This window comes from Rhinopithecus roxellana, chromosome 2 (assembly GCF_007565055.1).
Source record: "Rhinopithecus roxellana isolate Shanxi Qingling chromosome 2, ASM756505v1, whole genome shotgun sequence".
In the NCBI taxonomy this organism is placed as follows: Eukaryota; Metazoa; Chordata; class Mammalia; order Primates; family Cercopithecidae; genus Rhinopithecus; species Rhinopithecus roxellana.
This window is the reverse complement of record NC_044550.1, coordinates 134,982,231-135,111,310: the sequence shown is the minus strand read 5'-3', so window position 1 is coordinate 135,111,310 and position 129,080 is coordinate 134,982,231. Positions and strand designations below refer to the sequence as shown.

The window sequence follows — 129,080 nt, the reverse complement described above, 5'->3', positions numbered from 1 at the left end:
TTCTCTGAGCACTTCCGATTGATTGGCAGAGCCTGAATCAGGTTGGGGAATCCAGGGTCTTGGATTCAGCTTTGCAGCCTCTGCAGTCCAGGAAGACACCCAGAAGGAGGATGGGAATGGTGCCAGTGAGCTGAGCTGCAGCCCACACAGTGCTCATTCCCCTGCTCTTCTCTGACTTATTTAACTGACATTTAGTGGGGACCTTGCCCAGCTGCTTCACCTCTGGAAGCACTACTGCAGCCACCATGCCAGGCTCATGGGAGGGTCAGCAAACACAGCACTCACTCTTATCAGGTTTCACAGTGGCTCCTCCAGTCCCACCTTGCAAAGGAGGCCAGGTCATTGCTGGCGGCCGCAGATCTGGGAGGAGAATCTGCTGCTACTATCCGGTTCTAAATACTGTTTTTTCTCCTCTGTGCAGCAGTCCACCTCCCTCGAATATGAGCCGATCCATTTTCAGTGGCACTTGCCATAGTACCTTTTTCTATCCACATTAAGATGTCAAGACTGTGGCAAAAAGGGCAGCATAAGGACCTCTGAGAACTCTCATCTTCCTCCAGTCTGTGAGAAAACTGGCAAAAATGTCAGAATACATTTTAAGTACTCTGGAAATTAACCAAAGGCGTGCAGCAATCTATGTAGAGTTATTTTATTTTATTAATAAAATAGGCTGAATCTTGATAAGAATAGCATGCATTCCCACCCACCCCCCCAGCTCTGTAGTAGCCTTAAAAATTAACAACCCACATTTGTGATAAAAACTAACAACCTGGCAGCCACTGGCTGCCAGGATGGAGCTGGAGCTCTTTCAAAGCCTCATTTCCAGAAAGTCATTATTGTTTGACCTATCTGGTGGTTCCCTAGAAGACACCACTTGTGAAGCTGTCTGTTTCTGACTTGATTCAGAGCTTACCCAGGATGAAAAGACTTTTCTCCCAGGGCTACTGTTGAAAACAATTATAGGCAATTGATCAATTGATGAACTTTGCAATTGCCCAAGGTGGTGGCTAACAGTTGGGCAAGTAATACACAAACAAACAAACAAACAAAAAAGGAAAATCTGGGAAGTGAGATGTCTATGGGGAGCTTTGAAAAAAATCCAACATATTTCTGGGAATCTAGAAGGCCACACATATTCCCAAGTCTGAACTCCGGAAATACCTCAGAAGGCACTGAGCTCATACTTCTGACTGACCTTGAGGCTCTATGCAAGCAGGAAGTGAGGGCTAGTGCAGAGTTGTTAACTGCCCAACTGAGTGTTGAAAGCATTCTCTAACGCATAGAACCTCAAACAAAAACTGGGAGATGACTGGTTCTGGGCCTTTAAGGAAATCTCTGTCTGGCCATTAACTGACCACTAAGCTAACTGAGGAGAGACTTAGTGGCCACACATGGTAGATAATACAGATTTTGCATAATTAATTCAGAAAAGTTAATAATAAACTACAACAAACCCTGGGGGATGGAGAGATACCTGATTTCTGGAGTTGCCACATTATACTATTTAGAATGTTCATTTTTCTTTTTCTTTTCTTTTTTTTTTTTTTGAGACAGAGTCTTGCTCTGTCCCCCAGGCTAGAGTACAGTGGTGCAATCTTGGCTAATTGCAAGCTCCACCGCCTGGGTTTACACCATTCTCCTGCCTCAGCCTCCTGAGTAGCTGGGACTACAGGCACCTGCCACCACACCCAGCTAATTTTTTGTATTTTTAGTAGATATGGGGTTTCACTGTGTTAGCCAGGATGGTCTTGATCTCCTGACCTCATGATCCGCCTGCCTCAGCCTACCAAAGTCTGGGATTACAGGCTTGAGCCACCACGCCTGGCCTAGAATGTTCATTTTTCAATAAAAAATTGTGACATGTGGCCGGGCGCGGTGGCTCAAGCCTGTAATCCCAGCACTTTGGGAGGCCGAGGTGGGTGGATCACGAGGTCAGGAGATCAAGACCATCCTGGCTAACACGGTGAAACCCTGTCTCTACTAAAAATACAAAAAACTAGCCGGGCGTGGTGCGGGCGCCTGTAGTCCCAGCTACTTGGAGGCTGAGGCGGGAGAATGGCATGAACCCGGGAGGCGGAGCTTGCAGTGAGCTGAGATCGCGCCACTGCACTCCAGCCTGGGCGACACAGCGAGACTCTGTCTCAAAAAAAAAAAATTGTGACACGTGGGAAAGCACAAGAAAATATGACCTACACATGGGGAAGAAAGCAATCAATAGACACTGTCATTGAGGAAGGCAAGATGCTGGATGTACCAGACAAATACTTTAAATTTATGGTCTTAAATATGTTCCAAGAACAAAGGAAAACTTTTCTAAATAATTTAAAGTATAAGAGTGATGTTTCACCACATACAGAATATCAGTAAAAGACAGAAATTATAGAGAACCAAGTAGAAATTCTGGAGTTGAAAAGTACAATAACTGAATTTAAACTCACTAGAGGATTTCAACAGAAGATTTGAGCAGGTAGTGTAAAGTGTAAATAAAAAAGGAAACAGGTAAATTGAAAGTATCCCGCCTGAGAAAAAAAGAATGAAGAAAACTGACCAGTGACTCAGAGACCTGTGTGACATCATCAAACATACAAACAAATGTAAATGCATAATTAAAGCCCCAGAAAGAGAGGAGGGAGATAAAGGAGCAGAAAATTATTTGAAGAAATAATGACTGAAACTTCCCAAAGATAAAGAAAAACATTAATCTACACATGCAATAAGCTCAACCAGTTCCAAGTAGGGAACATGCAAAGAGATAGCCACACTGAGACACATCATTATCAAATCTTCAAAGCCAAGGACAACGAGAGAATCATGAAGGCAGCAGGAGAGAAGCAACTCATCTCATACAGGGGATCCTTAGTTAGGTTAACACCTGACTTTTTACTAGAAAACATGGAGGCCAGTAGGCAGTTGGATGACATATTAAACATGCTGGGAAAAAAATACTGTCAACCAAGAAGTTTATATCTGAAAAAATTAAGGTGAAATTAAGACATTCTCAGGTAATCAAAACCAGAATTTATCACTAGGAAATCTGTCCTACAAGAAATGCTAATGTGAGTACCTCAGAGTGAAATGGAAGAACACAAGACAGTAACTCAAAACCACATGAAGAAACAAAGAGCACTGGTAAAGGCAGTGACATGGTGACACAGAAAAGACATTCTAGGAAGATTCTGGGAAGATGGTGGAGCAATTAGCCCCAGAAATATGTTTCCCTGCCCAGACAACAATTGCATCAGCACAATCTGTCTGATGCAACAGTTTTGGAGCTCTGGAGTCTACTGAAGGATTGCAACTTCCAGGAGTAGGTATGGATGGCAAAATGCAGTTAATTTTGGCACAACAGCAGTCACCCATCCTCCCCACCAGCCCCAGGGCAAACAGTTGTGCACATGTTTTTGTAGCAGTTTACAGAGAGCTTTCAGGAGTGAGGCTGGCAAGAAAAAAGGATGTTGTCCTTCAGATATTTTGGATTGGTGTTCTGATTGCTGATTGCTGTTCTGATCACAGGAGTACAAAGAAGCGGGTGGCCATTGTTTCACCTCCCCCCATTATTGCAAGCTCTCCTGCACTGGATGAAATGACTTCATTTTTCTCCTTTTGGAAGGCAGACATTAAAGACTAGGACATTCAAAAGCAGCTGCATGTACGGGGAAAATTAGAAAGTGATTGGCACGCCCAGGCTCAGAAAAGACCTGAGAAGACCTTATGTTTGTACCTAACACTGACCCTTGGCACAGAGAAAGCCTATAACAACAACAACAAAACGGCAACAAAAAGCAACAAACCTCAGGGAAAGGGGAAACCTGATTTTCAGAACTGTGATATTAGATTCAAGTGTCCGATTTTCCAGAAAAAGAATCACAAGCATACAAAGAAACTGGAAAGTATGGCCCATTTAAAGGAAAAAAGTCCACTGAAACTATCCCTAAAAAGACCTGATTATATGTCTAATAGACAAAGACTTTAAAACAACTGTCTTAAAGATGCTCAAAGGACTAAAGGAAGATGTCAAGAAAGTCAACAAAAAAATGAATGATCAAAATGGAAATATCCATAAAAATATAAAACATGAAAAGAAACCAAAAAGAAATTCTGAAGGTGAAAAGTATAATCATGGAAACGAAAATTCACTAGAGGGATTAAAAAGCAGATTAGAGCAGGCAGAAGAAAGAATCAGTGAACCTGCAGATAGGACAATGGAAATTATTGTCTGAGGAACAGAAAGAAAAAATATTGAAGAAAAGTGAACAAAGCCTAAGAAGCCTGTGGGACACCATAAAACAGGGCAACATATGCATTGTGGGAGAAGAGAGACTGAAAGGGTCAGGAGAACATTTGAAGAAATAATAGTTTAAAATTTCCCAAATCTAGTGAAAGATATGTATATAAACATCTAAGCTCAACAAACTCCAGGTAAGATGAACTCAAAGAACCCACACCAAGATACATCAAACTTTTGGAAGACAGATAAAAAGACAGAATCTTGAAAGCAGCAAGAGGAATTACTCATCACATACAAGGGATTGTCACAAGATTATCAGCAGATATCAAAAACTTTGCAGGCCAGAAAACAGTGGGCTGATACATTCTGAGTGTTCAAGAAAAAAAAAACACTAAGTACTCTGTATCTAGCAAAACTGTCCATCAAAAGTGAGAGAGGGCTGGCTGTGGTGGCTCACTCCTGTAATCCCAGCTGAGGTCAGGAGTTTGAGACCAGCCTGGCTAACATGGTAAAACCCCATCTCTACTAAAAATACAAAACTTAGCTGGGCGTGGTGGTGCACGCCTGTAATTCCAGTTACTCGGGAGGCTGAGGCAGGAGAATCGCTTAGAACCTGGGAGGTGGAGGTTGCAGTCAGCAGAGATTACACCATTGCACTCCAGCCTGGGCAACAAGAGTGAAACTCCATCACAAAAAAAAAAAAAAAAAAAAAAAGAGAGAGAGAGAGAAAATAAAACTTTAAACAATGAAAACAATGACGGCAGGAGTTTACTACCTCTAGGCCTGCTCTGCAAGAAATGCTTAAGGAAATCCTATAGGGTGAAATGAAAAGACAATAGACAGTAAGTTGAAGCTATATAAAGAAATAAAGATCTCAATAAAAGTAGATATGTGAGCAATGATAAAAGTTAGTATTATAGTAACATTGACTTGTAACCCCACTTTTTTGTTTTCTAAATGATTTAAGAGAATGCATTTTTTAAAAGCATGAGTCAAGAAGCTAGTGTTCCCGTCACTTTGGTTTGTAACTCCATGTTTTGTTTTGTTCATACTTTGAGTCTAATACATTTTTTAAAATTATTAATTTGTGTTTTGAGGCACACAGTGAATTAAGATGTAATTTGGTGACATCAGCAACTGAAAGAGGTGGGATAGAGCTGTAAAGGAGCAGAATTTATTGAAATTAAGTGGGTATAAATTTAAATTAGAGTTATAACATTAGAATGTTAAATGTAATCCCCATGGTAACCACAAAGGAAATAGCTATATGATGTATACAAAGGGAAATGAGAAAGGAATTTAAGTATTTCACTTAAAAAATAAACTTAACATAAAAACACATAGTAATGCAAAAAATGGAGGACAAAAAAGCTATAAGGCAAATAGAAAACAAGCAGCAAAATGACAGATGTAAATCCCTCATTATCAGTGATTATTTATCTATTTTGTTAGTTATTTTGAGACAGGTTCTCACTCTGTTGCCCAGACTAGAGTGCAGTGGCATGATCATGGCTCACTGCAGCCTCAACCTGTCGGGCTCAGGTGATTCTCCCACCTCAGCCTCCCAAGTAGCTGAGACTACAGGTGCATACCACCACACCCAGCTAATTTTTTATATTTTTTGTGGAGACTGGGTTTCACCATGTTGCCCAGGCTGGTTTCAAACTCCTGAGCTCAAGTGATTCACCCACCTCAGCCTCCCAAAGTGCTGGAGTTGCAGGCATGAGCCATTGCAACTGGACAGTAATTACTTTAAGTGAAAATGAATTAAACTCTCTACTCAAAAGACAGAGATTGGCAGAATGAATAAAAACACGTAATTCAACTCTATGCTGTCTGCAGAAATCTTGATTTAAATTCAAAGACACAAATATACTGAAAGTGAAAGGGTGAAAAAAGGGATTCCAAGCAAACCAAAACCAAAAGAGAGCAGCAGAAAAATCCACTCTAAAATTCACATGGGCTCTGAAGGGACCCCAGGTAGCCAAAATAATCTTTAAAAGAAGAACAAAGCTTGGGTACTTACACTTCCTGATTTCAAAATCTGCTACAAAGCTATAGTAATCAAAATCTAATAATCTAGTAAATTTACTACAAGGCTCCAGTAATCAAGAATAGAATAAGCTGGCTGGGCGCAGTGGCTCACGCCTGTAATCCCAGGACTTTGGGAGGCCGAGGTGGGCAGATCACGAAGTCAGGAGTTTGCGACCAGTCTGGCCAGCATAGTGAAACCCTATCTCTACTAAAAAAAAAAATACAAAAAATTAGCCAGGTGTGGTAGTGTACACCTGTAATCCCAGCTACTCGGGAGGCTGAGGCAGGAGAATCACTTGGACCCAGGAAGTGGAGGCTGCAGTGAGCTGAGATCTTGCCACTGCACTCCAGCCTGGATGACAGTGCAAGACTCCATCTCAAAAAAAAAAAAAAAAACAAACAAACCATGCTCTTATCTTTATGCCGGAAATAAACTCTCACATATATGGCCAGACAATTTTTGACAAAAGTACCAAGACCATTCAATGGGATAAATAATAGTCTTATAGTCTTTTTTCTTTCTTTTTTTCTTTTTGACACAATCTCACTCTGTTGCTCAGGCTGGAGTTCAGTGGCACAATCTCGGCTCACTGCAGCCTCCGTCTCCTGAGTTCAAGGGATTCTCCTCCCTCAGCCACACCTGAGTTGGGATTACAGACGTGCACCACCACCCCTGGCTAATGTTTTTTTGTATTTTTAGTACAGACTGAGTTTTGCCATGTTGGCCAGGCTGGTCTTGAACTTCTGACCTCAAATGATCTGCCCACCTGGGCCTCGCAAAGTGCTGGGATTACAGGCGTAATCCATCACGCCCAGCCAGAATAGTCTTTTTGACAATGGTGTTGGGAAAACTGGACATCCACATGCAAAAGAATGAAGTTGGTCAAGCCTGTAATCCCAGCACTTTGGGAGGCCGAGGCGAGCGGATCACCTGACGTCAGGAGTTTGACACCAGCCTGGCCAACATTGTGAAACCCTGTCTCTACTAAAAATACAAAAATTAGCCAGGCGTGGTGGCACATGCCTGTAATCCCAAATACTTCGGAGGCTGAGGCAGGAGAATCTCTTGAACCTGGGAGGCAGACGTTGCAGTGAGCCGAGATCGCGCCACTGCACTCCAGCCTCGGCAACAGAGCGAGACTCCATCTCAAAAAAAAAAAAAAAAAAAAAACAGAATGAAGTTAGACCTTTTGCCTTACACCATATGTAAAAATTAACTCAAAACTGATCAAAGACCTAAATATAATGCCCTAAACTATAAACGTCTTAAAAGAAAACAAGACAAAGCTGTACAACTTCAGATTTTACAATGATTTCTTGGATATGACACCAAAAGCACAGGCAACAAAAGAAGAAAATAAAGTGGACGTCATGAAAATTAGAGTATTTGTGTATCAAAAGGCAACATCAACAGAATAAAGAGGCAACTCAAAAAATGGGAGAAAATCATTTTTTTTTTTTTTTGAGATGGAGTCTTCCTCTGTCACCCAGGCTGGAGTGCAGTGATGAAATCTTGGCTCACTGCAACCTCCACCTCCTGGGTTCAAGAGATTCTCCTGTCTCAGCCTCCTGAGTAGCTGGGGTTACAGGTGCACGCTGCCATGCCCGGCTAATTTTTTGTATTTTAGTAGAGACAGGGTTTCACCATGTTGCCCAGGCTGGTCTCAAACTCCTGAGCTCAGGTGATCCACCCGCCTCGGCCTCCCAAAGTGCTGGGATTACAGGTGTGAGCCACTGCACCCAGCTGATGGGAGAAAATATTTACAAACCATTTATCTAGTAAGGCATTAATATCCAGAATATATAGAAAACTCCTAAAGCTCTAAGACAAAAAACTCAATTTAAAAATGGGCTGAGGACATGAATAGACATCTCTCCAAAGATGATCTACAACTGGTCAATAAGCAAAGGGAGAGATTCCCAACATCATTTATTATTGAGGAAATGCAAATTAAAACTATAATAGGACATCACCTCACACCCATTAAGATGACTACTATCAAAAAAACCCAAAATAACAAGTATTGGCAAGGATGTGGAGAATCTGGAACCATTGTGAACTATTGATGGGAATATAAAATGGCACAGTGTCAATGAAAAACATGATGAGAGTTCCTCAAAAAATTAGACATAGAATGTATGATTCCACATTACACTTGTGGGTATATACCCAAAATAATGGAAATCAAGGTCTTGAAAATATATTTGTATACTCAAGTTCATAGCAGCGTTATTCACAACAGCTAAAATGCAAAGTTAATTCAAGTGCCTACCAATGAACAAATGGATAAGCAGAATATTATTTAGCCTTAGAAGGAAAGGAAATTTCGCCTTACAAAGAAAGGACATATGCTAAAATATGGATGACCCTTGAGGACATTATGCTAAGTAAAATAAGCCAGTCACAAAACACAAAGATTATGTGATTCCACTTAGATGAGGTACTTAGAATAGTCACATTCAGAGAGACAGACAGTAGATTGGTGGTTGCCGGGAACTGGGGGGAGCAGAAATGGGGAGTTGTTGTTTAATGAGTGCACAGTTTCAGTTTCACAAGATGAAGTGTTATGGAGATGGATGGGGTGAAGTTTATACATGATGAATGTATTTAATGCAACTCAACTGTACACTTTCAAATGGCTAAGATGGTAAATTTTGTGTTATGTGTATTTTTTTTTTTTGAGGCAGAGTCTTGCTCTGTCATTTCTTTTACTATCTTTTGAGGTGTCTTTTTAGCAGATGTCCTAGGGATTACAATTAATATCTTAATTTATAACAACTGATCTCTGATTATAATTTATGTCAATGTCATACAAAAACTTTGCTCATATACAGCTCTGTTCCCTCCTCCTCCTTTGTGCTATCATTGTCATATAATTTAAATGTCTATACATCATTTGCCTACCAGCACAGATGTCTAATTATCACTCTCTGCAGTTGTCTTTTAAGTCAGGTAGGAGAAAAAAGAGCTACACACACAAACTTTAATTTTTACACTGTCCTTTAAAAATATTTTCCCCAATTTTTTATTGTAATAAAATACACATAACAGGCTGGACACAGCGACACACACCTGTAATCCCAGCACTTTGGGAGGCCAAGGCTAGTGGATCACCTGAGGTCAGGAGTGTGAGACCAGCCTGGCCAACACAATGAAACCCCGTCTCTACTAAAAAATACCAAAAAAAAAAAAAAAAAAAAAGCCGGGCATTGTGGCGGGTGCCTGTAATCCCAGCTACTCAGGAGGCTGAGGCAGGAGAATTGCTTGAACCTGGGAGGAGGAGGTTGCAGTGAGCCAAGATCGTGCCACTGTACTCCAGCCTGGGCAACAAAGTGAGACTCCATCTCAAAAAAAAGAAAGAAAGAAATGACAAATACATTGGAAATACGTTGAAATGAGACACTAGGAAATATCTATTTAACATCAAAGAAGGCCATATAAAAACATAGGAACAAAAAAGACCTAAGACATGGAAAACAAATAGCAAATGATATGCCTAAATTCTCCCTTATCAAGTCAGTATGTAGTGTCAACTAAATGTTAATTAAACACTCCAGTTAAAAAGCAGCAGCTAGAAGGGCTGACTTTTAAAAACCATGATTCCACACACATTCGAAGACACTTGGAAATAAAAGAGCAAAGAAAGAATAGTAGGCAGAAAAGAGCTGGAGTGACTGTGACAATATGAAAGAAAATAGACCTTCAGACAAAAGTTGTTACAACAGACAAGGATATTTTATAGTGATAAAAGGGTACATCCATCAAGAAAATATCACCATTATCAATGTATGTGCACCTGACACAGAGCCCCAAGATACATGAAGCCAAAGCTGAAATGATGAAGGGCAAAATGGACAATTCAACAATAACAGCTGGAGACTTCCAGCTTTCAATAGCCCATTTCCAATCATGGATAAAGCAACAGGACAGAAAATCAAAAGTCACTAGAAGATGTCAACACGCTCTAACCCACCTAGACCTGGCAGACGTCTGTAGAACACTCCACTAACAACCGCAAACTGCCCATTATTCTCAAGTGCACATGGAATGTCTGACAGAATAAACCCGATGTTGTCATAAAATAAATCTCAATAAATTTAAAATGACTGAAATCATGCAAAGTATGTTCTCTTACCACAATTGAATAAAATTAGAAATCAATAACAGAAATAAATTTGGGTAATTCAAAAATATGTTAAAATAAACACTGAACTCCTTAGTATCCACTAGGGCAAAGAAGAACTCACAAGAAAATTTAGAAGACAGTTTGACATAAATGGAAATGAAAACACCATATACGAAAACTTACAGATGAAGCTAAACAGTGCTTACAGGGAAATGTACAGCCGTGGATACTTACACTAAATAAAAAGAGATTTCAAATCAATAACCCAGCCTTCCACCTAAAGAAACTAGAAAAAGACAGCACCCTAAGTCAAAGCAAGCAGAAGGAAATAATAAATAGTAGAGCAGAGATAAATTACAGTAGAAAAAATAATTTAAAAGATCAATTAAAACAGTCCAGGTATGGTGGCTCACACCTGTAATCCCAGCACTTCAGGAGGCTGAGGCAGGCAGATTGCTTGAGCTCAGGAGTTCAAGACCACCAGAGACAAATGGTAAAACCCCATCACTACAAAAATAAAAAATAGCTGGGTGTGGTGGCACGCACCTGTGATCCCAGCTACCCGGGAGGCTTGAGCCCAGGAAGTCGAGGCTGCAGTGAGCCAAGATCATGCCACCACTGCACTCCAGCCCAGGTGACACAGTGAGACCCTGTCTCAAAAAGAAAGAAAGAAAGAGAGAAAGAAGAGAAGGAAGGAAGGAAGGAAGGAAGGAAGGAAGGAAGGAAGGAAGGAAGGAAGGAAGGAAGGAAGGAAGGAAGGAAGGAAGAAGGGAAGAAAAAACAAAAGTTGGTTTTTGGAAGGTCGGGCGCAGTGGCTCACGCCTATAATCTTGGCACTTTGGGAGGCCAAGGTGGGCGGATCACAAGGTCAGGAGACCGAGACCATCCTGGCTAACATGGTAAAACCCCATCTCTACTAAAAAATACAAAAAATTAGCCAGGCGTGGTGGCAGGCTCCTGTAGTCCCAGCTACTCGGAACGTTGAGGCAGGAGAATGGTGTGAACCTGGGAGGCGGAGCTTGCAGTGAGCCGAGATCATGCCACTGCACTCCAGCCTGGGTGACAGAGCAAGACACCACCTCAAAAAAAAAAAAAAAAAAAAAAGTTGGTTTTTTAAAACATCAAGAAAATTGAATAGCCAGACTAAGAAAAAAGAGAAGACTCAAATTTACTAAAATCAGGAATGAAATAGAAGACATTACTAATGACATTACAGAAATGAAAAGATTTATGAGGGACTCTTATGAACAATGTGCTAACCAATTAGATAATCTAAATGAAATGGACAAATTCCTGGAAAGACAGAAACTACTGAAACTGACTTATGAAGAAATAGAAAACCTGAATAGACCTAACACAAATGAAGAGACTGAAGTAGGAAAAAAAAAAAAAAACTTCCCACAAAGAAAAGTCCAGGATGAGACGGCTTCCCTGGTGAATTTTACCAAATGTTTGAAGCATAATTAATAACAATCCTTCTTAAACTCTTCCAAAATGGAACAATTCCTCACTCATTCGGAGGCCAGTGTTACCGATACCAAAACTAGACAGAATCGTCACAAAAAAGTAAACTTTCCAGTATCTCTTATGAATATAGTTGCAAAAATGTTCGACAAAATACCAGCAAACTTAATCCAGCAACATTTTCAAAATGATTATGCACAATGAATGCAAAGTTGGTTCAATATGAATGATTAGGCAAGAAAATAAAATTAGAGGCAGCCAGGTTGACAAGGAAGAAGTAAAACTATTTCTATTTGCAGATGACATGATTTCATGCATACAAAATAATCAGAAATCCATGCAAAAAATATTGGAGCTGAGAAATGAGTTCTGCAAGGCTGCAAATGCAAGATCAATATTTTAAAAATCAGTTGCATTTCTAAAGCAATGAACAATATGAAAATGAAATTAAGAAAATAATTCCTTTTATAATCACATCAAAAAGAATAAACTTAGGAATAAATTCAACCAAAGAAGCACACAACTTGAACACTAAAAACTACAAAACATTGTTAGAAGAAATTAAACATTTAAATATGTGGAAAGACATCTTGTGTTCCTCAATTAGAAGAATTAATATTGTTAAGATAGCAATAGTCCCCATATTGGTCTACAGATTCAATCCAATCCCCATCAAAATTCTAACTGCTTTTTTATTTTTTATTTTTTTGCAGAAACGGAAAGTCTGATCCTAAAATTCATATGAAATTGCAAGAGGACTCAGCCAAAACTACCCAATAAAATAACTAAATTGGAAGACTTACACATCACAATTTCAAAAATTACTACAAAACTATAGTAATCAAGACAGTATGGTACTGGCTTAAGGCTAGGTATGGAGACAATGTAACAGAATTGAAAGTCCAGAAACAAACCCCTACTTTTATGGTGAACTGGTTTCAACAAGGGTGCCAAAGTCACTCACTGGAGGAGAAATCAGCTCTTCAGCAAATGGTGCCAAGACAACTGGACCTCCATTTGCAAAAGATGGTATTTGGACTCCTACCTCACACCATATACAAAAAAATTAACCATGGACAAAATTGATCAAATACCTAAAAGTAAAAGTCAAGAGTTTTGGCCCACAGGAGTAGATGGACAGGGTTGAGGGGCTGGTCTCCCAGCAAAGGTGCTGGAGGCTCCTTGATGCTCTTCCCTGACAGCTGAGCCTAGAGTGCACTCCTTGGGATGATGGCGCCCCTCCTCTCACACCATGGCTCAGAACTCAGCACTGAAATCTACCAGGAAGGCCAGGGGCAGGAGAGAGCTCTGCTTAGTGGGAGTGCAGGGACAGAGGCCTCCTCGGGCTGTGTAGACCCTGCCTGGAGGGGACACCAGAGCCATAGGGCACAGGCCTCCCCTATACACATGCGTGTGAGGCAGCAGTTGGATCAGTGTGGAGAGAGGGTGGAGGAGGCGCCCACAAGTTACCAAGGTTTGCAGTGAGTTCCTGTCATTCTGCATTCAGGTACAGGGCTCCTAAGACAGCCAGCCCCTCCCCATGGGCCTGTGCACCCGGGCTGGTGGCCGCAGACCACTTGGGTCCCTGTTTTCAGGGTTCTGATGGGATAGAAGAGACTCAGCCCCATGAGGGTGTAGGTGCCCCTCATCTCTCCTCCTCAGCAAGGAGGGGCCAGAGGAAGCCCCACGCTAGTGTCAGGGAACAAGGATTCCAGCTCAGGCCCGTCCACGGCTGTGTGACCCAGCATGGGCCACACTCTCTCAAGGCCTCAGTTTCTCCCTCTGCAGAGTGTGGGATGGGGGAGACCTCACCAGATGGCCCCACATGCTTTAGCACAGAGATAATCCCTTTCCTCGTGACTGACAGGCCAGCCAAGCGGCTCTACTGAGTGTGGGACTCCGTCCAAGCTCTGAGTCAGCCCCAGGGCCGGCCTTGGCAGCCCTGTGCTGGCTGGCCAGGGTTGGCTGTGGATCCAAGGAAAGGGATTTGGAATTCAGGGATTTATGCTTTAAATTTCACATTTTCTTTTTCCCAATAGAGTTTCCCGCTCTCAATCTCTGACATGATGGTAAAGCCCTTTGCTGTAGCTAAACTCAGTTGCCATTTTCGGATTGGCATTAGGTTGAGGAGGCTGAGTGCTCACAGGGAAGCCTCTTTCCAGCAGCATCCCTGGGCTGGAAAGGGCAGTGGGGGCAGCATGGGGCAGCAGAGGGTGGCTTAGGCTAAGCCAGAGGCGCCCAGGGCAAACAAAGAGGCACCTGCCTCCTTGTTTCTTAGCCTCTTAACACAGATGCTTGCAGCCTGGATTCTAGGAAGGCTCGGGGATACAGCCATCCTGCTGGAAGCCTTTGCTCCTTTAGCCCAGGGAGCACTTGCCCCGGCCCCACACACACGCCGGGGAGATGCTACCGGCCAAGGGGAGGCTTGCCCAGGCCACAGCCCAGCTTCAAGCCCTCACATCAGGCTGTTCCAGCTGCCAGGGGCCCTCAGAGGCAGGGCCGAGTGGAAGAAGGTACCAGGGAGGGGACAGAGCTCAATGTCCACTGCAGAGGCTGCTGGGGTCCCTTCTCTGCTTCCACTTCAGCTGGCACAGGGTGGGGCATGGGATGGAGACACCTGAGTACCCACCAGGCCCACACACACATGTGGACATGCATGCATACCACACACACGTGCACACACCTGTATATGGATGCATGCCCCTGACACAGCTGCACCATGCCAGTCACACGCCTCACACATGGGTGCACACGCAGAGCACACATGCTCACATGCCATGCACACGCCTGCATCTGAGGCTGACGCTGCCTTTGATCTGGAGGATGCTTATGGACCCTGCTGAGAGAGGGTGGATGTCACTGCACGGACTCAGTAGGCACTGGAGGGCACAACGTCCCCTGCCCTAGCCTCCACCCAGGCCCATCCTGTCCCCTGCCCCACACACCCCTCATCACTGGGTCGCCAGGTATCCGTCCTGGAAGAGTCCAGCAGGCCAAGCCTGGCCTCTCCCCAGAGCCCCCCAGTCTCAGTGGGCCCCACGCTGGGGCTGGGGAGCAGGAGTAGGAGTGTGGGGGAGCTGGGTGGGGACTGAGTCCTTTCTCCAGGAGGGGAGATTGTGTGCCCCACAGCCCTGTGTCACCAGAACCCCTCCCCAGCAATAGGGGCCACTCCCATAGGACCTGCCACCGACCATGAGACAAGAACGTGGGTGGCGCGGGAAGGACATGGAGGAGGGTGGGAAGGACGTCGGGGGCGGTGTAGGAAGGAGGTGGGGGTGGTGTGGGAAGGCCGTGGGGGTGGTGTGGGAAGGCCGTGGGGGGGCTATGGGAAGAACATGGGGGCTGCGTGGGCCCTGCTCCCTGCCCCTCTTTGGACCAGGTTGCCATTATGTGGAACCCAGGGGGGTGCCCTGTGTCCCAGCAGCTGTTCCCACCTCCCCTGCCGCCACAAGCTTTGAAGGTGGCCTTGCCCAAGGCCCCACCGGACGTCTCCAGGGAGCTGCAGCCAGACTTTGGGCACAGCAGGCAGTGCCTACGGGTAGAGAGACACCCTCCAGCCGGCCTCCCTCCACCCCCAGTCCCACGACAGCAAATGGGCTCCTCCAGGTCTTCAGCGAGGTGTCCGGGCCTCTCCTGCTGAGGCCGTGTCATTGGGAGGTGGCCCAGTCAGGCTGGCAGAAAAAAGGACCAACAGGGCCCAACTGGCAGGTCCCGATAGAGGGACCACTTCAGAGGTGGTTCAAGGAGCTGAGCCCTAGGGTGGGAGGCCTGGGACCAGCCCTGGGGGGAGAGCGATGGCCCCAGGCCTGGAGGGCCAGAGGGAGCAGCTGGTATGCCCTGCAGGGGGAGTGGGAAGAAACCGGGAAGCGGGGCCCTGGTAGTGCAGGCTGCAGGCAGGGCTGTGGAGGGAGGGCGGCTTGCCCCGCGCAGCTTCTTCCTGGCCCGGGTGGCCTCCGTGCTCTTCTCTGGGCCAGCTGCGCCGGAGGCCCCGGGAAGAGCCCCCCTCCCAGTTCTGGCCCTCACGACCTACTCCCCAGCCTGGAAAGTCTGAGCTGGCCCTGCGCGGGCCGGGACACCCTCCCCAGCCTCGCTGGTGGCCTAGTTTCTGCCGGGCGCAGGAGGAATGTGGGTCAACGTTTGCAAGTCTGGTGCGGGGCCAGAGTCAGTGGAAGGAAAAACACTCAGCGGGGGCTGCCTGGCAGAGGCCTCACCTCACAGCCGGCGGTTCCAACCCCACAGCCGGCGGCTACACCCCACAGCCAGCAGAGGCCGCACCTCACAGCCAGCAGCTCCAATCCCACAGCGGGGGGTTCCAACCCTACAGTGGGCGGCTCCAACCCCACAGCGGGCAGCCCCACCCCACAGCCAACAGAGGCCTCACCTCACAGCCGGCGACTCCAACCCCACAGCCGGCGGCTACACCCCACAGCCAGCAGAGAGACCTCACCTCACAGCCAGCAGAGGCCTCACCTCACAGCCAGTGACTCCAACCCCACAGCCGGCGCCTCCAACCCACAGCCAGCAGAGGCCTCACCTCACAGCGCGGCGCCTCCAACCCCACAGCCAGCAGAGGCCTCACCTCACAGCCAGCAGAGGCCTCACCTCACAGCCGGCAGAGGCCTCACCTCACAGCGCGGCGCCTCCAACCCACAGCCGGCGCCTCCAACCCCACAGCCGGCGCCTCCAACCCCACAGCCAGCAAAGGCCTCATCACCTCACAGCGGGCATCTCCAGCACCACAGTCGGCAGAGGCCTCACCTCACAGCCGGCGGCTCCAACCCCGCAGCCAGCAAAGGCCTCACCTCACAGCCGATGGTTCCAATCCCACAACCGGCCGGCCCCACCTCACAGCCGGCGCCTCCAACCCCACAGCCAGCAAAGGCCTCACCTCACAGCCAGCAGCTCCAACCCCACAGCCGGCGGTTCAAGCCTCACAGCCGCGGCTCCAACCCCACAGCCGCTGCTCCACCTCACAGCCGGCGACTCAGGGCCCAGGGCCACAGGGAGGGCACCCCATGCAGCACCTCCTGCTGGGCTCTGCCCCCACCGCCGTCCTCTGGAGATGGCCCAAGGCTGGTGCCCATGACTCACTGGCCCACTCCCGCATCTCCTGCGGTCCCAGGGCAGGTCCCACTGGTGTGTGGCCGGCCTCGCAGGAACCACTTCACTCTCCACCATCCAGTACTCCCACAGGCAACAGAACCAGCTCCCTGGCCCCTTGGTGGGTGCACCAGCTTAGTGGCCCTGGCGGCCCCCTGCCCCTCAGAGGCCAGCCAGCCTCCAGCACCCTCCCTGAGTCCTCAGCCCCTTGGAAGCTGCCATGGCACCCGAACCCCCCGGATCCAGGCACAGCTCCAGAGGTTGGGCGGGTGGGGGCTGCATCCTGGGCTCCACATGTGGGTGGGCACTGCCACAGCCCCTCCTGAGTAGCCCTCAGCAAGCAGGGCTGTAGGGTGGGCTCCATGCAAAATCGCCGTCACAGCCCCAGGGCCATCAGAAGGCAGAGGCGCAAAACCTGGTCATGGCCCTCAGCCCTGGGACGCCCCGCCCCAGGACCCCCCACCATTGGAGAACCCCAGCCCCAGGATGCCCACACCTCAGCCTCCCAAGTAGTTGGGACTACAAGGATGCACTACCACACCCAGCTAATTTTTTTTTTAAATATTTGTAGAGTGGTCTCATTGTGTTGCCCAGGTCAGTTTCGAACTCCTGGTCTCAAGCCATCCTTCTGCTCGACCTCCCATGGTGCTGGAATTGCAGGAGTGAGCCCCACACCTGGCCATGTGCCTTGTTGAGTTACTGACTTTGCCTTTGCTGTGGGGATCTGGGTTGGGGTCCTGTGGCTCACATGAGAATAGAGGATCATGGGGTAGTTCCTGGCACCCTCCCCCCAAGGAGGCTCACACAGGCCAGGACCGCCCCCTCTGGCTGCCCCATCGCCGTCCCCGACATGCCCTTTGCCTTCTCCTCTGTGAACCACAAAGCACACTGATGGGGTGCCTGGTGCCCCCCTCAGTCAGGGCTCATGGGGGAGGCCCTTCTTTAACGTCTCTTACTGGGCACACCCAGAGGCCACATGTTCCAGGGTCAGAGAGACCAGGAGAAATCCCAGCTTCTTCACTCATGGCTGTGCATCTTCAAGAAGGTGACTGTGACTCTCTAAACCTCAGCCTTCTCTGTCTGACAGCACAAGGGTTTGCAAGTCTCTAGGGGCCATGTGAGCTCCATGGGGACCTCTCATCTCTGCCATGAAAGCAGCTAGGGGAAGTGTACGTGAGCTGTGTGGCCTCATACCGACCAAGACCCTGGGGGTCACACCAGGCAGCGCTGAGAAGCAGAGCAGAGGCCGCCACGGTGACCAGGGTTGCTGCTGAGACGCAGGGCAGAGGCCGCCATGGTGACCAGGGTTGCTGTTGAGATGCAAGGCAGAGGCCGCCACAGTGACCAGGGTTGCTGGCGAGACGCAGGGCAGAGGCTGCTGTGGTGACCAGGGTTGCTGCTGAGACACAAGGCAGAGGCTGCCACGGTGACCAGGGTTGCTGCCTGCCTGCCACACACCCCACTTGGGCCTCTGGCTGTCTCCTCTCCTGCAGAAACCCCATAGGCAGGTGTGCAGCCAGCGTGGAGGGAAAACGTGTGTGCCAACAGAGAGAGCACGAGGCCTGGAGTTCTCATCTGTGCCACCAGAAGCAGGGGACAGTGAAACGTCATCCACGGTCACCAGGGAGACGGCTCCATCCCAGGCATCCCACACCAGGCCAGAAATGTCACCAGTAAGCACCACAGCAGACACTAGAAGATATGTCATCCATATGCATTATCCAGAGAAAGTACTGGAAGGAAGCCAGCCACTGCCCATGAGTGGGAGCAGAGGACACCCCCCTGACATCAAGGTGAGGCCAAGGGGAGAGGAAGCGGGGCTGAGTGGGGCCTGTGACGTCAGCACGTGCGGGTGGGCACACCGGGGGGGAGGGGGGGACGATGACTGAGGTAGAAGACATAAACCTCCATGAGCCAAACAACATGGGAGCTAAACTCGGAAAGCCAACTGGAAGGGGACACGATGAGGGGAATTGAGGGTCACAGGAGCTCCCTCCGTGTCTCTCTCTCTGTAATTAGGTCTAGTGGCGACAGAAAAATGCAGACAGATCGATATGGATGGTCATGCTCATGTTCCTCACAGGAAACAGCGTTTCTGTACGTTCCTCACAGGAAACAGAGCTTCCAAACATTCCAGCTTCCGGTAAGTCCATGTCTGTTGTGTATTGGTTGCAAAGAAAACCTCAAGGAACTAAAAAGTAGAATAATTTAAATGATACTATTATCCAAATATTGTAAAATAAATAATGGAAAGTGCCACCTCTTCCCCCCAAAACTTAGAAACCAACACACTCCCAGGTAGCCCTTGGGTAAAACAGGATATTAAATCTGAATGTGCGCTCTCTGAAAAGCCAAGAAACCATAAATATTGATCCAGCGCTGAGGACTCAGCTAATGCAGCGCCCAGAGCCCCCAGCACAGCTCTTGTTTTTTAGAGGAAAAAATAAACGAGAGGGACTTTGTGCCATCCTAAGAATCTAAAATGAGAACAAGAAAGTGCATTTTAAAAAGTAGGGAGAATTATGAAGATAAAGCCAGAAATTAATGAAGTAGAAAACAAATAAGTAAAAAGGAGAAATGATTGTTTTTCTGAAATAAATAAAATAAAATCCCCTTGCCCAGCCCAAAAGCTGCATCAAGAAATGACTGCCTAGGCTGGGCACGGTGGCTCATGCCTATAATGCCCACACTTTGGGAAGCAGAGGTGGGCGGATTGCTTGAGGCCTGGAGTTTGAGACCATCCTGGCCAATACAGTAAAACCCTGTATTTGCAAAAATACACAAACTAGCCGGGCGTGGTGGTGTGCGCCTATAGTCCCAGCTACTCGGGAGGCTAAGGCAGAACAATTACTTGAACCTGAGAGGCAGAGGCTGCAGTGAACTGACATCGTGACCCTGCACTCCAGCCTGGGTGATAAAGTGAGACTCTGTTTCCAAAAGAAAAAAACCACAAAAATGAAAACTAAATAAATAAATGACTATATTTAGAATTTATGTACATTGAAATAGAAAAACCCACACACGATTAGGAAGAAGGAGACCACAGTATGGAAGAGGCTGGAGAAATGATGAGACAGCCCACTCGGCCGGGGCAGCTGCTTGGAAACCTGCAGCAGCAGACCATGTTGTCCTGGGTGTAAAGTCCAGAATGACTCTGGACAAGCGGCACCATGCGGAGATGAGCACAAGGAGCTGGAGAGGGCAACAGCTGAGCCAGGAAAGGAGGCTCCAGGAGCAGATGTCCGCAGCTGACGATGACCTCACCTTCCATGGAAAGAAAGTCATCCCAGGGTTACTTTAACCTTCCCAAGACATGAAAGGATGGAAAACTCTGTAATTCATCTCATGAAACCAGGATAATTTAATTCAAAAGCCTGATGTGGAACAAAAAGAGAAAACCATAGACAAATATCACTTTCAGAAGATGCAAAAAAATCTAACAGAATAGCAAATAGGACTCAACGCAGCGTCAGCGGATTCTACACAAGAGAACAGCAAATAGGACCCAACGCAGCTTCCATGGCATCATGTTATGGCCAAGCAGATGAAGGCCAGGCTTACGAGGGCAGCCCAGCAATCAGAGACATCATTTCATTAGCCAATTAGCACAGAAAATTCAGAGAACCCTATCGACAGGTACTGAAAAGAAAATTGACCAAATTCAGCAATCGTTATGAATAAAAGCTCTATTTCTAGTAAAATAGAAAAAAGTGCAAAAGTCTGTGTTCACAATGGCCAAGATCATTCTATGTGGAAAACACAAATGTCACAAATCCAGGGTCGACTCGGGGGACCTGCTGCTGTAATAATTGTCCAGCATTTTCTAGGAGGTTCTGGCAAACTTAATAAGAAAACCAAATAAATGGCACAAACATCAGAAAAAATAAGATAATTTATTCTATTGATGACATGATTGTAAACCTAGTTATGCCTCTGCCCCCTCATTTAAAAATTAAAAATCAGGCCAGGTGCGGTGGCTCACGCGTGTAATCCCAACACTTTGGGAGGCCGAGGTGGGCGGATCACCTGAGGTCGGGAGTTTGAGACCAGCCTGACCAACATAGTGAAACCCTGTCTCTACTAAAAACACAAAATTAGCTGGGCATGGTGGTGCATGCCTGTAATACCAGCTACTTGGGGGGCTGAGGCGTGAGATTCTCTTGAACCCATGGGCGGAGGTTGCAGTGAGCCGAAATCGCACCACTGCACTGCAGCCCAGGCCGGAAGAGTGAAACTCCATCTCAAAAAAAATTAAAATTACAAATCAGTAAAAAACATTTAATACAAGATGAATATACAAAAATTAGTAACTTCTCACTCCTCTAGCAATAATCACTTGGGAATTAAAGAAAAAAAAGAGCCAAAATATTCCATTTGCCATGGCAACTGAGTAGTTGGGGTGAAGGTTAGGATGCTGTAAGGAGCAGCTCCGGGCATGGGGAACTCGATGGAGCATCATTTCTCTCCCACATGGTGGCTGAGAACGGCTCGGTGGGCTGCTCTGTCATCACACATGGGGTCCCCCAATCACGCCTCTCCTCTAGCCTTCCAGGCATCTTTCCTGGCTGCGGGGTTCCAATGGGTGCAGAAATGCCCACATCCAGCTGGCAGGAGGGGCCAGGGCAGGGGCAGGAGAGTAGAGGCCATGTTTTCCAAGACCACATGTGAGACATGGCCCATGTTGCCATGTGCGCTCCATGGTTAGCCCTTGGTCAGGGCCTGGCTTGGCTGGAAGATGGGCTTGCTGAGGCAGGGACAGGCAATGCCATCGCAAGAGAAGGGGCCGGAGCTGGCAGGAACAGTGTCTCCACGTGACAAAAGCCTCCGACAATTTGGCAAGAAAGGTGGGGGTGGGCGTGAGAGGACGCAGGGCCCCCACCGCTCAAGCAAGGAGAGCGGGGAGCAGAGCCACGGAGAAGGCCCAGCCGGGAGCCGCTCCTGCCAGCCTGAAGCCCAGCCTCCAGGTTCAATGAAATCACCTCCAGTTATCCCAGGAGAAAGGTGCACGGCCTAGGAAAGAAAAAACAGGCAGCTCGGACCCAGGCTCCAATCCCGGCCCCCAGTTACCAGACAGGGGCAGCCACATCGCGTCTGTGTGCCTCAGTTTCTACATCTGCGGCTGCAGTGATGGTTGTGCCCGCCCAGTGGGGCTGCTGTGAGTTAAGGGGTGAGAGACAGAGACGCTTCCCTGTCCACTGTCTCCAACACGTTCTTCCTGGTCACCCCTCACTCAACACCCCAGAGACCAGGCAGGCGCCACGGACAGTTGAGAAGGCATCCAGCCTGCAGAGCGGAGTCCAGGACCCAGAGAAGCTTCAGGGGTGAGCAGGGTGGGTCGGGGCTGGGGAGTAAATGACAGGGGGAGCACGCGGAGGGAGGAGGGAGCTTCAGGACAGGAGGTGCAGGCTGAGTGAGGATGGCTGAGCGGCCCTTGTATCAGAGCAGGGGAGGCTCAGCGGAGGTAGGGGCAGGCTCAGCCTCTGCGCTTCTGCCTCCAGGATGTTATGGATCTGGCGGGGAACGCGTAAACCATGAGCTCACCCCGCGGGAACGTGGTTTCCTCTGGCTGCCCACACAACAGCTGTTCCCCATCAGTACCGGCCCCATCTCCCTAGCAGGAAGCCGGGCAGCCACTGCAGGCCAGGTGTGGACGCCCCTCACAACCCTCCCATCTGCGCGGACATCACTGGACAGGGTGGTAAGGGGGAGGGGAGCAGTGAGGAGAGGGTGGGGTGCAGCCCCCCATGTCTCTGGCCCCCTCTGGTCCCTACCTTTGCTGTGACCATGTGGAGGAAGCCCAGCTCCCGGAGGTGGGGCCAAGCCTTCAGGATCCTCAGTGCCACCAACCAGGCCTGACCCCGACTGCTGACTGAGCCCCACGTGGTTCCTCTGCCCTGGACATGCGCACCCCCGTGCCCTCCCGGCTCTGCTGCAGCAGACCTGTGTGCCAGGGCCTTCTAGACGGTTCTGGCACCTCCTGTGTGGACTGTTCCCACCATACCTGGTCTGGGCTGAGGCTTTCTGGCCCTTCCCCTTCTCACCCTGACGATGTTGGCCTGGGGGGCCCATGAATGTGCCCTGCCCATGTGGCCCTCTGCAGTCACCCACAGCCAGCAGGACCCAGATTCCTTGCAGGCCAAATGCAGGTGCCCCAGCTCCTCCAGCCCTTCCCCCCGCAGTATGTGGCCAGTGACAAAGAGGGGATGAGTTTGGCCCTGTGCCATGCTGGGGCCACATGCCTGCCCTGCCCGCCCTGAGTGTCCCAGCTGTGAGTCCCCAGCCCACTGGCTTCAGGCACTGCCAAGCCCCTTGCTGTCTTCCCTGAAGAGGGTGCGGGTTTCTCCAGGCCAGGCCTGTGGTCAGCAATGCAGGCAGGTGTTTGTGACCAGGGCGTCTGTGCTATCAGACACAAGAATAGCCCCCAAACCACGCAGGGAGGGAGGAGGCCCTGAGAGAGAAGGTGCCGTTACACACATGTGACCGCAGAGAAGGCTGCCTTCACCCCATCTGCACCCTGGGAGCGCCTGCCGCCCTGAGGACCCAGCACAGTTTCTGGTTTTCTGGTGCTGCCTTCTTTTTTTTTTTTTTTTTTTGAGACAGAGTCTCGCTCTGTTGCCCAGGCTGGAGTGCAGTGGCCTGATCTCGGCTCACTGCAAGCTCCGCCTCCTGGGTTCAGGCCATCATCCTGCCTCAGCCTCCCAAGTAGCTGGAATTATAGGCGCCCACCACCACACCCAGCTAATTTTTGTTTTTGTTTTTTTTTTGAGACGGAGTCTCGCTCTCACCCAGGCTGGAGTGCAGTGGCGCGATCTTGGTTCACTGCAAGCTCTGCCTCCCAGGTTCACGCCATTCTCCTGCCTCAGTCTCCCAAGTAGCTGGGACTACAGGTGCCCGCCACCACGCCCGGCTAGTTTTTCTATTTTTAGTAGAGACGGGGGTTTCACTGTGTTAGCCAGGATGGTCTCGATCTCCTGACCTCGTGATCCACCCGCCTCAGCCTCCCAAAGTGCTGGGATTGCAGGTGTGAGCCACGCGCCCCGCCAGTGCTGCCTTCTTGGGGCGTGGCCCTCACAGCGCGTCACCTGGCTCCTGCAAAACAGCTTCGTTGAGATGAAATTTACATGCACACAAGTCACCCTTTACAGTGTACAATTCAGTGGTTTTTAGTACATTCACGAAGTTGTGCAACCATTCCCACTCATCTCATTCCGGAACACGTTTATCATCCGCAGAAGACGTCCTGTGCCTGTTAGCAGCCGCTCCCCGCCGCGGTTTGAGTGCGGCCACAACAGAACGCCAGACAGCGCTTTATCAACAGAGACTTCCTGCCTCCCAGTCTGGAGGCCAAGGTCCCAGCAGGGCCATGTCGGGTTCTCCTCTTCCAGGACGGTCCCTCGCAGGGGGCATCCTCACCGGCTGGAGGGTGGGCCTGCCCCACAAGCCCTTTTCATAGTGGCTTTAGTCACAAGGGCTCTGCCTCGTGAGTGGATCAGACACCGCCCATCAGGCCCCACCTCCTGGCACTGCCTGGGGTCTAAGTATCCGCCTGAGCTTTAGAGGATGCAAGCATTCCAACCACAGCACTGCATGCAGGGCCCAGTACTCCCCCCTCTCACATACAAAATCGTATGAGTCAGCGTTCTCTAGAGGGACAGGACTCATAGGAGACATGAACGGGATGATCTTGGACTCCCTGCCCACCTTCCAGACACACGGGGGCAGGGCTGGGCCCCCACAGCTTTGCTGGGCTCAGCCCACTCAGGGCGTGGGGGTTGGAGTCTCCTGCCTGCCACTCTCCCAGGCTGTGGTTGGTCACTGGTGGCCCTGCAGTCCTGGGGTCTCGGAGGCAACCCCCACCCCCTCGCCTCGGCTTCACTGGGCATTGCCCCACTGGGGATTCTGAGGCAGCTCTGCCCCAACGATGAGCCTCTGCCCGGGCCCCAAGACTGTCAGCAACATCCTTTGAAATCTGGGTGGAGGCCGCCGTCACTTGCAGGGTCAGTACCGCGTGGATGCCACCAAGGCCCACCGCATGCGCCTTCAGGAGCAACAGGTGGAGCTGCACCTGCGCCTGCCTGAGCCATGGCGGGGGCAGCCAAGGAGGGCTGGGCCAGGATCTGGGGAGACCCAGGCAGGCAGTGAGCTTTGTGGTCCCAAAGGTGCCCCAGAGGCCCGTCCCTTGCCATGATTCTGCCCTCAGGGCCCTTCTGGAAGGAACTAGCTTGGCTGTTTTTCCTCCGAGTTCTGCCATGTGAGGCTGGATATGCCATCGGAGCTGCCCTCAGCAGACCCCAGCCTGCCAGTGCCTGGATCTTGGACTCCCCAGCTTGAGAACTACAGGAAATAAATTTCTGTTGTTTGTAAATTACCCAGTCTGAGGTGTTTTGTTACAGCAGTGGGGATGGACTAAGACCCTTCCTGTTTTCCCACAGCTGTGCCCTCACCCCCAGACCCAGGCAGCCAGGAGTCTACTCTGTGTCACCATGGACCTGCCCGTTCCAGACATTTGACATAAATGGTCTCATGTGATATGTGGCCGTCCATGTCTGACCTTCACTTAGCAAATGTTTGCGAGGTTCATCTACTTTGGAGCATGGGCCAGAGCTTTGTTCCTTTTTACGGGTGAAGAACAGTGTGGGGCCAGGCCACAATGTGCTCATCTGTCCCTCAGCCAATGGACATGTAGGCTGTGCCCACCTTGGGGCTATTGTGAATAATGCTACTAGGAACATTTGTGGATAAGGTTTTGTGTGGACACGTTTCTGATTCTCAGGGACGTGTTCCCAGGAGTGGGACTGCTGGGTCACATGGAATTCGGCTTCACACTTTGAAGAACAGAACAGCCACATGTGAGGTTCCCGCATCTCTGCCCTGATACCCGTGATGCTTTCGGTTCCAGCCATCCCAGTGGGTGTGAGGTGCGGTCTCATGTGGTTTTTATTTGCATTTTCCTGGTGGCTAATGGTGTTAAGCAGCTTGTCATGAGCTTGTTGGCTGGTGGCATACATTATTTGAAAAAAACATCTATTCAAATTCTTTTGCCCCCCCCCCCCCTTTTTTTTTTTTTTTGAGTTAGAGTCTCGCTGTGTTGCCCATGCTGGAGTGCAGTGGCACGATCTCGGCTCACTGCAACCTCTGCCCCCCAGGTTCAAGCAATTCTCTTGCCTCTGCTTCCTGAGTAGCTGGGATTATAGGCGTGCACCACCACACCCAGCTAATTTTTGTATTTGTAGTAGAGATGTGGTTTCACCGTGTTGGCCAGGCTGGTCTCAAACTCCTGACCTCAAATGAGCCACCCAGCTCGGCCTCCCAAAGTGCTGGGATTACAGGTGTGAGCCACCGCGCCCGGCCTCCTTTGCCCATTTTTAAACTCAGTTGTTTATCTTTGCATTGCTGAACTGTAAGAGTTCTTTAGCACATTGGTTTTTCACTACCTCACCCTGGAGCCGATGCACATCCCTTCGCTCAGTCATTAGCCAGAAATGCAGAGAAATGCTACTGTATGATGCCATGACCTCAGCCTGATGTGCAGGAGTCCCTAGAATATTAGACGGGCCCTGACTGTCTAAAGGATACAGACCCAGGAGGGGGCTTTGCACTGTTGATCTGACCACAGCCCCTCACTGATTCAAAAACGTCCCTTTTAGCGTGTCTGTAATGCCAGTGTGTTCCCCGTTCATCTTGTTACTGGGACCGCCCCACGTACCAGCTCCACACAGGGCTGACCAGGTGCAGCCTCTGGTGTGTGTTAAAGCCTAGTGCCAACAGTTCCCTCGTGGATCTTTTGTTCCAGAATTTCCTTAGTTTTCTTACTTATTTTTCCACGTTAACTTCACAATCAATCTACCTGGTTTCAGGGTTCTCTGGTGTTTTAATTGGCCGCCCCGTGGCAGCCAGCTAGCATGGGGCATGGCGCCTCGTGACGCCCAGGACAGACCGGGCTTGTTACTGGTCTGCGGTCCTCGGTCAGGCCTCAGACCCTCTATAACAGGTATAGATCTGCCCGCTGTTTGCTCCTAGAAATTTACAATTTTTGTTGCTGTTGAGAATGGTGCCTTCTCTTTCTTCATCGTCTCTCCTAACCAGAAGTGCTTGAATTTGAAAGATGCTGATTCTTGACGCTGAATTTTGTGCACAGCCACCCTCCTAAACTCACCGCTGCCTTCGAATCAATTTTCCAAATCTATGAGGAGTTGCAGCAGGCTGTGCTCAGCTGCAGAGTCTCCCTCCAGCCGTGTGCGTGCAGCTCCTCCTGGGGCTCTTGGCTGTGAGGCCTGGCCTGTCCCTGTGGCTGAGGCTGTCCCCTCCCTGTGCCCTCGCCATGCCCTCCCCGTAATGCTGCCTAGACTCTGCACAGGGCAGGGCCCTGGGGGCACATGGAGAGGAACTGGCTGTGGGTGGAGACAGCACCCAGCTGAGGTCCTGGGGAAGAGGCCATGCCCGGGGTTCCTGGACACAGGAGGTGGGGCTGGCTGAGTCTCGATGCCTGCGCTGGGCATGGAGGAGGCACCTTCGAGCTGGGGCCTCCTCGGAGCAGCTGTATCTGGGGGCAAACCCTGCCCCTCGGTTTTCGTGTCCACATCTTTACTAGAACTGCAGCTGGCACCCGTGGAGCTGTGGGCTTTGTCCAGGGAGGCCCTGCAGGGGTGCTGGACTCAGGGTTAAAAACGAGGATCCTGGCTGGGCGCGGTGGCTCAAGCCTGTAATCCCAGCACTTTGGGAGGCCGAGACGGGTGGATCACGAGGTCAGGAGATCGAGACCATCCTGGCTAACACGGTGAAACCCCGTCTCTACTAAAAAATACAAAAAACTAGCCGGGTGAGGTGGTGGGCACCTGTAGTCCTAGCTACTCGGGAGGCAGAGGCAGGAGAATGGCGTAAACCCGGGAGGCGGAGCTTGCAGTGAGCCGAGATTGCACCACTGCACTCCAGCCTGGGCGACAGAGCGAGACTCCGTCTCAAAAAAAAAAAAAAAAAAAAAAAAAAACGAGGATCCTGGCTTCCTGCAACCCTGTCCGCAGAGGCCCCATTGGAACCGCCTGGCCCTCCCTGCCGCCAGCCCAAGCATCTGAGGCTTTTGCCAGCAGTGCCTGTGGCAGCCTCGGGGCGGGTGGAGGCCCAGGGAGGGGCATCACTTGGTGTTGATCAGGGGAGATGCCAGCGTCTCCACAGCCCCAGGGCCTCCAGGCCCGCCCCGGCTCCCTCACTCAGATGACCCACCCACAAACACCTGCCCAGGTCCCACCAGGGGCCCCTCTCACCCCTGAAGCTGTGCAGGCCCTCGGCCGACAAACTGGGACCCTCAGCTTGGATGGGCAAGAAGGTCCAGAAGGGGCCCCTGAGACCTTCTTGCTTGGGCCTGGGGATTGGGGCCGCAGGAAGCCATGCTCCACCCCTGATGCCCACCCCAGCTCCCCTGGCTGCCTCCTGGCCTCTGTCTCCCTCCAGGCCCCCATCCTGACTAGAGAGTTGGGGGGATAGGGGCGGAACTTTGGGAGGAGGCCACACCCAGCATGGTGGGGGTGGAGCTTTGGGGAGGAGGCCACGCCCAGTCTGGTGGGGAGCAGAGTTTTGGGGAGGAGGCCACGGCCAGCATGGTGGGGGCGCAGCTTTTGGGAGGAGGCTACACCCAGCATTGGGTTTGCATTTCCAGGGTGGGCTTCTTCCTGGACTCCTCCCCTGGCACTGGGCTGAGGGCTGTCAGGGTGACCCTGCCCTACCCAAGGCTGACCTGGGGCCATGAGCAGAAGGCTGCCCCCCTCACTGCTCCTCATGAGTCCCTGTGTGCCCCCACGGGAGCCAGCAGGCAGCCACCGGACCCCAGCCGCCTCTCAGGGCACCCAGGACTGGAGAGGACCCTGCCCGGGGTCTGCGGTGCCACTCACTCACCCGGCTGCAGCCCCCAGATCCCCTGGGCTGACCGTGGGCCTAGGCTGAGCTGACTGGACTGGGGGTTGTCAGCCCTTGGTCTGGCCCCACCACTGCTCTGCCAGGGCAGTGGAGGCTGGCAGCCCAGGTTGTGGGGCCAGAGGGCCATGCTGCGACAGACGAGAAGAGGGAGTGACCCGGAGGGCCCAGGGCAGCAAATGCGTCCCTAGGTGGTCTCTCCAGGACAGATGTGTCCCCTGTGGGAGGGCTGAGGCGCCCAGCAAGAGCAGCAGCTCCTCGGGGCACGGGGACCCAGCGGGCTGAGTGGGACTCTTGGAATAGAAGGAGCCTCTCCAGACTCAGCTCTGCAAGTGGAGTGGGGAGGCAGGACCTGAGGCTCCTGGTGGGGAGGCAGCCTTGCCCTGCGAGGTCTCCCTCAAGGGGCAGAAGAGCCAGGGTGCCCCACCAGCAGCAGAGAACAAACCCCAGTTCAAGGTGAACCCCAGGTGTGGGGTGGGTGTAAAAGCAGGTGGCTTTGACCACGAGTAGACAGGTGAGGGGCAGACAGGTGTGAGCAGGTGAGGGGACAGGTGGGAGACACATGGAGAGTGGGGGAAGATGGGGACAGGAGAAGAGGCAGTGGGGCAGATGTGGGGCAGTTGGAGGTAGGTGGGGGTGGATGGTGTCAATTGGGGGTGGATGGGGTTAGGTCTGAGCAGGTGAGGGGTGGGTGGAGGGCACGTGGAGGGGGCTGGAGTTGTGTGGGCAGGTGTGGGGAAGTGCAGGGCAGTGCCGGGGAGGCACTGTCAGGTGAGTGTGGGGCTGGGAAGAGGCTGACCTGGGATACCAGGGCTGCTGCTCAGAACCTGCTCTCTGGGTAGGCAGCCGGGCTCCACCAGGTGTGACTGCCCACTGCACAGAGGGGGTGGAGGCTGGAGGCCCAGACACCTGCAGGGGCTGGGAGGGATGTGGGTGAGTCTGACTCCTCCCACACCCTTCATCCCACCAGCGTCCATAGCCCTGGCCCTGGCTGTCCCTGGTGTCCCCCCTACTGGGCACCCCCGGCTGGAGGCAGCTTGCGTCAGGGACCTGGAGAGTGAGTGGTGAGCCCACCACAGTGGGATCCTACAGACGCTGCTACCACTGACCAATGGCGCCGGTAACTGGTTTAAAAAAGAAAGGGCAGCACAGAGGCCGCCCGGAAGAGCCGGTGTTTCCAGGAGCCGCGCTTACAGACGGCGCCAGAGGGTCCGACTGCGCTGCGTTTACAGATGCGCCTAACCTTATATTGTTCAAGTCGCACGTCCTGCCTGACAGGGATGTTTTCGGACTCTACATGGGAAGCCCTTGGCTGCTGTGTGAAGGTCGGGTCAGGGGGCGGCTGAGGCTGTCCAGGGCAGCGGTCAAGGGCTTGGGGAAGCAGAGGTAGACTCACCAGGTGCTGGTGCTCAGAGGGGCTGGAGAACACCAACTCGACCCACGCCCTGGCTGGGTCACCCCGTTCCTGCTGGGGTTTGATGCCAGGCAGAGCGGGTCAGGCCAGGAGAGGCCTGGGGCCAGCCTGGGGAGCAGAGCTGCACAGCGGGGCAGAGGTCCTCCTGCGGGCACCGGGCTCAGGGCCCAGTGGCCAGATGGTTTTCTTTGCTGCAGGGAGTGCCGGCTGTGGGGGGGGGCCTGGGAGGGCATGTGCAGCTGGGCCTCGCTTGGGCTTCTCTGCTGTTGTTTTTTGCTGGAAAATCCATCCTGCAAGTCCAGCTGGGCTCTGGCTGAGAGCAGCTAGGGGTGGGGTGGTGGGTGCTTTCCGGCCTCTGTGGGGCAAGTTCTGGACCCACAGTGGGGAGAGAAGGCAGGATGGGGTGGGGCCCCGAAGAGCCTGGCTCCCCCTACTCTGTGCCCTGCTTGGGTCACCCCGGAAGGACTGTCCCGATCCTCCCAACTTCCTGCCCAGGCCCCCGGAGCTACCTGCAGCCTCCCCTTGCTCCCGTGCCCAGGCAGAGGTCTACAGGAGACCAGAGCCGGGGCATTCATCAGCAGGCACAGGAGAGTTCCCCACTGAGGCGCAGTAGCGCCTTTCTTGAACGGACTCTGGCCCACCTTTCTTGAACGGACTCTGGCCACGGTGCCAACGCGTCAATGGCCTGTGCCTCTGCTGTCTGAGCTCAGGGGCCTCCAAGGCTGGCATACGGCAGCTCTTGTTTCACCCATGAGGGGGAAGCCCAGGACCTGTGTTCTTGATCACACGTCCAGTTCACACAGACGCACATGCACATGCCTGCCCACCAGGCAGACACCCACACAACTGCACGCAAGCGCACGCCAAGCCAGCGGGCCCAGTCCCTGCCCCGGAGTCCCTGGTGTCAGAACCAGGCTGCCGGTGGCTGTTTCCTCTTCAATATGCCTGAGTTTTATGAGCCCAAATTAATAGACCTTCGTTGCTGCATATAAATTTGAGGATAAAATTGTTCAATCTGTTCAACGTAAGCAGTTGAAATTTTGCCTGGGGTGGTGATGAACGTCTCTAGCACTTGGTAAAATGTATTTAAAGGGCATGTATTATTTGACGACATTAACAGCCCGCCGCCCGCAAGCACAGCCCATCTCGTCATCTGGCGGCCTCACCGTTCACCACGGTTGGTGGCCCCAGTTACTCCCACGGTCTTTACCAGCCGGGTGCCAGCGGCTGGGACCAGGTTCTGACCACTGTGCCCACTCACTGTGGAATCAGGCGAGTGGGCCAGACCCTGCGTCGTAAGGACAGAGCAGGACGTGTCCTGTCACAGGGCACCCACTGTCTGCAACTTTTGTTTGCTTCTGCCCCAGGTTGGGCGGGACAGTTGGCGGGCACCACAGGCGCTCCTGTGAGGCCACCTGGCCAGTCCCAGGGTTAGCTGCAGGCTTTGGCTGATTTTCTTGAGTCTTGTACACAGATGCTTGTCAGCAAATACCAGCGGCTTATCTCTTCCCTTCCAACATGCAAACCTTATTTCATGTTAGGTTTTGGCACAACCTCCAGTCTAATACCAACCTCTAGGGAGATAAACAGTGCTGCCCATTTCACAGGCCAGGAAACTGAGGCTGAGGCCCCCCCCCCCCCCACCCACCTCCTGCTACCCCGCACCCTTGCTGGGCGTTGTTTTTTGCTGGAAAATCAATCCTGCAAGTCTTGCTGGGTGGGGTGACTCCCCCGAGGTGGCACCAAGGGGAGGTTCGTTTCGAGGCTCAGAACACTTTTCTGACAGCTCTCTGTCCCTTATATCCCAGACTCAGTCACACTTCAGCGTCCCGGCTCCCTGGCCGCCAGTCTCACACCACGGACAGCCTTTGGAGGTGTTCTATTCCTGCCCCAACCCTTCTACTTGGAAACATGGAAACAATGAGGCCAGCTGAGTGGGAGCCTCCAGGCCTGTGTCCAGAGCTAGTTCCCGGTGCCTGGCTGCCTCTCGGGGCGGGGCCTGTCTCCAGCTGGAGCTGGGAGGGCGGCCTACCCTGCCAGAGGCCAGCCCCACCCTCGGCTGCCATGGGGGCTGACCAGGGCCCAGTGACCCAGCCCAGGGCTTGCCTGTGCAGAGGCTGGAGCCAGCGGTCAGCATGGAACTCCTGGTCTTCCTACTGACACCTCTGCAGCCCGCACCAGCGATATCAGAAAACATCAGCTCCAGCCTGCAGCCCAGACACTTGAAGTCAGCTTGGCTGCCCCTCCTCACACCCATGCCCACGTCGGCGAAACCAGGGCTGGCTCTTTAACTGTGTTCAGAACCCACCCTTCCCACCCCGCCCAAGCCACCTCCCTTAGCGACCCAGGGGCTCCAGGATGAGCCCCAGACAGGTCAGAGATGGGCTGGCGGCAGGGAGCAAGAGGCCTGTCATGAGGCGGGGCTGCCCTTGGTGTGGGTCTCAAGACCAGGAGCCACTGCCCATACCCAAGAGACCTCTGTGGCACTGGGGTGCAGAGCCAGGTAGGAGGGGGCACCCCCGCCAAAGGCAGCTGCCTCCCCTCTGCTTCTGCTTTAGATGGGGCCAGGAGCAAGGGGAGGCTGACACTTGGGGGCTGACGCTGCAGGGTCTGGACGCTTGGGGTGGCAGGAGAACCCATCTGCACGCAGGGAAAGGCTTGGGATGGGGACGTCCCGAGGGGACCCGGGTTCCCCCAGCACCCGCTGCAGCCCCTCCTTGTGCTACCTGGACCCGCCTGCAGGAGTTTACCTGGAAACGCTCCTCTGGGGTTTCTGCGGTATTTTTTCACTTGGAGATGTGGTATCAAAGTTAACGTACGCTCATAAACGAGCTGGGACTCTGCTGATGTGCACAGACCAAGCTCCCCAAAGAAGCTCTGAGAAACCAGGAGGCTGGGATTTCGAAAAGGACGCCAGTAAACGGTTTTCAGGATCAGCCGCAGGCCGATACTACCCCTGCGGGGGTCTCCTCCTGCGGCTGAACATCCAGCCCAGCTGTGGGCTAAGGTGAAGCGCGACCCCTTTTGGCTTTTTTGCACATTTCTGTAGGCTGGGTGACCCATGGTCTGGGGAACTTCCTCAGTCCTGACATGTGCTTTCCTTCCTCCTCCTGTGGCCCCCAGTCTTCCCAGGTCACAGGCCGGCCTGCGGGAGGTATGCCAAGAAGGGAGGGGGTGGGCACTGGGGCAGGCTCGGCCTGGCACCCTGCTTCCCTCCCACAGGGGCACTTCGGGCAGGCCACCTCCAAGCCAGGACCCTACAGCATCCCACAGAGCCAGTGGGCAGAGGGACAGGCCCGGTACACACAGAGACCACCGCCCAACCTGCCACTGCACCGTCTCTGAGTCTTTCTTAGGCTGCCTACTTCCGAGAGGCTGAGCGAGGCCCTGGAGGTCACCAGAGGCAGGACTGAGGCTCACCCGTGTCCTCATGAGAGAAAGCCACTAGAACAAATGCTAGGCAAACTGGCTCTTTCGGGATTTTTATTTCTTTAAAATAATTCATACAAATGGTTACAGTCACAAACATGATTTTAACCAAAATATTGCTACCCTACCACATCAGCAGGACGGCACTGGTGCAGGCGGGGACGCTGCCACCCTCCACATCCCCAGGACAGACGTCGATGGGCAGCGGGCACGCTGGGCGCCGCCCACGCTTTTCCTTTTGGAGCTGCTTTGTGATGCCGTCTTCATTTGGAACAAGGAGGGGGTTCATGCCAAAATTAGGAAAAACAGCCTTTGTTTTGTTTTTCTAAATTATTCTAAAAATAAGACAAGCAGGTAGAAAAAACAATGCACTGTGTGGCATAAAAAGAAAAACGGGAAGGATTCATTGTCCTGAGAAGTTTGCCAACTGCCTCATTCTGGGGCACGTTCCAACATACAAAAAAAAAAAACAAAAAACAAAAAACAAACAAAAAAAACCCTCAAATTGACTTCCGAATGCTCCTTCAGGTTTTCTTTTTGTTGACAGCTAAGCAAACAGATCCTTTGTAATGTTCTAAAAACTGTACACAGACAAGAACGTTCATGGGAGAATAACTACTGACTTCTTCTGCTTAACGAGGAACGCGAAGGACACAGGGCAGAGCGCCCACAGGACGGACGACAAGCGACACGAGGCCCAGCGCTGCCCCCTCCCGCCTCCTGACAGCCCGGACCAGTCTCTGCAGTGCCAGGGCCGCCACACAGGCACCTCCTCCACACACTCTGGTCCGAGGGTTTCTGGGCCCTCTGCCCAGGCGCTGAGGCTGGAGAGCTCCTCCCGGGCTACAACTGGTCACTGGCGTGGTCTCTATCTGCCTCGGGCTTGACAGTTTGGCCAGGAGAAGGGGCATGGGGTGGGTGGGCCACAGGGGGCAGGCCATGGGACAGGGACATGGCGCTGGGGACGATACCTTCCACAGCAGCTGGGATGCCAGTGGGGGCCACGCCCACCACGCCTGGAGGGTACCTGCTGGGAGAGGGTCCGTCCGTGAGGCCCACCTACAGGCAGCCTGACCGGGCCCCACCTGCCCTCATAGCGTCGGCAGCACCGAGGGGGTGGCTCCAGGAGGACCAGCAGTCAGGGTGAGGATCTCACCTCTGCACGGACGCTCCCGCCTACGGGGGCTACTTCTCAGGGCAGGGGAGGGGAGCCCTGGTGTCTCTAGGCAACCTGAACATGAGGTCTTCGCCTCAACCAAAGCCCCCTCCTCCCACAGGCCCCGTGCCCACAGTAGTCCTGTGTGCACTGGGTCCTGAAGACCACCCCAGCCCAGGTTCCTTCCAAGAGGCCCTGGTTCTTACGGGCCTTTCGGGTGAGGTGGGCCTTACCAGTTCCACCCAGATCCTCCAGGTCAGTCAGTGGAGACGCCGCCCCTCCCGCCAGGGGCTGTGCTGGGATCCTGGGGAAGCCTCGGGCCCTCCTGGTGGCTGTTCCGGGCCAGCGGGCCTGCTCACCTATAGGCGGCCCCGTTGAGCTCAGGGTGCACGACAGCAGGGTCCATGCTGGCCCAGTGGGTGGCCGCCGTCAGATGGTCCTTGTTGACACAGTTCTTCAGGCTGTCTGGGATCCGGCCTGGGAGACGCAGGAGGGAGGAATAGCTGTGGCTCTGAGGGGGCCCCAGGAGCGTGGCCCACTGGGTTGAAGACACGGGCTGTAGGGCTCTCGGCAGTGTGCTCCTCCCTCTCAGCCCCGGGGCTCCTAAGGCATGGCAGAGTCCTGTCTCTCAGGGCACCAGCACTCTCGCAGCGTGGGGATCCCCAGCCCAGAGCATGTGCCCAGTTTGCTGAGAGACCTGTCTGCTCAGCCCAGCAACTTCCCAGCAGGTCTTGTGTGTAAGACGACCCCAGGGCTCAACCTGACTTTGGCCTTAGAGGTCCCTGATAGGGGTGCAGTGAAAGCACCATGGGCCCTGAGCTGGCAGAGCACGGGCCTGGCTGCCGGGCGGATGCGAGCCCATGAGCCAGGCCTGGGACTGGCAGGAAGGGTCCCCCAGGCCCACCTGTGATGGCTCTGCGGATCTCCCGTGCCGCCTCCTCTCGCATCTCGATGGACGCCTGCTCGCTGTACCACGCAGCATGGGGGGTGCAGATAAGATTGGGTGCATCCTTCAGGGGGCCCTGGCTAAAGCTGGGAACAGCACAGCATGGTCAGTGCAGCCCGAGTGCTGTGGCTGGGTGCGGAGGGGGAAGTGGCTGGGCACTGGAACCCCCTGTGGGGGGCCCTGCCTGTCAACCACAGACCCCACGGCCCCGCTCCACTCGGCAGGCAGGCTGAGCGCAAGAGCTCAGCCCCGGGACCATCAGACACACCAGGGGCCCCTGAGAGCAGCGGGTGTGGGAGCCCAAGGGATTTAATCTCCAAGCCCCTTGGGGGAGGAGCCCTGATGGGGGGACATGCTGGCCTGGCCCCTCCCGGCCGAAGGTCCTTTAGCCCCAGGAGCTGCAGGCTGGTACTGCCCCTGTGGGGTGTCTCCTCCTGTGGCTGAACATCCAACCCAGGGCTGCCTGGGGTCCCAGGGCGCTGCAGGGATTGCAGGTCTGGACATGACGCCATGACTCCATGGCCAGTGCCTGTGGGGGCCACTTACGGATATTGGGGCCTCACTCTCTCCTGGCTGGTCGGGAGCCCTGCCCAAAGAGGGGCTGAGGAGGACGAGTAGCCCTCACAGGACCGAGGCGAGACAGGCCTGGAGCCCATGGCTCCGTCCTCACCCCACAGTGGACAGCAAACTCCCCCGTGCCAGCCAGCGAGAGGCCTGAGTACAAGCAAGTGCCCGGCCTGGCAGAGGCGCCATCTGGAGGTCAAGACCGGCAGGATGGTGGGCAGGGAAGAGCAGGGGGTGACACTGGCCGTGAGGGCACCTGAAGGGTTCCGACTCGTGCACGTCCAGGGCTGCGCCGCGGATCCGGCCCTCCTTCAGAGCCTGGGCCAGCGCCTTCTCGTCCACCAGGCCGCCCCGGGCCGTGTTCACCAGGAAGGCCCCTTGTCTCATCTGGAAGACATGAGGACAGGACAGGCCCAGTCAGGGATCCGCGCAGAGCGAGCGGCCAGGGAAGCAAGGTGGTCACACACGCTGCTGGAGAGGCCCAGCTCCCTGGCCCCTTCCCAGCCCAGGCCCACCCTGGGCTCACTAGGGTGCTAGGACGTAAGGCCTCAGACGTGCTGCACCGCGGCCCTGGCAAACTGGCTGAGGTTCGGTCCTGTGCAGACCTGCACGGCCCCACACCTCCTAGAGAGCTCTATGCTCCTGCCCAAGCCCTGAGCTGAGGACTGGGTGGGGGCTCCTGGCTTGGTCCCCCTGTGGTATCCCTTTTCTGGGTCCCCTCCAGCCCAGCCTCCCCCAACAGGGCTTCGGCCCACGAGGTGGGACTCCCTGGGATGACAAAGCCCAGGGCCGTCTACTCTGAGGCGTGGTCTTTGACTCCAACCCCAGCGGGGCCTGCAGCAGAGTCTCTGGACAGGCTCGCTTTTCATGCATTTTTGCAAAAGGCCCTTGCGGTGGCTCCCTGTCAGCTTCGTGGCCAAGGCTTTCCTGCAATCCCCCATTTCATTCCAAGGAAGCCCACCCAGCCACACTGCTTGGCTGGCAGCTGGGTGGGTCATGGTGGCTTTTCTTTGGTGAGTTGCTGCCCATTGCAGCCTCACACCCAAGGTCCTCAGGGATGGCAGGGCTCTGACCAGCATCCACGTGCCATACCCTGTCCACTAGAAGGCTCCAAATCCACTGGCTCTGTGAACAAAGGAAGGGGAGGCGGGCACCTGGCTTCATCCTCCTTGCGGCTACAGGCTGCTGGGACAGCTAGAGTGGGTGGGTGGCCTCTGACACGTGTGTACACACATGCACATACATACAAGCTCAAACAGGCAGACACAGGCACCCACACACACTTGCCCACATACACACACATCACTGTGCACACATAGTGACTCTGTGAAAGGCCTACAGCCAGCGGGAGGCAGCCGTCCCCAGCTCCGCCCACTCAAGGGAAACACGTGCTGAGGCTGCGCTCTGAGCTGCGCTGAGGCAGAGGCCGACCTGAGCACAGCCCTCTCCAGCTGCAGATGTGAAACCTGAACCTGGCAGCACAGCACGGAAGTCAGAAGGACCGGCCCAGCGCCCCCAGGTGGCTGCATCATCTCCACTGTGAGAGTGGCAAGAGCTTCAGGGGAATTTAGGATTCACAGGTATGTGGTTCTGTCTTGTCCAGAGAGTATTTCAGGCATCCTGGGTAGAACTCAGAACATGGAAAATGCTGTCTGGGCAGACAGGGTGGCACTGCCGCCATGTGGCTCACTGAAGGCAGGGTGTTGTGCAGGTGCAGGTGGCTGCTGGGAGGGACCTTCCTGACACCCCCACCTGTGCCTGCCCCGCAGAAGGAGAGCACTGTGCCCCCGGCTCCACGCACCTGCTTGACGGTGAAGTCGTTGATGAGGTGGTGGTTGTGCTCGTTGAGGCCGCAGTGCAGGCTCACGCAGTCGCTGTGGAAAAGCAGGTCCTGCAGGGTGCTGACCCGCTGCAGCCCCAGCGCCCGCTCCACGCCGTCCGACAGGTAAGGGTCGTAGAAGAGCACGTTGAAGCCGAAGGCCTTGGCCCGCAGCGCCACTGCCTGCCCCACGCGACCTGGTGGTGTCAGGACACAGTGTGAGACCCTCGCTCACCCATGGCTGGGAGGCCGGCCCCGACAGCCAGGGTCGGAGTGGCCTCTGTGCCTCAGTTTGACCATCTGCCAAGGAGGACACCAGCTGTGGTCAAGCCAAGGTGCCGGCACGAGGTGTCTCCACATGAGGTGTCTGCTCCCAATGCGCCCACTGCCAAAGCAGAGGCTGTGCACAGGGGTGGAAAGGGTGCATGAGCCCCTCGGCCCACACCAGCCGCCAGCCACACCCCCCCTGCAGCCTGTCCACAGGACGTGACATGAACCACTCAGTGTCAAATGGACCATCAGCGGGTCTCCACTCACCCCACACACGCCCTACGTGCCCAGGTCCCTCCACTGGCCTGCTTTCCGGTCCACCCATCGATGTCTCCCGCATCTCAATTCCAGCCACGACTAGGTGGAGATGGCAAAGGGGGCAGGAGGGAACCTTCCACACCAGGGAGGCCCCGCTGGGCTCACGTCCTGTCCCCTTCGAGTGGAGTGGCAGAGAAAGCCATCCCGGGCAGACGTGCCTGCCCCGACCCCAGCAGTCCAAGGCTGGCGTGGGCCCCAGCACAGGAGCCATGGAGCCAGAGCCACTACGTCTGGCCGGCTCCTCCCCGAGGAAGGGTTCGCAGGGCGCATGCGCCCACCGTGAGCCAACAGCACGGCTGCAAAGGACACAGGAACCCAAGCCCACCAATGCGGTGTCTCCTGTATCGCCTCAGAGAGAACCGCTGCACAGGAAGGAAGCAGGCTGGGCACTGGGGCAGGTGGGAAGCGGGCACAGTTTCAAAGGCGACAGCCAGGGCAGGCCTCCCTGAGAAGACCAAGCTTGCTGGAGACATGAGGGGATGGGAAGGGAGCCGGAGAGCTGGAACAACGTGTGCGAGGGGCCCACGGCGGCGGCGGCCTGAGAGCCAAGGAGACCAGACCGCCAGGCAGACAGGGCGGCCGGACGTGGCCCAAACGCCCAGGGGACCCCCAGTCACTTGGGAACAGCCTGGGGGAGGCTGGGAGGCCAGTCAGAAGAACTGAGGACCGTCTAAACACACTACATCCTAGAAAGGGAGGCGCCTGTTCTACGAGAAGAAACATGGCAGCTCCTTTCATCCTCAGGGACAAGGCTGCTGCAGGAGGCAACGGTCCGGGGAGGAGGGCTCGGCAGGCGGAGGTGGGAGCAGCAGTTCCGAGGTCAGTCACAGCTGGAGTACCTGGGCAGCTCCCCAGACGCAGGAACAGCCCCCGTCTGTCAGCACCCCCTGCCAGGGATCCCACCAAATGGGCAGGAGAGGGAGGAAGGAAGGGAGATAGGCAGACACAGAGAAAGGCACCTCCCACAGCGCAGAAAGCAGAAAAGACGCTGTTTCCCACTGTGCTCAACAGGAAGCCCCAGGGAGTCGGGCTGCCGGTGGCGAAAACCAGCTAGAGCCGCAGGCCAGCACCGGCCACACCTGACACAGGAGAGCAGTGGCTGTTGGGGCGAGATGATTCTTCACTTTAGTCTCTGCCATTCTTTTCCATACGATGTCTGGCTTATGATAAGAAATTATGATGATGCAAGTGAAGAAGTAGGAAGATGTGGCTTCTAATTAGAACAAAACACTAGAGGCGGACAGACCCGCAGATGACCAAGGCTGGAATCAGCCAGCAAAAGCTCCTAAATAACTACTATAAACATGCTCAGAGATGACAGCAAGTGTTGATGTAAACAGCAGAAAAATGGAGGATTCTTGAAGATGAATGGCAACTCTATAAAGAACCACACAGAAATTCCAGAACGAAAACATCCCTCTGAAATGGAACTCCCTGGACGAAGCTAACAGCAAGAAAAGGATCGGGAGCTTGAAAGCATGGGCTCAAAGTCAGCAGATGGCATCCAAACAGAAGCAGAGAGAAAGGAACTAAAAACCTTTTTTTAAAGAACAGGCCGTGGCGGCTCACGCCTGTAATCCCAGCACTCTGGGAGGGTGAGGCGGGTGGATTACGATGTCTGGAGTTCGAGACCAGCCTGGCCACCATGGTGAAACCCCATCTCTACTAAAAATACAAAAAGTCAGCTGGGCGTGGTGGTGGGTGCCTGTAATCCCAGCTACTCGGGAGGCTGAGGCAGGAGAATGGCGTGAACCCAGGAGGTGGAGATTGCAGTGATTTGAGATCGCACCACCACACTCTAGCCTGAGTGACAGAGCGAGACTCTATCTTCTACCAAAAAAAAAAAAAAAAAAAAAAAAAAAAAAAAAAAAGGCAAAACACATTTTCAGACAAAAGAGGAGGGAATTGTTCGCTGATGAGCCACGTTTCTAACAGAGTCTGTAGCTACAGGAACATGATGCCCGACAACAGCCAGAATCGGGGGCGGGATAAACAAGGCAGAAAGGGTGGATGTGTCGGTCAATATTCAAAAACAAAAGTTACTGAAAAATTCCTTGAAAGACTCATGACCAATAGCTTCTTGTATGGTTTTCCGCACAACAGACGTGGAAGATCGGCCCAAGGGCAGCAGCCCGAGGGTGAGAGGAGCCACCACAGGCCTCTTACCGCCCTCGACGAGGCTCCACAGGTTATGCCGGATGGCAGTGAGTTATGAAGGCATATCCTAATCTCTAAAGTAAAACTAAACACAATCACTAAGCAGTCAGTATAGATTAAAAAGCAACAACAGATGCGAGGAATCATTTAACACTTGATTAACATAAAAGAAGGCCAGAAAGGAAACACAAGGATGAACAGAAAACATGTAGCCAGACGACACTGAAATCCAAATGAGCAGCAATTACACTAAAAATAAATGAACGGAGCACTCAAGAGGCAAAGACTGTCAGACTGAAAAAAGAAAGAGGAACCAACTATAAACTATTAATAACAGACACACTTTAAACACAAACACAGAAGCCAGGTGCCATGGCTCACACCTGTAATCCCAGCACTTTGGGAGGCCAAGGCAGGGTGACCACTTGAGCCCAGGAGTTTAAGACCATCCTGGGCAACATAGCAAGGCCTTGTCTCTACCAAAATAATAATAATAATTAATTTTTAAAAATTGCAGTGGCACGAACCTATAGTCCTAACTACTTCGGAGGCTAAGGCAAGAGGATCTCTTGAGCCCCAGTGCTCAAGGCTGCAGCAAGCCATGACTGCACCACCACACTCCAGCCTGAGTGACAGAGCAAGACCATTCATCTGAATGATGAATATAAGAACAGAGATAAGCTGAAATTAAAAGGATGAAAAAAGACATACCACATATAAACACTGATCAAAAGAGCTGGGATGGCTACCTCAACATTAGACCAATTAATTAGACCACAAAAAGAGCGAAAGCAAATGTCCTACTTAATGGTGAAATATCAAAAACTTTTTCTCCCACATCAAGACAGTAATAACTGCAAGTCACTGCTACTGACGATTGTAGCTAATGCAAAAAGGCAAAAATAAAGAAATTAAAGAAATAAAAGGCACAGAGATCAGAAAGGAAAATGTAAATCTGTGTTTATCTGCAGGTGACACGGCAGTGTGTGCAAGAGAAAATTCAAGAGAATCTGTTTTTGGCAGAGGCAGGTCTCATTATGCCATCCAGGCTGGTCTCTAACTCCTGGTGATCCTCCAGCCTTGGCCTCATAACTCACTATGATAGCAGGCACAAGCCACTGCACCCGGCCTAATATGGAGAATTTAGAAGGCTGTGGGATATGAGGTTGGTTTACAAAACTCAAGTGTATTTCTACCCACTAATAACCAAACATCAAGAAACAATTAGGCTGGGCACAGTGGCTCATGCCTGTAATCCCAACATTTTGGGAGGCCAAGGCGGGTGGATCACTTGAAGTCAGGAGTTCGAGCCTGGCCAATACGGCAAAACCCCGTCTCTACTAAAAATACAAAAATTGGCCGGGCGCGGTGGCTCAAGCCTGTAATCCCAGCACTTTGGGAGGCCGAGACGGGCGGATCACGAGGTCAGGAGATCGAGACCATCCTGGCTAACACGGTGAAACCCCGTCTCTACTAAAAATACAAAAACTAGCCGGGCGAGGTGGCGGGCGCCTGTAGTCCCAGCTACTCGGGAGGCTGAGGCAGGAGAATGGCGTAAACCCGGGAGGCGGAGCTTGCAGTGAGCTGAGATCTGGCCACTGCACTCCAGTCCGGGCGACAGAGCGAGACTCCGCCTCAAAAAAAAAAAAAAAAAAAAAATACAAAAATTAACCAGGTGTAGTGGCATGCGCCTGTAATCCCAGCTACTCAGGAGGCTGAGGTAGGAGAATCATTTGAACCCAGGAAGTGGAGATTGCAGTGGGCTGAAATCACACCACTGTACTCCAGCCTGGGTGACACAGCGAGACTGTCTCAAAAAAACAAAACAACAACAACAAAATTTGTAACAGCATTACAAATGCCAAATACCCAACAATAAACTTAATGAACTACGTGGAAACCTTCTACTGATAACGATGAAACACTGTTAAGAAAAGTCAAAATAAATGGAGACATTGTATTTGTGTCCCGAAGATTCAATATTATTAGGAAATCAGCGCTCCCAAAACTGATTTTAAGGACTCAACAAAATGAAAATTGATGAGCTGATTCCAGAATGGAAATGGGAATGCACAGCAGGACGTAAAATAGCCAAGACCCTTGTGAAGAACATGGTGGAAGCTGTCAAGGCTCACAACCGTGCAGACAGCGTAACACGGGAGAAAGGGAAGAAAAACAGGCCCACGGAACAGAAGAGTCCAGACAGACCCACTCACACGTGGCCAACTGCCTTTCCGCAGAGGAGCCACGCCAACGGGAAGGAGGGTGTCTCAGCGCATCGTGCCGCAGGGACCTGCCATCCTGGGAGAGGGCGGGCCGCGACCCCAGCTTCACACCAGGCGTGAGTGGCAACCCAGAAGACCCTGGACCTAGAGGTAGAAGCTTCCAGAAGAAAACACAGAGAACCTGGATGACCCTGGGGTAAACAGAGATTCCTCAGGACACAAAAGGTATTCACCGAAAAAACGGGTGATACGCTGGGCTTCATAAAAACTGAAATGTGTTCTCGTCAGAGCGATGTCAAGAAAGTGAAAAGTCAAGCCACGGGCTGAGATATTGGTAAACATGTAAAAACAAACATTTTGAAATTATAAAAATATCCACAGTGCATGTCGATCTGACAAAAACCAGACACAGACCACATGAGGGCTCCGTAACCAACATGGAAAAGACTGCCAGAGGTGCTCCCAGTGGCCAGGGGTACAAAGAGGTGCTCGACCCCCTGAGTCATCCGGAAACTGTAGGTTAAAATAAAAATATCACAAAATTCCTGCTGGAAGGGCTAGAATTACACAGACTCCAACACGGAGTGCTGGCAAGGATATGCGGCTGCCGGAGTGTGACGCCGTGCACCTGCCTGAAGAACAGCAACTCCTTCCACGTGAAACCACGTCCTGCTCTGGGACTCAGAAACTCCACTCCTAGGTACAAACCCAAGAGGCACGAGTCGTCTATGTGCACATGTGTTCACAGAAGTTTTGTTTGTGATACTGGCCAAAAGCTTAGAAAATGCATCACCAAGAGTCTGGAGAAGCGAATCGTGCTGTGTTCACGTTATCAGAAACTGGGGGTCATGCGAAAACACAGAGACCTGGAGGCATCAGCCCGACGGACAGGAGGCCGACACAGAAGGCTGTGTGCCCGCGACCCCACCTCGGCAGAGCTGGGGAAGGCCCTCTGCCCTAGGAAGCGGGACCCAGGTCATTGCGGGGCCGCAGCGGGAGAAGGGGCCCGAGGGAGCTGCATGCAGAAGCCTGCTCTCTTGACGTGCTGGCGGGTTCTTTGTACAATGTTTTCCTGTGTGCACCTAAGATAGTGCATTTTTTTCAGAAGAAAGGAAGGAAGGGAAGGAGAGAGGAAAGATAAAAACAAGGAGACGTTAAGTCACAAGCACCAGAGCCTCGTAGAGCAGAAGTGGCCACCCCCTCGTCTGCACCGAGTGGCAGCAACACCGTGAACCACACACTGCCCAGGGCTTCCACGTTCCTGTAGTCACCACACGCGTGGATTCCACGCTAAGAACAACCCACACACAGGGTGTGCCCAGCAGAGGGCAGATCGGGACAGGCATACCCCGGGAGAGCCTGAGTGGCTGGTGCCCAGCACGGGCCCCGCCCACAGCATGAGACTCTCCCAGAGGGTGGGGATGGGGTTCAGGGACAAGGGTGAGGGGCAGGGGGGCGCAGGTGCCAGGTGGGCGGCCAGGCTGGGGTAGGGGTCCCTGTCCACGAGGTAGAGGCTGCAGCGTCAGGGAACTTGTGTCCCTAAGGACAGAACTGCTCTCCTCAGCTCCCCAGGCCGAGGGAGCTTTGACCTGGCCTGGGTCACCACGAGGTCACCACAGGCAGAGGGGCCACGCCCAGAGCAAGGGAAGCAGCCCAGCTGCCCCAGGGACGCCTGCCTGAGCGCCCACAGGACGACCTGGGCCACTGCAGGGGAGAACGCCCATGGCAGACCCCCACAGCCTGCCAGGTCCACCCTGCACTCCCCAGGACGCCAGGAGCCACCCGCACTCCTCAGGCCAGGCCTGGGTGGGGGCCTTGGTAGGTGGGGTCCTCAAGGAAGGGGGTGGCCACAGCCCTGCCCTCTGAGGGCATCCTAACCTGGGTGCTCCAACCCCCACTCAGCACGGAGCCCTGGGAGGGGCCGGCTGGGCCCAGTTCCACACTCAGCCTGGGCAGGCGCCACCCTCAGGCCTCAGAGTGGCCACGGGGAGGGTCTGGGGCCTTCAGGGCTGGAACCACAGACCCCAACCCCAGGAGAGACAGGTTACAGGACTCTGGAGACAACACCCCCACCTGCTCTTACCAGGGGAACTACAGACATCCCTGGCCACACACAGACACAGCCCACAACCCCCCACATCCCACAGTCCCTCATACACCCCAGGTGAGGTGTCAGACCTGTGGCTGCGGGACAGGAGGCGCCCTGCAGGCAAGGCACACATGAGGCCCCTCCCGCCCTGTGGGCTTGCTCTGGAGACAGCTGAGGCACTGCCCCTGCACAAGGCCGGTGGACAGCCCACGGAGCTGAAGGTCCACAGAGCCCCGAGTCCCTGGCCCCTTCTGACCTCTGCCCCGACCTGGGCTTCCTACCCACCCTCCCTCCTTCCCTCCTTCAACAAACCACACACGGACCATGGCCGTGAGGTGGGAGGGGCCGCCCAGGCCTCAGAAGGGCAGAGGTATGAGAATGGGTACCTCGGGGCTCCGGGATCCTCACAGGTTCCAGCCGGCCCTGGGATCCTGGTGGGGGCACCAGCAAGGCCGTGAAAGATGTGTCCAGGAAGAAACAAGCACGTGTTCCATGTGCATCCGTAAGCCAACCTCTCCCACTAGCCCAGGTGTGTCCGCCTCATCGAGACCACCCGAAACATCTGATTACCCAAACGCTGCCGGGACAAGGACAGCGGTCAGCAGGAGTGGGCTGCCTGGATGTTTGGGAAGTTGGGGGCCGGCCGGTCAACGGGATCCCCGGCAAGGCAAGGTCCTCGCATCCCCACGGGGCCTCTTGGGGAATGGCGCAGGCAGCTCCTAGGAACCCACGATCTGGGGAGACAAGGCACCTGGGCCAAGGTGTCCGGAGGGTCTTCAGAAAAGGGACACCACGCCCCACCCACCCTCTCTAAGAACCCTCTATGGGAGCACCTTCCCACTTCCCACCTCACACCTGGGCCCCGCCCAGAGGTGCCCCCGTGACCTCGCTTGGCCTCTCCCAGCTCCACTCTCTCAAGACATGGCTCTACTCTAGGATCACACACATGTGCGCGCACACACACACACACACACACACGCTTGCTGCTCTGAGCTCAACCTGGGCCTGGCTGTGTGGGGCCTGCTCACTGCTGCGTGCCGGACCCAGGACGGTGCTGGGCCCAGGACAGGCGGCTGCAGAGCGAGTGGGCAAATGAAGAGCAAGGGGTTGCGGAGGGGCAAACCACTCCCTGGGGCAGGGCCGGCTGCTGGTGACAGAGGAGGAAGCCCACAGCTGCCCGAACCCCGGCCCCAGCGGGACCCACGCAGCCAGCTCCAGAGGCCTCAAAGGGTGAGCGCGTGCTAGACCGTGGTTGATGTGTGTGCCCACACGTATGCCCGTGTCTATCTGCCCATGTGCCCATGACATCAGTGTGTTTCCACGTGGTATCATGTGTATGCTGTGATATCCATGTGATGCCCATGTGTGCTGTGTGATATCTGTGTCCTGTGACATCTGCATGTCCCCGTGTGGCCCATGTGTGTGCTGTGACGTCCACATATGATGTCTGAGTCCACGTGTGTGTGACGTCCGTGTGATGTCTGTGCAGGCCCGTGTGAGACCCATGTGTGTGCTGTGTGAGGCTGTGGGTGCTATGACATCCGTGTTATCTGTGTGTGCCCGTGTTAAGGCCCACGTGTGTTGTGAGGTCCATGTGTGATGTCTGAGGCCCACGTGTGTGCTGTGGCATGTGGGACATCAGTGCAGGCCTGTGTGAGGCCCACGTGTGTGCTGTGACGTCCGTGCATGATGTCTGTGTGTGCAGTGATGTCTGTGTGAGGCCCACGTGTGCTGTGGTGTTGTATGTGATATCTGTACAGGCCGTGTGTGCTGTGACATCCGTGTAGGCCGGTGTGAGACCCATGTGTGTACTGTGATATCTGTGTGAGGCTGTGTGTGCTGTGACATCCATGTATTACGTGTGTGTGCCTGAGGTCCATGTGTGTGCTGTGACGTCCATGTGTCATGTCTGTGTGCCCATGCAGTCATGCGTACTGCGGCATCTGTGTGCCATCCGTGCAGGCCTGCATGTGTGCTGTGACGTTCGTGTGTGATGTCAGTGTGTGCCGTGCTGTGTGAGGCCCACACGTGTGCTGTGGTGTTGTGATATCTGTGCAGGCCCGTGTGAGACCCATGTGTGTGCCGTGATGTCTGTGTGAGGCTGTATGTGCTATGGCGTCCGCGTACGTAGGGCACACAGCCTGGGATTCCTGGGCCCTGGCGCCTGTGCTGCGCGCACTCAGTCCTGTCCTGGGTTGGGACCGACACCCGCAGCCCCACCCCACCTTGGGCCTCTCCTGGGCACGGCTGAAGAGCAGCAGTGCCCGACACAGGAAAGGGCACAGGCGCGGAGCTGTGGCTGACGCACCGAGTCCGATGATGCCCAAGGTCTCCCCACGGATCCTGGCGGCGCCGGACGCCACCTCGCGGATCTGCTCGACGCTCTGGACTCGCGTGCCCTCCCGCAACGCCTGGTGCAGCCAGGTGGCCCGCCGGTACAGGTTCAGGATGTGGCACAGCGTCGAGTCAGCCGTCTCCTCCACAGACGCTGCAGGCACGTTGCAGACGGCAATGCCTGTGGGGACAAGGACATGGCGGTCACCCCCAGGCCAGGCCCAGCCTCCAGGAGGACACCAGGGCCACCGTGGCTGGAGCAGGTTTGGAGCTTCCCGAGGAAGAAGCCAAAGGCCATGTCCCCAAGGCCACCCTGGGAGGCCACGAAATGAATGCACATCTCCGAGGCTCGCGGGCAACAGAGCACCTGGCCCGGCACCTGTGCCCTGTGGCTGGAGCCCCACCTCCACTTTAGGTTCACGCGGCAGCACACGTATGGCAACTGCTCGGTGTGTGGTGGGGCCAGGGCGTTAAGACGCTGCCCTGACCCCTCCCAACTCAGCACTGGGAGCCCAGGCAGAGACAAGCCCATGTCTCCCTGCGTCACCTCGCCACCCTGATTCCTCCAGGGAGTTCCTGCTGGGAGGCTGCGGCCAGGTCAGAATCTGGGTGCTGGACCCACCTGCACACCCCTACATGGACATGCGCACATGTCCTCAGGCCTCCCCCAGGCCAAGCCAGGCCCCCACGGCCCCTTCCGCCCTCCATGCCCTACACCCTGCAGTCAATAACACTGAAGCTGGAGCCATTCCTGGAAAGCAAATCCATCCCATTTCTCCCCAGTGGTCAGGCACGCCCATGTGTAACCCCTACTGCCCGCTCCCGGCCTTGTCCCAGAGGCAGGCCCTTCCCCGGCCAGGGCCCCTCCCTGAGCCTATTTATCCTCATCCCTGGTCTGTCCCCGGCCAGCGACTCCCCTGCATGGCACTTCCCACCCCATTCAGATGATTGCACTCCTGTGTCCGACTGGCGGTCCAACTGGCTGTCCATCTCTCTGGGGAGGAGGAATGGGCAGGCGGCCAGGACAGGGCTGCATTCATATGCCCAGAGGCTGGACGAGACCATGTGGTTCTGCAAGGCGTTCCGAGGGTTCGGGAGGGGGCCTGACATGGGCCAGCGCAGGCAGGCGCTACACAAGGCCAAGGGTGGGATCCTGCATAGCCCCCAGACACAACTCACTTGGACATAAAAATGTCAAACAAGGGAGACTGAGGGAGAGCCAAGCCAAGCACCACACGAGATTGGAAGAAAGGCCTCCTGACTGTGGGGCATTGGAGTGTGGGCCAGATCCCAGGGGTGCCCCAGACTGTGTCCCTGGCTGAAGAACAGAGCCCAGGGCTGGGAAACTCCACAGGCAACGGAAATGGTAAACAGCGGGGGTCGCTCAGAAAGCGCCAGGCCCGCAACCGACACCGCATAGCTGGGCCCGCGCCCAACACCGTAGAGCCAGGCCTGCGCCCGACACCGCAGCCAGCCTTTCCCAGGATGCCGCCACAGAGACAAAGGCGGGAGGGGGCTGGCACACAGCTTTGGCCCATGGGCATCGGCGGAAGCAGCTGAAGCCAGCGCAGGAGAAGACCCCGGAATGGAGGTGTGGCTTCTGACACCACCTGCGTCTCCTGCAGGAACACAGACGGTTCCGATTTTGCAATGCTGTATCCTAGGAAAAGGGAAGCAAAACCGTGAGGCGCTGGCCAACCATGGGCAAGGACAGGGTACGACCTTGCCTGTTACCAGCATCGAGGGGAGGAGAAAAAACAGACCAAGGCTGGGTGCGGTGGCACAAGCCTGTAATCCCAGCACTTTGGGAGGCCGAGACGGGTGGATCACGAGGTCAGGAGATTGAGACCATCCTGGCTAACACGGTGAAACCCCATCTCTACTAAAAAAACTAGCCGGGCAAGGTAGCGGGCGCCTGTAGTCCCAGCTACTCGGGAGGCTGAGGCAGGAAAATGGCGTGAACCCGGGAGGTGGAGCTTGCAGTGAGCTGAGATCCGGCCACTGCACTCCAGCCTGGGCGACAGAGCGAGACTCCGTCTCAAAAACAAAAAAAAAACCAACAACAACAACAACAACAAAAAAACAGACGGAGCCTGGCAGAAAACAGAAAGGGCGCTCCACGCAGGACGGCCAAGCACCGCCCTGAGTTTGTTCTAGTAAGTGTCTGTGCGTGGGTGCAGACACATAGGCACGTTCCGTGTGCATGTGTAGGTGCATAGGTATGGACGTGCATGTTCTGTGAGCGTTCCATGTGCTGAGTACATGAGCACAGGTACAGACGTGTCTGCGTGTTCTGTGTGCTGAGTGCACGTGCACGGGTGCAGACGTGCGTGTCCTCTGAGTGTTCCATGTGCTGAGTGTACGTGAACAGGTGCAGATGCATATGCGTGTTCTGTGTGCTGACTGTGCACATTCCGTGTGCTGAGTGCACGTGCATGGGTGCAGATGTGTGTGTGTTCCGTGTGCTGAGTTCACGTGCACGGGTGCAGATGTGTGTGCATGTTCCGTGTGCTGACTGCATGTGCATGGGTGTAGATGAGTCTGCGTGTTCTGTGTGCTGAGTGCACGTTCACGGGTGTAGGTGTGTGCGTGTTCCGTGTGCTGAGTGCACGTGCACGGGTGCAGATGTGTGCGTGTTCCGTGTGCTGAGTGCATGTGCATGGGTGCAGATGTGCGTGTTCTGTGTGTGTGTTCCATGTGCTGAGTGCATGTGTACTGGGTTGCGACACACCCCGCTGTTCCCGCTGTGTCTTGGGACAGAAACCTATGAGCGCTATTACAGCCACGCTCTGACGCCCCTGCCCCTCAACCCCAGGGCCCCGGTACCCAAGCAAGGGGCACCAGCTAGACATGCATGCAGACTTGTGTGAAGCGGCAGCTGGATTTCCTACTGCCCAAAAGAGAGGAAGTGCCCCGAGGTGAGGCTCCGTGAGGAACAGAACGGCTGCGGCCCCACGCTGGCCCTAGATGGGACTGCACGCCACCGCCAGTCACACCAGGCGATGTGCAACGGGGTCCTCGGTGTGGCAGCGAAGCCTCCAAGGATGAAGCAAGACGGGGCGGAGCTCGCATGAATGGGCACAGGAGAGAATTCGGAGCCGGCCTACCTAAATCCCCGGCCGACTTGATGTCAATGTTGTCAAAACCACTGCCGATGCGGACGATGATGCGGAGGGCTTTGAACTTCTCCAGGTCCTCCCTGGTGAGTGTGATGGTGTGGTACATCAGGGCCCCCACGGCCTCATTCAGGACCTACAGCGAGGAGAAAACACATGGGCTGAGCCCAGCGCCTGCAGAGCCTCAAACCTGGACCTTCGGGGATGGGGCTGAACCTGGCTGGGAAATTAGCCTGTGGCCCTCAGGCTCTGTTCCCCAAGCACCAGCCTGGACACTGGGAAAGGCCACGTGAATACCTCCCCACCATGCGCTATCCCTCAACCCCTGCCTAGGCACCCCGAGTCCCAGCAATTCCCGCCGCAGCCTCCTCAGCCATGTGCAGGCTGCAGGCTGGCACTGGTCAGAGTCACCTGCTTCCCACTGTGGTGGCTGAGATGTTTCCTTTTGAGTGTGTGCCCCACCTTGAGACTCTGCCCAGCCTCGTGGAAGAAATGGGGTCGCACTAGGCAAGGACACAGGAGGGGGGTGCAGCCACACCCAGGAAGGATGCTGAGCAGGTGCGGCTGGGTGGGGGCAGCCGGGGCACCTGAGACCTGCAGGCCCAGGGGTGCAGGTAGAAAGCGGTAAGTCCCCGGGGCACACAAGCACATAGGCAGAGACAGGCAGGGGCCACCCGGCCACAAGGACACAACCACAGGAGCACACACTGCCCCTGTGTCGCCTGAGAACCCGCCCAGAAATGCTGCCCACAGCGGGCACACCATGGCTGGCAAGGCTTGGGTTTGAGCTATGTTCATAACAGTCATGATTGTGATTTCAGTTTCCATGACAAATTCTAGACCGGAACGAATTCCGACAAACGCGGACCTGGCACACAGCACAGCAGCCCAACCCTGGCGCCTCCACTCAGCCAACACCAGGTGTTGCTGTGGTCACAGCCAACCCCGCCCTACCAAGGGCTCCCAGTTACCCCCAGTCCAGGGAGGGCGGGGCAGCATGGGGTGCAGAGGCACATAGGTGGAGAAAGTACCCTAGGCAGAAGAACTACGCACGGCACTGGGCACAGGGTGGGGGTGTGTGTGCACCACCTGTGCATCTACCCACACCCGAAAACACCCATCCACACACGTGCATCCCACACTTGTGCATGACAACGCCCACCCGTGGGTACAGAGAGGCTCTATGCAAACGGCCATGGCTGAGGACACCAGGACACGTGCAGGCCTCATCCACATAGGCACGTCTGAGTCCCGGGAGACACCACTGAGCCTCCCGTGAGGACGTGACTCCCACCCACCACCTGCCAGCGGGGCCCCAGGTACTCCTGACCGACCAACACCACGGGCTCAGCACAGAGATTGCCGGGGCCTAGGCAGCCTCTTTCCCTCCCTTCCTGCCGTGCATGGAGCCTGCCGATCCTGGGCGGGAGTGCCTGGGTTGCTGGACCGCAGGGTGTCCTGTGGGAGCTGACCCTGCTCAGGCCCTGGGTAGAGCAGCTGGTGTTGGGCAAGCACACATGGGCGGGATGAGGACAGCCCCCAGGAAGATGCTCACCACCCAGCTGCAACCCCTTCTCCTCCAGTGCCCGGACCTCCAGCTCGGCCAGAACAGATGGTTCCCTTTGAGGTTGGCACAGCCTCCCTTCCCTCCTGCCCACTGTAGGGGACCTAGAGGATAGGACCATGGGGGACCATGCAGACCAGGGCCATGGCAGAGGCTGGGCAGCAGGGCAGGGGAGCCCCGGGTTGGCCTGGGCGTTCTCCAGGACGACGGAAAGTTGGAGCAGCTCGGCTGCAAGAGGCAGGGAGGCATCTGCCCAGATCACAGAGGAATGGGTGTAGCACTCATCAGTTCACGGACAGGGCTGATGGCTGCCCCAGGCCTCCTGGGAAGGCTTTAAGGCTGCCTATGTGCAGACCCCTGGTGCACCAGACACGGTGTGGACGGGGTGACCCCTGGTGCACTACACCTGACCAGATGTAGTGTGGACTGGGTGAGGCCACGAGGACAGCACGGGCAGAGGCCAGCAGTGGGTGACTGGTGCACGGCCATGGGTAGAGGCGAGTGATGCAGCCAGAAAGACCCCGTGCTGTGTGGATTGGAGGTGGCCGCCCACACACCCAAGAGGTACCTTGGGCAGCCTGGCAGAGCAGCTGCAGCTAAGAGGGAGTCACTTGCAGGTGAAGCTTCGTCAGCACCCACTGTGGGCAGGAGGGGCTGTGCATGCGAGTGGTGGGCAGAGGCGCAGTGGGAGAGGGGCCATGGGGTAAGGGCGCCAGACATGAGCCCGAGGGGCCGGCCTGGACAGCTGGACATGCAGGGGCTGCTCCCATGGTGTGCGCACAGAGGCTCAGCATGGACAGGCTGGACGGACCCACACCACACAGGCCTGTGTGTACGCAGGCAACAGCTTGCTTTCACCCTGAGCACCGGCCATGTGCTTTGAAAAGTCGATTCTGAACTGCGGCACGTCCCCTCCCGCACGTTCGGATCAGACGGCGATCGATTCACGTGAATATGAAGAACATTCATGCGTGCGGCCTTAAGGTTGCTTCCTGCGCTGGCTCTTCCGCGATGAACGTTTTTTATCTCATCGAGGTAAGTTCCGAGAAGATGAAACGTGCGCCGGCCGAAGGCCTCCTTTGGGCTCTGGGCGCACTCAACCAGCTACAGAGGCTGAAGACCCAGCTGAGCTGTGAAGTGCAAGCTGCCTCCCTGACGAGGCTTTACTCACTTGCCTGGACATGCTTCTTAATACACTTTTTTCAGGACCTTGCCCTTTTCCTTACTGAATATATTTTTAACAATGTACTAAGTGAACGCGTTCTCACTATAGGAATCTGAACATGGCTCGGAGACCCCATGCCCCGACCGCAGCCACGTACCCGGTTGGCCTGTGCTCAGCTGCAGGGCCAGAGCCGCTAGTGTGTATGCTTTACACGTGGTGGCCACGTCATCCACAGGTCCACAGGCCAGGGTGCCACAGCGGCTCGTCAGCCTCGGGGTCTACCTTCCCGTCCCCCTCATGGCTGCCACATGGCTGCTCCACCCCGCCTACTGCCTTGGTCTCCCATGGAAGAAGTCTGCAGGAGGTGGGTACAGCCAGGTGTGCTCCTTTAGAGCAGGACCCAGCAGCCTCCCAGAAGCCACCCCAGCCAATACCCACTGGTGTGTCCCCTTCACCGCCAGGGGCTCAGCCCCCCTCTGCTCAGTGCCCTCAACTCCAGTGCTCAGAGCAGGCCTGGGGAAAGTCGGGTGCCCAGGAAGCCTGGCTGCCACCGGGCTGGAAACAGACTCCAGGACACCAGGAGGCTGCTGGTGGCAGCCAACTCTTGGGGGTCAGGAGGGGGCCTGCCAGGCCCAACTCCTGCCATGCAGTTCTGCCACCTGCTTCTCCTGTGCTCAGGACTCAATGACATCGCACTTACCTTTCCAGACCTCGTGCACAGGTGTGGCTTACTCTGAAATTGCTGCTCACATCAGCTCACCATCAGGGCAGATGCTTCTCTACGACACGCAGCCACATGCAGGCCCAGGATGGGGCTGGGCCAAAGACCGCAGGTTTCAGATTTCCAGAGAAACTGCCAAAGCACCATCGAGACTGGCATGGCCGTTTCTATTCCATATGAAGGGACAGGCTCAGGCTCCCTCAACATGGCTGGGGCAGGGCTCAGTGTGGGCCAGGCCAGTGGTTACCGGCAGTGACTGCTGCACCCATGAGAACCCGGGAGGGGCACCCTGGTTCTCATACATCGCTCTGTCCGTACCCAAACGCCACCGCCCTCATCCATTTTCTGCTTGGATTTTTCTGTTTCCTACTGATTGGGAGGAGTCTCTGAATACACAAACTTTTACATTTATTTATATTACAAACAGGATCTCGCCGGACTGCAGTGGTGTAATCATGACTCGCTGCAGACTTGACCTCCTAGGCTGAGGCGATCCTCCGGCCTTGGCCTCTGGATACTCTAGGATTACAGGCACAGCCCCTGCACCAGCTCTGATTATATCAGAGATTCACCCTTAGGCTGGCACACAAATTGAAAATACCCAACCCCTATCTCTCACCTGTTTTTATTTTTAAAATTTGTTTTACTATGTCTTCCTTCTTTTCCTTTGTTTTTTTTAGACGGAGTCTCGCTCTGTTGCCCAGGCTGGAGTGCGGTGGCACAATCTTGGCTGAGTGCAACCTCTGCCTCTTGGATTCAAGAGATTCTCCTGCCTCAGCCTCCTGAGTATTTGGGACCATAGGCATGCACCACCATGCGTGGCTAATTCTTGTATTTTCAGTAGAGACAGGGTTTCACCATGTTGCCCAGGCTGGTCTCGAACTCCTGACCTCAAGTGATCCGGCCACCTCGGCCTCCTAAAGTGCTGCGATTAAAGGCATGAGCTGCTGCACCTGGCCTTGCAATGTTGTTATTTCTAATTGCCATTTAATCAAAGTGATCTTTTCCTCTATAGTATCACATTTTCTACAGAAAGAGTTGTATTTTCTGTATTGTCATAACCTCAGGGAGTAAACACATTCTCTTGCAAACGTTCCTCTAACTGCTCTTCATTCAAACACGTGGCCGCTTCTGTGGGCAGTGAGCATCTGCAGTTGGGGGAGCTGCTGCCGTTCCCAAATGGCTACCCCAGGGGCCCGAGAATTCACCAACTCCCCAGTTCTCAGCCCACACACCTGAAAAGCCACTGCCCAAGTCCTTGCGTCCTGCTGGGTGGGGCCGTCTCTGGTCCTCTGTCCTGCCCACTCTTGGTGGTACCAACACTGCCCAACTGGATCTTCTAGACCTGAGAGTGGGTCCTGGGGTCTGGACATGCACTGCGGGGGCCGCAGTGCACCCAAGGCTCAGCTGGGCACTGGGCAGTCTGCCTGGAAACAGGCGCCAGTATACGGCAATGGGGTATCTGTCCTCTTGCTCCTAGAAGCGACTGTGACCCGGTATTAAGGTCAGAGCCCACGGCAGCCTGTCTCTGTGCCGGCTGCCAGCAAGAGACCAAGGGGCTTTGTCCTGTACTCCATCACCATGACAATGCCAGCCTGTGTGTTTTTCCCGGTCACCATGACAACGCCAGCCTGTGTGTTTTTCCTGGTCACCATGACAACGTCAGCTTGTGTGTTTTTCCCGGATTTCTATCAATTCGTTTCCCGCACAGCCCCAGCACCTCTGTCCGGTGGGGCTTTCTGGCGGCCTCCCTACCCCCAAGGCCAGGAGATGCTTGTCTTGCAGGAGTGTGACTGTTCAGCTGGCTGCAGGTCGTTGCGGACCACTGCATCCTGTGCCCTCCCGGAGCTGCCCTGCTGCTCCAGGCCCCGCAGCCCACACCGGACGCAGCCTCCGGGCTCCAGGGCTTCCTTTTTCTTGCTCAGCAGTTTGATCAGATGTGCAGTGCTGGGCTGAAAACCCTTCTCCTACGGTAATTCCAAAGCAGGCGGGTGGGGACTGTGCTGAGTCTTGTGTCCTGGTGGGTGACATCCCCCACCCATGGTATCAGTAAAATCCTAATCCTGAACCTTAACAGCAGGGTGCCTCCCAGGCCCCGACATCCTTTCTGTTCTTCCTATGACCACACTGACGGTATCACATTCTCTCCCTCCACGGCACTCAGACAGCAGCGACATCCAAACAGCTATGCGGGAAGTTTCTGCCCAGGGAGGCACAAATTCCTGACTAACAGTGACACATGAAGCAGGCGCTCAGTTTCCTCCCACGCCAAAGCCTGCAGACAGGTGGCCCGCGGCCCTCTCCACAGCCACAAGGGTCCCTGCCTCCTGTCTTGTTGCTCCACTGGTTCCCAACACGGCTCCACTCACGGTCCAAGGTGGCTACCCAGGCTCCGCCCATCACAGCTGGCTTCCGGCCAGCAGGGACAGGGAAGGGGTGGCAGGGAGAGGCCCTGCTCCCCTCTGTGCTGCAGTTCAGTCCTTTGGCCACCCCTAGTGGCAAGAAAGCATGGGCAGCCAGGTCCTCCTGCAGGGCCACACACTGTGAAACAGGGACTCGGCATCCAGGCAGCCCCCTCAGATTCCACACGGAGCCCCAGGAGGCTGTGGCTTCTCTTCCCATCTCTGGCTTCTGCAATTTCCCTGTGTCTTCAAACTTGCTGTTTTCATTAGATTTTCACTCACGTTTTTAATTTCAAGCTGTCCTAGTTCCTGGGGGCTCCTTTCTGCGGCGCCTGCTCTCCTTCTGGTTAGGGCTGCTTCAGACCCCTCCAGGATGCCAGGGCCGCTCCCAACACTCATCTCTTCCAAGAATCCAGCTGCGTCCCCGGGGGTGGTTTTCCGTATGCTTGCCTCGGTCCTTTCCCTGCCCTGGCTGTGCAGTCTGGGTGGGGAGCAGAAGGTCTGTCTCATGCCAGGGCCCACGCCGGCCCCACCCCGACCACTGATTTGCATTTTATATGAACCTGGCAAGGCAGTTTGGGATTGCTGCAATTCTTTTTTTTTTTTTTTTTTTTTTTTTTTTTTGAGGCGAAGTCTCGCTCTGTCGCCCGGACTGGAGTGCAGTGGCCGGATCTCAGCTCACTGCAAGCTCCGCCTCCCGGGTTCAGGCCATTCTCCCGCCTCAGCCTCCCGAGTAGCTGGGACTACAGGCGCCCACCACCTCGCCCGGCTAGTTTTTTTTTTGTATTTTTAGTAGAGACGGGGTTTCACTGTGTTAGTCAGGATGGTCTCGATCTCCTGACCTCGTGATCCGCCCGTCTCGGCCTCCCAAAGTGCTGGGATTACAGGCTTGAGCCACCGCGCCCGGCCTGGGATTGCTGCAATTCTAGAAAAACATCTGTTTTGCCTTAGTTTTCCAATTCGTTGGCAAAACTTCAGTGTTGTTTACAATATTGAAAGTTTTCTACGTGCCTCTTTTTCGTTCCTACGTGTATATCTTTAATACAAACACAGTTTCCCAATGAGAAAACTGTACCTAACCAAGGGCATTGTCAAAACCGAGCTGGTGCCACACAACTTCCCTCAGGTGTGCACCACGGGCAGTTCACCCTCAGCCCCTTGCACGTGTGTGGACACGCCCATGTGATGTATCTACACGCTGATTCCAGACACTGGCCCACCGGCAGATCCGCCACCTGCACCGCGGGCAACCGTTTCCATCACGCTTACCCCGTCACCTGGGGATGAATAGATGATACAGCGTGCACCCCTTGAAACCAGCTTCTTCACTCACCATCGCGCTGCCGAGATCACCCAGGGTGTGGCAGGGACCCAGAGTTCACGCCTGTTGCTGAGGAGGACACTGAGGGAGGTGGCCAGTGTTCGCCCGACCACTCACTTACTGAAGGGCAGCCTGGGGGATGTCCTTCCGGTTAAGGCTATGGTGAGTTAAGCTGCCAGGGAGCATGACGTGCAGGTCTGTGTGTGGACACGCATTCCGAGTCTCTGGGATAAAGGAGTGTGGCTGCTGGGCGTGTGGATATACGTTCCGAGTCTCCGGGATGAAGGAGTGTGGCCACTGGGCGTGTGGATGCAGCACGTTGCGAGTCTCTGGGATAAAAGAGTGTGGCCGCTGGGCTGCATTACAAGCACCCATCTAACCCCGTGAGAAACCGTGAAGAATCTTCCAGAGCGAATGCCCCAGCAGAGCTCCCGGCAGACCATGCACATTTTTAACATCAGGTTGTCTTCTGTCCGTTTTGGAAATGCTTTTGCTGTCGTCATCACTTCCAGCCCCTTCCCTCTCTTGTTCTGAAGTTTCTGTGAGGGAGACCCTTCCTCATCTCGCCCTCTCCTGTGTTCCCTCCTTCCCTCCTGTCCACTGCTGCCCGGCCCGCTGGTAAACCTGCCCCTCAGTTCCCCCGTTCAGCTTCAGCATTTCTCAGATTCACATCTCAAATGTTCTCCCCTGACACTGCTACGCCCCATTTCAGGGTCATCAGCTCTTCGTCAGGTGTCCGGCCCGGCCTCCCGGGGAATGTGCTGGGGTGATTGGCCTGTGGGCAGCACGGGGAGCTCCTATGGGCCGGCACCGCTTTCCTGGCTGGTGGGTTTTGTGCATCTGCCTGGTTACCTCTGCTTGAGTCTGACGGACCCTGCGCCAGACGACGATTTCTAGAAATGACCTGAGGCCTGGGCTGATGCTGTCTTCCTCTAAAGGGGCCGTCCCATTTCCTTCTGCACCTGGGGTCAGCAGTGTGGGGTCCCTGAAAATCCAGATTCAAAGTGTCCCAGACGTCAGCAGGCTGGGTGCTGACCGTGTGGAGAGTCAGAATCCAGGTCACCCTCACTCCAGGTGTCACCTTTTGGGCCGTGGATATCCCGGGAGGGTCCCACACCCAGCAAAGCCAAATTCAGCCTCTCAGCCACTTCTTCCAGAACACCCAACGCCCCAGGCCAGAGTTGGCAAGGCTCGTCCATTCCTGCAGGCTCCGGGCCTCTCCGGGTTGCAGCCTGGGCCTGGCCCTATCCCGTGAGCTCCTGCGGGCCCAGCTCTTCATCTGTCTTCAGGAAAAAGCTGCTCTGAATCACGGATCCCTGGCTACGAGGAGCCGGACCGACCCAGCCCCCATCACGGAGGAGCCTGTGGAGCTCCTGAGCAAACATGAATCAGGAGAGCTGCCCAAAGGCCGCCCATTGCTGGACCACAGCCGGGTCGTGGGCAATGACGAGACCGCTGTGCAACTGGGGCGGGGGGAAGCACCTCACTCCACCCCCGCCACAAAAGGACCTGCTTCCTGGGAAAAACTGAAAACGCATCAAGAAGCCACAGGGCAAACCCGGTGCCCACTTCCCAGTGGGGCGCAAGGGAAACCCCGTGTCCACCTCCCAGTGGGGCGCAAGGGAGACCCCGTGTCCACCTCCCAGTGGGGCGCAAGGGGAACCCCGTGTCCACTTCCCAGTGGGGCGCAAGGGCAAACCCGGTACCCACTTCCCGATGGAGAGCAGGAGAAACCCCGTGTCCACCTCCCGATGGAGCTCAGGGCAAACCCCGTGTCCACCTCCCGATGGAGAGCAGGAGAAACCCCGTGTCCACCTCCCGATGGAGAGCAGGAGAAACGCCGTGTCCACTTCCCGATGGAGAGCAGGAGAAACCCCGTGTCCACCTCCCGATGGAGAGCAGGAGAAACCCCGTGTCCACCTCCCGATGGAGCTCAGGGCAAACCCCGTGTCCACCTCCCGATGGAGAGCAGGAGAAACCCCGTGTCCACCTCCCGATGGAGCTCAGGGCAAACCCCGTGTCCACCTCCCGATGGAGAGCAGGAGAAACCCCGTGTCCACCTCCCGATGGAGCTCAGGGCAAACCCCGTGTCCACCTCCCGATGGAGAGCAGGAGAAACCCCGTGTCCGCCTCCCGATGGAGTTCAGGGCAAACCCCGTGTCCACCTCCCGATGGAGAGCAGGAGAAACCCCGTGTCCGCCTCCCGATGGAGCTCAGGGCAAACCCCGTGTCCACCTCCCGATGGAGAGCAGGAGAAACCCCGTGTCCGCCTCCCGATGGAGCTCAGGGCAAACCCCGTGTCCGCCTCCCGATGGAGAGCAGGAGAAACCCCGTGTCCGCCTCCCGATGGAGCTCAGGGCAAACCCCGTGTCCGCCTCCCGATGGAGAGCAGGAGAAACCCCGTGTCCACCTCCCGATGGAGAGCAGGAGAAACCCCGTGTCCACTTCCCGATGGAGAGCAGGAGAAACCCCGTGTCCACCTCCCGATGGAGAGCAGGAGAAACTCCGTGTCCACCTCCCAGTGGGGCTCAGGAGAAACCTCGTGTCCACCTCCCGATGGCATGGGGCGACTGGGACAGAGGCTGCTCCTGCCCCAGTGGCACACAGACCCGCTTCGGCCTGGGCTTGCTGTGCTCCCATCCTTCCCCACTCCCCTCCAGCGTGTGGTTCTTCCAGCCCCACGCCAGCACGTGGTGGTACCTTCTCGTGGATCTCCTGCGTGGACTGCGCGTCGCAGAAGGCCACAGTGGCCACGTCCTTCAGGATGGGCATCTCCACTGTGCAGTCCCGGCCGTCCAGGAGCGCCACCAGGGGCCGCGGGTGCAGGGGCCCATTCATGATTGGAGGTCGGACGCCTGCAAGACAGAGGCAAGGGCTTAGCTTCGCATCACTGCGGCCCTGTGGCCACAGCCCACTCCACGCCACCCACCATGCACGGGCCAGCGCGGGCTGACCCCCGGCGGTTTCTATCCTGTATGTTTTGCTATTTGTAAAAAGTAAATCAAAAATCCACGGGAAAGACAGACTCATGTGTGCCTCAGCTCGCCGACTCGAGTGGACACAGACTGCAGACACCCACCACCATCCTCCTTGGGCGCAGGGCCTCCAAGACCCTCCCAGACCCTCCAAGACCCCGAGACCCTCCCAGACCCTCCAAGGCCCCTCTGAGACCCCGAGACCCTCCCAGACTCTCTGAGATCCTCCCAGACCCTCTGCGACCTTCCCAGGCCCTCTGAGACCCTCCGAGGCACTTCAAGACCCTCCGAGACCCCCCAAGGAACCTCCAGACCCTCCCAGGCCCTCCAAGACCCTCCCAGACCCTCCGAGACCCCAGGGCAGCTCCGTGAGGCGGGGGGACAGGAGGGACCCAGGACACTGGAGAACACAGATGGCAGCATGGGCCTCTGGGAATACGGTTGTCCCTTTCCTGCCTGGGCTACCGCGTGGCTGCCCAGAATCCCTGACGGGGTCACCAGTGTTTCATGTGGGACGCCCCCCACACTCTGCCTGGCATCACTTCCATTTATAGATTTGAAGGGAAAGGAAACAGAACAACGGAAGAAAAGGGTTAAAACCTATTAAAGTCCACTCTGTGCCCCTGACCTTCCCAGAACGAGATGATTAAAGATCATTAACACCCATTCCTTTTGCGTATGACACAACTAAGCTTCATTGAGACCAAGTGCAGAAATAAGGGCTCTGAGGCGTCACAGAAGCATGGCAGCTTCCAGGTACCGCCCAACGGCCCCGTGATAGGCAGGGAGCACCAGGCAGGGCCACCGTCAGGCCCATGGCAGCTGGGCAGAGGCAGAGCTGGGGCCAGGGCCCAGCCGGTCCACCCCTAAAGACCGGCCCCAGGAGACCAAGCAGCCTCCAGAACTGTTCGGCCAGCACGAGGGGAGGTGCAGGACAGAACCGAAGAAACAGTGACCCAGGAGGCTCCCCAGTGGCCGCAGCCATAAGCACGCTCAGCTCAGTCTCCCACCCCATCCACCTGCTGGTGAGTAGAGGCCACCGAGCTGCCAGTATCCAGGAAGCAGGGAAGTGCCTCTTGGAACCCACGGCAGAGAAAAGAAACGCCCTGGTGGACAGCCCACGGATGCAGTGGGCCTGCAGCATGTGCCTGCAGGGGACAGGGCATGGGTCTCCACTGACCACCCCAAAGCCAAGGGCTCCCAGTACGGCTGGGCCCATGACCCTCCCACAAGGTCCTCGCACCCCAGCGTCCTCGGAGGAGCCACTGGCCGTTCTGCCCACTTGCCTTCAAGACAGGAAAGGCACCAGGACCTGCCCAGACCCCGAGCATGGGGTCTGCACGGTCAAAACCGCGTCCTGGTTCACCTTTCCTTCATTCCCTCCGGACCGCAGCTGCCCACGAGCACCACAGGCAGCCGCCCAGCGACACTGTACGTGGCCTCCCTCTGCACACGGCCTTCCTCCCCACTGTGCGTGGTGACTACTTCTCATGAGAGGAAAGGTTTACGTTGCTGTTTCTGAGTAAGCGGACAGACACCCGCTCTCAGCGTCCTTGGATTTCACTTCTGACAAGTAAGGCGTGGACATGCAGGACCACTGCAGACCACTCGGCTGCGTCGGAATTGCCTGGGGGGACTCCCGTGTGCTGGAGCAGTGGGAGCCGGGTTCCTCATCAGAACGGCCTGGGGGGACTCCCGGCTGCTGGGTGAGTGGGAACCGGGTCCCTCGTTGGAACTGCCTGTGGGGACTCCCGGGTGCTGGGTGCGTGGGAGCCGGGTTCCTTAGCGGAACGGTGGTGAGGGAGGAGCAGGTGGAGACACGAGGCCCCATTAGGTTCAGGCACCCAAGGTGCCTTCTCACATCACCCACGAGCTGCCCCCGACCACCGTGCCAGGGTTCCCCTGAACAGCCCCCTATGCGGGCTTGGGGACATACTCAGGAGGCTTCACATTCACACGGCCTGTGCTGAAGCAGGCTTCACAGCAACCCCCCAGCCCAAGGCTGTTTCTAGCTGCACGCACTTCCGGGCCAGAGAACACAGATCAACCACAAGGAACAGCTCCACAGGGGCCGCAGCCCTGCTCTTGGGCAGCCGGGTGGACACCTGAGATTTCCAGGGTTCCATGTGGGGCTCTGCCCTCCTGCTGGCGGCCTCCACGTGGAGGCCCTCCGTGCCTCTCGGACACTATCCGACAGAAACAGACAGCAGACACCATGGAAAGGCCTGAACAGCTGTGCTCTGCCGCCAGGTGTGCAGGAAGCGCTCCCTCGAGGGACACCCGTCCTCGCCCAGAGCACACTTGGGGCCAGGTGGCAGCAGTCAGGCCCGACGCCTGCACAGCCCAGGGCCCTCGACTTGACCCGAGGCAGTGCCTCCTCCACACGGTCGCAAAGAGACCGGCTGGCTTCCCCTGCCACCGAAGCCAGGAACTCCTACCAACCTGACATCTCTTAATATGGCCTCAGCTTCCACGACCATGAATTCGACTTTTCAAAGCTTTTTATCTTCAGGATCCCCAGGCAGAACCGCGTCCTGTCTCGGAGCCTCATCCCACGTCCTTAATTGTCTCGAGCCAAAGCGCTCAGGCTTCTGATCCACGGCAATCACTGAAGCCTGCGTCGGGGTCAAAGTCTTACTAAAAATCAAACACAAGAGACACATTAAAATGCCATCGAAGATCCGACCAGAACTCACAGACTCCAGGGAACGCCTCAGAAGTGGACCTCACTGCATCTGCCACACCTGGGGCTGCTGTCTGGGACCTACCTGGACTTGGGAGCCTGCTGCCAGCCAGGGGCCCCGGCTCCTGCCGCACACACGTGGGGCGCTCACCCCAAGGTCACAGTGCCAGGCCCGAGGCTGGGCCCCAGTGGCCCCTAGGCTGACTCTTGGGAATAGCTCCCCCAGGGCTGCGGCCACCCCCACAGGCTCTAGCCGCACCCAGATGTCCCCAGTGTCCAAAAACCAGGGGGCAGAGAGCACAGGGTGTGTGCTGTGAGCAGGGAAACTGCGGAAGGGCTCTGCCTCCTGTTCTGGAAAAGCTTCTATCTCATGTTACCGATTCCTGGGCCTCTGTGACCAGGCAAGGACGTAGAACTTCCCAGGAGCCACTGGGAGAGGAGCTGCTGGCTTTCCAGCATAAGGCCTGGTACTGCCTGCCCTGGGCCACGCCGGCTCCACCACTGACCCTTGGTGCATCCCAGTGACATTCCCTCGATTCTCCCAAAAGCACGGCTCAGCTCTTCCTGACCGCTACGACCAGGGCCTGGTGGGAAGCTGAGGGCATGAACCCTGATGGCCGAATGCACAGGGGCAGGGTGCACAGGCCCTGAGGGGGCCAAGCCTTCCAGGAATGCAGCCCTGCAAGGTAGAGGGTGCTGGGAGTGCACCCGATTGCCCAGCCCTCGGGAGGGTGTCACTGAGCCACCCACACCTGACCCCTGCTCTGGCATGAAGACACAGGCACAGGGGCTGACCCCAACGTGCAGCTGACATCAGGCTAACCAGGACAGGAGCCAGCCACCACTAGCCCAGCAGCGTGGCAGGCATGGGCAGAGACGACTGCCTGCCAGGCTAGGAGGGGCCACTCAGCCAAGCCTAAGACCCTGGTGGTGCGCTGTAAGGCCGCCCCTGCCAGAGGCCTCGCAGACAAATCTCCGCCCCTCAATTCCCTCTGCAGGATTCACACACACAGGCCGACCGCCTCCAGCTTCCAGAGACACCATCACAGGGGCTGAGGTGTAGCCCCACGCACACAGCTCCCATCCAGGGTCCCCAACACCACTCCTCACGGCAGGTGCTGTATGGGGCTCCCGATGGAGGCCCCAAGAGCAACACTGTGGAGTGGGACCCCATTGCCTGCGTCTGGGCCCCCCCTGACCTGCGCTGCAGCCTCCTGCCCTGAAGGCCAGATCCCCCCGTGGCACCCGGATCCTCCATAAAAACAGAAACTAAAAGGACAGGAGAAAACCACCTGAATGTCACACTTCACCCACGAACCAGCCTGGCCAGGGGGGAAAGCACCACGCCACCCACGCCCAGTCAAACTCATCAACACCAGCCAGTACTCATCGATACTGCCCACAGCAGCACGGCGTCGGCCGCTGCTTCTGGAGGCTCATTGACACCCATCAATACCACTCAATGCTTATCAATACTGGCCAGTACGTACCCACACCTGTGTCTCTGAGGAGGAAGCAGACGTGGGAAGGCCACCCTGGCCCTCCTGAAAGGACTCTGCAGTGAGGAGGCCGTGAGCTCCCGAGCCGAGGAACCTGCGGCAGGACTCCTGTGGCCCTGCACTCCCCGGGGTGGCCCTGCCAGGGCCCCATGCCACAGGGACCTCCTGCGGCTCCTTGTTCCAAGGCTGCCCCAGTTCAGGACAGACACCTGAGGCCCAGCACCTGGTTCTCCTCCAGGGGCCTCTGTCTCAGAAACAGCCCTGGGGCAAGTCTGCCCACCATCTGCACCATCCTGGGGCCACAGTGCACCCACAAAGCAGCCCCCTGCTGGGCCACACCTGCCCCACTGACAGCCAGCAGTCCGAGTCCTGGAACCCCCACCCAGGGTGATGCCGGAGGCCCTGGGCACCTCACACCAGGGGGCTGACCTCCTACGGCCTTCCTGGCTGGCCGGTCAGGGTCAAGGGCTCCAGCTCTGTACCTCCCCCACACGCTCCGAGGTGAAGGCACTCGGCTCCCAGAGGGGCCTGTGCTGTCCAAACCCAGGACCCACACTGCTTTTCCTCATCAAAAACTCACAGCCACACACGGCTCTCAGCACAGCAACACAAGGACAGTCTCCAGGTTCTCACCCTGCAGACACTTAACCTTACGTTATAAGAAAGCACTCAACAGACTCATGAGGGAAGTGAGTGCAGCGCACGTGGGAAGCTTGTGCTAGCTTCCTATTTTCCTATAAAGCTAAGACTGTTCTAAAATAAAAATTCATTTAAAGAAAATCGGGGTGAGGTGAGGGCAGCAGCCCCCAGGTTCTCTGGAGCCATCAAGTCCTGGGGTGGGGGCTGCACGGTGGCGGCCCGATGACCCCAGAGCCTCTTGGCCACATGTCAATACCCTATCTCTGGACACACATCACCAGCTGCTTGCTGGGTCCTCCCTCCTGTTGGCCATACCTGCCCACTCGGCCCTGAACCACGTGTGTGCTGGGCATCGGTCCACTCTGGAGAGGGACCAGGGTTGCCCTGGCACATTGGGGGTCACCACAGGCTGGGACCTGCCCCCCCCGCCAGACAGCCACAGCGGGTCTCTGGGCACTGGGGTTCCCAGGAAGTCCCAGGGGACCCCAAGATCTGCCATGACTAAGCGGCTGCCCCCGTTCCTTCCCCAGCCTCAGCACCTGGTCCCCATCCCCGCTTGCTCAGACCCAGGCTCGGCAGCCACCAACCCTCCACATCCCTCCACTGGCCAGCCCTGCTGGGCCAATCGGTCTGCTCCCCTCCCCCACAGCCTCTACCAGGACACTGTGTCCCAAAAGCCCCTCCTCACCAACCCCATCTTCTTTCCCCTCTCCACAGCAGCCCCTAAAGCCGCTGCCCAGGAAGGAGCTCCCCAACCACCAGAAGCGCACCCTCAGGTTGGGCGGTCTCACTGGCCCTCACCCTGCCCTGTCCCCGTAAGCCCTGATTACTTCAGGCTCGAGTGGCCATCTCATGACAAAGTTGTCCTGCCATAAGTCCCCAGCACAGCCATTTGGGCGTTGGTGAGATGCCCCCTTTGGCTGTCCAGGCCTGGAGGCCCCTGTGCTGCCCAGCCAGGAGCTGACATGAACGAAAGCTGTGCACAGCCTAACCTGGAGCCTTCCGGTCCTGAGATACAGCCACCTGCCACCCAGAGGGAACTGAGCCCCTGCCCTTCAACGGCAGAGAAGGCAGGCCCCCAAGAGGGACTACACAGCAGCGTGGAGCCACTGGGCTGACAGCATGGGGCCACCAGAACCTCCCTCAGACACTGCCTGTCACCCACAGCTCCTTCGACGACAGCGCCCCAGACAGACACCGCCCAAGTCATCCACGAGCCGTTACAGCACCTCCGACGGCAGCATCCCTAGGAGCCAGGGAGCCACGGTACTCCACAAGGCCTGCGGGGCCGCATCACAGCTCAGAGGACACAGCGTAGGGGCTGCAATCAAAGGCACAGATTTGCCAGCAAGATTCCTCTCCAGGACACCCGTGGAGCCGTACGTTTCCCCGTTTATTCAGGGAGCACGAGCACATGCACATACCCTATGAGCTCCAGGACCCCCAGAACATCACCTTCCCGGCTCCTACCACGCGTGGGATATCAGGGCTACACCCCTTCCTCTCCCTCTCAACAGGACTTTCTACACACGACACAACTTGAGAGGCAGCCTCGGACACCTCTGAGGCTCACTCCAGCCATGCAGACAGGGCAGCCCAGCAGCCCTCACACCACAGATGGGCGGCAGGTCAGGGTGACACGGGTGGGCAGGGTGACACGGGTGGCGGGGCAGGGTGCATGGGCGGGCAGGGTGGCATGGGTAGGCAGGGTGGCACAGGCAGGCAGGGTGGCATGGGCCACACCAGGCCTGGGGAGTTGCTGGTGGTGCCAGGGGAGGGTCAGAAGGGGCCTGGTCCCAACGCCACCCACACCTCTCTCAGGGCCATAGCCCCAACTCCTTCCCCATCCAAACCAACTGGGCTTCCCTCAGGGCCATCCTCACTCTCCTTCAACGCCCATAAGAACTGGCACCGCCTGGGGCCACCCAGAGAGACAACTCAAGGTTAATGTTTGGCTTGACAAAAGGCCACCGAAGAGATTTCTGACTTTACAGGAAAAAAGTGAACGCTTCCTCGTGGGAGATACCACATGGAGTGTGTGGCTGGATGAGCTTCTGGAAGGGACGGTCAGTGACGCAGGTGGCATCTTGTGGGTTACCCCGACCCAGTGTGGGGGAGAGTAGTGGGCCCTGGCCACTGCAGCTGACAATGGAGGACCTGGGGGGCAGACACTCCCAGCACAGAGCTCTTACCCACAACGACCAAAATCCAGCGACCACCAGAGGACCCCGGTACTCTGACCAGCGTTCCCTCGGGCGATGCAGTTCAACCACAGAACCCGGAGGACACCACCTGCTGCCTCCACCACCTCCTGGCCACCCCTGGGCCCTGAGCCAGGCCTGCACCGTCAGCACCACCCGGACGGAGCCCTCTCCAGCCCTGAGTGGAGTGGAAAACATGAAGTCCTTCTAGAAGGAGAGTCACCTGGGTAAACACCTCACAGGGCACATGCCTTTGACTTGGGCACTGCATGGGGAGTGCCAGGGCACATCCGGGCACAGAGCGCTGCCTAAAGGGTTCTCAGCAACACTAGTGGTACCAGCCGTACACCTCTTGGCTCAGGGACGCCACCATCAACTCAGACCAGGTCACACTCTGGGGGCACTGGCTACAGGAAGTTGAAAGGGCTAGTTACAGGCAGAGAAGAAAAACTGCCAGGCTGCTGGGGAGCCAGGTGTGGCTGAACAGCCACCTCTGAGCCCTAAAGGAAGAGACTGGGCCTCTCGAGCCTGGGGCCCACTTCCTGAAGAGCGTGACTACTTCTGTCCAGGGTTCCTCTAAAAAAATTTATTAACAGAGTGACTGTTAACAGTGGCTGTCTGCTGGATAATGGAACCTTACACTACAAATGTCCAAAGAGTGGGGGGCTCCCAGCCCTTGGAGGAGGCAGACAGGACCGGCCAGCACCTCCAATCCCCCCAGGACGTGGCTGGGGTCGGTTCTGCGCCAAGTCCACAGGGCTGGGCCAAGGCTCATCCCACTCAGCAGAGGGACAGGACCAGCCCACAGTCCTGTGCACCCCGGGCCAAATCTCCCCTCCCCCACTGGCATGTTCTCAGGTTAATGACAAGTGTGTAGAAGGGAAGATCCTACTCACTGACATTCCCAACCACATGTCCACCTCTCAGAACTAACAGCTGCCCTGGTCAAGGCTAACAGGACGAAGTGCATGTTGCGGACACTGGCAGACACTTCAAAAATGGCCAGGCAGGCGGACGAGGCAGCCCGGGCAGTGAACAGACTGCAGCCCCCACTGCATGTCCCTCCCAGAGCTCTGCAGAGGACGCCAGCATGGAAGCAAGTGCTCAAAGATGGGCGACAGCATCACAGAGGGCAAAACGCGTCTGCAGAGCTGACAGTGCCAACCAGGAGCCAAACCCAGACCCCAGAGGGAGGTGGCCAGGCCTGGGCAGGCAGGGGAGACCTGGTGCTGAGGCCCAGGGCAGAGCCACGCCCTACAAAGTTCCAGGACACAGAACGAGGGACCCCCAAACCGCAGCTGTCATCCTCAGCTGCAACGGCAAATAGTTACCCCACGGTACTGCCCCAACCCTGCCCCAAGCACAGACGAGTACACAGACGCGCACAGGCCACCCGCTAGGAGCTTAGCGAGGACGCCCGCGGCGCGGGCCCAGCCACCAGCGCCGTTTTCTTCCCCAGGGACGTGTGCTCCCTGCCGAGCTCCTACAGAAACGCTGGAGAGGACTTGCGGGGTGGTGCTCGGGCTCCACGGAGCACCCTGCGCACCCGCCGCCTCGGCCCTGGCTCCGGGCCCTCTAGCCCCAACTCTCAGGGTTTCACCTCCCCACTCAGGGCACCGGAAAGGGCGCGACCGCCTTCCCTTTTCCCCACTGGATGGGAATTCCGTCCCGGCAATCGCGGAGACTACAGCAAAAGGGCTCTGGCCCCGCCCGGGCTTCTGGACACCGGCGCCCTTGGAGGCCGCCAGAGCACGCTCCAGCCTTGGCCCGGGGATCAGGCGCGCGGGCTCTGCCTCTGCAGCGGGGTCGAGGCAGAGAGACGCTCCGCGGAGCGGCCCGGGCCGGCCCAGGACGCGGGCGCTGCAAGATGGCGATGGCCGTGAGCCCGGCGTCCGCCCGTGCTCCCTGCTTCCGCGGCCGCAGCCCGCGAGGAAGGCGCCCCGGGACCTGGGCCGGCACAGGCAGGGGCAGGTGGGGGCGCCGGGCCGGTCCAGGACCTCGCGGAGTTCGCGGGAGCGGAGAACCCCGGGGCCCTCCCGCGTCACCGCCTGGGGCTGCGCTTTGGGCTCGGTCTGAGGGCGGCGGCCTCCTCCACGGTCAGACCCGGCGCCCGGGCCCCATCCCCTTCCCCCACAGAGCGCGGCCGCGGTCGCCGGCGGCCTCAGGGCGGGAGGGGGCGCGCTCCCGCGAGTGGCCCGGGAGCGCGCGCCCAGAACACCCCTAGCTGCGCACGGCGCACGGCGCAGCTCCCATCCCCGTTCCGCAGGCCCAGCCGCGGGGTCGTGACCGGGGACGGGGTAGCGGCCGGGGATCGGGACTCGGGGTGCCGTCCCGGGTCCCACGGGGCTGGGGTCGGTGGTGCAGCCTGGAGGCCCACAGGCCCCTTTGTGTCACCTGCGCGGGCCGCGGGCGGGGAGGGCAGACGGCGGCGCTCGCTCACACGCAGTGGCCCGCGCATGCGCACGACACTTGCCGCCGTCCCGCCCCCGACCGCGGCCACGCGCGGACGCCGGCGCGCACGCGCACTCGCACACAAAGCCGGCGGCCCGCGGGCGCGCGCTCGGCCCGCCCCCGCGCCCCCCACCCGCGCGGCCCCCGCCCCGCCCCGCCCCCGCCCGCGGCCGGAAACGCGCGCGCGCGCGCGGCCTTACCGAGCGGCAGGCCCTTGTTGAGCAAGTGCGAGCTGCCCATCGAGAGGCGCGAGCGGCCGCGGGCCCCGACCACTCCGGCGCGCTGCGCCGCCGCGAGTCCGGCGCGTGGGGCGGCCTCGGTGCCGTCCGCTGCTCCGCCCGCCCGCCTGCGCCTGGCCGCCGCCGTGCCGAGCCTCCGCCGCGCCGCTGAGCCGCGCTCCGACGACCGCGCGGGCGGGGACACGGCGGCGCGCGCGGGCGGGGCCTCGCGGTTGGTCTCCTGGTTCCCGGCGCGGGCGGCGCACGGACTCACGCGGGCGGCTCAGGGCCCGCCCGGCCGGGCGCGGCTGCGGGGCGGGGCGGGGCGGGAGCCTGGCGGGAAGCTTCCGGGACTGCAGCCCGGTGGAAGCCCGAGGCCCGGTGTTCCGCACGTTCTAAACCGCCTGTCCCCGAGGAAGGCGGGCAGGGTCGGGACAGGCTCTGCACCGCTGGCGGGAGCGCCGCCCGCCCCGAGGCCCCCTACGGGTCGGCGCCGGGCCCGGAAGCCGAGGCAGGGTCGCCCACGTCAGCGCCCGGAACGGACCCGAACGTAAATGGCGCTCCTCCGCGCCGCGGCTGCCCCGCTCCCTTCCCGCCCCGCCAGCCGCCGCCCTCCCGCGCTCGCTTCTGGCCCTGCGGCCTGGCCCGTGCGCCTACGAAGAGCTTGTCCTTGCGGTGCCGCTGTCCCCGGGGCTGGCCAGGGGGACCTAGGCCGCGGGTTTCCCCCATCGCCCCCATCCGAGCCCTGATTTACCGTCCAAGAGCCGGCCGCACATGGGGCCCCGGGAGGAGAAGCGCGCCCGCCCCAGTGCGTCCCCAGCCGCGGGGACCCTGACTCCGGGAGGGGCCGCGTCCTGCCCGGCCCAGCGCGCTGTCCCCGGCCCGGGAAGTTCAGGGCTGGAGAACCCCCTTCCCGACCCCGTTTTTCCTTTAACAAGAGTAGGGTTTGTAGCCAACCAACCTCCAGGCAGCTCAGCTCTGCTGCTGCCCGCTGCCGGAGACGCCCCGACCGGGAAGGGCCCGAAAGTCCCTTCAGGGAGAGGCCGCACGGGGCCTGCTCACCCAGGGGCTGCCCCTGCAGACTCTCCCGAGGGGCCCAGGGATATTCCTGGCGCCTCGAGTGGACGCTTCCATCCACCCCGTGGGGAGGGCCTCTGCGCGTGGCTACTCTGAGCACACTGGAATGATCAGATAGTTGCATTTCAGAAACCACAGACAGCCTGGAGACGGAATGATACAGACTCCTATCCAAGAGAGACACCTGCTCTAGTTTCGCCGTGGTTCGTGAGGACGCGTCCTAGGCTGCCCTGAGAAGCCCATGTCTGCCCTTCGAGGCCTGGGAAGACGTCTGTCCCCACTGACAGTGCTGGGTCCTCAGTCGGGCCTGCCATGCGTACCGCTTTCTGTTCTAAGACCGGGCTGCCCAGCTGTGGCCTGGAGGAAACCTGGCAGGTGTCACCAGAGCTTTGGGGAGGGTGAGGCCCTGTCGGGGAAGCCCAGTGGGAGTCATGAAGAAGGGAATACGTGTGGAGCCCTTGTAGGGGGAGGGGCAGCCCTGCAGAGATCTAAGAAAATTCCAGAAAAATGAGCAGCAACCTGCAAGGCCAGACATCGGTGCAGGGGACAAGGGGTCGCAGATGAAGGGGCCTAGGTGAGGCTGCCGGGAAGGGACGATGTGGTTGGTGGGGTGCACAAGCAGGGACCACACTGGGCTTTCCTGTCTGCTCGGCATGGACAGCCAGCCCAGGAGAAGGCAGCAGGGACGTGCCACCCCCTCTTTCCCCAGAGAAGCTGGGGACAGACGGGTCCTAGGCACTCCATCCTCTGCAGCAAGTCAGGTTGTGATTTACTGGGCGTTGGTGAATAAAATGGAGAGGCTTCTGGGGAGAAATTCCTGGCTCCCACGTGGACTTGCAGAGCTCAACAGGCAGCCACGTGGCTGAGTGTCCAGCAAACATCACATAAGGCTTTGGGTCCTGTAGGTGAGGCTGCCATGAGCAGCAAGCTCAGTCCACAAGAGCAGTTCCTCTCCAGGATCCATTTCCTGCGCACTTTTATGTCCAGTGTAGCTGGAGCAGAGCTCTCCGGAATTCCACAGGCAACTAAGAACGGAGACGGATGCCAGCCAGGGATCCGTCGTCTTCCCCATCAGAACGCCCCATGGCCTCCGTCTGCACAGTGTCCCTCTGCACAACTTGTCAGTGTGTTATCACGACTCTTATATGACCCTGGCCCGTCCCACTCCCCTGGCTTGTTCCAAGTGCTTCTCCAGCTGTGGTTCTGGCTGCAGAGCTGTCTGCTCCCCACGTTAGGCAACTCCAGCCAAGATTCCTACACCTAAATGTGACTGTGTTGCTCACAAAGAAGCCTCAGTTTTGTGTGCACCCAGCCGTGTGCACAGCTCGTCCCAACCCCAGTGGGTGCTGCCTGCCTCTCCCACCTCTAGTCCTTCCCATGATGAGCAGATGACCACCGCCCTCCAGGGTCAGTGTTTGGCTGCTCTTGTGCCTGCCCATCTGCCTCCCTGTGCCTGGGCCTGTCATGTGCCTGCACACAGGAGGGTCCCGTGGCATTTGCCCTACACAGATGGGCTATCCTAGGAGCTGCTGGAGAGTCACCTTGGTGGGGATGCCAGAGGCCTGGGCACTAGGTTCCCCCCGGCCAGCTTCCATTCCCACACGGGGTATTTTTGTCCATCGCGTGGGACAACCTAGTATTGGGGGAAAACTCAGTCCACTCTAAAGAAGCATCGGCATTTTGGATAGACGAATGCTGCTTCATGCGACTCCACATCAATGGACTATATTACTCAACTCGGGTATTTATGAGTGCTCCTGTGTGCCAGCCATGTGTGAAAGAAAAACTCCAACTTACTTGACACCAGGACAAACCAGGTAGATCACTGCGTCTGGTTCCTCCTCTTTCTGCCAACTCTCCTGGACCACCGTTCTGATTTCTGGCACAGAGTCGGGGGCGAGCTCATCACTACCCAGAGTGTCTGGCGTGCAGCCAAAGGCCCCCATTTTATCAGTTGGTGTGTTCAGTATCACACTCAAGACAAGAGCCACCCTATCACTTCACATACCTCAAATACAAAAAGTGCCTGGGAACATTGATGAGGTATTAAAGGAAACCACTGGTGTTGTCAGTCATGTACACACAGAAAAAAAAAAAATCATTTTTATTTATTTATTTATTTTGAGACAGAGTTTCGCTCTTGTTGCCCAGGCTGGAGTGCAATGGTGCATCTCAGCTCAGTACAACCTCTGCCTCCCAGGTTCAAGCGATTCTCCTGTTTCAGCCTCCCGAGTAGCTGGAATTGTAGAACACCCATCACCACGTCCAGCTAATTTTATGTATTTTTAGTAGAGATGGGGTTTCACTGTGTTGGTCAGGCTGGTATCGAACTCCTGACCCTCAGGTGATTCACCTGCCTCAGCCTCCCAAAGTGCTGAGATTACAGGCATGAGCCACTACAGGCATGAGCCACTGCGCCCAGCCAAAAACAACCAAGAATTTTTTAACAATAAAATGACCAACAAGTAAACTTGAAACAAAAATGGACAAATATCTAAAATATTTTTAAATGTATATATTTTAATTGGCAAATAATAATTGTATATATTTATTGTTTACAACTTGTTTTAAAACGTATACATTGTGGAATGGCTAAATCAAGTTAATTAACATGCATTAACTCATATACTTGTTGTTTTTTGGTGTGGTGAGAACACTTAAAATCTACTCTCAGCAATTTTCCAGCACACGATATATTGTTACTAACTATAGTCATCATGTCCTACTATAGATCCGTAGAACATATTCCTCCAATGTAACTCAAATGTATCCCTTGACCAACATCACTGCCCAGCCCCAGCCCCAGATAAACACCATTCTACCCTCTGCTTCTGTGAGTTCAACTTTTCTAGATTTCACCTGTAAGTGAGATCATGCAGCATTTGTCTTTCTGTGCCTGGGTTTTTCACATAACGTCCTTCTGGTTCATCCATATTGTCATATATGGCAGCCTTGTCTTCCTTTTTAAGGCTGACTGGTATATACACCATATTGTCTACCTAAAATATTTTTAATACAATTGCTGAAAACTGCCACATAACTTGTATAACTGCTATAAAGGCTTGGTTTTTCAGCCCTAAGATGGGAAGAGAAGTAACATCTACCTTGCAGGATGACTGCAAGCTGTAAAGTGCCACAAAGCCCAGGGGAGCCCAGAACCGCCACTGTAGGACAGGTCCTCTGGAAGCAGACAGACCTGCCTTGTTACTTTAGCCCTCCAGAGTCCAGTTTAGCCAGGGATGAAATGAGTACAAAAGAACACCTTTCTTGTAGGATTGCAAAATGATACAGAGGACGTCTTCATCCATTCTGTGCTGCTATAACAGACTACTACAGAGTGGGTAACTTATAGTTTACAGAAGCTTGTTGGCTTATGGTTCTGGAGGCTGGGAAGTTCAACCTCAAGGGGCTGCATCTGGTGAGGGCCTTCTTGTTGCATCTTCACATCGCAGAGCAGCAGAAGGGCAAAGAGAGAGAGAAAGCAAAGGGTGCTGAACGCACCCTTTTATAAGAAGCCCACTCCCATAACAGCACCAGCCCATTCAGAAGGGCAAAGTCCTCGTGGCTGAATTGCCTCTCAGAGGTTCCACCTCTTAAGATCATCACAATGACAATCAAACTTCAATATGAATTTTGGAGGGGACAATTATTCAAACCAGAGCAGAGAGGGATGGCAAATGTTCTGAAAACAAGCCTAGAAATTGATCTTAGAAATAGTGCAAAAGTAGATTTCCACTTCTGTCTTTACCTGTGATGGTCTAACCCCAAAAGCCTCCCAGAACAGAACTTGTGAGCACAAGATAGAAACAACAAACTTTTGAGGCACTGCTGAGCTCACAAGGAGGTCAGGGATGTGACAGGAACCAGAGACAAACAGAAGACTGAAAACCAGGTCTTGAAGTGTAAGAGCCAAAGGGCAGCAGCCCGGGAGAATGTTGGTCCGGAGCCTCGGGATTTAAGTCTCCGCACTTACATGGGAAAGGAGACGAGGCCTCCCTGGACCCACGTGAATCGGGAACTGGAACAAGGGCACTCAAAGGGCTACACCCTCAGGAGAGATATGAACTGTGTCCACAGAAGTAGGATGAAAATAGGAAGAAAATAGGATGGTTCTGTGTTTGCCTGCCTGTTGTGGTTCTGTGAGACAGAAACAGTTTTGTTGACAATTGATAATCAGGACTCAGAGTCTCGTTAGACTTCAGGTATTGAATTTTTCTTTTTTGAGACAGGGTCTAGCTGTGTTGCCCACGCTGGTCTTGAACTCCTGGGCCCAAGTGATCGTCCTACTTTGGCCTCCCCAAATGCTGGGATTATAGGAATGAGCTACCGTGCCCAGCCTAGGTATCAAATTTTCACAGGTTTCACAATCCAGGCCTTACCACCCCTGCAGCAAACAACTTGATATAAAACCTGGGCCCAGGCCAGTAAGACCCTTGATGTCCATGACAGAAGCAGGCACAGTGATAGAAGCAAAATCACATAGACATTCTCAATCTAGCCCCCTCCAATTCCTACCCATAAAACCCACTGAAGATGAATTTACAATCATAAAGTACAAGACATGCAAAGAAAGAACCACATGAGGGAAGTCAGCAGATGTGTGAAAGCAGGAACGGACTCCCTCACCAAAGGTCTTCAGAAGGTGAATCGAGCAAAAAAGAGAACATTAATTAAACATGTTTAACATGGTTAAGAATTACAGTAATAAAAGAAGTAAATGAGGCTGGGCGCGGTGGCTCACGGCTGTAATCCCAGCACTTTGGGAGGCCGAGGTGGGTGGATCACCTGAGGTTGGGAGTTCGAGACCAGCCTGACCAACAAGGAGAAACCCCATCTTCACTAAAATTACCAAATTAGCTGGGCGTGGTGGTGTATGCCTGTAATCCCAGCTACTTGGGAGGCCGAGACAGGAGAATTGCTTGAACCCGGGAGGCGGAGGTTGCGGTGAGCCGAGATTGTGCCATTGCACTCCAGCCTAGGCAACGAGAGCGAAACTCCATCTCAAAAAAAAAAAAAAAAAGTAAATGAACAAGAATACGATTGCAAGGGAATGGGGGAAGAATAGGCAGTTTTGAAGAACTAAATGGAGTATCTAGACTGGAAAACCATACTTGCTAAAATTAACTCAATGAGTGAGTTAAAAAGCAATTTAGACCCAGCTCAAAGCTGAATTTGTGATATATGCAGAAATTACTTCTGGTGTGAGGCAGAGCATGATGACAGAATGAGGAGATCCCAAACATCTTTGAGAGTTCCATTCTGAATGATTAGAAGAATGAGGAAGCAACAGTATTTAAAAAGATAATGACTGAGAAAGTTCTATACTTCATGAAAAATGTGAATCCTAAGATTCAGGAACACTGTGAGACTTGAACTGGTGGAAAAAAATGAAACTACACTTCCACATTTAGGAGTAAAACTACAGAATACAAAAGACAAAAAAAATTTAAAGTGAAAAAGAAAACCACTCAGATTACACCAAAAGCAGTTATCTTGAAAGCAGTCTTATCAATTACAATGATAAAAGCCAAGCAATAGTCAAATATCTATGTTTTTAAAGTCACAAGACAAAATAAGTAGTAACACAGGATTCTATACATAGCATTATTTGTTACCTATTGGGGCATAATAAAATTCCCTGCAACTTTGCAGCTTAAAAAACATTCAGTATCTCACCATTTCCATGAGTCAGGAATCCAGGCATGGCTTGAGTCCTCTGCATATTGGCTTCTCACTAGACTGCAATCAAGACAATGGCACAGCATCTGTGGTCTCATCTGAAGGCTTGCCTGGGGAAGTCTGCATCTGAGCTTACTCTTCATGGGCTGTTGGGCAGAGGGACCCTAAGCTCCCAGCCACGTAGGCTCTCCCATGAGGCAGCTTCTCTCAACAAAGCACACCAGACAAGAGGACAACACACAGTCTTCTAGGAAGAAGAAAGCCACAATCTTTTTTTTAAAAAGCAAAGCAATATTTGCGTAATTGTCACTTGGTTTGAGAAGTGGAACACTGTGTCAAAAACCCCTCCAAAGCCCCCACCAGTAACTGCCCTCCTCCTTCTCCCCAGTGCAACGACTGCCCTCACTTGTCTTTTTTTCAACTTTTAAAGTTTGTAGTAAAATGCATATAACTTAAAACTACAACCTTAATCATTTTAAGTGTACAGTTTGGTGGTGTTAAATACACTTGTGATGTGCAACCATCACCACCATGCATCTGTGTAGAACTCTTTCCATCTTGCAAAACTGAAACTCTGTCTCCATTAAACAATAATTCCTCATTTCCCTTCCCCTGGCCCTGGTACCCACCATTCTACTTTCTGTTTCTATAATTTTGACTAGTCTAGCCACCTCATATAAGTGGAATTCTGTAGTAGTTGTATTTTTGGCAACTGGCTTATTTCACTTAGCACAGTGTCCTCAGGATTCATCCATGTTGCAGCCTGTGTCAGAATCTCATCCCTTTTTTCGTTTCTTTGTTTTGTTTTGTTTTGTTTTTTTTGAGACAGAGTCTCGCTCCATTGCCCAGGATGGAGTGCAGTGGCACGATCTCGGCTCACTGCAACCTCTGCCTCCCAGGTTCAACCGGTTCCCTGCCTCAGCCTCCTGAGTAGCTGGGATTACAGGCGGGTGCCACGACGCCCGGCTAATTTTTTGTATTTCTTTTTAGTAGAGATGGGGTGAATCTCATCCCTTTTTAAGGCTAAATAGTATCCCATTGTTTATACCACATTCTGCTTATTCATTTATCCATCAATGGGCACTTGGGTTGTGATATGGTTTGGCTGTGTCCCCACCCAAATCTCATCTTGAATTTTGGTTCCCACAATTCCCACGTGTTGTGGGAGGGACCCAGTGGGAAGTAATTGAATCATGAGGGCAGGTCTTTCCCATGATGTTCTCGTGATGGCAGATAAGTCTCATGAGATCTGATGGTTTTACAAAGGGGAGTTTTCCTGCACAAGTTTTCTTATCTTGTCTGCCACCATGTGAGATGTGCATTTCACCTTCTGCCATGATTGTGAGGTCTCCCCAGCCACGTGGAACTGAGTCCATTAAAACTCTTTCTCCTTATAAATTACCCAGTCTTGCATATGTCTTTATCAGCAGCATGAAAATGGACTAACACAGGTTGCGTCCATGTTTTAGCTATTGTGAATAATGCTGCTATGAACATGTGCATACAAATACCTCTTTGAGACCCTGCTTTCAATTCTTTTGGGTATATGTGCAGAAATTCAGTTGCTGGGTAATTCTACTTTTAATTTTTTGAGGAACCACCATACTGTTTTGCATCATGGATGTACCATTTCACATTCCTAGCAATGGTGCAGAAGGGTTCCAGTTTCTCCACATCCTCACCAACACTTGTTATTTTCTGGAATTTTTGTGTTTTTTTGTTTGCTTGTTTGTTTTATTAATATAGTAACCAACCTAATGGTGTCAGGTGGTATATCATTGCAGTTTTGTTTTGTTTTTTGTTTTTAAGACAGGGTCTCACTCTGTTGCCCATGCTGGAGTGTAAGTGGTGCAATCATAGCTTACTGCAGACTTGACCTCCTGGGCTCCAGTGATCCTCCTACCTCAATCTCCTGAGTAGCTGGAAATACAGGCAACCACCACCATGCCTGGCTAATTTAACATTTTTTTTTTTTTAGAGACATGACGGGGGTCTCACTATGTTGTGCAGGCTGATCTTGAACTGGGCTCAAGCAATCCCTCAGCCTCTCCAAGTGCTGGAATTACAGGTGTGAGCCACTATACCCTAGCCTCATTGTAGTTTAGATACGCATTTGCCTAATGAATGGCGATGTCAAACATTTTTTATATGCATATTGCCCATTTGAGTACTTATTTAGAGAAATGTCTATTCAAGTCGTGTCTATTTTTGAATCAGCTTGTTGTTTCGTTGAAGAGTTTTAGGAGTTTTCTATGTATTAAGGATACTAATTCTTCATCACATATGCAACTTGCAACTCTTTTCTCCCATCTAGCAAGTTGCCTGTTTACTCTGTTCACGTTGTCTTTTGCCCGTGCTTTTGTTGTCATATCCAAGAAATCATTGCCAAACCCAAAGTTGTATAGCTTTGTCTTATTGTTTTTTAGAGTTTTACAGTTTTAGGTGGTACATTTAGGTTTTTGTAGTTTGTATATGGTGTGAAGCAAAAGATCCAACTTTATTTTTTTGTAAATTAATGTCCTGTTTTCCCAACACTGCTTGTCAAAAAGACTATTCTTTTCCCCACTGAACGGTCTCAGCACCTTGTCAAAGATTATTTGACCATATATGTGAAGGTTTATTTCTGAACTCTGTGCTCTATTTCATTGACCTATGTGTCTGTCTCTGTGCCAATGTGGTACTGGCGTAAAGACAGACACATAGGTCCAGGGTACCACACTGGCATGAAGACAGACTGTAGATGACTGTATTCTTGATTATAGCTTTGTAGCAAGTTTACCAGATTACTAAATTATTGATTACTGTAGCTTTGTAGTAAGTTTTGAAATCAGGAAGTGTAAGTCCCCTAACTTTCTTCTTTTTTTTCAACATTGTTTTTACTATTTGGGATCCCTTGAGGTTCTATATGAGTTTTAGGATGGGTTTTTCCATTTCTGAGAAAGGCTTTGTGGTTTTGATGGGATTGAATTAAATCTGTAGATCACTTTGAGTACTATTGACATCTTCCAATCCACAAACATGGGATGTGTTTTCATTTATTTATGTCTTCTTTAATTTCTTACTGCAACTTTTTTGTAGTTGTCAGTACAGAAGTCTTTCACCTCCTTGGTTAAGCTAATTCCTAATTTTTTTTTTTTTTTTTGGCTGCTACTGTAAGTAGAACTGTTTTCATAATTTCCTTTTCAAACTGTTCACTGTTAGCATGAACAATGTATTGACTTTGTATCCTGCTACTTAGCTGAATTCACTTATTAGGTCATTTATTTTTCATGCCTAATTGCTCTGGCTAGCACTTTTAGTACTATGCTGAATAGCAGTGGGGAAACAGGCACCCTTCCTTGTGGGTTTTTCGTATATGACTTTTATTATGTGTTGTCGAAGCAGTTTCCTTTTATTCCTAGTTTGTTAAGTGTTTTTCTTTAAATCATAAAATGTGTGGAATTTTGTCAAATGCTGCCTCTGCATCAATTCAGATGGTTATGTGGGGGATTATTTTCCCCTTCTGGAAATGTCGTGTATTGCACTGATCCATTTTCAGTTGAGCCATCTTAGTACTCCAAGAATAAGTCACACTTGGTCGTAGTGTATAATCCTTTTAATATGCTGCTGAATTAGGTTTGCTAGCATTTTGTTGAGAATTTTCACATCTATATTCATCAAGGATGTTAGTTCTGTAGTTGTTTTGTTGTTTGAGACAGGGTCTTGCTCTGTCACCCAGGCTGGAGTGCAGTGACGCAATCTTGGCTTACTGCAACCTATACCTCCTGGCTCAAGCCATTCTCCTACCTCAGTTTCCTGAGTAGCTGGGACTACAGGCACATGCCACTATGCCTAATTTCTGTATTTTGTGTAGAGATGGGGCTTCCCCATGTTTCCCAGGCTGGTCTTGAACTCCTGAGCTTCCACCTCAGCCTCCCACAGTGCTGGGGTTACAGGCATGAACCACTGTGCCTGGCCCTAGTCTGTAGTTTTCTTTTCTTTAAATTTATTTTTTTATTATTTTTTATTTTTTTAGAGACAGGGTCTTGCTCTGCTGCCTAGGCTGGAATGCAGTGGTGTGATCATGGCTCATTGCAACCTGGAATTCCTGGGCTCAAGTGATCTTCCCACCTTAGCCTCCCAAGTAGCTAGGACTACAGGCATTCACCACCACACCAGCCTATTTTATTCTTTTGTAGAGATGGGGTCTCAATATGTTGCCCAGGCTGGTCTTGAACTCCTGGTTTCAAGTGATCCTCCTGCCTCAGCCTCCCAAAGTACTGGGATTACAGGTGTGATTCACCACGCTCAGCCCAGTTTTCTTTTCTTATAGTGTCTTTGTCTGGCTTTGGCATCAAGATAATGTTGGCCTGATAGAATAGTTAGGAAGTAGTCCTTCGCCTTCAGTTTTTCCGAAGCGCCTGAGAAGAACTGGTATTCTTCATCAAATATTTGGAAGAATTTGCCAGTGAAGCCATCAAGTCCAGGGCTTTTCTTTGTCAGATTTCTGATTACTGATTCAATCTCCACATTAGTTATAATTCTCTTAAGACTTTCTATTTATTCCTGATTTATTTGTTTCTCAGTAGATTTTGTGTCTCTAGGAATTTGTTCATTTCACCCATGTTATCCAATTTGTTGGCATACAATTGTTCATAGTACTCTCTTACAATTTTCTTTTTATTTCTGTAGAGTCAGTAGTAATGTGCCCACTTTTGTTTCTGATTTAGTAACTGGAGTTTTCTATTTTCTTAGTCCATCTAGTGAAAGGTTTGTTAATTTTGTTGATCTTTCAAAGAACTAACTTTTGATTTTATTGATTTTTCTCTATAGTTTTTCAATTCTTTATTTCATTTATCACTCTCTAACCTTCAGTATCTCTTCTGCTAGCTTTGGGTTTAGTTTATTCTTCTTTTTCTAGCTTCTTAAGTTGTCAAGTTAGGTTGCTGGTTTGAGATCTTGCTAGTTTTTTAGTGTAAGCACTTATAACTATGAATTTCCCCTGTGGTACTGCTTTTGTAGCATCCTGTAAGTGCTGGTCTGCTGCGTTTTCATTTTCATTCTAAGTATTTTCTTATTTCCCTTGTGATTTCTTCTCTGGCTTATTGGTTGTTTAAGAGTGTGTTGTTTAACTTCCAGAAATTTGTGGATTTTACAGTTTTACTTCTGTTACTGATTGCTAACATTATCCTGTTGTTGTTGGAGAAGAGTTTATATGATACCTACATTTTAAAATCGATTGAGACCTAATTTGTGGCCTAACAGATGGTGTATCCTGGAAAATGACTCATGCTTATTTGAGAAGGATGTGTATGCTGCTGTTGTCCTTGGTAGAATGTCTGGATGTGTGTTAGATCTAGCTGGCTTATTGTGTTGCTTAAATCCTTTATTTCCTTACTTATCTTCTGTATGATTGTCCTATCCATTATTGAGAATAGGGTATTGGAGTCACCAACTATTATTATAGAACTATGGTAATATATGTCTTTCATACCTGATAGAGTTGATAGTTTTATAATTAATCAGGTCATGAAAAATTGAAGAACCCAATTAACAAGCGTGATTCTAAAGATATATATACCCCAAATTAAATAATTCATTATTTTCAAGCATATATGGAATGTTTACTAACAATGAACACATTACCAGCCCACAAAACCAAATCTCAAAAAATACCAAAGAATCTATATCACATTGGTCATGTTCTCTGACCAAATGCAATGACAACAGAATAAGAAACAATCACCAAACATTTGAAAATGTAAAACCATAAAACCACATTTGACTAATAGCCCAAAGAATGAATCACAGTGGGAGCTGAAAAGATTTAGAACTAGACAATAAGAAATACTACATATAAAAATTTTTAGCATGCAGCTAAACCCAGGTGCCTTCAGGTCATGAATGGACTGCAGGGTTCAGAGTGGTTGAGAACTTAGCATTAGTGGTCACTTTCTTTTCTTTTCTTTTCTTTTTTTTTTTTTTTTTGAGACGGAGTCTCACTCTGTCGCCCAGGCTGGAGTGCAGTGGCCGGATCTCGGCTCACTGCAAGCTCCGCCTCCCGGGTTCACGCCATTCTCCTGCCTCAGCCTCCCAAGTAACTGGGACTACAGGCGCCCGCCACCTCGCCCGGCTAGTTTTTTTTTATTTTTAGCAGAGACAGGGTTTCACCATGTTAGCCAGGATGGTCTCGATCTCCTGACCTCGTGATCCACCCGTCTCGGCCTCCCAAAGTGCTGGGATTACAGGCTTGAGCCACCGCACCTGGCCTAGTGGTCACTTTCTACAAACAAGGAGTCCACACGAGCCTCCTCCCTTCGTGCCTATATCCAGATGGAATCCTTGGAAAGCTTTCTCTTCCTCATGCTCCCCACTTTGCTGTGAGGTCTTTAAAATCGTTACTTCTCGTCTCTGCTCCCATTCCCAACTTCTAGGTTTTGCTCAGATAGTTTTCCACTTTTCTCATCAGATTGTTATCAGGCATCTTTTGCAGCACATTGACATCCATCTTCGTAAGAGTCCCATGGAGCACACCTGTCACCAGGAGGGAATGGGGCGTGGGACTCTGCAGCCAGATGCTGGGTTTGACTCTAAAACCTCCACTCACCAGCTGGGTGACTGTGACCAGAAGCTTATCTTCTCTGGGCCTGCTTTTCCTCTCTTGGAAACAGAGATTATGATGGCAAGCACCTTCCTCATGAGTAGTTGGAGATTAAGAGAATTGACGTAAAAGGGAGATTATGATATGCCTTCCCCAAGGGTGGTTGGGAGGGCCAAGTGGGTTGACGGAAAATGGATGACAACACCTTGTGGTGTTTGCGAGAGACAAGTGGAATGATGAACCATGGAGATTATGATAATCCATCTCTGTGGATTTGAAGCGCCAGAAGAATATCGACTGGAATTGAGATGACGATATGTCTTCCTCATGGGCAGTTGGGAGAGTAAAATCAGTCATAGAAAATGGAGATTTTGACAATTGATTATCCAGGGAGTCAAGTGGGTTCGTGGAAAATGAGAATATTACAAGAGCTCCCTCACTATAATGGGAGAATGCAAAATGAGTTGAGGTCATGCTGAGATCATGACAGGCCTCCTCTGTGCGTGTTCCGGTAGAAGTCATGGGTTGATGCATAATTGAAATTTCTTTCCTGTGCGTGGTTGGTGGGCTGAACTAGATCAATGGGATGATGAGATTATGACAGTGCTGTCCCCTTGGAAGGTTGGGAAGGTGAAATGGGTTGATGGAAAATGGAGATTATGACAACATGAGCGTTTGAAATGGGTTGATTGGAGGTGAAAATGAGTACACTCCTTCCTTTTGTGTGATGGAGAAGTTATAGTGGGTTGATGAAACATTGAGACAATGCCGTATCTTTTTTGTGGTTGTTGGTAGGGTCAGGTAGGTCCACGGACCAAGGAGATGGTGACATGCCTTTCTGCGGGTTGCTGGGAGGGTGAAGAGATTTGAGAGAATGTGAGTTGGGAGATTAGTACGATGCCTCCCTTTCGTGTAGTTGGAGGGTAAAATGAGTTGATGAGGTGATGGGGATTATGACCTGACTATCTTCTGTGGGTGCTAAGACGATGAAGAGGGTTGAGAGAATGTGGAGACTGGACAATGGCCGTAGCTACACAGTTTCTTGGGATTTTCTTTACCTTTTCTCACGGTCTCACTTTGGCTGCTACAGCTCCTAACATTGAATATTCACCCTGCCAGGCCATATGCAAAGAGTGATGCCTGATTCCCACCCTTTGCCTTTTTTTGGCTAAAGAGATGCAGCTTTCCCAGATATCACCTGGCTCCTACAGCAGACATCTCCTCAGGCCCTATTGGCCAGAACCATGTCAAACCCCCACCCCCCGACCCCCAACAGTCCTAGCAAAGGGGAAGGGGAGATTCATCACAGGCTTCCTTCAGTCCTGGCGCATTCCCCAAGGACAGACTGACTTCCTCAGAGCCCGTCGTATCAGAAGACTGGAACAATTTCCATTTCCATTTATTAGTAGTATCGTTATTCTGTGCAGAAGAAACAGGCTACTGCTGGGAATACCAACAACATTTGCAACAGAAACCGAGGAGGTCGAGGAGCAAACGTCTAGACACAAAACGGATTGTCTTCTTGGCTGTAGAAATCACAATGACGCCGGCGTTGCCAGCAAAAGGGGCTGAAGTCTTGGCTGCTGATTGCAGCCACGGTAGTGGACGGATGACAGCACAGGATGCGTGGGGCGGGTGCTGTTTGGGAGCTAGCAATGTCCACGTTCTCAGGCAGGTAGCCCACTTCCCCATTGCCTGGCCCCTGGGGCAGAACTTTCCTCCTCCTGGAGTTTGGTCTCCTCTGTCCTGGCCCAGGCACTCGAATCCCACCTACGTGGCACCTGGTCTTCCTTTTGGTGAGGTCTCCACTCCTCAGACCCAGGGGTCTGACCTTCAGAAGCTCCAGCAGTGGAGGAAATGGCTGGAGCGTAAGGCTCTCAGCCAGGGTCAGGGTCACTTTGGAATCCCTAGGGCAGAGCTTTGTGAGGGGTGGGGCTACAAGCTAGGACCTGCATTAGGAGACTAAGGAGCCCACTCCTCCTCGTGCTGCACCGCACCCTCAGCCCCTGACCTGGGCCACTCACCTGAGCTCTGCTGTCCACCCTCACGTCCACAAACACCTTTACCCTTCCTGGCTGGTACCACGGGCCCCATGTCCAGGACCCCTGCCCAGCTGCAGACCTGCCATCCAAGGTCTCTGTGTGGACTCTGTGCTCGGCAAAGAGCCCCTATTGACCCAGAGTGAGGCCCACCTGCTTTCAGACACTGTCCAAGCCCTCCCTGTCCCACCCGACCCGTAGCCCAGAGCCTCCAGCCCACTCCCCCTGCAGACCCTGCACTACCTTCTCAGAGACCTGCACAAAGTCCCACTGGCTGGGGTCCTGCTGCATATCCTAAGTCATTGGGTCCATCTTAGACTCCCCACTCAGCAAAGAGCAACCATCGCCGAACATGGAGAGCCCCCTGGACCCCTTCCCACCATCGGAACCTCCATCCCAGGTCTCTGCATTTGACTCACTGGTCAGCTGAGGGCCACCACCCATCCACAGCTTAGGACCTGGCAGCCTCCTACCCACCTGCGGACTCTAAAGCCATGGTTTCTGAACGGGGCCCCTGGCTCAGCAAAGAGTGGCCTTGACCCACATTTGTCATCCTCTGGAGTCCCATCCATCTGCCCACCTGGCATCCAGCACCCCAGTTTCCCCTGCGGTTCCCTGTGTCCTTATCTGCCTGTGGTCAGCACCTCTGACAAGACCAGAGGACCCAGTTGGAAGTGGCTGCTGCCTGGTGGATGAGAAAAGCCTCCCAGCAGTCCCCAGGAGCCTACCACGCTGTTCTCCAGCAACATGAGCACAGACATTGCAGAGTGTGGATGGCGACCTCAGGAGCCATCCATTGCCTCCCAGCACCCCTGACCCTGGCTCTGGACATCCATCGCCTACCAGCACCCGTGACCCTCGCCCTGGCTGTCCATCGCCTCCCAGCATCCCTGACTCTGGCCCTGGCCATACTCTAGCTCTTGGCGGTGCCCCAGCAGGTGGCATGTGGCGCCTCTGGTGCCACTCACCCACCACAGTACAAACACAATTATAATACAATAAATGGAGGACCAAGAAACAGGGTCAGAAGACAACAGAAGCCAGATACGTGGAGCCAAAAGTGGAGCATCGTTACCCTGAAACAGAAAGTCTGAGACCCCAGCCCAGGTGGAAACATGTCTTTCTGTGGAGGGCCCAGGTCAGGGTTTGCCTGCGAATGAAGAGGGGCTGTCCCTATGTGAGGCGGGCACAGAAACGTCAGCCACTCAGGGCCCAGTGCTGAGGCCTCACCAGTGGTTGGAGCTCCCTGGAGCTCAGCTCCCCTCAAGGCCCATGGCACTGGGGTGCCACCGAGGCCAAAGCTACTGAGCCCGGCTGAGGCCCAGGACCAGCTCTACCTGCTGTCCTGGCAGTGCGTCCTTTGGGCCGCCTCCTTCTCTAGGAGACTAAGAAGCCCACTCCTCCTTGTTCAGTCCTTGTTCAGCGTGAGCCAGGAATACCTTGCCATGAAGACACTGATCTGAAGTTGGAAGAATTGTCTAAAAGAATGAAATAGCCAGGTAAGATTTCATGAAAAACTGAGGTTTATAAAAGCAGCTTTTATCACAGCCAGGAAAAGCAATGCAAGCCTCTTCAAGAGGTGCCTGAGTAAAGGATTTGTGAGAACATTTGAAGAAAAAAATCCAAGGTTGAAAGATCTGCCTGTTAACAGGAGCCCCCAGGAGGGACAGGATTTAAGGAGCATGCTGGCCACATGGCAAGACGGTCAGTGGAATCGTGAGCAAGTCCAGGAGGACACCCCGGCCCCAGCAGGCTGTGCTGAGCAAAGGGACACCCTTGGTCGAGCTCTACCAGGCTAAGGCGGATATGTAAGACTGCAGAGGGAGATGGAGGTGAGGCAGTGGTAGGTGAGCTGCAGCTCTCGTCCTGCAAAATCAGAGAGAATGGGAAGCTTCTATATCCCAGCCGACATCTTCACGATATGCATGGGGCGAGATCCCTGCTCGTGCCCATCCCCAGGAGGACATGGAAGTGGAGCTGGGACAGGCGATGGGCCCGTCTGGATTAGAGGTGGCTTTGAACTTCATGGTGTATGGAAGAGTTTAAATAAACACTTTTGGGGGAATCACAAGCATCCCTAGGTGGTTTTCACATGTAGCGAGGGGTATCTAAGGTGACTCTCAGAACAGTGTCTCGAGGTGGGTAGGAAACTCCAGGGCTGTATCCACTGCTGAACCGCGAGCTAACACAACACAGACTGCTCTCCCTACACGCCTCTCACCCAGCTAGACTCGCGTCCAACTCTGGCTTACCACGAGCTAACACACCACAGACTGCCCGCTGCTGCCCTACAGGGCTCTTACCCAGCTACACTCACGTCCAACTCTGGTGAACCACGAGCTAACACAACACAGACTGCGCGCCACTGCCCTAAATGCTTCTCACCCAGCTAGACTCGCGTCAAACTCCAAGCAGGCTGGTGAGGCAGCACTGCTACAATACAGGGAACAGGAGCCAAGGGGACGGTGAACAGGGACTTCTGTGGACGGGTGCACATCCAGACCATTTGTGATCTGGGACCCCACAGCTAGTGTCTGGCAATGTTTGGGTTTGGACCTAGAGGTGATGGCTCCAGTCCTGCCCACTTTGTCCCATCCTCTGGGTCCTGTGCCTCCCCTGGGCCTTTGGGCTCCTGCTGGGCCCGGCAGCAGGTGCATCACACTGTCGGGTTCCTAAGTGCCACAGGCCTGGGATCAGCAGGTGTGAGTGATGCCAGCGGTATCCCTGGAAAGCAATCCCTGGGGCTGGGTGAGGCAGGCGGAGTATGGCAGATGGGGAAGCTGGATAGAGGTGGCCAGGATCAGGGAGCTGTGCTCTGTGGGCCATAGGAAGGGTGGAAGGCCTTGGGGGCCAGGGAGAGACTCTGGGTTTGTCTTCATGAGGGTCACTCTGGCTGCTCTCAGAGGCGGATTGAAGGAGCAAGGCAGGGAGACACAGTGGTGCTCACGGTCACGGGGGAAGGGCTGCTTTCCAGCGGTAGGGCTGAGAAGTGGAGAGGAAGCCTGGGTGGCGGGTGGCTTGCACTGACTCTGGGCTGTGGTCCCACCTAAGCTCCAGGGAGGACGGGGTTCCTGAGGACACCTGGGGAACAGCACACACCCATGGAGCCCCCAGTGCAGGTGGATAGCCGATGAGCCTGGAGCCCAGAGGCAGCACTTGAAGTCACAGGAGCTCAAAGCAACAGTGGGTAAGCCAAGGAGAAGGGTCAGACCAGCTTGGTCTGGGGCAGAGCGTGCCTTCCAAGGAGGTGAGTGAACCTGAGGGGAACCTGGCAAGAGGAGGGATGAGTGGTGTCTGGAGTAGAGACCATGGGGATGGCAGGGCAGAGTTCAGGCAACGTGGACTTGCCTGGGGAGAAGCAGCTTGGAGCCGATGTGGATGGGTGCACATCCAGTGAACCACGGTATCAGGGCGTGATCACCGGCGTGGGGAATGTGAGGACCAGGAGGAGGGGCTGTTTGAGCAGGAACTTGGATGCAGGGATCTTGGGCGCAGGTCTGAGGAGGGGGGACACAGGCGACTCCTTCCACTTCTCACACCAGGATCCTGCAGTGTGGCTCGTGAAGGACAGGGGATGGGATCGTTTCTTCATCCATGCACCTTTTCCGGGATGTTTCCGTTGTTTCCAGCTGTTTTAGCTTTTTGTTATTTCAAAGAACTGTGCAAACATTTATACATAGGTTTTTATGTGAACATAAGTTTTTGATTCTCTGGAACAAGTGTCCAGTTGTGTGATTGCTGGGTTGTGAAGCGTGTATGTTTCACTTTTTAAGAACCCATCAGACTGTCTCACCAGCATGACTGGACCAGCTCACCATCTCACCAGTGACATGTGAGAGCTGCATTCTTGCCAACATTTGGCGTTGTCACTATTTTTAATGTTATCCGTTTTAGCTGTTCAAATAGGTAGACAGTGATCTCTCTCTCATTCGGGCTTTCCTTCGCATTTCCCGCGTGACTAGCACCGTTGGACGTCTTTTCATGTGCTTGTTTGCCATCTGTATACAGCTGTCTCTCAGTATCCATGGGGATTGGCTTCAGGGCGCTCCTCAGATACCAAAATCCCCAGATGCTCAAGTCCGTGATGTAAAATGGCACAGCATTTGCATGTAACAGAGTATTCTCCCATGTACTTTAAACTACCTTAGATTATTTATAATACTGAATGCAATGTAAATGCGATGTAAATAGTTGTTATGCTGTCTTGTTTAGAGAATAACAAGAGAAAAGTCTATACATGTTCAATACAAACACAATTTTTTTTTCCAAATATTTAGGATCTGTGGTTGGTAGAATCCACAGATGCAGAGCCTGTGGATACTGAGTGAGGACTGTATTCTCTTTGGTAAAATTCTTCTTGTCTTTTGCCTATTTTCTATTTGGATGGTTTGGCTTTTTTACTGTTTAGTTTTGAGTGTATATATTCTAGACACACGTCCACTATCAGATGTGTGGTTTGCAGATATACTCTCCTAACATGAGACTCGTTTTTTCATTCTCCTACCAGGATTTTTACAGAGCAAATGTTTTTAACTTTGCTAAAGTCCAATTCACCAAACGTTTTGTGTTATAGATTGTACTCTCAGGGTCATGTCTAATATCTCTCGGCCAAAGCCTCAGTCCTAAAGATTTTCTCCTACGTCTCCTTCTGAAAGTTTTATAATTTTACATTTAAATCTATGCAATGATCGATTTGAGCTATTTTTTGTTTAAGGAATGATGTTTAAATCAAGGTGTTTTTGCTTTTTGTTTGTTTGTTTGTTTGTTTTTTCCCATATGGGTGTCCAATTGCGCCAGGAGCATTTGCTGAAAAGACTATCCTCTCTCCATTAGATTAAGCTTTCACCGTTGTCAAAAACCAGTTTGCTGCACTAGCGTGGGTCCACTTCTGGGCACTCTATTCTGTAACATGGATCAACGTGTCTTTTCCTCCATGAATACCACATAACCTTGATTACTATGGTTATATATAGAACAAGTCTTGCAATGGGACATACTGATTTCTCCCATTTTATTCTTATTTTTATTTATTTTTTTTGAGACAGAGTCTTGCTCCATTGCCCGGCTGGAGTGCTGTGGCGTGATCTCAACTTACTACAACCTCCGCCTCCCGGATTCAACTGATTCTGCTGCCTCAGCCTCCCGAGTAACTGAGATTACAGGCATGTACCACCACACCCAGCTGATTTTTTGTATTTTTAGTAGAGACGGGGTTTTACCACGTTGGCCAGGATGGTCTCAATCTCCTGACCTTGTGATCTGCCCACCTTGGCCTCCCAAAGTGCTGGGATTACAGGCGTGAGCCACCGCGCCTGGCCTCTCATTTTTATTTTTAGAGACAAGGTCTTGCTCTGCCACCCAGGCTGGAGTGCAGTGGCACGATCATACCTCACCATAGCCTCAAACTCCTGGGCTCAAGTGATCCTCTCATCTCAGTCTCCCGAGTACCTAGGACTACAGGCACAGACCACCATGCCTGCCTGATTTTTTAAAATTTATTTTTGTTGAGACAGAGTCTCACTATGTTGCCTAGGCTGGTCTGAAACTCCTGGCCTTAAGCAATCCTCTCACCTTGGCCTCCCAAAGTGCTGGGATTACAGGCATGAACTATTGGACTTGGCCCATTTTATTCTTTTTCAAAATTGTTTTAGCTATCCTGGTTCCTTTGCATTTCCATACAAACTTTAGAATGAGCTTATCTGTGTTTTTTTTTTTTTTTCTTTCTTTTCTTTTCTTTTGAGATGAAGTTTCACTCTTGTTGTCCAGGCTGGAGTGCAATGGCACAATGTCGGCTCACTATAACCTCTGCCTCCCGGGTTCAAGCAATTCTTCTACCTCAGTCTCCCAAGTTGCTGGGACTACAGGCGTACACCACCATGTCTGGCTAATGTTTGTATTTTTAGTAGAGACAGGGTTTCACCATGTTAGCCAAGCTGGTCTCGAACGCCTGACCTCAAGTGATCCGTCCACCTCGGCCTCCCAAAGTGCTGGGATTACAGGCGTGAGCCACCGCGCCCGGCCAACCCCCCCACTTCTATTAAATAAAATGCCTAGGGAGCTTAATTTGGGATAAGCTCCTGCACTAGGCCCCAGCGGACCAAACTAAAACGGGCTACGTGGCACATAATCAAACTGGAACTTTAAAAAGAACTGCAGGAGGCCAGGCATGGTGGCTCATGCCTGTAATCCCAGCACTTTGAGAGGCCAAAGCAGGAGGATCACTTAAGCTCAAGACCAGCCTGGGCAACACGGTGAGATCTCATCTCTACAAAAAGTCAAAAAAATAGTTGAGGGTGGTGGCACATGCCTGTGGTCCCTGCTACTCAGGAGGCTGGAGTGGGAGGATCACTTGAGACCAGGAGATGGAGGCTGCAGTGAACCATGACTGAGCCATTGCCCGGAAGCCTGGGTGACAGAGCAACAACCTGTCTCAAACAAACAAACAAACACCACAGAAAATCCCCAAATGGGCCAGTTTTCCAAAAAACAGAAGATTCATGGCAACCAATCAAAAGGGGCCCAGTCAACCCAAGCCGGCATAATCAGGAAGTCAATCCATACAAAGAAAACAGCCTCAGGAGAGCTGGGCCGCTTGTGCTGTGATGGTCCTTGCTGCTGAAGCTGCCTCGCCATGGCTGGTCAGCTGCCACGCCCGAAGGAGCTCCTGTTTTACAGGCTGGATGCTGCCCAATTTATGAATTACTAATAAAAGACAATTAAGCTGGGTGTGGTGGTGCACACCTGTAGTCCCAGCTACTCAGGAGGCTGAGGTGGGAGGATCGCTTAAGCCCAGGAGCCTGGGCAACCTAGCAAGACTCCATCTCAAAACTCAATTTGCTGAAATTCTGTTCTTCAATGGTTTCTATCCTTAAAACAGAACCAGCTGGGACCCTCGGAGAGTTCCAGAACCACCAGCATCAGGGTGGCCAAGATGTGGGCACTGCCAGACAGGGGCCCATGTGGGGCCAGAAGAAATGACAGGACATAGCAGGTCTCAGACGTGACCAGAGACTGCTGCATGGTGGAAGGCTTCCCTGAGTGTGCTGACCCGGCCACTCCACAGGAAGCCTCCACACCCAAGGTTAAAGGTGTCCAGCTGTGGCCAGGATTCCAGGGAACCTGTAGATCCCACGATGTGGCACTGAAGATCTGAGCCCTGCAGAGGAGCTGCACCACAGAGGCCAGGCTTTGGTGTGGAGAATGCGCTTGAAGGGAGCATGGGAGGTCTTGAGCTGAGGCCCAGCCCCCTGACCCCCACCCCCACCCACCACCAGCGGATTCTCCTCAGGGCCTCACAGAGCACCACATGGTGTCAGTGCTGGTCCTGCCATAGCTCCCAGGACCAGTGCTTCCCAGAACTCCCTGCTACATAAATACGTCCGATCCCTTTCCCTCGAGATCTTGAAAAGTGAATACTTCACTTGGCAGTCACGGTGAAACATTTCAACATATAAATTGTCATTTTATGCACAGAATGCTGGCCCATAAAGGGCCAGGAGGTCCAATATCCTACACACTGGACTCCTCATTAGTCCTTTGAGTCTTGTGTTTACCCAACACACTGCATTGGGATCAAACTGAATTTGCAGCGAGGCATCATAGCTCATGCCTATAATCCCAGCACTTTGGGAGGCTGAGATAGAGGATCACTTGAAGCCAGGAGTCCAAGACCAGCCTGGGGAACATAATGAGAACTTGCCTCTACAAAAAAAAAGAAGTTTAAAAAATTAGCCTGGGCCAGGCACAGTGGCTCACGCCTGTAATCCCAATACTTTGGAAGGCAAAGGCAGGTGGATCACGAGGTCAGGAGATCAAGACCATCCTGGCTAACACGGTGAAACCCTGTCTGTACTAAAAAAATACAAAAAATTAGCCGGGTGTGGTGGCGGGTGCCTGTAGTCCCAGCTACTTGGGAGGCTGAGGCAGGAGAATGGCGTGAACCTGGGAGGAGGAGCTTGCAGTGAGCCGAGATCGTGCCACTGTACTCCAGCCTGGGTGACAGAGTGAGACTCCATCTCAAAAACAAAAAAAAAAAAAAAAAAAAAAAAAAAAAAAAAAAATTAGCCTGGTGTAGTGGGCATGCCTGTAGTCCTAGGTACTGGGGAGGCTGAGGTAGGAGGATCACTTGAGCCCAGGAGTTCAAAGTTATAGTGAGCTAAGAGTGCATCACTGCACTCCAGTCTGGGCAACAGAGCAAGACCCTGACTCTAAACACACCTACACATACATACATACACACACACACACACACACACACACCCCACCACAAATGAAAAACCCTGAATTTACATCCTTTACGATAAAGTGATAGCTTCTGTGACATTTCCACAGAATTCTGAGTAAAGTTGCCTTTTTGATCACATCTGTTAATGTTGACAAGAGGATGAGAATGGAGGGACCACTTCCCTTCTAGTGACCTCCTGGACCACACAAAGCACCAACATCGCAAGGATCCAAGGCATCTCTGGAGAGTTCCACCTCCAGAAGATACCCTGAGAACACCTACACCCTCCTGGACCACACAAAGCACCAACATCGCAAGGATCCAAGGCATCTCTGGAGAGTTCCACCTCCAGAAGATACCCTGAGAACACCTACACCCTCCTGGACCACACAAAGCACCAACATCACAAGAATCCAAGGCATCTCTGGAAAGTTCCATCTCCAGAAGATACCCTGAGAACACTTACGCCCTCCTGGACCACACCGAGCACCAACGTCGTAAAGATCCAAGGCATCTCTGGAAAGTTCCATCTCCAGAAGATTCCCTGAGAACACTTAGGCCCTCCCAGACCACACCAAGCACCAATGTCATGAGGATCCAAGTCATCTCTGTAAAGTTCCCTCTCCAGAAGATTCCCTGAGAAGACTTAGGCATGATCTTAAATATTCCTGTTGTTTAAAAGACCTTAACTTCCTCATATTTATTTCTTTGGACAGGGCTGTTGGAATTTTGATAGGCATTAGTGTTGAATCTGTAGATCACTTTGGGTAGTACTGACATCTTAACAATGTTAAGTATTCCTATCCACGAATATGGGATGTCTTTCCATTTATTTAGGTGTTCTTTCATTTCTTTTAGCAATCTTTTCCATTTTTCAGCATACGAGTCTTTCACCTCCTTGGTTAGATTTATTCCTGAGTATTTTCTTTTAGATGTTGTTGTAAATGGCATTGTTTACTTAATTTCCTGTTTGAATTGTTCAATGCTGATGCACAGAAACAAATGAACTTTGAGTGCTGATCTTGATATATTGATATTGTAACTTTGCTGAATTTATGAGCTATTGTACCTTCTTGTAGGTTCTTTTGGATTTTCTATATGTAGGATTATGTCATCTTCAAATAGAGATCATTTTACCACTTCCCTTCCATTTGGGTGTTTTATCTTGTCTATAGCACTAGTACAACTTCCATTATGCTGTTGAATAGTAGTGGTGAGAGCAGATATCCATGCCTTGTTCCTAACCTTAGGGGAAAAGCTTTCAGTCTTTCACAACTGAGTATGAGGTTAGCTGTGTGTGTGTCTCTGTGTGTGTGTTTTTTATGTTTTTGAGATGGAGTTTCACTCTTGTTGCCCAGGCTGGAGTGCAATGGGTGTGATCTCGGCTCACCGCAACCTCCACCTCCCGGGTTCAAGCGTTTCTCCTGCCTCAGCCTCCCAAGTAGCTGGGATTACAGGCATGCGCCACCACACTTGGCTAATTTTTTGTGTTTTTAGTAGAGACGGGGTTTCTCCATGTTTGTCAGGCTGGTCTCGAACTTCCGACCTCAAGTGATCCGCCCACCTTGGCCTCCCAAAGTGCTGTGATTACAGGTGTGAGCCACTGCGCCCAGCTAGATTAATGTGTTTTAAGGAATTCGTTCATTTCTCCTATGTTATCTAATTTGTTGGAATACAATTGTTGACAATATTCTCTAATAATCCTTTTTATTTCTATAAGGCCATTTTCACCTCTGGTTTCACTTCTGGTTTTTGTGTCTTTTTTGTTCTTTGTCAGTCTACACAAAGGTTTACCAATTGTGTTGATTTGTTTTTAATTCAACTTTTGGTTTTATTGATTTCCTCTAATTTTTTTTCTTTTTTTGAGACAGGGTCTCTCTCTGTCACCCAGGCTGCAGTGCAGTGGTGCAATACAGCCTCGATCTCCCAGGCTCAAGTGATCCTCCCACCTCAGTCTCCCAAGTAGCTGGGACTATAGGCACATGTCACCACGCCCCGTTTCACCATGTTGGCTAGGCTGGTCTCAAACTCCTGGGCTCAAGCAATCCTCCCACCTCGGCCTCCCAAAGTGCTGGGATTACAGGCGTGAGCCACCGTGCCCAGCCATGTGCCACATTTTCTTTATCCAGTCTATCATTGATGGGCATTTGGGTTGGTTCCAAGTCTTTGCACTCTTAACATAGGCATTGATAGCTATCAGTTTCCCTCTGAGTGTTGCTTTTACTGCATTCCCTAAATTTTGGTATATTTTTTCATTTTCATGCATCTCTAAGTATGTTCTCATTTCCCTTGTGATTTCTTCTTTGACCAACTGGTTGTTTAAGACAGTCTTACTTAATTTCCATAATTTTGTAAATTTTTCAATTTTCCTTCTGGTACTGATTTCTAACCTCATACTGTGACGGTCAGAGGGATTCTTTTGTATGATATTGTATTCGTCAGGGTTCTCTTAGAGGGACAGAGAACTAACAGGACATAGACATATATAAAGGGGAGTTTATTACGTATTAACTTACATAATCACAAGGTCCCACAATAGGCCATCTGTAAGCTGAGGAGAAAGGAGAGCCAGTCTAAGTCCCAAAACTGAAGAATTTGGAGTCTAATGTTCGAGGGCAGGAAGCATCCAGCACGAAGAAAGATGTAGGCTGGGAGGCCAGTCACAACCTTTCACGTTTCCCTGCCTGCCTTACATTTGCTGGTAGTTGATTAGATTGTGCCCACCAGATTAAGGGTGAGTCTGCATTCCCCAGTCCAGACTCAAATGCTAATCTCCTTTGGTAACACCCTCACAGAGACACCCACGATCAACACCCTGCATCCTTCAGTCCAATCAAGTTGACATTCAGTGTCAACCAGCACAGGTATCTATCCTTTTTTTATCTACTGAGGCCTAATTTGTGGCTAACATATGGTCTATCTTGGAGTATGTCCTGTGCACACTTGGGTTTTGTTGCGGGATGGGAGTTCTGGATGTGTCTATTAGGTTTCATTGGGTTTTGTTGGGTGGAGGTTCTGGATGTGTCTATTAGGTTTCACTGGGTTTTCTTGGTGGGCGGGGGTTCTGGATATGCCTATTGGGCTTCACTGGGTTTTGTTGTTGGGTGGGGTTCTGTATCTGTCTGTTAGGTTCCATTGGATTTTGTTGGGCAGGGGTTCTGGATGTGTCTATTAGGTTTCATTGGGTTTTGTTGGGTGGGGGTTCTGGATGTGTCTATTAGGTTTCACTGGGTTTTGTTTTTGGGTGGGGGTTCTGGATGTGTCTATTAGGTTTCATTGGGTTTTGTTGGGTGGGGGTTCTGGATGTGTCTATTAGGTTTCACTGGGTTTTGTTTTTGGGTGGGGGTTCTGGATGTGTCTATTAGGTTTCATTGGGTTTTGTTGGGTGGGGGTTCTGGATGTGTCTATTAGGTTTCACTGGGTTTTGTTGGGTGGGGGTTCTGGATGTGTCTATTAGGTTTCACTGGGTTTTGTTTTTGGGTGGGGGTTCTGGATGTGTCTATTAGGTTTCACTGGGTTTTGTTTTTGGGTGGGGGTTCTGGATGTGTCTATTAGGTTTCATTGGGTTTTGTTGGGCGGGGGTTCTGGATGTGTCATTAGGTTTCATTGGTTTGTTTTAAAGTCCTCTTTTTCCTTACTTATCTTCTGTTCCATCTATTATTGAGTTGGGTTTTGTAATCTCCAGCTATTATTGTAAAACTATTTCTCCCTTTGATTCTGTTGAATTTTCCTTCATATTTTGAGGTTCTGTTGTTAGGTGGGCAAATGCTTGTAATTACTGTATTTTTGCTGTACTGAACGTTGTGTTAATCTATAATGTCCTTTGTCTCTTGGAGGGCACATGTCTCTCGATTTAAAGTCTATTTGGTGTCACGTTGGGATAGCCACCCTGCTCTCCTTCTGAGACTGTTTGCACGGAACATTTTCTTCCCTTCCTTTCTCTTTCAACCTGTTTGTGTCTATGGAACTAATGAGAGTCTCTTATAGGAGTGCCTGGTTGAATCCTGCTTTTAAATTCATTCTGCCAATCTCTGTATTTGATTTAAAGGAAAGAACGGATAAGGAGGATTTCCTTCGACTACTGCTGCTTGTTTTCTATGTGCCTGGGAGCCGTTTTGTTCTCCATTTCCTCCGTTACTGCAGTGTTCAGCAAATTTTTTTGCAGTGAAATTTTTGATTCCCTTCTCATTTTCTATTGCATATATTCTATAGCTGTTTTCTTTGTAGTTACCATTGGGAATTGCATAACATACAATATCCTGAAGTTCTAACACTCCCATCTGAGTTTGTGCCCGATTAACTCAGAGAGTGTATCAAATCTCCTCTCCTCTCCTGCTCTGGAACCTCTTCTGTTGATATCACAAATTACATATTTATACATTTTTTGCCCAATAACAAAGACTAATCATGATTTTTATGCATTTTTTAAAAATCGTGTAGACAATAAAAAATGAAGTTACAAACCAAAAATACAACCGTACTAGCTTTTATAACTACCCTTCAGCAGAAACCTTTATTTCTTCATGTGGCGTTACCGTCTAGTGTCCTTTCACTTCAACCTGAAGGACTCCCTGTAGCATTGTTGAAAAAGAAGAAAACTGGGAGTACTCACAGTTCCCAACTTGGAAATTTACTACAGTGTTACAGTGATTCAAAGAGCATGGCACCGCAGAATGACAGACATATAAACCAATGGAATAAAGAACCCAAGAAAAAGCCCTCACATTGTGGTCAATTGATTTTTGATAAAGCCAAGACCATTTAACGGGGAAAGGACAATCTTCGCGACAAACAGCAACGGGAAATTGGATGTATGTGTGCGAAACAATGAAGCCGGACCCTTATCTTACACCAGAAAGCAAAATTAACTCAAAATGGATCAAAGACCGAACTTAAGAGCTACGACTATAAAACTGTTAGAAGAAAACACGGGGGGAAATCTTCATGATGTTGGATTTGGCAGGAAGTGCATGGATATGACTCCAAAAGCACTGGCAGCAACAACAAAAACATCAAGAAGTTGAACTGCAGAGGAAAAACTTTTCTGCTTTGAAAAGACCCTATCAAGAAAGTGAAAAGACAGACTGCAGAATGGGAGAAAATATTTACAAATTATCTATTTGACAAGGGGCTAATATTCAGAGTGTAGAGTATCTACAGATCTCTATAACTCAACAAGAAACAAGAAGAAATAAAAAATGGGCAGAGAACTTTTTTTGTTTTTGTTTTTTGAGACGGAGTCTTGCTCTGTCACTCAGGCTGGAGTGCAGTGGTGCGATCTCGGCTCACTGCAATCTCTGCCTCCAGGGTTCAGGTGATTCTCGTGCCTCAGCCTCCCAAGTAGCTGGGACCATAGGTGCACACCACCATGCCCTACTAATTTTTGTATTTTTAGTAGAGACAAGGTTGGTCAGGCTTGTCTCAAACTCCTGACCTCAAGTGATCTGCCCACCACAGCCTCCCAAAGTGCTAGGAGTACAGGTGTGAGCCACCATGCCTGGCCCTGGCAAAGGACTTGAGTGAACATTTCTCCAGAGATGATAGGTGGGCGATGAACACATGAAGAGATGTCCAGCACCATTAGTCCTGAAGCACATGCAGACTGAATCCACCCAGAGACGCCACTTTCTACCAACGCTGGTGGCAGTCATCAAGGAAATGGAAAAAGACTAGCATTGGCGAGGACATGGACAGGTTGCAGCCCTTGTGTGTGTGCACTGCTGCTGGGAATGGAAAGTGGTGCAGCCACTCTAGGAAATGATTTGGCAGTTCCTCAAACGGCTAAAAATAGAACTTTCTTATGGCCTGGCAATTCCACTGCTGGATATAGATCCAAAAGATTTGAAAGCAGATACCTGTACACTAATATTCAAAGCAGCATTATACACAATAACCAAAAGCTGGAAACACCTAAGAGTTCATCCACAGAGGAATGGATAAACAAAGCTTGGTCACACATACAATGGAATACTATTTAGCCATGAAAAGGAATGCACATGGGACATTCTCCAGGACAGACTGCATGCTAAGCACAAATTAAGCTTTAGCAGATTACAAAGGATAGATATCATACAAAAGAACCCTGTCTGACCGTCACGGTATAAAGTTAGAAATCAGTACCAGAAGAAAAATTGAAAAATGTACACAATTTGTAAAATTTACAAAATTTGATTTTGGGGCATGCTACAATACGGATGGACCTTGAAAACATTATGCTTAGTGAAATAAGCCAGACCCAGGAGGACAAATGTTATATGATTCCACTTAGATGAAGTACCTAGGACAGGCAACCTGATAAGAGACGGAAACCAGAACTGATGTTACCAGGGGCTGGGGGCAGAGGGGAATGAGGAGTTACTGTTTAATTGATGCATCATTTATGTTACGAATTATTAATGTTTTGGGTATGGTGGTATCGGCACCTAACATTGTGAATGTAGCTAATGCCACTGAATCATACACTTACAAATGATGAAAATGAGAAATACTATGGTATATATTTTTTACAAGAAAAAACTATCTTTTAAAATTCCTCAATTTTATTTAATGACAAATAACAACATCTCTAGGCCAGTATCCAGTCTTCCCCTGAGGTGCAACGGCTGGAGAGGAGCCCTGCCTGTGGGGTGGCCCCTCACCTGGGGTGGGCAGTACCCAGGTGGCCTGGATGCGGTGTGAGCTGCCCCAGGTGGGCAGATGGAGACCCCATGCCAGCGGCAGTCACCCCCCATTTCCACCCCCATCCAGCAACTGTCAGTCTGATCCTGTCCCTATGGATTTACATTTTCTGGATATTTCCTAGAACTGGAGTCACATGCTATACCCTCTTCTGTGACTGTCTTAGCTCCCTTAGCTGGTGTTTTTGAGGTTCATCCGTGTAGTGGCATGTGCTGGTGTTTCACTCCTTGTCATGGCTGCATGATATTCCATCATGCGATGGGCAACGTGTTGTTCATTTATTCAACAGTAGATGGACACCGTTTCCACACTTTGGCTGGACTATGCTGTTTAACTTTTGGGGACCTGCCAAAGTACCTTCCACAGCAAGTGCATTCTATTTTGCACCTACCAGCAAAGTAGGAGGTTCCCACTTCCCAGTCTCCCTGACGCCAGCCACTTGGATCATGGCTTCCTGGCAGCCACGAAGCCATGTCTCGTCACGATTCACCTTACCTGGTGACTCTTCAGGGTGAGCCTCTTTCAGTGACGAATTGGTCATCTGTAAATCTTCTTAGCAGAAATGTGTACTCAGTGCTTTGTCCATTTCTTAATGGCGTTGTCTTTTTGTTGTTGAGTTGTAGACACTCTTTATATATTCCGTATCCAAGTCTCTTATTTAATATAATTTGCAAATATTTTCTCCCATTCTGTAGGTTATCTTTTTGCTTTCTTTGTAATGTCCTTTGGTGCAAAAACATTTTTAGTTTTGATGAAATACGATCTATTTTTCATTGTGTTGCTTGTACCATTGCTGTCATAGCCAAGGATCCTTTGCCAATTGTGTCCTGCACTTTGCAAGCCATGCTCTGCCCTGGCCTCTGTGTCCTCGCTCCTCCCTGGTCAAGGGCTGCATCCTTGGCTTCTGTGAGCCCTGCCCGTTGGGAGCATCCATGCTGATGTGCAGGGGCTGTGCAACACTGCATTCTTCTTGCCTTCTCTGTTCCATTTAGTATGGCCACCCCAGCAGGTCTCCAGTTCCTGCAAGGTCAGCCTGGATGGCCCAGCACCATCCCCTCCTCCTCCATCTTGTTGGCTGTCCCGTCTTGTTCCTCACACCCCCGCCAGGGCAGCGACTCAGGAGCTCTGCCATGTGAAGCGTGCTCAGCAGTTCTCCTCATCATGTCTATACTAAATCTCTGGCTCCCTGTGTGTCTGAGCTCAACAGACACACCCAGCACAGGAGCTGGCACTCCCAGCTTGCCACGACTGAGCCCTGCCGTCCTGTGGCACCGCCACGGAGACCACAGTGTCCAACCTTCACATAATTGGCATCCCAGGAAGAGGGGCAAGAGTGAATGGGGCAGGAAAAGATCGTTAAAGAAATCATGGCTGACATAAAAAAGGATGAGTTCACGTCCTCTGTGGGCACATAGATGAAGCTGGAAACCATCATTCTGAGCAAGCTATCCCAAGGACAAAAAACCAAACGCCGCAGGTTCTCACTCGTAGGTGGGAATTGAACAATGAGAACACTTGGACACAGGGCGGGGAACATCACACACCAAGGCTTGTCGTGGGATGGGGTGAGGGGGAGGGATAGCATTAGGAGATATACCTAATGTAAACGACGAGTTAATGGGTGCAGCACACCAACATGGCACATGTATACGTATGTAACAAACCTGCACATTGTGCAAATGCACCCCAGAACTTAAAGTATAATAATACTAAAAAAAAGAAAATTGTGGCTGAAACATTTCTCAATTTAATTCAAGAAACAAATCTGCAGATACGGCCGGGCATGGCGGCTCACACCTCTAATCCCAGCACTTTGGGAGGCCAAGGTGGGCGGATCACTTGAGGTTAGGAGTTCAAGACCAGCCTGGCCAACATGGTGAAGCCTTGACTCTACTGAAAATACAAAAAATTAGCCAGGTGTGGTGGTATAGCCTTGTAATCCCAGCTACTCAGGAGGCTGAGGCAGGAGAACTGCTTTAACCCAGGAAGTGGAGTTTGTAGTGAGCAGAGATTGCACCACTGCACTCCAGCCTCGGCAACAGTGCAAGACTCTGTCTCAAGAAAAACCCCCAAATTTTGCATATATAAGACGGTCAACAGTGAGAGGCATCCCATCTGCACCTGTTCCCGGCACCCCAGCTGCATAGAGCATGGGTAGTGCCCCACGAACACAGAATTCTGAGGGGTCCACAAGGTGTGGGAGGGCAGCAAGGTTCCCAGTAAGTACAAGTGAGGGTGTCACATCCAGGACAGAGTGAGCAGGGCCCTCAAAGCCCAGAGGGGCCATGCCTTTTGTTCGAACCAGAACATGTTATAAGCACAGAAGAAACAGGAGAGTTCTACGAAACACATACCCCATCATGTACTTCTTATGCATGTGACTTCCTCACATTAGAACTGCGTGTGCTGAACATGGTGGACAGGAGGAAAGATCAGGCAACCCACAGTTCCTTTTCCCTCCAGACACCCCTTACTTGTCAGTAAGTTAAAGGTAGAGGGCATTGGTAGACTGTGCACATTGGAAATGAAATCACAGCTGCACTAGCTTTGTGCAGTGCTCCATGAACAAAACAGGTCTGTGCAATCGACCTGGGAAGCACAGGTCTTGTGAGTTTGGCAGTGCAGCGTTCGAACTAAAGCGCTTACATTTGCACTTAAAACTGGCATCAGACAAATGATGAACACTACGATTCGCTTATGTTTGCACTTAAAACTGGCGTTAGATAGGCTGGGTGCCGGTGGCTCACGCCTGTAATCCCAGCACTTTGGGAGGCTGAGGCGGGCAGATCACAGTGTCAGGAGATGGAGACCATCCTAGCTAACACGGTGAAACCCCATCTCTACGAAAAATACAAAAAAAATAGCTGGGTGTGGTGGTGAGCACCTGTAGTCCCAGCTACTCGGGAGGCTGAGGCAGAAGAATCGCCTGAACCCAGGGGGTGCAGGATGCAGTGAGCCGAGATTGCACCACTGCACTCCAGCCTGGGTGACAGAGCGAGACCGTCTCAAAAATAAAATTGGCGTTAGATGATGAACACTGCAATTCGTGTGAATAACTGCTTATTTTTCTTTACCTAGAATGACATTAAATGATGAATTTTAAAAACACCATGATGCAGGCTGGGCGCAGTGGCTCACGCCCGTAATCCCAGCACTTTGGGAGGCTGAGGCGGGTGGATCACAAGGTCAAGAGATCGAGATCATCCTGGCTGACATGGTGAAATCCCATCTCCACTTAAAAAAAAAAAAAATGAGCCAGGTGTGGTGGCAGGCACCTGTAGTCCCAGCTACTCGGGAGGCTGAGACAGGAGAATCACTTGAATCTGGGAGGCGGAGCTTGCAGTGAGCCGACAGCGCGCCACTGCACTCCAGCCTAGTGACAGAGTGAGACTCCAACTTAAAAAATAAATAAATAAAATAAAATAAATGCCAGGATGCAGAGGCTGCAGTGAGCCGAGATTGTGTCACCGCACTCCAGCCCTGGCAAAAGAGCAAGACTCCGTCTCAAAAAAAAACAAAAAGCAAAACAAAAAAACCCACCGTGATAGGAAACAGTCAACAGAGGGAAGAGACGACCTGTTGAATGTGAGAAAATATTTGCAAGCTATTCATCCTACAGGAGACTAAAATCTAGAGTATATAAGGAATTCAAGCAACAACAAAAATCCCACTAGAAAGTGGCCTGAGGGCCCTTTTAGCCCCCAAAATACAGATGTCAATTTTGGGAATAAACATCTCAAAAGAAGGTAAGACAAACAGCCAACAGGTGTATGAAACAATGCTCAGAACCTCTAAGCATCAGGGAAGGGCAAGTCACCACCGCAACGAGACGTCATCTTACCCCAGCTAGATGGGCTCTTATTAGAGAGACAAAAAATAACAGATGCTGCTGAAGATGCCGAGGAAACGGAGTTCTCACACATGGTGGGTGGGCGTGTACGTTAGTGACAGCCGTACCAGTCAACAGTGGGAACGGTGGGTGGGCGTGTACATTAGCGATGGCCGGCCGTACCGGTTAACAATGGGAACGGTGGGTGGGCGTGTACATTAGTGATAGCCATACCAGTCAACAGTGGGAACCGTGGGTGGGCGTGTATGATAGCGACGGCCGTACCAGTTAACAATGGGAATGGTGGGTGGGCGTGTACATTAGTGATAGCCATATCAGTCAACAGTGGTAACGGTGGGTGGGCATGTACATTAGTGACGGCTGTACCGGTCGACAGCGGGAACGGTGGGTGGGCATGTACATTAGTGATGGCTGTACCGGTTAACAGTGGGAAGTCCCTCCACCAACAGTGGAATTTCTCAAAAAACTAAAAGAACTACCATCCAACAATTCCACTACTGGGTAGTTACCCAGAGGAAAAGACCTGTGTCTGTGGAGGGATAGAGACCTGCACTCTCCTGTTACTGCAGCACCACTCACAGTGGCAAAGACGTGGAATCAGCTGAAGTGACCATCTGCGGATGAATGGGTGAGGGGAATGCGGTGTATGCACCCGATGGACCACGGATCCACCACGGAAAGAATGCAATCCTGTCGTCTACTGCAATGTGGATGGAACGGGAGGTCATTATGTTAAGTGAAATAAGTCAGGCACAGAAAGACAAACATCATATGTTCTCACTCACATGTGGGAGCCAAAAAAAACTAATCTCAGGGAGACAGAAAAGAGAATGACCAGGCAGATCACCTGGGGTCAGGAGTTCGAGACCAGCCCAACCAACATGGAAAAACCTCGTCTATACTGAAAATACAAAATTAGCCAAGCACGGTGGCGCATGCCTGTAATCCCAGCTACTCGGGAGGCTGAGGCAGGAGAATCGCTTGAACCCGGGAGGCAGAGGTGGCAGTGAGCTGAGATCGCACCACTGCACTCCAGCCTGGGTGACAAGAGCAAAACTCTGTCTCAAAAAAAAATTAATTAAATAGATAGATAAATAAATAAAAAAGTCTGGTAGTCTGGGGTTCAAGCCCAGACCACCGGTCCCACGTCCACACTCTCGGCACCACTGCAACATGGCCTGCCATGATCCCTGGCAGGTAGATGTGGCAGAGACATCTCCCGGCAACTTCCAGTTGTTTTCTGTTTAAAAGTAGGTCTCAGAGAAATGTAGGGGCTTCTGTAGTGTCGTCCCAGTCTCCAGTTCTGTGCATATTGAGACGCTTGAGAAGCCGTGGCGTTGGTGGATCTGAGCCCTCACACCAGAAGCAGCACCAGGGCAGGTGCTTTAGAATGCAGAATTCCCAGCCGGGCACGGTGGCTCACATCTGTAATCCGAGCACTTTGGGAGGCCGAGACGGGCGGATCACAAGGTCAGGAGATCGAGACCATCCTGGCTAACACGGTGAAACCCCGTCTCTACTAAAAAATACAAAAAACGAGCCGGGCTAGGTGGCGGGCGCCTGTAGTCCCAGCTACTCGGGAGGCTGAGGCAGGAGAATGGCGTGAATCCGGGAGGCGGAGCTTGCAGTGAGCTGAGATCCAGCCACTGCACCCCAGCCTGGGCGACAGAGCGAGACTCCGTCTCAAAAAAAAAAAAAAAAAAAAAAAGAACGTAGAATTCCCAGTGCTGACCTCTGATCCCTCACACCCCCTCCCCACCCCAGGGCCTCAGCCTCCCGGTAGGCACGTGCTTTGGTGGCATCATTCCAGGAGGTCCGGCCTGTATTATGCACTCAGTAAGTTTTAATCAAAAGAATCATTTACACAGATTCCCATTCTATTTTCACTGAGGCAGGCTGCTTCTACTACGAGTGTCCTCTTTAATCCTGGGTGCTCTAGGGGAAGGTGCCACCATCCACATCTTGCAAATGGAGAAGCCAAAACCCAGGAAGGGAAGACAGGGACCGTTGCCCTCATCCACCACGTGGCTGTGGAGCCTGGAGCTGACGTCAGTGACCGTATCTTTGCACGCAGTTGGCAGCGTCTGAACTGGACACCAACCCCCTTTAAAATACAGGGCTTTTGGCAAATTCTCTATTGGGCCAAATTAAGAAAATCTTTGAGACAATACTGCTTATTGGAAGTGAAGCCCGTTTGACTGCACTGCTAGGAAGACTCACAGAAACTGAGTCCTCAGCTGCGCACACACCCTGTGATACACGCATTTCACAGAAAACAATGGAAACTTACCCAAGCCGTGCCGTTTCAGGAAGGCGTCTGTTTTCCTCTGTTAGTGCAGACAGGACTAAGGCATGGGACTGGGGCTGACGCTGGCTCGCCCCTTTGTGGAGCTCAGGCAGGGGCACTGAGCAGCAGCACACACCACAGCCTGGGCATCTGGCGTGAAAATCAGACCGACCAGCGTCTGACCAGCAGCGGAGTGCGTTCCATGCTCCGGCCTTGGCAGATGTCCCGTCGCACTGATGGCAAAAGCCAGGTGACGTGGAGGTTCCTGGAACTCCTTGGCACTGCACATGTGAACCTGGTAGCCCAGAGGGGTGACCCTGTCTGCACCACTTTCTTCTCCCTAGCTCAGCTCCCTCCTGCCTTTGGGGACCCTCACATGCACAGGTGTGGACACCCAGGTTCCAGCTCTGCCCACACTCCTGACAGATAGCTCCCGGCCAGCTGCCCCTCAAGTTTGTGGGTGTGCAACTGGCGTGTGGTCCAACTTCAGGGAACACAGACAGCGAGGAAGCCCTCATGGGCCCTGGGAGCAAAATCTAGGTCACAGGGTGCTCGGAGCCAGAGGCACCTGGCACATGGTCTAGAAAGTGGGGAGCTAAACAGTAGCAAAATTAATAAAATACAAAAATTAGGTGGGTGTGGTAGTGGGCACCTGCAATCCCAGCTACTAAGGAGGCTGAGGTGGGAAAATCGCTTGAACCTGGGAGGTGCAGGTTACAGTGAGCTGAGATCGTGCCACTGCACTCCAGCCTGGGCAACAGAGTGAGACTTATTTAGTGCTTATAGCACAAGAGACAGCAGGAAAGATCTAAAATTGACACCCTAACATCACAATTAAAAGAACTAGAGAAGCAAGAGCACACACATTCAAAAGCTAGCAGAAGGCAAGGAATAACTAAGATCAGAGCAGAACTGAAGGAGATAGACACACAAAAACACTTCAAAAAAAATCAATGAATAAAGGAGCCAGTTTTCTGAAGAGATCAACAAAACAGATAGACTGCTAGCAAGACTAATGAAGAAAAGAGAGAAGAATCAAATAGATGCAATAAAAAATGATAAAGGGGATACCACCACTGACCCCACAGAAATACAAACTACCATCAATTAATGGTATAAACACCTCTATGCAAATAAACTAAAAAATCTAGAGGAAATGGATAAATTCCTGAACATATACACCCTCCCAAGGCTAAACCAGGAAGAAGTTGAATCTCTGAATAGACCAGTAACAGGTTCTGAAATTGAGGCAATAACTAATAGCCTACCAACCAAGAAAAAGTCCAGGACCAGACGGATTCACAGCCGAATTCTACCAGAGGTACAAGGAGGAGCTGGTACTATTCCTTCTGAAACTATTCCAATCAAAAGAAAAAGAGGGAATCCTCCCTAACTCATTTTATGAGGCCAGCATCATCCTGATACCAAAGCCTGGCAGAGACACAACAAAAAAAGATAATTTTAGGCCAATATCCATGATGAACATTGATGCAAAAATCATCAATAAAATACTGGCAAACTGAATCCAGCAGCACATCAAAAAGCGTATCCACCACGATCAAGTCGGCTTCATCCCTGGGATGCAAGCCTGGTTCAACACATGCAAATCAACAAATGTAATCCATCACCTAAGCAGAACCATTACGACAAAAAACACATGATTATCTCAATATATGCAGAAAACGCCTTCGACAAAATTCAACAGTTTCATGCTAAAAACTCTCAATAAACTAGGTATTGATGGAATGTATCTCAAAATAATAAGAGCTATTTATGACAAACCCACAGCCAATATCATACTGAATGGGCAAAAACTGGAAGCATTCCTTTTGAAAATCGGCACAAGACAAAGATGCCCTCTCTCACCACTCCTATTCAACATAGTATTGGAAGTTCCGGCCAGGGCAATCAGGAAAGAGAAAGAAATAAAGGGTATTCAGTTAGGAAAAGAGGAAGTCAAATTGTCTCTGTTTGCAGATGACATGATTGTATATTTAGAAAACCCCATAGTCTCAGCCCCAAATCTCCTTAAGCTGATATGCAACTTCAGCAAAGTCTCAGGATACAAAATCAATGTGCAAAAATCACAAGCATTCATATACACCAGACAGCCAAATCATGAGTGAACTCCCATTCACAATTACTACAAAGAGAATAAAATACATAAGAATCCAACTTACAAGGGATGTGAAGGACCTCTTCAAGGAGAACTGCAAACCACTGCTCAACGAAATAAAAGAGGACACAAACAAATGGAAGAACATTCCATGCTCATGGATAGGAAGAATCAATATCATGAAAATGGCCATAATGCCCAAGGTAACTTATAGATTCAATGCTATCCTCATCAAACTACCACTGACTTTCTTCACAGAATTGGAAAAAACGACTTTAAATTTCATATGGAACCAAAAATGCCTGCATAGCCAAGACAATCCTAAGCAAAAAGAACAAAGCTGGAGGCATCATGTTACCTGACTTCAAACTATATTACAAGGGTACAGTAACCAAAACAGCATGGTACTGGTACCAAAACAAATATGTAGACCAATGGAACAGAACAGAGGCTTCAGAAATAACACCACACATCTGCAACCATCTGATCTTTGACAAACCTGACAAAAACAAGCAATGGGGAAAGGATTCCCTATTTAATAAATGGTGCTGGGAAAATTGGCTAGCCATATGTGGAAAGCTGAAACTGGATCTTTTCCTTACACCTTACACAAAAATTAACTCAAGATGGATTAAAGACTTAAATGTAAGACCCAAAACCATAAAAACCCTAGAAGAAAACCTAGGGAATACCATTCAGGACATAGACATGGGCAAAGACTTCATGACTAAAACACCAAAAGCAATGGCAGCAAAAGCCAAAATTGACAAATGGGATCTAATTAAACTAAAGAGCTTCTGCACAGAAAAAGAAACTTATCATCAGAGTGCTCAGGCAACCTACAGAATGGGAAAAAAATTTTGCAATCTATCCATCTGACAAAGGGCTAATATCCAGAATCTACAAGAACTTAAATAAATTTACAAGAAAAAAAAAACTCCATCAAAAAGCCGGCAAAGGATAGGAACAGACACTTCTGAGAAGAAGACATTTATGCACCCAACAGATATATGAAAAAACGCTCATTACTAGTCATCAGAGAAATACAAATCAAAAACACAATTAGATACCATCTCATGTCAGTTATAATGGTGATCATTAAAAAGTCAGGAAACAACAGATGTTGGAGAGCATGTGGAGAAATAGGAACACTTTTTTTTTTTATTTTTATTTTTTTGAGATGGAGTCTCACTCTGTCGCCCAGGCTGGAGTGCAGTGGCACAATCTCCGCTCACTGCAACCTCCGCTTCCTGGGTTCATGCCATTTTCCTGCCTCAGCCTCTGGAGTAGCTGGGACTACAGGCGCCCGCCACCGCGCTCAGCTAATTTTTTGTATTTTTTTTTTAGTAGATACGGGGTTTCACCATGTTAGCCAGGATGGTCTCAATCTCCTGACCTTGTGATCTGCCCGCCTTGGCCTCCCAAAGTGCTAGGGATTACAGGCGTGAGTCACCGTGCCTGGTTAGGAACACTTTTACACTGTTGGTGAGGAGTGTAAATTAGTTCAACCGTTGTGGATGAGAGTTCAAGGATCTAAAACTAGACGTGCCATTTGACCCAGCAATCCCCTTACTAGGTATATACCCAAAGGATTATAAATCATGCTACTATAAAGACACATGCACATGTATGTTTCTTGTGGCACTATTCACAGTAACAAAGACTTGGAACCAACCCAAATGTCCATCAATAGACTGGATAAACAAAATATGTCAAGATATACACCATGGAATACTATGCAGCCATAAAAAAGGATGCATTCATGTCCTTTGCAGGGACATGGATGAAGCTGGAAACCATCATTCTCAGCAAAATATCACAAGGAGAGAAAACCAAACACGGTATGTTCTCACACATAAGTGGGAGTTGAACAATAAGAACACATGGACACAGGGAGGGGAACATCACACACTGGGGCCTGTTCAGGGGCTGGGGGAGGGATAGCATTAGGAGAAATACCTAATGTAAATGACGAGTTGATGCGTGCAGCAAACCAACATGGCACATCTATACCTATGTAACAAACCTGCATGTTGTACACATGTACCCTAGGACCTAAAGCATAACAATAAAAAAAAAACTGAAAAGACAGAGGGCCAGGTGTGGTGGCTCACACCTGTAATCCCATCACTTTGGTAGGCCGAGGCAGGCAGATCACGAGGTCAGGAGATTGAGACCATCCTGGCTAACATGGTGAAACCCCGACTCTACTAAAAATACAAAAAAAAAAAAAAAAAAAAAAAAAAAAAAAAAAATTAACCAGGCGTGGTAGCAGGTTCCTGCAGTCCTAGCTACTGGGGAGGCTGAAGCAAGAGAATGGTGTGAACCCGGGGGTGGAGCTTGCAGTGAGCGAAGATTGTGCCACTGCACTCCAGCCTGGGCAACAGAGCAAGACTCTTGTCTCAAATTAAAAAAAAAAAAAAAGAAAGAAAGAAAGAGAGAGAGAGAGAGAAAACAAACAAAACAAAAAACCTAAATGATCTGAAAGACTGAAGCAGAATTTCTTTTTTGGAGATGAAGTCTAGCTCTTGTCCCCCACACTGGAGTACAATGGCATGATCTAGGCTCACTGCAACCTCTGTCTCCCAGGTTCAAGCAATTCTCCTGCCTCAGCCTCCCAAGTAGCTGGCATTACAGGTGCCTACCACCATGCTCAGCTAATTTTTGTATTTTGTATTTTAGAGACGGGATTTCACAATGATGGCTGGTCTGGTCTCAAACTCCTGACCTCAGGTGACCTGCCTGCCTCGGTCTCCCAAAGTGCTGGGATTACAGGTGTGAGATACCGCTGCCCAGCCTCACAATTCTATTCTTACTGAATGTGTCGTGCAGGGCACCAGGTGACATCACAGCAACTCATGGATAAAAAAATCACAGGTTTTAGGCCGGGCGCGGTGGCTCAAGCCTGTAATCCCAGCACTTTGGGAGGCCGAGACAGGCGGATCACGAGGTCAGGAGATCGAGACCATCCTGGCTAACACGGTGAAATCCCGTCTTTACTAAAAAATACAAAAAACTAGCCGGGCGAGGTGGTGGGCGCCTGTAGTCCCAGCTACTCAGGAGGCTGAGGCAGGAGAATGGCATAAACCCGGGAGGCGGAGCTTGCAGTGAGCTGAGATCCGGCCACTGCTGTCCAGCCCGGGCGACAGAGCGAGACTCCGTCTCAAAAAAAAAGAAAAAAAGAAAAAGAAAAAAAAATCACAGGTTTTAAACACTTCAGACCTCTTTCCTCATTCATTAAAATCAAACGTTAGAGAGCACTCTGCCTCCCCTAAGGACGCAGTGCTCGGTGAAAGTGGTAATGCCTGCCCCAACATTGAGAATTAGCAGGACAGTCCACATACCTTGTTTTGTTTTGCTTTTTCTTGAGACAGGGTTTAACTCTCATCACTCAGGATGGAGTATGGCAGCGTGATCTCTGCTCATCGCAACCTTCACTTCCTGGGCTCAGGCGATTCTCTTGCCTTAGCCTCCCAACCAGCTAGGATTACAGGCACACACTGCCCCTCCCAGCTAATTTTTGGTAGAGATGGGTTTTCACCATGTTGCCCAGACTGGCCTCAAACTCCTGGGCTCAAGATCTACCCGCCTCATCCTCCCAAGTAGCTGGCATTACATGTGCCCGCCACCATGCCTGGCTAAACTGTTTTGTATTTTTAGAGACAGAGTTTCACCCTGTTACCCAGGATGGTCTCGATCTCCTCACCTTGTGATCCACCTGCCTCGGCCTTCCAAAATGCTGGGATTACAGGTGTGAACCACTGTGCCTGGCCCAGTTCTTGTTTTCTAAATTTCATCAAGGAGCTAAGCATTCTCAAGTCGTTTGTGTTGCTCTGAAGGAATACCTGGGGCCAGGTGATTTATAAAGAAAAAAGGTGAATTTGGCTCACAAATCTGATGTCTGCAAAGTTCAGATGGAGCCTCTGCGTCTCGTTCAAGCCTCACGTTGCTTCCACTCAAGAAAGAAAGCAGAGGGAAGGAGCCTGTGCGGAGATCACATGGTCAGAGACACGCCAGAGAAAGAGGTGCCAAGCCCTTTAACACCCAGTGCTCAGGAAACTCAGAGAACCCATGGGCTATGCTCAGGAGGAACAGCAATGCTTTATGGACGACTTGCAGCAGCAGCAGGAACCAGGGTGTCCGCCACTAGTGGGTTCTTGGTCTCACTAACTTCAAGAATGAAGCTGTGGACCCTTGTGGTGAGTATTACAGTTTTTAAAGATGGCGTCCTGAGTTTGTTCCTTCAGCTGTTTAGATGTGTCCGGAGTTTCTTCTTTCTGGTAGGTCTTCTGGTGGGTTCGCGGTCTCGCTGACGCTGACTTCAGGAAAGAAGCCACAGACTCCTATGCCTCACTGTTACAGCTCTTAAAGGCGGCCCTTATGGAGTTGCTCGTTCCTTTCGGTGGGTTCCTGGTCTCGCTGGCCTCAGAAATGAAGCTGCATACCCTTCGTGGTGACTGTTGTAACTCTTAAATGCAGCAGGGACCCAGAGAACAAGCACTTATAAGAATTACTGTGAAAAACAAAAAAAAAAACAAGGCAAACAAAGCTTCCACGAAGTTGAGCAGACTGAGTGGGTCATCACTGCAGGTGCGGAGGGACTGCTTTTATTCTTATCTGGCCCCACCCACATTCTGCTGATTGGTCCACTTTACAGAGAGCTGATTGGCCCATTTTACAGAGCGCTGATTGGTCCGTTTTGACAGAGTGCTGATTGGTGCGTTTACAATCCTTTAGCTAGACACAGAATGCGGATTGCTGTGTTTACAAACCTTTAGCTAGACACAGAGTGCTGATTGCTGTGTTTACAAACCTTTAGCTAGACACAGAGTGCTGATTGGTGCGTCCACAATCCTTTAGTTAGAAAAGTTCTCCAAGTCCCCACCGGAGGCAGAAGCCCAGCTGGCTTCACCTCTCAATGGCACTCCCCACGGGACTTTGTGGCACCTAGCCCAGGCACTCTGGCAGCCCAGAGGGAGCTCGTCCCGGATCAAGCCCAGCAGGTGCTGGCCGGCAGAGCCCATGCCCACCCGGAATCCACGCTGGCCCGCAAGCGCCTAGCGCAGCCCTGGGCTCCGCCCACCCCTCTCCCGCCACACCTCCGGCGAGCGGAAGGAGCCGACTCCAGCCTCCACCAGCCCCAGAGAGGGGCCCCCACAGCACAGTGGCGGACTGAAGGGCCCCTGGAGAGCGAGCGAGGGTTGCTAGCACGTAGTCACCTCTCACCAGGTGCTCCTAAGCTCCACTCTGTGTTCTCCCAGCTGTCTCCGCCAGAAATGCAGCAGGGAACACTGAGGAGAAATCCACATCATAGTTAATTTGTTGGGCAAATAATTACCTTACTGATGCTGTACATTCTAGGATCCAAGGAGAGAAATTTAAACAAAAGAATTTTACTATTGAGGCCAGGTGCAGGGGCTCATGCCTGTAATCCCAGCCCTTTTGGAGGCTGATGTGGGCAGATCACGAGGTCAGGAGATCGAGAATATTCTGGGTAAGATGGTGAAACCCCGTCTCTACTAAAAATACAAACAACTAGCTGGGCATGGTGGCGGGCGCTTGTAGTCCCAGCTACTTGGGAGGCTGAGGTGGGAGAATGGTGTGAACCCAGGAGGTGGAGCTTGCAGTGAGTCAAGATCGCACCACTGCACTCCAGCCTGGGTGACAGAGCGAGACTCCATCTCAGAAAAAAAAAAAAAAAAAAAAAGAATTTGACTATCAAATCCCACCTTCTATTTTAAGACAAGGAATGAGAAGCTACTCTTCCAGGATGTTTGTCTGCCTCAGAATCCCTTCAGATGGATCAGGGACCCCAGCGTGTGGCTTCCATGATTCTGCTGTGAGAGCAGAATCCTCGTTGCAGCCTGGACCCCCACCTGTAGGAGCCACCCCAGGTGATCCGGGGCCTCGGCGACAGACGCCGACCAGCTCTGTTGTCCTAGGTGGTCTAGGACCTCGGTGACACACACCTGTCAGCTCTGTTGTCCCAGCCTCAGTGACAGACGCCCACCAGCTCTGTTGTCCCGGGTGGTCCGGGGCCTCGGTGACAGACACCCACCAGCTCTGTTGTCCCAGGTGGTCCAGGACCTCGGTGACACACACCTGTCAGCTCTGTTGTCCCAGCCTCGGTGACAGATGCCCACCAGCTCTGTTGTCCCGGGTGGTCCAAGGCCTCGGTGACAGACACCCGTCAGCTCTGTTGTCCCGGGTGGTCCGGGACCTTGGTGACAGATGCCCGTCAGCTCTGTTGTCCCGGGTGGTCCGGGGCCTCGGTGACAGACGCCCACCAGCTCTGTTGTCCCGGGTGGTCCGGGGCCTTGGTGACAGACGCCCGTCAGCTCTGTTGTTCCCGTTACTCTCAGAATAGCGCACAACAGCCCTGTGAGTAACATTATTTCCTCTTCACCTCCCTCCAAGAGGATGAAAGGCGCTTGTTTCAAAGCTGTTGAGTGACAGTGACGTGCACGTGGAAGCCGCGGTGGCTACAGCGTTCTTCATGACCAGCACCTCCAAGTGCTTTGCTTTGTGATCAACTGGATCAATACTTCTGTGCTACCAAGAGTTACAAACACTGGCAGGGGAGTGGGCAAGATGGCCTGCCATTAGCTGTGACAAAGGCAGGCCTGGCATCCGGCTTAACAAAATAGTGATCACAAAGTATGCATTTTTATTGAAGAATAATTTCATGATAACCAAGCAATCTGGAAGCCTCCAAGCATACGATTAAATGACATGCTGAGCGAGTCTGGCATTTTGTGATAAACTGCAAAATTAGACTTGCCAGGCGACTAAGGAAGGTCGGGGTGATGGTGTCTGTGACGTGCTTTATAAAGCAGCCACCAGAATGATAAGAAAAAGGGAAGGCCCCTGGAATCTGCCATCGTGCCCAAAGTAATGGCTTGTTAATGCCACTGCCGCGGGCAAGAAATTATTTTGACTAACATCTCTTCTGTTTATATTAAAAATCTCATTTTTAAAATCATGATACCTATCATGAGGAATTAATACACAAGTCAAATCCATATTTTAACTACTTGAAGATAGACTGTTATGGGTTTAACTACCAACAGGTGTAGTGTCTCTAGTTATGGACAATATTTTACTATAGATCACCAATATTTGTGCACTTAACATACAACGGGTATTGATTTTTAACTGCCATGTGGATCAGAATGCACTGTCCTTCCAAACACTTGGAAAAAAATATATATTTCAGTGTTAGTCCTTCTTATTCACCCTGCGGCTCATTCCCCACAAATCAGGTTTATGGGGTTGAATCACCCCCACTGGCATCACCCACTGCTGCCCAGGGAAGGCCCAGATGGGATCTGTGATTTCACTCAGCACCAACCCCTCTAACCAGCTCCCTAACCTGAGGGTCCCTAACCCTAACCTTAACCCTAAAATTTAACCCACAACCCAAACTCTAACCCTAGCCCCAACCCTCTAAACCTTCCCCTCCCCCTCCCCCCGGTGCTCACCACTTTGCCCTCTTCATCGACAATGGAGTGGGCCACAGATTCCTGCTGCACCCCTTATCCGTATACTAATGGGTACCAGTCAGGGCCTGGGGTAGGGAGGCTAATCCCACAACTTCCTTGAAGGGCTTGAGAACTCGACATCTGTGGCCTGCAGGCCTAGGGAATGGGTCCGTGCAGGGCAAGCGGAAATCCCAGGGCTGCAGCCACAACAGAGGCAATAAAGATGTCTGGGTGGGACATGCGCTTCAGAGCCCCCTGGAGTCACCAGGAAAAAGACAAACCCCAGGCCTCCATTCCACCACTCAAGCCTCCATTCCCCTACTCAAGGGCTCTAATTCCTCCACTCAGGCCTCCATTCCTCCACTCAAGGGCTCTAATGCCCCCACTCAGGCCTCCATTCCCCCACTCAGGTCTCCATTCTCCTACTCAAGGTCCCTAATTCCTCCACTCAGGCCTCCATTCCCTCAGGCCTCCATTCCTCCCCTCAGACCTCCATTCCTCCACTCAAGCCTCCATTCCTTCACCCAAGGCTGGGTGCAGTGCAGACGGGTGTCTGGTCCATGCGTCTCCTGTGGTCATCACACAGACTGAGAAGCTGAGCCGGCCAGGGCTGAAGAGTGACACCAGGAGATGCCGGGTGCCGCGACTCTTGCCCCACATTGAGGCACGGGTGGGGTCATATGCTTCCCCCACAGTGAGACACGGGTCGGGAGTCATATGCTCCCCCCACAGTGAGACATGGGTTGGGGGTCATATGTTCCCCCCAACATTGAGACACAGTTGGGGTCATATGCTTCCACCTCACAGTGAGACACGGGTCGGGGGTCATATGCTCCCCCTACAGTGAGACACGGGTTGGGGGTCATATGCTGCCCCCACAGTGAGACACGAGTCGGGGGTCATATGCTCCCCCCAACATTGAGACACAGTTGGGGTCATATGCTTCCACCTCACAGTGAGACACGGGTTGGGGGGTCATATGCTTCCAAGCTGCCCAAGAGCTATGAGCGAGGCTGGGGCAGACACTCTTGGGCAGACACAGGTGAAGTGAGAACATCTTTCCCCACCGCAGCCTTCCTCACGGTGGACGCAGCCCTGTGCTGCAGGCTGAGGTGCCCAGCCTTTCCCTGGCCAAAGCCCTTCTTGCATCCTCCTGAGGATGTCACTCCCCCAGACCCCCACACTCAGTGTCCTGCCTCCAAGTTCACATCTGGAGTCCCTGGGACTGGGAATGTGGTGAGCGTGTGGGAGGGGAAGGCCCAGAAAGACAAGATGACGGGCAAAGCCAGCAGACGCCATCTGTGCAGCCTCCACCTGCAGATGTGGGTGCCCACTCAGGACTGGATGGCCCCAGCTACGGGACTGGGTGCCCACTCAGGACTGGACGGGAGGGTGGCCGCAGAGGCCAGGGAAGGTGATAGAGGGAGGGTCCAAGACTCCAGAGTGGACCTCCGGGGGCAGCCCCCAGCGCTGCAGCCTCCAGCCCCTCTGCTCTGTGGGAGGCATGGGAGGGCACGGAGAAGCCTGGTGTGTCTGGGTAGTGGCTGGGGCTGGGTCCAGCTGGGCTCTCAGATAGCAGTTGTGGGGCAGGACTGAAGATAGCAGAGGCCAGGTGGTGGTGCGCCCCCGTCCAAGGCAAGTGGGCTGTTGTTTCCACAGGGGGAGGCCAGGTGTCCCCAGGGGTGGCCTGATGTCACGTGGTCCAGTGTCAGGGGTGTGGTCAGGGGACCAAGGGCAGCACCCCAGGAAGAAGTCCAGTCCCTGAATTCACAGCAGTCCCAGACTGGGAACCCGACCACCTTCCCCAAACACACGTAGGCATCTCTTCTTGGGAGGGGGTCACCGCGTCTGTGGGTGCCTGGCGCCCTGAGCATGGTGGACCCATTATGGAGAGGGCTTAGGGGGTGTGACGACAGCGGGTCCTGTCCTAGGTCCAGCTCCCCAGGGACCACTGAGTGAGGCTGGCCGACCCCTCATGGGCTCCCTGGCCTGTGGGCAAGAGTTGTCCTTGTCGTGGGGAGGAACACACGGAAAGTCCCCTCCTGGCCAAGATGGTGCAGGGAGAAACTCGGCACACCCGCGGGACCGACGCAAGGTGAGTGCTGCCCGCAAGGAGCCACGGGTTGTGGGGCCCGCTCTGCCCCACACGGCTCTCTGGCGCCTGGCTGCCCACACAGACCCCCGAGAGCAACACCGAGCTTGCTGCAGACACTGTGGAGCAGGGGTCCCGTTGGGGCTGTACAGGCACGTGTGGAGCTTGCTACTGAACAGCACCTGATGAGCAGCCAGTGACCTCCAGTGCCCTCCTTTTCATCCCTACCGAGAACGAGGCCCAGAGGCAGCTTGTGCTCACATGGGGCAGACCACGGTTTGCACCAGGGCGAGGCTATGACTCTCCCACCGTCAGCCAAAACATGGAGGACCTTCTGCCGACCCCCGCGTCCCCCCACTGTATAGGCTGGGACCCCACAGAGTCCCGTGTCCCCCCGCTCTGTAAGCTGGGACTCCACAGACCCCCGAGCCCTATAGCTGGGGTGTGCCTTTCTAGGCTGTGTGAGCAAGTACCTTAAGCGGGTTGGCCACAACTCCGGAGGCCGAAGCTGGGATCAGGGTGTGGGCAGGGCTGGCCCCTCCCGAGGCTCCGAGGGAGAACCGGCTGCACCCTCTCTCCAGCTCCTGGGGGCCATCGAAGCCCTCCATGTTCCTCGGTTCCTTGGCCTTAGGAAGCACCGCCCCAACCTCGTCTTCACTCTCACAGGGCCTCTGCTTGCCTGTCTGTCTCCAGATTCCCGCTTTGTAAGGACACAGGGGTGCTGGAGTGAGACCCGCCTTCAAGATGGAGGAGTCTGAACTTGGTTGCCTGCAGGAACCCTTTTTCCAAAGAAGGTCACATTCGGGGATACCAGGAGTTAGGATCTGGGCATATTCTGGGAGGAGATGACTTAGCCCACGCCAGGACAGTGCAGGATGGCGTCGGGGACCTTGGTGGGACCAGCCTCAGGGAACCAGAATTAGCCCCATGGAGACACAGGCACTGCCGTCCCAGGGAAGTTTGTGGGGTCCATTGGGGAAAGGGAAACCCTTCAAGATAAAGGGTGAAGCTGCATCCTGCCCTTCCACCCCCAGGAGGGAAGTGTGGTGTTTTGGGCCTGGCAGCAGCAGCACTTTCCACGCGGGCACCATCCCACACAGCCACCGTGTGGCTCTGAGAGGGGCCAGGGCTGGACAGGCTCTGCAGGCAGGGCTGGGGACTGCAGTCCTGCTGAATGAGCAGGAGGCCCAAGCAGCCTGCATGATTCCATAGTTGGAAAGAATGTCAGCCTGGGCAACATGGTGAGACCCTGACTCTACAAAAACTACAACAGTTAGCCAGGGGCAGTGGTGTGCACCTGTGGTCCCAGCTACTCGGGAGGCTGAAGCGGGAGGATCCCTTCAGCCTTGCAGGCAGGGTTCTGTCTTTTCTCCTAAAAGGACATTTGTTGTTCAGTTTAGGTCCCCCCTGTAAATCCAGGAGGATCTCGTCACGAGATCCTTAACAGTGATTACATCTGGAAAGACCCTGTTTCCAAATAAGCCACATTGGCCGGCTCTGGGGTCAGCATGTGGATATGTATTTTTGAGGCCACCAGTTCTGCCTGCTAGGCATTGTTGGGTGTACTTTCTTTCGCCTACAAGTATATTTTGGATAGTTTTTCATGCTGATACATGTGGCTTTACTACCTGTTTTTTATTTTGCAAGGTCTGGATATACCGCTCCTGTCAGGGTTGCGCTGTGCCCAGCCAAAAAAGTGAACCTCAACTACTATATCCAACAATTTGCAAAATTAATTCAAGGCGAACTGTAGACATCAGTGTAGAACATAAGGTTATTGAACTTCCAGAAGGAGAGCATTGTATAATGCTGGGGTAGTCTAACAATTCCTAGATAAGAAACAAAAAGCATGATCCCTAAAAGAAAAAACTAGACTTCATTAAAATTAACACCTGCTCATTGAAAGACAAATTAAGTAAATAACAAAGGTAAGTTATAGACTAGGGGAAAATATCACAACACATACATAGACACGTGCCACGTAACAACGCTCTGGTCAACAGTGGACCGCATATGTGGTGGTGGCCCCGTAAAAGTCAAATGGAGCTGAAAAGTTCCTCTCACCCTCAGGCATTGTAGCTGCCCCAATGTCACAGCACAATGCATCATTCACACATGTGTGGTGGTCCTTTGGGAGGTATCCAGAAGGCCCTGTTATCATAACATGTGACAGCTTCATACGTGTTACTGTCCCTGAAGACCTGCCGGTGGGACAAGAAGGGGAGGTGGAAGGCAGAGATATTGGTGATCCTGACCCTGTGTAGGCTGAGGCTAATGTGTATGTTTGTGTCTTAGTTTGTTTTTTTGTTTATTTTGTTTTGTTTTGAGACAGAGTCTCACTCTGTCGCCCAGGCTGGAGTGCAGTGGTGCGATCTCAGCTCACTACAGCCTCTGCCTCCTGGGTTCAAGTGATTCTCCTGCCTCAGCCTCCTGAGTAGCTGGGACTACAGGCATGCACCACCATGCCAGGTTAATTTTTGTTTTTTTTAGTAGAGACAGGGTTTCACCATGCTGGCCAGGCTGGTCTTGAATTCCTGACCTCAGGTGATCCACCCACCTTGGCCTCCCAAAGCGCTGGGATTACAGGTGTGAGCCACCATGCCCGGCCTTGTGTCTTAGCTTTTAAGAAAAATGGAGAAAGTGAAAAATAACATAAGAACATTTTAAAATAGAAATAAAGGCTTTCGGAATAAGGATAAAAAGAAAAGAAATATTTTTGTATAGTTGTACAATGTGTTTGTATTTTAAGTTGTTATAAAAGAGCTAAAAACTGTTTAAAAATCAAAAAGTCTATAAAGTAAAAAAGTTACAGTAAGACAAAGTTAATTATTATTGAAGAAAGAAAAAAATGTGTATAAATGTAGTGCAGCCTAAGTGTGCAGTGTCTATAGGGTCTATGACAGTGTGCGGTCATGGGCTAGGCCTTCACAGTCACTCTTCACTCACCAGCTCACCCAGGGCAGCTTCCAGTCCTGGGAGCCCCACTCATGGTGAAGAAGCTACACAGGCGTGCGATTTCGTACTTTCACACCCTATTTTAACTGTACTTTTTCTGTGTTTAGATACACAAACACTTCATCGTGCTACAGCAGCCGATTCGGCGCAGGGATGCACTGAGCGGGTTCGTGCCTCAGAACGATGGGCTCTATCTGCAGCTGGGAGTGCGGTGGGCCGTGGCTTCCAGGTTTGTGTGGGTGCACTCTGTGATGTCACACAGTGACGAAATCATGAAATGATGCATTTTCTGGGACACATCCCTGTCATTAAGCCACACGTGGCTATAGCTCACAAAAGACATGTGTACAGAATATCTGAAGAACTCAACTCTACACATCAACGATACAAAGACAAATGATGCAATTTAAATATAAGCAACAAAATAATCCCAGCAGTTTGGGAGGTCAAGGTAGGAGGATAACTTGAGGCCAGGAGTTTGAGCCCAGCCTAGGCAGCATAGCAAGACCCTGTCTCTACCAAAAAAAAGAAAGAAAGAAAGGAAGGAAGGAAGGAGGAAGGAAGGAAGGAAGGAAGGAAGGAAGGAAGGAAGGAAGGAAGGAAGGAAGGAAAGGAAGGAAGAAAGAAAGAGGCTGAGAATGGAGAAGAAGGTGCATGCCTGTGATCCCAGCTACTCGGGAGGCTGAGGTGGAAGGATCACTTGGGCCATCCCAAGACGGCAGGACCAAGCTCCCTTGCTCCTCCTCAGCCACTCACGTGAGCAGGAGGAGGATGGAGACCTTGATGGCCCCTTGAACTCGGTGGACCCTGAATCTATTTTCTCTTCCTTATGAGTTTCTTAATAACATTTTCTCTTTCATAGCTTACTTTTTTTTTTACAAGAGTACAGTTTGCAATACACATAACAAACAAAATATGTATTAATCAATGGTTTGTGTTATTGATAAGGCTTCCAGGTATTAATCAATCAACTGTTTATGTTATCGATAAGGCTTTCAGGTATTAATCAATCAACTGTTTATGTTATCGATAAGGCTTCTAGTCAATAGTAGGCTATTCGTAGTTAGGTTCTGGGGAGTCAAGTGTCACACGTGGATTTTCCACGGTGAGGGGGTCAGCAACCCTAACTCCCAAGTTGTTCAAGGGTCAGTTGTGTGTTCTTTTGTGAAACATCTGTTCATCTTTTTTTTTTTGAGACAGGGTCTCACTCTGTTGCCCAGGCTGGAGTGCAGTGGTGTAACTATGGCTCACTGCAGCCTCAACCTTCTGGGCTCAGGTGATCCTCCCGCCTCAGCCTTCCAAGTAGCTGGGATCACAGGCATGCACCTTCATTCTCAGATTTTTTTTTTTTTTTTTTTTTTTGTAGAGACAGGGTCTTGCTATGTATTTACACTCATATAATTTTGTTTTGCCTTTTAAATTTTTCTTACCTTTTAATTTCCAACTTTATTATGTTTGTTTCCGCAGGCTTTTCTTGTTGCTGTCGTCCCTTTAAATTTTCTGAATAGCATGTATAGGTCATTCTTTCTTTCTTCTTTTTGTAATTAATACAGCACTTAAAAGCTATGAACTGTTCCGTGAGCACGGCAGTAACATTAGCCCATTAGTTCTGATATGCGTAGTTTGATTATTATTGATTTCTAGAAATTCGGCAAGCTCCATTTCTTAGCATCTCTTTGACACTAGAAAGAGGGATTTTCCATTTCTGGGTGGAAAATCTCTATTTTATTATAGTGTGGGTGTTTTGTGATCTAGAATTTCACCTGTATGTTTCCACTGTTTGCAATGTATTGACACTTTCATTGTGACCTACTACATGGACAATTTTAGTGACTATTTTGTGGGCACCCTCTTTATCTGCTGAGGTTCATTGCTTAGAATTAGGAAAATAGTGGATTAATTCCACTAATAAGCCCCTCAAATAAGAAGACAACTTTTGTTTTTTGAGACAGGGTGTCCCTCTGCAGCCTCAGCTGGGGAGTCATGGCGCGATCATGGCTCACTGCAGCCTCAACCTCCTGGGCTTAAGCAAGCCTCCTGCCTTGGCTCTCGAGTAGCTGGGACGCCACCATGCCCAGCCTTGCAGAAAACCTTTTTCAATGACTCAGCGGCCTCGTGTCAGACAGTCTAGCTCTCACAATAGTCCCTGTCTCTCCTCCCCAGGAAATCCACACTGGCGATATTGAGGGAGGGGGTTTCGTATGCAAATCCCCGCACCTGCGCCCAGAGGGAGGGGTTCCGTATGCAAATCCCCCCACCGGCGCCCAGAGGGAGGGGTTCCGTATGCAAATCCCCGCACCGGAGCCCAGGCGTCCTTGTAGGTGGGCTTCACCTGACGAGAGGGTGGGAAGGGGCCTCACGCGTGCACACACTTACACATGCACACATTCCTGATTTCTTCAGCCATGGTCACAGAAACCCACGGAGCAGGCGGGCGGCACCTCTCACTCCAGCTCCTCTTGCCCCCGCCCCCACCCCATCAGGCGTCTACAGGAAGAAGGTCCGTCTTCTCCAAGGCACTTAACTCTGTCCCGTCCCAGGTAAAGGTTTTCAAGTGTAATTTTAGGGCTCATACCACCTTTTGGAAGGAACTTCTACAATCTTGGCCCAACAGACGCCACCTCAAGCACTCCCCCTGGCTTGGCCCCACCCGGGAGCAGGGAGGCCACCGTCCAGCACCGGCAGGTGTCTGGCCTCCTCCTCCAGGGAGCCAGGAGGCCTTTACTGGAGACATTTACAAACAGATGTTGTGAAAATAACAATTGTGTGGCTTGAGTCGATCCCACCCCTACGGCTAACCATAGGAACTAATTGTAGTTTGTATTACTAAATAATTTTAAGGGAAAATCAAATGCTATTTTCTTACCAACAAAACAGTCAGCGCTCAAGCCCAGGAGTTTGAGACCAGCCTGGGCAACGTGGCAAAACCCTGTTTCTACAAAAAACTTTAAAAATTTTCTAGGCATGGTGGCATATGCCTGTAGTCCCAGCTACGCTACTCAGGAGGCTGAAGTGAGACGACTGGTTGAGCCAAAGAGATAGAGGCTACAGTGAGCTGTGATCGTGCCACTGCACTACAGCCTGGGTGACAGAGCAAGACTCTGTCTCAAAAAAAAAACAAAACCAAACACAACAAAAAAAACCAACAAAACAGTGAACTGCGTAAAATCTTCTCACCTGATGTGAGGTACATGTTTCATTCATTTAAGAATTAAGTTTTTCAGCAGGTGTTAACCACCTCCTAAGAGATGTGTGGATCAAAATAATGACAAGGGCAACTCCACCTCAGAAAACTGATCTGGCCGAGCGAGAGGAAGTGCTGTGTCGTGCAGCTCGGGGCAGAGTCACCCCCTCGACCTTGAGGGGGTTACCTTTAAGTAGCAGAGCCCTGCAGTCCATCAGTGGAGATAAGAAGGGCCCCAGGATGTGGACCCCCTGCAGCATGTGGTGTCAGTTGGCTATGACAGTGCGTCCCTGAGCCAGAGGTCAGGTCCTCCCACATGGTGGCCATGCAGGGGACGCCCAGCACCATTTCTCTCTGGGCTGCTCTTCTCTGGGTGCTCCTGGCCCACCCACACAAGGGAACCACGTGTACCCCACAGCTCACCCCTGGTATAGCTGATTAGTTCGGATGGACAGCCAACCCACACTGGGCAAGACTTTGGAGTCTAAGATTTTGGAAGTTTGAACCAAGAGACACATAACATGTTAGCTGTTGAATGCTATACTACAACAGAAAGTATATTTGGTTGTGGTCCCTGGTTCCGGTCACTGAGTGTCTACAACCCTTATGATTTCCTGAGTGTGGGAGTGTCCTTCCCACCACACCTGAGTTTATGTTAATGAGGTGACTCTGGATGGGGCCTCCAGATATCACTAGAAAGACCCAGAGATTAGTTGGCAGGAATTCTCAGCCCCTCTCCCACTCGACCTCCACCTCTGGGGATAAGGGGGGCTGGAGACTGAGATATGAAAATGTGTGAATAATGAAATTCAGGAGAGCCTCCTGGCTGGTGGATGCCCTGAAGTGCTAAGTGGTTGCCACGCAGAGAGGGCTCTGGAGCTCCTCGCCACACCATGCCAGATGCACTCCTGTTAGCTGTTCCTGAGCTGTGTCCTTCATAATAAGCTGGGAAGCATTAAGTGTTTCCTGAGCTCTGTGAGTCATTCTAGCAAATTACTGAACCTGAGGAATTGTTTGTGGGAGCCCCAAATGTGTCATTTGCCTTGTGGGTGGCCCGGGCACCCCATGTGCAGCCATCACCTGGAGTGGGGACAGCCTTGTGGAACGGAGTCCTTGGCCTGTGGGGTCTGTGCTAACTCTGCGAGTGAGTGTGAATGGGGTTGGACTGTAGCATACCCAGTTGGTGTCAGAGTCTGACAATGGGACAATTTCAAGTTATGTAAACCAAAAATAAAATTCTAAGCTCCCCCAACTGACTGAATGGAATCCCCCACCCCCACCCTCAGCCAAGGGGGTTTCAAAGAAACCTGAAAAATTAGTTCAGACCACTATGGCGATGCAGGACTTTTCTTGGTCACTTGTCAGCCAGAGACCCCCCGGCCAGTGACACCCTTGCCCAGGCCTTGCTCAGGCCCAGGTTTGCCATGGGAGATGCCCCATTCCCTTGGCTTGTCAGGTCATGCCAGGTTTGCGCTCTGGCATGGATCCTGCAGCTGCTGCGACTGCACACTCAGCCACTAGCGGGAGGGGGGTGAGTGAGCGAGTGAGCGTGTGGTCCAGCCAACGGTTCCAAGTGTCAGTACAGAAGCAGGCTCCATGCAGGGCTTGTGGCTGGACCAGGCATGTTGCAAGCCACTCCCATGGTGGACTCTGGCATCCAGATGAGGGGAACACAATGGCGCTCAGGTAGGGGTGCCGTGATCCTGAAGCCCTACGGGGGTGTTACAGAGTGCTAATGAGCTCTTCTAGTTTGCATCCTGATGGACCATGGTGTGTCAACAGCTCTGTCAGTCCCTTGCCCTGCATTGGCCCACAGCTCCAGGGCTGGCTCAGCCCCACTGCTGCTTCTGTCACATGGGATGGCTGCCCTCCACTGGCGAAGGGCAAAGGGTCACAGTGTCACAGCCTTCTCTGTACTTACATTTGGCGCATCCTGAGCTCTTGTCCCATGTCCAAGAAGAATGATGATATATTGACAATTGAAGGGTAAGGAGGATGGAGAAGAATTTTATTGAGTGACAAAGCAGCTGTCAGTGAAGCAGGGATGTGAGGGTGGTCCACCACCTAAAGTTGGGTGGTTTCTCTCTCCATGTTGCTGGGTTTGGGGTTTTTATGGGCTCAGAATGGGGAGCGCACACTGACTGATTTGTGAGTACGCAAAAATGGCTAAAACAAAGACATCATTCAAAGGTGGGGACAACAATGTAAAAAACCAATTGGGGCCAGGTGCGGTGGCTCATGCCTGTAATCCCAGCACTTTGGGAGGCTGAGGTGGGCGGATCACAAGGTCAGGAGATCAAGACCATCCTGGCTAACATGGTGAAACCCCGTCTCTACTAAAAATACAAAAAAAATTGGCCGGGCATCGTGGCAGGCACCTGTAGTCCCAGCTACTAGGGAGGCTGAGGCAGGAGAATGGCGTGAACCTGGGAGGCGGAGCTTGCAGTGAGCCAAGATCATACCACTGCACTTCAGCCTGGACGACAGAGCAAGACTCCATCTAAAAGAAACAAAAACCAACCAAACAAAAAACCCATTAGGGAAGGGTACGTATATGTAAAATAGGTGTTGGGTGGGGACCAATCAGAGGAAAGAATGCCAAGCAGGAAGACAGGTTCCCAATCCAGTCCATGGATTTACCTGGGACTTGTAGGTAGGCTTTAAACTGTCTTCAGCTTGAAGGTTACATTTCACTGGGTAACTGCTCTGCCTCCTGCCGCTATTAATGGGAAGGGAGGGTCGGACATGCCTCAGTATCCCCTCCTCCCTTTGGAGTTCAGGCACAAAACTTACCAGCATTAACATTAAAACAGAGATCTTTTTTTTTTTTTTGAGACAGAGTCTCGCACTTTCGCCCAGGTTGGAGTGCAGTGGTGCAATCTCGGCTCACTGCAAGCTCTGCCTCCTGGGTTCACGCCATTCTCCTGCCTCAGCCTCCTGAGTAGCTGCGACTACAGGCGCCTACCACCACGCCTGGCTAACTTTTTGTGTTTTTAGTAGAGATGGGGTTTCACCGTGTTAGCCAGGACAGTGTTGATCTCCTGACCTCATGATCCACCTGCCTCAGCCTCCCAAAGTGCTGGGATTACAGGTGTGAGCCACAGTGCCCACCCAAGTCTAGCAGCTTTTAAAGATCTAGACAGGGAACATTTGCCATCTATTGCCTGTAATGGTGGCCACCTGTGAGACTTCATCTACATAATAAGAACCTTGGTCTTCACAACCCCTTTGAACCCAGATGCTCCTTTCTCTTGATTCCAGATCTTTAGATAAGAACTCTTTCAACCAATTGCCAATCAGAAAATCTTTGAATCCACCTGTGACCTGGAAGCCCCTGCCCTGCTTTGAGTTGTCCTGCCTTTTCAGACCAAACCAACGTAAATCTCACATGTATTGATTGATGCCTACATCTCCCTAAAACATATACAATCAAGCTGTAACTCAACCGCCTTGGGCATGTGTTCTGAGAGCCTCTTGAGGCTGTGTCTCCGGTCATGATCCTTAACCTTGGCGAAATAAACTTCTAAACGGATTGAGATCTGTCTCAGACACGTTTTGGTTTACAAAAGGATCCACTAATTCAAATACAGTTTTATCTTCCAATATAAGAAAACCTAGAATGAATGATCCAAAGGTTGTAGAGGGTCAAACAACCTCTCCAATGTGCAAACCTCTGCCTTATCATTCCTAAGTATTGCTGATTGTAGATGGTACTAGGATGGGATTATTTTACCATGGAAATGAAACCTGTGTCCCGTTCTTTAGGTTAATCTTGAATCCCTGGTGAAGTGAATGCAAAGTCTCTAAAGAGGACGGCAGTCCATCCAACTGCTGCAGTGCTCCCGTGTGTTACTGGGACCATCCCGGAGAGTGGCAGACACCATGTGAACTGTGAAGAGACGCAAAGAGTACAGAGTGCATGCTTCCATCTACAGGAAAGTCAGGAATGCTGTTATGGGGAGCAGGGTTAGAATGATGGGGATATAGCCCGGGAAGGGGCAGGGGAGCTTTCTGTGCCACGGGAAATGTCCTAAATCTCAACCCAGGACATGGTTAGATAAAAGTGCAAATATGGGTGAAAATTCATTAAAGTTGTATAGTCAAGATTTGTGTACTTCACTGTAAAACTTACTTCAAATATCTAAAAGACTGGAGTCTGCAGCCACACACTTAAGGAATAACACTTTCCTTAGTCCCAACTCCTGTTTAAGTAAGACAGAGAAAGACTCCACAGTGCGGGTCGGATGTCTTGCATTCTGGCTGTAACATGTAGCAGCCTCCAAGTGGAGGTTCTCGCTTCAT

At 52.3% G+C, this 129,080-nt stretch overlaps 2 protein-coding genes and 1 pseudogene across 9 annotated transcripts; 1 reads left to right on the top strand and 2 right to left on the bottom strand.

Annotated features, from left to right (window-relative positions):
- Positions 1-22,564: 22,564 nt before the first annotated feature.
- LOC104671730 lies at positions 22,565-23,311 on the bottom strand. Its single transcript, XM_010375333.2, is given in 2 exon segments — positions 22,565-22,705; positions 22,708-23,311. Coding segments are annotated over 2 exon segments (624 nt in total). The 5' UTR covers positions 23,191-23,311.
- A 10,429-nt stretch (positions 23,312-33,740) lies between these two features.
- On the bottom strand, positions 33,741-70,728 carry CTBP1 (C-terminal binding protein 1). Of its 8 annotated transcripts, none has more exons than XM_030920679.1 (10): positions 70,519-70,728; positions 63,288-63,482; positions 60,571-60,725; positions 50,689-50,833; positions 47,556-47,762; positions 38,171-38,385; positions 36,626-36,756; positions 35,764-35,891; positions 35,219-35,336; positions 33,741-34,730 (listed from the first exon to the last, which is right to left on the bottom strand). In XM_030920679.1, exons 2-10 carry the CDS (start codon positions 63,292-63,294, stop codon positions 34,547-34,549), a joined length of 1,290 nt encoding a protein of 429 aa, XP_030776539.1. In that variant the 5' UTR covers positions 63,295-63,482; positions 70,519-70,728; the 3' UTR covers positions 33,741-34,546. The 8 variants fall into 8 exon arrangements, 7 of the variants coding, with proteins under 7 accessions (XP_030776539.1, XP_030776502.1, XP_030776528.1 ...); XM_030920642.1 differs by having other exon boundaries at positions 33,741-34,733; positions 70,519-70,657; XM_030920668.1 differs by lacking the exon at positions 70,519-70,728 and adding an exon at positions 70,262-70,279 and having other exon boundaries at positions 33,741-34,733.
- A 34-nt stretch (positions 70,729-70,762) lies between these two features.
- On the top strand, positions 70,763-73,252 carry LOC115894212 (annotated as a pseudogene).
- The last annotated feature ends 55,828 nt before the right edge of the window (positions 73,253-129,080 follow it).

What these genes read in the sequence shown, in the direction of transcription:
- CTBP1 (XM_030920636.1), bottom strand. Translation starts at nt 70,558, where the DNA reads ATGGGCAGCTCGCACTTGCTCAACAAGGGCCTGCCGCTCG. An exon ending in CAACAAGGGCCTGCCGCTCG is followed by an intron (nt 60,726 to 70,518) that starts GTAAGGCCGCGC and finishes TCTGTCTTGCAG; the next exon opens with GCGTCCGACCTCCAATCATG. An exon ending in ACGACTTCACCGTCAAGCAG is followed by an intron (nt 36,757 to 38,170) that starts GTGCGTGGAGCC and finishes CATGTCTTCCAG; the next exon opens with ATGAGACAAGGGGCCTTCCT.